General features: G+C 37.4%; 2 protein-coding genes across 8 annotated transcripts; both read left to right on the top strand.

The window, feature by feature from the left end:
- The first annotated feature begins 4,070 nt into the window (after positions 1-4,070).
- On the top strand, positions 4,071-23,647 carry DUSP19 (dual specificity phosphatase 19). Its single transcript, XM_022567205.2, has 4 exons — positions 4,071-5,116; positions 10,292-10,338; positions 17,531-17,683; positions 23,234-23,647. Exons 1-4 carry the CDS (start codon positions 4,891-4,893, stop codon positions 23,486-23,488), a joined length of 681 nt encoding a protein of 226 aa, XP_022422913.2. The 5' UTR covers positions 4,071-4,890; the 3' UTR covers positions 23,489-23,647.
- A 19,338-nt stretch (positions 23,648-42,985) lies between these two features.
- On the top strand, positions 42,986-79,425 carry NUP35 (nucleoporin 35). Of its 7 annotated transcripts, XM_089916588.1 has the most exons (11): positions 43,005-43,094; positions 44,956-45,061; positions 45,834-45,865; positions 46,285-46,455; positions 48,493-48,620; positions 51,402-51,462; positions 72,831-72,972; positions 75,627-75,696; positions 76,456-76,584; positions 77,648-77,812; positions 78,770-79,425. In XM_089916588.1, the coding sequence occupies exons 4-11, from the start codon at positions 46,296-46,298 to the stop codon at positions 78,845-78,847; spliced, it is 933 nt and encodes a 310-aa protein (XP_089772714.1). In that variant the 5' UTR covers positions 43,005-43,094; positions 44,956-45,061; positions 45,834-45,865; positions 46,285-46,295; the 3' UTR covers positions 78,848-79,425. The 7 variants fall into 7 exon arrangements, with proteins under 7 accessions (XP_022422914.2, XP_089772714.1, XP_089772713.1 ...); XM_089916587.1 differs by lacking the exon at positions 45,834-45,865; XM_022567206.2 differs by lacking the exons at positions 44,956-45,061; positions 45,834-45,865 and having other exon boundaries at positions 42,986-43,094.
- Positions 79,426-123,220: the final 43,795 nt, after the last annotated feature.

Raw genomic sequence — 123,220 nt, 5'->3', positions numbered from 1 at the left:
TGTTTTGTAATCAAAATGCTCCAGTAATAAATTCATATGAGGCACTGTATTCATAAAGAAAATTTGCATTCAAACTTGTTTTAACTGAACTAATTTTTTAAAGAAATGTCTTTAAAAAGATTGCAAAGGGAGCAGTGTTATAACCATGCATGGAATTTGGTATATTTCTGTATTCATTTCAGGTTGTGTCTGTGTTCTCAGTGAAATGCAGAATTGAGACTATTAACTCAGCCAAAAATTGTAATGAAAAATGGATTTTTGATTATTTATAACTATTTTTTTACCCATATAAATCATATCTGAGATGATAAAGATTAAATATTTCCATGGTGATTTTATTATGTGATATGTCAGAATGTGTAAATGTAGTGGGATGAACGTGGGCCTTGGGATCCAACAGATCTGAGGTTGAGTACAAGAGTCACTGCTTACTAGCTCTTTGCATTTCAATTACAGTTGACCCTTGAACAATGCAAGGTTAGGGGCACTGAGCCACCAAGTAGTCAATAATCTGAGTGTAACTTTACAGTTGGCCCTCCGTATCCATAGCTCCATATCCGGGGATTCAACCAACTTTGAATTGTGTAGTACTATAGTACAGTATTCATTGACAAAAATCTGTATAAGGGGGCCCTTGTAGTTCAAACCTGTATTGTTCAACTGTCAACTGTACTTTATCCAAAAGTGAGATTCTTGTGATGCTTAGAGATAATACTAGGAAAATGCATAGCATTTGGCATAGACACTTTAAATCTGTTAGGAGAGAGAAATTATATGGTGGGCATGGGAACAAATTCCAGGATATATTCAATTCACATGTTCCCCTTTTCCCCAGACCCCTTAGTCCTTGTAAGGATGTGCTCCCTCTTCCAGGACAATCCTTTACCAAACCTGTCCCAGGATAAGCAATGCCTCTCCCATGGGTGGGTTCCTACCTTCTTCCTCTGGCCTGGGTCTCCTAACAGTTTATTTCTTCTTTTTCTCCTGCCTGAACTCCAACTCTTCTGCACTCAGGCTAGCTTAATGAAAAGGAATTTTTCCCTTAAAGGACTTTTTAGATAACCATATAATGCAGTAGAACAAGCATTAGATACTAAGTTAAGAGACCAGGGACAATGAGTGATGTGACATTGGGCAAATCAGTTTACTTCTCTGGACCTTGGCTCCTCTTTTGTAAAATGAACAGCTAAGTGGGATAGAGTCTAAGAATCAGCATGTTAGTATACAATGCTATTGCAGGCATGTTAGTATTACAGTATTATAAGCAGGGACTGCAGCTATTAATCTGTAATCAACAATTCTACTCATCCATTACAGAATGATGTGGTGCAAAGAACATGGCTTTTTGAGTAAGATGGAACTGTGTTCAACCATCTTTGCTACTAGAACCTAACAAACAAATACAAACTCTGTGTCCAAAAACCAGACTAACTTGCACATTAAATGTCCTGCTCTGTAAAAATGTGGTAGATATTACTTCCCTCACTGGGTTGTCATGAAGATTGAATCAGATAATGTTTGTTTAGTGCTGGGACATAGCATCTGGCCTTGCTGAGGGGGCCTTTAATCTAGTGTAAGAGCTCAGTCTCCATCTCACCCATCAGTATCAGCAGCATATGACACAGCTGATCACACTGTCCTTCTTAAAACACTTTATTTATACCCTCAAACCTCTCTTTCTTTTCCTCCTACTTCCCAGATCTCTCCTTCTTTGTCTCCTTTTCTGGATCCTTCTCACCTTCCTGACCCCTAAATGAGGGCACATATCAGGCTTCTCTATCAACATTCACTACTAGATCATCTCATTCAGCGTCATGGCTTTAATTGGCATCTTTAAGCTGATTACTCCAGAACTTACATCTCCAGCAGAGATCTCTTCTATGAAGTCCAGATTCATAAGTATAGCTTCCCACTTGACATTTCCACTTGGTAGACTAATAGGCATATTAAACTTAACATGTCCCAAACTGAACTTTTCATCTCCACACCATCCCTTTCTTGGTAAATGGAAAATCTACTTTTCAGTTGCTCAGGCCAAAAAACTTTGGAATTATCCTAATTTTTCCGACATCTGTCTACGAATAAATCCTCTTGGCTTGGCTCTCATATATATCTAGCACCTGACTATGTCTTCCCTCCCCCTCTACAGCCATTCTAGCCCAAGTAACTGTTGTCTTCCATCTGGGCCAATGTAATAGCCTCCTAACAAATCTCCCTGCTTCCATTTTGCCCCCTCTCCTCACAGCAGCCAGGAAGATCCTTTTGCAGCATAAGCATAGTACCCTGTCACTTATCACAGACCGGGTATCTCTGGAAGTGACTGAGGTAGTGTTTAGCATGCAAGACTTTTTTAAGGAGTGCTTTTGGGATCAACATTTGTAGAAGGGAATGGAAGGGTCAGGAGTGGACAGAAGTCAAGAGGTTATGCAGGTCCAATGACAGTCTTGTCCAACCACATGTTGGCCTTTGAAGCTGGAAGGGCCCTTTAAAGTTGTCTCAAGTTGGGCTAAGATAGCCAGGCCTTTATATTCCCTCATCAATCAGTCTTGGTTATGGTCTGTTCCATGAAGGGTACTACCTCAGGCAAGGCAGCCCTCTGTAGCTGAGGCAGTCCCTGAAGGGATCATGACCAGTCAGCCAGCAGCACTCCCAGACAGCAGGTATTCATTGAACGGGGAAATGGGTAGCACAACACAGGATCCACCACTCCTCTGTTCTCTCTGGTGGCTTCCCATCTCACTCAGAATAAAATCCAAAGTCTTTACTATTTCTCTTTGACCTCCTCCTCTCCCACCACTCTTCCCTTCAATCACCCTCTGAAGCCACATTTGCCACCTGGCAGTTTCTTAAACCTCCCCAACTCTTACCTCTCACCAGTATACTGCTGTCTTAGCACTTGTGGTTCCTTCCACTTGCAAAGCTCTTGTCCCAGGTATCTACAGAGCTGGCTCCTGCACTTCATTCAAGTCTCTGTTCAAATTTCACTTTATCAGAGGAGCCTTCTCTCACCAACCTATAGTGAATAGCACACTGCCCTTTCACTCTGTTACCTTATTTCACTTAGTTTTTCTTTTTATCTCTTATTTCATGACCTAACATAGCTATATTTGATTTATTTATTGACTGTCCATGTCCTCCCTCCATTTGGATATAAGTTCCAGAAAAGAAGGGACTTTGTTTTTATTCATTGTTGTATCACCAGGGACTGTAACAGTGCCTGGCACATGGTAGATGCTCAATAAATATTTGTTAACTACAACTATTTTGGGGGCAGGGAGTATTCCGTAGTAAACAAGAGCTAAGGCATTGGATGGAAACAAACCTAAATTTTACCTGTGGGTCTAAACTTATGATCTGTGAAATGTAGGATATGTTATTTGCACTCTCTGCATTTGAGTTCCCTCAGCTGTAAAATGTAGATGATTTAATACTATATACATAATAAATTTGTGATGAGAGCAAATGGGATAATGTGTGTAAAACATCATTAAGCACCTGACATATAACACTAAGAATCTAAAAACTGCTTATAAGCACAGGACCTAGCATGTAGTATGTGCTCAATAGCTGGTAAATTTTTTGATCATTTTATGATCAGAATTTATCATTTTGTGATAAATACACGGAATGATATATGAGAGTTAGAGTTGTTTTTGATGAACACGTGATATTTAAATGATGCAAAAAAGTTCTTCAGTTCTTCATTTTAGAATGCCCTGTAGCTAGTCTGGGCTGATTTATCACTCTTTTCAATATGGAGAAATTTGGTTTAAGTCAGTTTCAACAACAACAAAAATTTTAATAAATTGTTGTGAATAAGTGTTCTCTAAGTGCAGCTTCACTTTATACATGTTTTTATACATTGTGTCTAAGCCCATATAAAATTGCATTTTAAGTGGGGTAAGAAAATTTTCTATTTAAAGGAATCTTGTGACTTCTTTGGTAAAACATATCATCCTTTTCTAATCAAAATCGTTCTATAATTGATCAATTTTGTAAACTTGGATGTTTGCATCCCCAGTTTCTGAAATAATGTATGAAAAGACTTGCGGCCAATGCCTCTCATAAACAGAGTGTATATTTATTGCATGAAGACTTCTTCTGCAGTTTTACTGATAATGAAAATGTAGGCGAGAAGTCAGGGGAAAAAATGTACTAAGCTCTTATTAACCTGCAATATAGGAACATAATTAGAAAATTACTTTTGCAGGTTTCATTTAAATTGTTACCTTACAAGTCTGCACAACAGTTTTTTGTTTATGTTTTTAATCTAGTAAATGTTCCTCTTGGCAGTAACGTCAGAAAGAAAGAGTGTGAAACACATAGGAAGCGAGGAATAACTTTCAACGTCTGCTGCAGCCCCCCGGATTAGCCTAAAAGCAGGCGGACAGGCACGGTTCTGCACAGTTAGGAAGGTTTGCACTGTGACTCCGCAGCTGTACTAGAGCAGGAGGGATACCCAGGTCACCACAAGAAACACCGATCGAGCATATCCAGAAAACCACTGCTTTTAAGGAGAGAGGAAATGTCAGCCTTCTCTCCCATTAAGTCTTATATTTTATCATTGGGTGTGAATAATAAAGCTAGCTTTAAATAGCAACAGTAAGAAAACTCTTCGAAGGGTAATTAATTTTCGACCAACCGGAAGGAGAAACAGCATCCAATCGGCGCCCGTTTCTCAGTGGCCAATCAGATTTCCCCTTACATTGCAGCGCTGGGAAAAACAGAGCTGGACCCTCGTGACTCCCAGCGTGTGGCTGATACAGTTACCTGCAGGACAGTGAGCTACTGAGGCTGCATTTGTTACTTGAACATTAAGAGACTAGCAGTTCGGTCGTTCACTGTGCTGGCTGGATTTGCTTGTGTTTGTTCTTAGTCACTGCTCATGTAATGCACTCCCTTAACCAGGAAATTAAGGCATTCTCCCGGAATAATCTCAGGAAGCAATGCACCAGGGTGACAACGCTAACTGGAAAGAAAATTATAGAAACATGGAAAGATGCCAGAATTCATGTTGTGGAAGAAGTAGAGCCGAGCAGTGGGGAAGGTTGTGGTTATGTGCAGGACCTTAGCCTGGACCTGCAAGTTGGTGTTATTAAGCCATGGTTGCTCCTGGGTGAGTATATTGATTTGCCACTAAGTTATTGAGTTCATTTAACTATATTAATTAACGTTTTCCTCCCTAATAATAATAGTCTGTACTATCAGCTAAACTGCTGGAAAATTGAAATGTTTCCTTTTTTGGATATGGAACTTACACTAGCTAGCTACACTAGCTAGTCAGGGATGTTTCTGCTCCACTATATACATAAGAGGCATAGATTCTAGTAACACATAGCACCTGGTATTTGAATTTCTAAAAGCTTTCTTCCTGTTTTTCTAACTTCTCTGGAGGATAACACATTGATGTTGTATTTTCTTGGATAATAAAAGGATATAGCCTTAAAGATTATCAAAGTAAAAAGAATGCTTTTATTAGGCAAAACTACAAGTGACAGGGGTTGAAGTTATAGAAAAGTTAATATTTCAAAAGGCAAATGCTTTTTTGCCTGCTCTGGGGTTGCAAACCATATGGAGTGCATGCCTCCTGTGGCCACATGTGTTCATGGTGTCTGTTTTTGTAGTGTTAAGGAGAAGGTGGACTGATATTTTATAGCTATGAATCTGATGGTTTATGATTTCTTGTATTATGGAAAATACAGATTCCCTATACAAAGCATAATCCACAAATAACAAATGAAGCACAGTTATAAAAGTACAAGCTTGTTAGCTTGGCAAGAATATGATACGGTATTCTTAAAAAATAGTCAACAGTGTTTTAAGTAGGTTTGAATTATTTTTGATTTGTGAATAGAGAAATTAAGACTTGGAAAAATCAGTGATTTGTTAGTATTTATACAGCCAAGCCTCTCCGGAGTAACAAGAGCACTGAATTGGGTGTCAGAAATGGCCAGGTATTATGTGGAGTGCACATAGCATCTCACTCCTTTTAAAAACTCTGTGAAGCAGGGATCATCAGCTCCATTTTACAGATGGGAACTGGATTTAAGATTGGTTAAGTAACTTGCACAAGCTCAAGTCTGATACACTCCGGCTCTCCATTGTTACATAGACTGACTCAGGGAGTCCAGGCTTTTAGCCATGCTTTACGTAAAGCTAGATGAGCTAGTGAAAGTCATTTATTCTCTTTGGTCCTCCAGAAAAGCCATCTGTAAAGCTGAAGTAACAGTATGTGCTTATCTTATAGGGTTGTCCTGAAGTTGGGAAAGGTTTTTGAAACATATCAATTGCAGTATACATATGAGTTGTTATTGTATTATGTATTATATGAATTGTTACATGACCTGTCTTTTCACCAAATAAATATATCCAATTAGTTTCTGCAGCCCTGTGAAAAAATGAAGTGGGTCATTTAGCTAGTCTGGAAGGTGCACCCAGGATTTGCACAACATTTCTAGGAGAGGAAATATAGCAAGGCACATGTTTTGGTTATTTGGCTTCCATTGTAGTAATAATGGTTTAAAATAATTATGGTAGAATTAAAAAATATCATTCACCCTTTCAGAGTTTTCATGAACTTCACTTATTTTTTTATCTAGACTTATGCAAAGTGAGCTGATCAAGGTAGTGTTCTCAGATTGGCATTGGAACCCTTCCAGGATCTTGAGCGAGTGCTGGGAGGGACTTCTGAGACTAGTCCTTATATGGTCGCCTCTTTGGACCAGGAAATGGGATAATTTCATCAGGTACAACCTCCTTTCTTCTGAGAGGTAGATAGACCTTCTTCTGCCCAGTTACAAGCGACTTATTCTGAGGGACCTATGGATGGTTACATCTAAAGTTCTTCCACGTGAATGATGCAGGGGTTGTTTCTAGGTTGCTTCAAAGAGCTTCTTTCATCTATTCAAAGCAACACAGCTCCCACCTAGCACTACATGAAATTAAATTTTGTTTTGGGTGGGAAATAAAGAAAATAGAAAGCTGTCAAAATATAATGTCTTTTTTAGTTAGCTCATAAATTCACCCAAGCTTCTGCATTTCAAAAATCTTACATAGGCCCTTGAACTACCTAACAAGTTGATAAAAGATCCTAGTCAGTGAATATTTTTGTCCTAGGTTTTGCAAATTATATTTTTACAACAAAAATCACTAGGACTTTTCTTATATCCAACTTGATTTGTAAAAGTGAAAAATTCCATTTCTCTTGGGTAGTTAAAAGGGTACAGTTATTTCTTGTTATGTCCATCCTGTTAAGAAATCCCAACTGGTAACATTTTGAGATCTTTGCTTCAATTCTAGGTGAAAATCTTGGGATCCTTTATAAGGTTGTAGAGGATTTCTGATATCCTGGAAGCCCAGTATTTTTAGGAGGCAAATAATACATTAAATTTGTATAGCTCTTAATTTTGTAAAATTCTTTCACAAATATTATTTTACCTTATCCTTATAGGAAATTATGCTCCTATTTCTATCCATTTATGAATGTTTACTCCTACAAATTTTCTCAAAACATTTCTCTTTGGAATACTATTTATTTCCCTTTTCAGTAATGTAATAATATCTTTTTGGTTTATTTCAGTAATAATTTTTTTGTTTAATTTTTTGATGATGAAAATAGAGATTTGTAAATCAAGACATGCTGCACCAGAATTTATGCAGTATTTAGTATTTTCATAAAAAAAGATCTCTTAAAAATAGAAACAGGATTCTGGAGATCTTACGTAGCCTATTTTTTATGATACATATATTATGATTGCAACACATTGAACTTGTTAGAAGACCCAACTCCAGTAGCACGTAATATACTTTCTAAATCAGTTACTTCATCTGTAATATTTCCTTAATAATTCTTGGCCAAGGTCTTGAATATTAGTGGTTTGTGTCATTGTAAAATATAACTGTAAATTATTATTATTATTTTAGACTTCTTTCTTTAGTTGTAGTCCTATTTATCAACTTCTTTTTCTGTTATTTAAAAAATTGCCATACTGTTAAAATTGACTTGCTGTTCAGTTCTATTAAGTTTAACACAATTATAGATTCATGTTGCCACTGTTAAAATCATAAAATTATTAAAATTGATATTTGTTTTAAAATTTCGATTAAGATAGTTTATAAAAGGATAACATTCTACTTTTTCAAAACAAAGGTTTAAATAACACATTGTTATAATGATTTATAGTGTTTCTTTCTTTTAATGATAAGTGTTTTTCCAACAAAATTTTAATGCAAGACTGCAACACAAAGCAATCATTTAAAATTGGAGAAAAGCTGATGTTTATGTCTAGAATTTAGAGAGAATTAATGTGAACTGAATACTACCAAGTATTAGATGAAACATACAAGCCAATTACCTGAAGTCCATTTGTGCTGACTAAAATTATTCCCCCACACTATTAAAACTCATGTAATTTTCCTATTGTTTGAAAAGGCAGTGATACAAGTTGATTTTTGGTCTCAAGAACACTAAATTTGTACCAATATATTCATATTCTGGAAGTCATTTTCAAAATATAGCAGCCAACTCCGGAATATAACTGACCTGTTCTGTTTGGTGTGTGTGTGTATTTAATGGAAATAATGAAAGTATACAGGTTTGATAAATATAATAATGATAGTTTTGGGTAAGAAAAGAAAGAATTTCATTCATGCATGCTTTTTTTTTTTTTTTTTGCTATTTTAAGAAATAGGCCGTGTAGAATTATTATTTAAAAGATAACATGCGGGCTTCCCTGGTGGCGCAGTGGTTGAGAGTCCGCTGCTGATGCAGGGGACGCGGGTTCGTGCCCCGGTCCGGGAGGATCCCACATGCTGCGGAGCGGCTGGGCCCGTGGGCCATGGCCACTGAGCCTGTGTGTCTGGAGCCTGTGCTCCGCAACGGGAGAGGCCACAGCAGTGAGAGGCCCGCGTACCACAAAAAAATAAACAAACAAAAAAAAACAAAAAACAAAAAAGATAACATGCATATTAAACCACCAAATTTCAGTTAACTTATTTGAACCCATTTCTCCCCCTGGAGATGAATAGGACTTCCTACAGAAAACTGAGAAATTATTTTTAAATTATGAAGTATTTCAAATGTGTAAAAAATTACAGACTACACTATAACAGACAGTTACATATCCACCATCCAGCTTTAACAAATGTTAATATTTTGATAGGCTAACTTTTAAGTAAAGTTGAATGTAGACTCAGTAAGGAGCCTGTGAGCTTCGTATTACCAAGAGAATATTGGCCAACCAGCATACTTGCTGGCCCCCCACCTACCTAAAGTCACATAATAGAAGCTGGCAGATTTCCCAGGTGGATAAGGTGAGAAAAGTGTTGTTTATAGAAATGGAACCTAATTCAGGAAAGTAAAATACTTGAAATTTTAATATAATAAATGCCCTATTTTTTCAGTTGTGTCACTCACTTTATTTTAACTAGTTGTTCTCATGTATAATAACCTTGCGTATTACCTAGAGTCATTTTCCAAGTGTGAGAGCTCTAGAAAGCCAACTTTGACAGGAAGAAACTGGAAAAGGATACAGCCCTAGTGGTACACAGAACATGGGTGGAATTCAATAGACCAGCAGTGTTTGCTCTAAGCTACTGGGTGTTCCCAGACCAGCTGGCACTAAATCATTTTGTGGGTGTCTTTTTTAAAATATCCTTTTTTAAGTTACAAAAGAAATAGATATTTATTGTAAAAAGTACACATGAGCATAAAGAAAAAATCACCTATAATCCTACTGTTAACATTTTATTCTGTATACTTCCTGTCCATTTTTAAGCATATTCATAGTTTTTGTTTTTACAAAAATGGTTGATGTTTTGTAACCTGCTTTTATCACATAATATATTGAGAATATATTTCCATGCCATAAATATTCTTCTACATTTCTCATTTCAAAGGGCTGTATATATTTTCACTACATAATTGTACTATCTTTAATATAACCCAACTCCCATCATTGGGTTTGGTTGGTTTTTTTGTTTGTTTTGTTTTTATAGAGTTTATTTTGTATTACAGACAACACTGTGAAGAACATCCTGATAGCTAATCTTTGCAATATCCAGGACTTTTAGGAAGAATTCCTACAAGTCAGATTTCAGAGTCTAAGAGTATATATAAGATGAATATTTTTTGATGAATATTCCTGAATTATCTTTCAGAAAGTTGGACTGAGGTCCTCCCAAGTTGCATTTCTTAAAATAAATGAATAGCTAACAGAGTTGTTGCAAAAATTAGATTAAAAGTCAGGATGATTATTTTTATATTCAAGGTGATGTTATTTATTTCTTATAGGGTCACAAGATGCTGCTCATGATCTGGATACACTGAAAAAGCACAAGGTAAAAAGAAATGCTTCTGGTCTGGCACTGTGTATAGGAAGTATTTTAATTGTTACATTTATTTAGGAAAAACTGCATAGGTCCATTTCAGAGTTGGATTGGTGAGATTTGGCTATCATTTTAATAAAGTTACAAAAATTATTGCACTTAATTCAGATATGTGAATTTGTAATCCATCTTTCCAGTTTTATTTTCTCTCAGTCTCCCTTTACATTTCCTCATGAACCTGACTTTGGAGGCACTTCTTCCTGCTTCTGCTTATGTAGTTCCTCTGTGTGGAATAGACCTTCCCCTCTTCTCTTCTTGTCCAAGATTTACCCATGCCTTGAGTCCCAACTCACATACCACTTCTTCCCCAATGCTATCTCTTCCCACCTTCCCCCACACAACTGATGTGATTTATTACTTATTTCAATATTTACTGAAAAAAAAATTATCCATCAACTATTTTGTTAAGCACGATTTCAGGGTCATGGAATTGCTGTGGTTTGAGGAATGCAAAAGGTTCTTGTTCACATGAAGTTTATGATTTGAGGGGCAGAGAGGGAAGAAAGACAAATAAGCAGCTACAGTACAGTGTATTGTATGTGTTGATGGGGATGTGCAGGTGCTATGGGAGAGCATAGGAGATGATGCCCTTAACCCATGTTTGTTTGGGTTGGGTTGGGGATAGTAAGGTCAGGGAAGTCTTCCTGGAGGAAATAATATTGAAGTTTTGCTCTGAAGGGGGTGAGGAGGGAGCAGACAGAAAAGTGTTCAGATAGAAGAAATGGCTCTGTGAAGGCCCAGAGACAAGAGAAAGGCTGATGCTTTCAGGAACAGAAAAGAAGTTTAGTAACCCTAGAATAGAGAGTGTGAGAAAGAAGGGTACTAAGAGACAAGGCCAGAGAAGTAAGCGTGAGTCAGATCGCAAAAGTCCATGTAAGCCAGAGTAAACTGTTTGGAATTGATACAAAAGACAGTGGAAAGCCTTTGAAAGGCTTTATGGAGGGAAGTAACAGGATCAAATTTGCATTTTAGAAAGATGGATGGTTAGAGGCCGTGTGGAAAATAGGTTGGAGGATTGCTCAAGCTAGAGATGGGAAGACTAGTTTTGAGGCTGTTGCAGCAATCTGAAAAAAGATGATGGTAGCTTAGATTAGGATTCAGTGGGGGTAGAGAGAAGTGGATGGATTTGAGGGGTTTTTAAGAGGGTAGAATTCTCAAAAGTTAATGATTGACTACTTGCAGGACAGAGTAGAAGCGGGGGGTGAAGTTGAGAAAGAAGGAGGAGTCAGAGGTGATATTCAGCTTTCTTGGATTACTAAGTAGGGTTGGTGTCATCCCATGAGATAGGGAACAAAGTAGGGAGGAGCAGGTTTTGCAGGAAAAATAACGAGCTCAATTTTGAATAATTTAAATTTCAGATGCTGTGGATAATCTCAGTAATGTTATTCAATAGACAGTGTGGGTATATGGGGTCTGAAGTTCAGGAGAGGTAAAAATAGAGATTCAGGAATCTTCAGCTTATAAGTAGTGATTTAAATTGTTGGAGTAGATGAAATCACCTGGGACAAGGTGAGCAGAGAAGAAGGCCTACACCAGAACCTGAGTAATACCAACCTATAGGGAATAGTCAAAGGAAGAAGAATCTGCAGTGGGAAAGGAGGTACTGTAAGAGTTTGTAGGAAAGTAAAAGAATTGTGGTGTCATGGAAGCCAAAGCAGAGTTCTGTGGAGGATAGAGTCAGCGGTGTCAGATGCTGCCCAAAGTTTAAGTATTGTTGGGAATGTATTACAACAGCTGGACTTTAGAACAAAAAGTTGTTAGTGACTTTAGTGGGAACAGTTTCATTTGAATTGGAGGCCCAAGCCAGATTTCAAAAGATTGAGAGGTGGAGGAAATGATCACACCAAAAAAGGGCAGAAGAGAGCAGGAAGACCCATAGGTGATGAGATCAAAAGAGGGAGATGGGAGAGTTTTGAGCGTGTATAAAGCTGATGGTAGAGAAAGGAATTGAAAATACAGGAAAGCAAGAATTGTGGCTAGAGGGCCAAGAAAGTAGGCGGCAGTGTGACCCCAAACACAGGTGCCAGAATGAGCCTCATAAAGGATGTGGGAGCACATCATGCTCTGTATTAAGAAGGTAGAAGGAAAGGGTGAATGCAGGTGTAGGCGAAGTTGTTAAATTTGATGGTAAGATTTGATGGAAAGGGTTCCTATGTGATGACTTGTCTTTTTACTGTAAAATGGTAAGTGAGGTGATCTACTGGGAGTCGGGAAGAGATGGTAGGGTTGAAAGTTATTAGGAGAGTAGGGAATGTTTGAAAGAGCTGATATGGGGAATGAGGGAGAGAGCCTACTAGGGAAATATAGTTGCTAAGCATCATTAAGGTTCAAGAGAGGTTGGCTCTCATGAACTAATGGTGGCATGAACTGCAATATTGTGTGAATTTTTTCCAGCAGTGCTTAGCAGTCTGGGTATAGAGGGGACTTTTACCAGTCAGGTGCAGGGGAGGTAGACCATGGACTATACGCTGAATAACAAAGGAAGTGAAGGCAAGAGGGGGCTGATAGATAAAATAGAAAGATCAAGGAGTTGATGGTTTTTGTGAGGTGTAGAGGGAATAACTGAGTGGAAGATGGAAAAAGAAGAGTGGGATACCTGAGTTAACAGGATCAGAGCTGGATCAGTCCTGGGCATTAATTGGTCTTGCAGAGGTGGTGAAGGAGAGTGGTGATGAAGGTCATTGGCGATGAGGTCGTCAGGGACCTGGTAAACCCAAGTGGAAATTGATGTCACCCAGGATAATGGTAGGACATGGGGTAGGACCCAGAAAACTGAGGGTCAGGTGCCCAAGGAACGCAGGGTATAAGATGGAATAATCAGCTTGTATGAATCTCAAAAGAGCAAGGATTTTTACTGGAGGGTGGAAAAGAAGTGACTTGAAAGAGGCAGGGAGTAGCCAAAAGAATGCAACCCTGCCTCTCACCCACGATGTAAGTGGGGTGCTAGGCCCTTTTCTAGTTGCAGGAGACATAGAAATGAACAAGCAGTAAGGTCCTTGATTTTAAAATATATTTTCAGATGAGAATACATTCTCTGAAAGAATTGAAACAAGGCAGTGAGAGGAGTGGCAGGGGAATAGGCCTCTGAGGGTATTATATTTCAACTGAGACCTTAGGACAGAGTCAGCTGTGCTTAAATCAGGGAAAGAGCCCTTAAGGCTGACAGAACAGCAAACGTGGAGGCTCTTGGAAGGAACAAGTTCAGTGTGTGTTCCTCCCTTCTGGTCTCATAACACTTTGTTCTTCTCCTGTAGCTCTTAGCACCTCTACTTTTTATTATTACTGTCGGTGAACATGTTTTCCCCTCTATTATTCAGCAGACTTCTAGAGGATTAGAGACCCTGTCCTACTCATCTTTCATCCCACAGCTCTGAGAAAAAAATTTGATTAAATTAAGGCTGAAAATTTTATGTGATAAACACTTGCAATTAATTTCTTCAAGGAAATACTAACGAATTCATTAACTAATTTGATATGTTTACTAGTCAATGTACTTATTTGTGTTTAAATTGGCCTCCCCTTGTTTTATTATAATAATAACTGCCTGACAATAAGAGACAATGGCCTGAAATTGCATAAGGATATGAGATTGACTGTATATCCTGATAGGAACCCTCTTAGATCAATATTTCAACATAAGTAGAACATGTTTTAGAGTCTTGCTTACATGAATAAATTAATATTTCTCAGGGTAAAAATGGAAATTAGAAAAACTGATAAATCTTTTCATTGGCAAGTGTTTTATTATCTAGTCCCTGTTATGATACACTAGTTCAAATTCACTTTCATCCTGGTGATGTGAACCCAGCTGCTGTTTAAAAGATCATTCTGTCTCTGTATAAAAGATCCTGTTAGATGCCTGGAAGAAGCAAAAGTAAGCTGAGCAGCTGAATAGAGGGTTTCTACAAAATCTTAAGGGTGCTGTAAAACAAAATTATTGATTTAAATGCATGACACATTTCAAAGGGATTTCTTGGGGTTTAAGTAGAGTGCAATAACTAATAGAAATTCTCTTGTGGCAGATCATTTCAGAAATTTCTATAGGAATTTCATTATAATGTTTAGATATGGTAATAAGAGTTGTTTTATTAGTAAGGTACTCATTGAATGCCTGGTGTATGCCCAATAAAGCATGGAGGATAGAAAACCAAGTGTAACATAAAATATTCCAAGTTGTTTACTGCAGCACTGTTTATAATAGCAAATTTATTGAAAACAACCCCTATTTCCATAAGTAGGGAATTGGTTAAATGACCAATAGTCCACCCACATGATGGAATACTATATAGCTTTTTTTTTAACATCTTTATTGAAGTATAATTGCTTTACAATGGTGTGTTAGTTTCTGCTTTATAACAAAGTGAATCAGTTATACATATACATATGTTCCCGTATCTCTTCCCTCTTGCGTCTCCCTATAGAGCTTTTTAAAAGAACACAAAAAAAATGGTCTCTAGATACTGATATGAAAAGGTCTCCAGGACATTTTAAAAAATTAATTAATTTACGTATGGCTGTGTTGGACCTTCATTGTTGCATGTGGGCTTTTCTCTAGTTGTGGCGAGTGGGGGCTACTCTTCGTTGCGGTGCGCGGGCTTCTCATTGCGGTGGCTTCTCTTGTTGTGGAGCACGGGCTCTAGGTGCGCAGGCTTCAGTAGTTGTGACGTGTGGGCTCAGTAGTTGTGGCTCTCAGGCTCTAGAGCGCAGGCTCAGTAGTTGTGGTGCACGGCCTTATTGCTCTGAGGCATGTGGGATCTTCCCGGACCAAGGCTTGAACCCATATCCCCTGCATTGGCAGGTCCAGGACATTTTTAAATAGGGGGAAAAACCCAAGGTGTTGCCTTTGTGTAAGAAAGGGAGTACATAAAATATTTGCATAAAGATACTCTAAAAGAATATACAAGAAACCAACAAAGATGGTTACCATATGGGTGGGAGATGATGGAGTGGAAAGAGGGTGAGAGCAAGACTTCTTAATGTTTCTTTTTTTTTGTAATGTTGTGATTTTTGAACTAGTTCAAAAGATAATTTTTTGATAATGCCTAAATGTGAGGATTAAGTGAGTTAACCTGTATGCCTAGCACATACTACGTACACAATAAAGGGGCTATTCTTATTATCCCTATTATAAAGGGCATCACAAGGTCAACCATTGTTAGGACCTCTGTAACTGCATTTTGGAAATATGCTTGATTACTTGAAGGGTTTTAGGCTAGGTCCCCATCACCATCACCACCATGACCTGAGACTCAGTAGAGTTCTTTTCAAGCATGATCATTCAATCAATATATATGTAAGTTGCATTTCCAAGCAGCTAAACTACCTAGACATTGGGTAGTTTAATGATCCACAATATTTGTAAAGCACTTTTACCTTTCAACAAGTTTCCCCAAGATTCTTATTGGGTCGTCTCTGTAATCCTGTGATGTATAGGGAAGCTATATAGATACAGATATATTCTGTAAGTGGTCAGACCTCATTTTTGGTCTTTTGGGAATGCAGAATATAGTTCTAAAGGTAAGGCAAACACATCAATATTATAAAACATTGGCACATCTATTAATTCAGGGCAGAATCATGTAGTCCTGGCCAGAAGTCCACTTGGAGTGAGAGAGTAGCTTGGCACAGTCAGGTGGGACTTCACTGGGGAAAGCAGAAGGACATTTCAGACTGTATCTTCTAAAACTGTTCTTCCCTTCTTTCTAGGTTCTTCCATCTCCTCTCTATGTAAGAGTGTCTCTTGAGAAGATTTGGGGTTTTTTTCTGTTTTCTTCTTTCCACAAGGCAGTTAAGTTAGTAAATAGCCTGTGGCCTTCTTTTCATGAGGCCTAGTTCCCTGAGTGTCTTAATACTCTTTCGATTGTGGACCACAGAAACCTGAATGAGGAAAGAGAATGTGTATGATGATTTAGGGGGCTCTCTGGAACCTGAGGGAAGAGAGTGGCCATGCCAGAGAATAGAAGGCCATCCAGGACAGCCTCTCTCTCCCACTGGCACATGGCTCCTATCTGCACATCTGTGTTGTTCTTCTCATTTGGGAGCAGAGATCTTTCAGCTTCCCTGAGCACTTAATAGAAAACGGCTGTTCTTAAATCTCCCGAGTTTGTGGATCATTCTAGCTGTCTCACACACCTATTTTTTAAAATTTCTTGAGATAATCTGCTCAGTCTAGCTTAAGTCAGGCGTCCACCCGAAACCAATTAGCTGTGCTTAGGGAAGGAGTGGGACACAGCCAGAGTCATAGCTGGGAGGGTAGTGGGGGCAAGAGAGGCAGGCTGGACAAGTACTCTAAAATATGATGAGATACAAGAAAATACCAAGGTCAGGCAAACCCTAAGATCCAAACTAAGAGAGACAATAAGTTCAGTGAGAAGCATGTCCTGATAAGAAACAGGGACTCATATTTCTGGTCTGTTTAGCCTTTGGATTCTCTTAATAGACTTTCCACATGGCTCCTTCCGTTTGCTTGGTGGACTCCAGGAAAGGAGCCTGAATGTATAGATGGATGAGGAGGTTGCTTATGTGTGCCATTTAAAAGAAAATCTTTCATGACCATCCCACCTTTCAACCAGACTAATTCATCAGAATTTCTGGGTTTGAGACCCTGTGGCATTGATATTTTTAAAACACTTACTGATGGTTCTGATGTGCAGCCACACTTGAGAACCACTGTACTTACAAAGAATACAAGAGGAAAATAGGGAAATAATTATTGAAAGGGAAGTTGTGTGCTACTGATGCACTTCCCTTACGTAAGTTTTTATATGGACATTAATTGATTTATTCAATAAATATTTTAAGTACTTTGTGTGCTAAGGTCACTGCTCACTCACAATGCTTACTTACAATAGTGAGTAAGCTAAACCCGGTCCCTGCTCTCATGGAGTTTCTAGTACAGTGAGGGAGATAAACAGACTCTCAGTGGTAAGGGCTATAATGAGGCAAGTAAAGGGTGCTTTGGGGGTATATAGAAATAGCACTTATGGTAAGGGATGAAGCAGTCAGAAAAGGCTTCCTGAAGGAAGTGTTATTGAGTCATGCTTAAATTGTTTATTCTTGTTACAGCTCTCAACATCTCAGTCTCTGTTTAATTAACCTAATTCACAAGAATTTTCTAAAAATCATCCTTTTTTTTCTCTTTAAGGTGACTCATATTCTCAATGTTGCATATGGAGTTGAAAATGCTTTCCTCAGTGACTTTGTATATAAGAGTATTTCTATTTTGGATCTACCTGAGACCAATATCCTGTCTTATTTTCCAGAATGTTTTGAATTTATTGAACAAGCAAAAATGAAGGTAAGCTTTTTTTTTTAATTAATTAATTTATTATTCATTTTTAGTTGCATTGGGTCTTTGTTGCTGTGCACAGTCTTTCTCTATTTGCGGCGAGTGAGGGCTACTCTTCATTGTGGTGTGCGGGCTTCTCATTGCAGTGGCTTCTCTTGCTGTGGAGCACGGGCTCTAGGTGCATGGGCTTCAGCATTTATGGCACACGGGCTTAGTAGTTGTGGCTCACAGGCTCAGTAGTTGTGGCTCGCGGGCTCCATAGTGCAGGCTCAGTAGTTGTGGTGCATGGGCTTAGTTGCTCCGCCACATGTGGGATCTTCCCGGACCAGGGCTCGAACTCGTGTTCCCTGCATTGGCAGGCGGGTTCTTAACCACTGCGCCACCAGGGAAGTCCGTAAGTTTTGTTTTGATCCACAGTTCTTCAGAAGCAGATATTTAAAAATATGGGTCCATTATCCAATATTTATTCTTTCTGTAATGAATATGTAGAGAACAATTATGAAATTTCCCCTTCAACAATATTTCATTAATTCCTACAACTATTTAGTTTTCCAGTTGCTCTTTTTTCAGTGAAATATTTACTTTTAACTTTAATTTCTCATATTCCTATGCCTTCCTGAGAAATATTCGGATTTAAAATTTTCTGCTTACTGAATTTTCCTGTGTACATAGGTATTGCGTTGGCCCAAAAGTTCTTTCTGGTTTTTTGTAAGATGTTATGGAAAAACCCGAACAAACTTTTTGGCCAACCCAATACGCAGGTTTCCTTTGATAGTTTCTAACCACCTGCCCTCTGACCACTTTGCAAGGTAATCAGGTGGACTGTGGGATAGAGGCTGCTCTAGTCCTGTTAGTGTATTTATGAAGATTAATATTCCTGAGATTGTATAAAAATGCTGATCAGAAGCTGTCCATTGGTTCCCTGACTTTAGAAGACCAACAAAAAATACAGTACTTCAATTTTGGTACTGATCCAAGGCAGGGCTTCTAGGCTGGCTGTTACCAATAATTATACCTTGAAATGACATCATTTTTAGTCAGTATATAATTCTTACAAAATTTATGTTAGATAAATACATGGGAATGTAGAAGCACTTACAGAGAAAAGTTAACTGTCCTGGAGCACCCGACAATTAATGACAGTTAATAGAATCCAACTTAATTAAATTCTGATGATCTTCCTTCTACCTTATCTCTTTCCCTCTCTCTCTTACTTCCTTTCATTTAGTAATATTTATTGAGTGCCTTAGGTGCCCAGCACTCTTCTCGATACCCTTCTCTAGATTACCGGAAAAATGTAACACTTTTCTACCTTATTTAATAGCAGATATTTGGATGAAAGAAAAGGAGGAGCTTTTCTAATTCAGAGCCTAGTATTGGCCAGTCTGTTCTCCTGTGAAAAATTTTACAGACTCTAGATTGTCACATTCCAGTGTGCCAGCTAACAGTGTTAGAAATAAAAGTGACAATGTTTCTGTATTAGCTGCTTTCCTAAGGAGATGTAGAATGTACGTTAGACGGTAAAGGAAAAATGTAGACATCATCCATATTCATATTAGAAGATATGCACATGTTGCAAGTAAAAAGTGAAATGGGTAATAGTTAATAAAAATGGTCCTTAGTTTGGGTTTCTCAAAAAACAGAACCTGAGCCAAGGATTAAGAGCTGATGCTTCATTTGAGAGGTGCAATCCCTAGGCAGTGAGAGTGAGAAGAAAAGGAAGTGACTCAGGTAAGGATGAGAAGCAGTGTAAGATGATGTGTTTACCTTGCTGAACACAACTTCACAATGAGCTGACAGCGAAATAGCTGGGTACTTGGTAGGGTGGTACCCAAGACATCCCCAGGCAGGGAGTCCAAAGAAACTGCACCTCAGTACAGATTTTGGGAGGGAGGGAAGAGAGAGAATTTATCTGCCTGGCCATCTGTCAGCTTCTATTTCCCATTGGTCAAAGTTTACCCATGGAGAGGTAACTAACCTCACAATTCCAGGTTGTAGCACCCCACCCCTTCAGTGGCCACCTTGAAGCCAAACCCAATGCCCTGTGGTGTGATTTGCCATCCAAGTTCAGAAGAAGCAAGCGAATCCAGAACTCAGAGTGTACCTATGCAGACTGCCATCGGGGAAGAGCCAGGTGTTCTTAGGCAAGCAAAACTTAATAGGCTTAAAGGCACAATAGGCAGTCAGCCACAGAGGTTGTAGTTGAGGTGGAGCAAGCTGAGGGTGAGATGATGGCATCAAAGGAATCCGAAGAGATGCATAAAATGTTTCTGCTACAAGATGTATTTGAATTCTGTAATATGTTCTAATTTCTCAAGCCTTATGTTTTTTACTGAAATCTTAGCCTCAGCCAATATTTCCTTACCCTGAAAACTCTTTATTGTTTAGATTAATACATATTTAGTTTTAGCAATAGAAGTCTTGAATTTTCTTCATTTTTTTCTAGAAGAGATCTCTTCATGATTTTGCCTGTTGTATATGCACGTATTATTAAATGTGATTACTCAGTGAATTGCATATTTCAAAACTACCTTTCTAGGTCCTAGTTTGTTGTTTTCATCTTTTTACATACAGCTGCCAGATGGAATGTCTTCCATTTTCCCATGTCTTTCCTCATTTCTCTCTGTACTTATAAAACCCTGTTTGTTTGGTTTCTCTGTCCTTCTTCTATCTCTGCCTAATGCGTTATTTGTCAGGTTTATGCCCAAAGGGACAGAAATACACATGAGAGGGAAGTAGTAAAGTAACCTCCATAGCCTCAAGAGTTCTTTTAGGAATATTTACTTGACCCCCTTTTTTTATGTGCAAAAGGTTTTGTTTGTTAGTATGAAAATGTGTATTTGATATTCCATGTTTACTTTATTATTTATAAGATGTGATTTTAAAAACATGTAATTTATAACATTGTAGAAAAATTGGAAAATATAGATAGGTAAAAATTAAGGTCACCCACTTCCACCATATAGACATAACCACTGTTAGTATTTTAATATATTTTTCTATATATCAAAAGACCTGAACTTGACTAAGTTCATCTGTCAAAAAATATGAATTACTTACTCTGAGAAGATACAAGGGATGTATATTGCTGCCCTTAAGGAGCTGGCAATCTAATTGAAAGGCTGTTCATAACAACACGAGAACAAAGCAAGCTGTGTAAAATGGAAATACTATAACATAATTCCTATCTATCTGCCCATAGCAAAATGGTGATTTGATTCTTTTAAGAGAATGTTTTCTCAGAAATGCAGAACAAAATTAATTTGTTTGCTTAGCAAACATTTATGGAGTACCTACTCTGTGCCCAAAATTGTACTAAGTATTAGGCATACAAAAATGGCTTGGATATTCCTCCTGCCCGCCTCTCACGCAGAGAGAGACAACCTTCTTAGAACAGAAGCCAAAGTTAGCTGGACCAAGAGAGGAGCAAAGGCCTTTCAAGCAGAGGACAACAGCAAGTGCAAAAGAAAAAATTTCTTTATAAATGATTTAATTGTCACTACTTTGAGTTCTGGAAAGGGGATATGAAGCTAGTAGTTTGTTTGGAAATACTTTCAAGGGCAATATGATACCCAAGGAATAATAAAAGGTAAATAGGTAAATTCAAAGGCTGTAGAAACTAACAGAAAAGTAGCTTTTTATATAAAGAATGTAAGAGGGAAGAAAATACTAACATTTTTAAACATTAGCTAAAACTAATTGCACCGTGTATAAGATTGAAAATAAAGCTAGTTTCATTTTCAAAAGCGTATGTATGGATCATAACATAGAGATAACTAGTATACAGCCAGGAAACATTAAAAATGACATGAGGGCACCTTTTATTAAGCTTATGATTCCAAGTTTCTTTGGAATATCTAATTTGTTTTGAGTTAAAAGAAGTTCATTAATAGTTTTCATTGGTTACTGTAATATGATTTTAAAATGTCTTAAGTCTCATAAAAAAGCCATTGTACAAAGTGAGAAAAATTCTGTATATGTAGAGTGAATATTTGCATTTTGCTTTTCTTGTACAGAAAGTTAATATCTGGAAATGACTCTGAAATATATAAATATAAATAGACAATCTTATTTACAAAGCAGAAATAGAGACAGATCTAGAGAACAAATGTATGGATACCAAGGAGGGGAGCAGGGGTGGGATGAATTGGGAGATTGGTATTGAAATATATACACTATTGATACTATGTGTAAAATAGATAACTAATGAGAACCTACTGTATAGCACAGGGAGCTCTACTCAGCGCTCTGTGGTAACCTAAATGGGAAGGAAATCCAAAAAAGAGGGGATATATGTATACATATAGCTGATTCACTTTGCTGTGCAGTAGAAACTAACACAACACTGTAAAGCAATTATACTCCAATAAGAAATTTTTTAAAAAAAGAAAAAAAAATAGAAACAATTGAAATTGTCTTTTTGATATGAGGATTTAAAATATTAACTAATTTTCTTGTGAATCATCTGTGTTTCTTGAAATGAGTTACACTTGCAAATGTGTTACAATAGACCTAGGAAAGGAATTTTGCAATAGATTTATGCATCTAAGAAAACTGCCTTGTAAAAGTAAAGTAATCCAATAAGCCATAAACATAGCATTGTTAATGTGTACTTTGGACAGAGAATTTTCAGTTGTAAGGTTTTTTTCCCCCTTTCCCTGTTCCCATCTTTCTTGTGTTGTAAGAAAAGAAGAATCAAGAAATGAAGTAATTAAAATGTCTGGTTCTGTTGGGTGTGCTCACTGTTCTCTACATTTCATTTAGATCATTAACTTTTTAAAGGCCTGAGATAAGCTAACCTGTATCAATGCTGATCCATCAGATCTATTACATTCATTATTAATGCAATATTACCCCCATCAGCATTGGCCTTGCACTGTGTCCCTTTTCACTTGTGAAGTATCATTTGCAAGTTACCTGAAACGTTTTTCATTTATTGACCTCATGCTGGTGTCTAATTACCTTTTCCATTTCACATTGTCGTGAGCTATTTGTGTCATCATTTTACTACCTCATAAGTTTAACTATTTTTTAAGTCACTTCCCTCCAGAATAAAATATATCCAAGGGAAGACAATTTTTTCTTTACTGATAATTTTACACATAGATTTCTAAGCCAGTGATACTAGTTTCTTCATGGGAGCACTATGTGTACCTAGAATGTCTCGAGCTTTCTGTTTAGTTTATGATTATGGTTTTATTTATATTTCCACATATATTTCCTGTGATTTTTCTCTTATTTATAGACTTGTGGCTACTAAGTTACTAGGCTTTTATGTGTACTTTACTAGATTACTTCAGTTTAATAAAAGATAGTTTCAGAATTCCAAATATATCATGAAAGCATTTCAATTCTGGGAGGTGGGAAGAGAAGGTGTTGGTTAATTGATTGATTTTTCCCATTCATTCCTTACAATGAATTGTATTTTGATGATTGAGTAGATTGAATCAAATAAATCGATAAAGTGAATATTTTTATTTTATAATTTTAAGTAGTATAAGATTATATTATAGTCTCTCTTAAATGAATAATGAAGATTTTTGTTTGGTTTTATTATAGGATGGAGTGGTTCTTGTTCACTGTAATGCAGGAGTTTCCAGGGCTGCTGCAATTATAATAGGCTTCCTAATGAATTCTGAAGAAATCTCATTTACCAGTGCTTTTTCTTTGGTGAAAAATGCAAGACCTTCCATATGTCCAAATGCTGGTTTTGTGGAGCAGCTTCGTACATATCAAGAGGGCAAAGAAAGCAATAAGTGTGACAAAATACAGGAATTAGAAGAAACAACAGTTCCTGAGTTACATTCTAGCTGATGATGGACAACTGTAATTTCTGAGTTGGTCTCTAGAGCCACCTTTCCCCTTTTTGAGAGTAAACTAGTAGAAACTTCCTTCTCTCATGCTTTTTTCAAGTGGAAATAGAGGTCAATTGATTGTCCTAAGTTAGGGTATAAATAAATTTTTTAAATTATATCATGTTTTCTTTAGTATTATAATATGTGATTAAATGCTTCTTTGATTTGCTAAGGGAAAATAACAATGTATTACCAATAATTTATTTCTGTAGAAAGAAAAGGTTTAAATTTAAAATCTATATTAAAGCATGAAAGATTAAATTAGTTGATTAAAACTTTTGGTAGTTTTCTATTCCAGCAACTGTTTCCATGAAGGAAAAACTTGAAGTGCTACTTGACTTACTATTTCAGAGGGAGGTAAATTTCTTTGTGAAGAATTTAAGATTAAAAAACAATACCTTAAACCTCCCAAAAGAGGTAACCAAAATCTGAAGGTTTACACAATATTTATGTAGCAGTTACAATATTCACAAGATTTTTATGTCCTTTTATGAAAATGTACCCACTTTTCATTTTGATTCTTTAATTTAACTGTATTCCCGGTGTTTATTTTTAAAGTTTTTTGTATAGCTATTCTCTCTTACTTTATTGTGAGCTTATGGTTCTTTTATTAGGTGATTAGTCTCTTACATTGTATGCTTTTTATTCTGGGTCCCTAGCATTCTGTTTTTGCGTCTGACGTCATAATTATCTGATCTCCTTGGATCTGTGGGAAAGTATTTTATACTAAAAAATCATTTTTAAAATGTGGTTTGATTAATGATCTGTTTTCTAGTTCAGTATTCTACTAGGGAACATATTTTTAAGGAAAGAACAGTTATGGTTTTGTAAGAAATTTTACATACATTTTTAAAAAGCCCAAAATCATTTACAATTTTATTTCTGGCCAGAGGCTTTGATTAGTTTTTTTTTTATTAAGTCTCCATATTAGCAAGGCTGAACTCTGTACGTTATGAATTTGCTTAAAGATATTCTTTTAATTATTCAAAATGTACTTAAAGTTAATTATAATAATTAAGATAGAATTTATTTAATAGCTTTCAAGTAGACTTTCAAGACTTAGAAAATATCATTGCCCTCTAGATTTTATTATCATTGCCCTCTAGATTTTATTAAGAAAGTCCTGAGCTCTTCTTAATTACACATTATAGAGAGCAAGCATTTTCCTATACATAATTTGGAAAGTGCACACTGAGCACATCTGTGCATTTGAGAAAGCAGGCTTTCTTATGCTGCCAGGAGCAAAAAGTAGAGGTGATAAATGCAAATTATGTTTCAAGATTGCTTATAGCCTGACAAGATGCCATCATATGCAAAGCTATGAACTTTGCTTCTATTAAGAGGCAGCATAAATGTAATCAACCTTCTGTGAGCTGTTTGAAGCCTAACAAGGCAGACAGAATCCTCTTAAATATGAGACTGGTGTATAATACTGTCTTTATGGTCAATATTGCTGAGGGTTTGCTGGGTGAACCTTTTCCATTCACATGAAAGCATTTATTTAAATACATTTTCCTTTGTTATTGCTGTTTAGTTTTCAGCCATTAAATGTTGTGAATATGAAGCCTTAAATTGAACTTATTCCTTATGGATAGTTTATTATTTTTGTCTGCAGTTTGCGTAGTTTTTTCCTGTAGCGATCTGGTTACAGTACAAACATGTATCTTCTGTATCATCTACAGGAGTGCTTTGAGCATCAATTTTGTTTTCTCTTAACTGATAATAGTTTGCTGTATGTAAAATAAATCAGTAAAGGTAATTGTCTTTTAAATTAGGGGTACTGTGTAAGGCAATGATGGGTCATACATGGAGCATGTTTATTGGGCTTCTCATGGATATGTCACTGTGTCATACCTAGTTATTTATAAAAAGGAACTTTATCATTATGATTCTCTGTCCCACATATTATAAACAGATCTCAAATATTCATCTGTTTCAAGGGAGTGGAAAAAGTATTTCAAGGATTTTTGGCCTCTATATTAAAATAGATTTTCCTATTTTAGAAAGTCCCCTTCAAAGGTAATTTCTCCAAAGATTCTGGAATGTAACAAGTATAAATCAGAGTATTGTCTTAAAACCTTACCCAGTGAATTAACTCAATGAATTAACACCTTTATAAACAAAACCACAATACATTAAAAAACAAACAAACAAACAGAAATGTAGCCCAGTGAATTAATTGATTTTGCCAGGTGACTTTAACTAGTTGCTTTTTCTGCCCAAATCATCCTGAACATATTTAGTCACCCTGTAATTATTTAGGAATTTAAAGCAGAAGATTTTAAAGTTTTATATTCTTGCGATACATACAGTGACATTTTATGATTAACACATTTATGGTTCGTTTCCTTTGATATACTTAAAAAAAAGCTTATAGTTAAGCTTTTCTACTTCAAGTGAAACTTTGACTTACCGTTTTGTATCCATATTTATAACGTGCCCCTTATTGTTTCTAGGTATTGATATACTTTAATTAAAATAATACATTTACTATTTCTCCCATTAATATCTTTAATTCTTTGAGGTTATTTGTTTTAAAAGACAACAATTATTTGCTGTCAAATCCTGGATTAAACAAATCTGTTGGCAAAACACAAAATTATACATTTTGGAATATAAATTAGTTTAAGGTCTGTGGAAATTTGATCCTCCAGCCACCTCAAGAAGTGAAAAGCTAAAGTCAGATCTTGTAATTGGAATTACTGTGGATAAATTGGCAGTGAAAATTCAATAGAATATTCTAGTAGTTTAAGTCAAGAGATACTGAATTACTCTCAGACTAAACTGAGATTTACTATCTTAGTAAAGCCTTCCCTGACCACCTTATTTCAAATTGCTCCCATCCCTAACACTTATATCTACCTTTCCTGTTTTATTTACTGTATATCCCTAATTATCCCCCAAATTATATATATATATATATTATTATTATTTATTTATTTATTTATTTATTTATTTTGCGGTACATGGGCCTCTCACTGTTGTGGCCTCTCCTGTTGCGGAGCACAGGCTCCGGACGCGCAGGCTCAGCGCGTCAGTTTTGTCAACAGTTTTGTTTTGCCTGGCATCCTAGAGGGTGGATTTCCAGCAAGTTTTTCCATATCTCTGCCATTCAGTGAGCCATAGCTTCACTCTGCAACAAGATCCAGATTTCAACCCTGGGAGTCTTCTTCCTTGAACACTCATCCCCAGGGGTGGTGGCTGCTCTTTATATCTGCTATTCCTATGTTGTTTACTTCCTCCTTTCTTACCAATCCCTCATTACTCCAATCCTATTATGGTTAATAAACTTTTATATCAAGCTTTTCTGGCCCAAGTTATTGTGTGGTTTTTCTCTCCTGATGGACCCAGACTGTCTAGCCTATAATTTACAGTCACATTTTTTAATATTTGTCCTTGTGGAGTGTTTCTGATAGCAGGTCAAGCTATGTTACAACCATACAGATTATGTAATAAAAGCTGAAATGGCAACTAATGTTGTCGGTAATTTTTTGAGAGTCTAATTCTATCAATATAAACAGTGTTCAGTGTAAAGTATAAACACAATGACCTGATTTTGTTAATGCTTCTTGTCTACAGAGTGATGAATTCTTCAAAGTTGAAAAAAAAGCACACAAATAGTGCAATTTGCTATTGTTCTTATGTTTTCACCCACTCTTCCCATTTGTATATCATACCAGCAGGAGAGGAAATTGCTTTCTTTGCTTGCGAGGAGTTCCCACTCCCCTCTTTCCACAGTTCAGTTATTCTACTAAATTTGTGAATCTACTTAATAATAGTTGTAATTAGTGCTAATGCAACTTCATGAACTCTGGGGGGTAAATGAAGACAGCTAATGTCTCACCACTAGAGATTTGTTTATATTTACCTCTTATAAAAGCAAATGCAAGCTTTTATAAGTGCTCACAAACAAAAAGTTCCCTATATTTTCCCCAGGATTGGCATACAGCTTGCTGTGTATAATTTATAGCATTCTCCCTTTCCCCTTTAAAAAATCTGGTATAATAATTGCCTATCTTCAGTTTTATGACACTCTAACAGCATGTCTTAAATATGACTGATCTTGCTTTGGGAATATCATTAGCAGTTTTTCTCAGTATTTCTCAGTATTTCTTCAACGCATAAAAAGAACTTTTTTTCACACTCAGGGGCTCCCCTGAAGGCTCTACTTTTTTATGCAACAACTATTTTTTTTTTAGCATCTTTATTGGAGTATAACTGCTTTACAATGGTGTGTTAGTTTCTGCTGTATAACAAAGTGAATCAGCTATACATATACATATGTATATGTATGTATAGCTCCCTCTTGCTTCTCCCTCCCACCCTCCCTATCCCACACCTCTAGGTGGTCACAAATATGCAACAACTATTTATTGATCATCTACTACATGTCAGACACTGTGCTAGGTGCTGGGGATATGAGGATAAGCAAAACAGTCAAAAATCCCTGCCCCCATGGATCTTGCATTCAAAGTAACACCACTGTGTAATAACCAAACATATCTGCATTGCTCTCTCAGTCTTCTGCTGGTTAGGTTTTCCCCCGTTTTAAAATGTCTGAACCACGGAGGTCTTTCTTAGGAGAGATGGGCAAATGACCAAGGGCAGAGTTTTCTAAGGATCTCCCAACACGACTGCTCCTGGTCCTACTGAAGTAAATAGCAGCCGTAAGAAGAAGTACAAAAACTCCTCCTCACTAGCATCTACCTACAATGATAACATTAACAATAAATCCCAAAGTTTAAAGAAAACAATTTCCTAGAAATCACTAGAAAAAATGTTGTCTACAGATACCAATTGCGTATTCCTTTTGTTATAAGACAGAGTCCTAAAATCATATTTTAAAAACTTCCTTCCCCAACGTGCGGCCTATTTTTTTTGGTTTTCATCAAGCTACACACACACACACACACACACACACACACACACACACACATATTCCTTTTATAAGTGATTTTCAAAAGACCTTTCTTCTTTTTTTTCTTTTTGGCCGCACCACGCGGCATGTGGGATCTTAGTTCCCCAATCAGGGATAGAACCTGTGCCCCCTGCATTGGAAGCACAGAGTCTTAACCACTGGACCACCAGGGAAGTCCCAAAAGACCTTTATACTTTAAAAATATTAATCAAGCTGATATTTAAGGAAATAATTGATACTCTTTTCTGTTCTGTCAAGGTATAGGGTCCTTGGATGACCGTATCTGTATGGGTAAATTGTTAACTGTCCTCACAAGAAAGTTGAAAGAATTAGCAATTGAATGTTTATAAACTTTTTTGTTTCTTTGAAAGTTGTTGCAATTATTATTACAATAGGATTAAGTTGCAAATGTTGAAGAAGTTACAGTGATAGCACCTAGCTTAGTAGTGGGCACTTGATTTAAATTAAAAATTGATGTACATTTCCAAATGATGAGTAGCTTAGAAATGAAATTATCTCACTATATAGTCCATATCCTTGGAATAGGTTAAGCACTTATTTGTATTTCAAGAAGACTCTTTTTTTTTTCAGTAAGTACTAATATATTCTACAATTCTCATTAATTCCAGACAAAAGAAGCATTCATTGAAACTTAAGAAGTAAATTTCCTTTTCAGTAGGGTTAAGAAATTGGGAAATCACTAGAATTCAATTCTGTGATCTCTTTCCATTCAGCTGTGGACCTTGTTCACAAATAATACAACAAGCTGGCCAAATGCCACAAGTGTATGGCTCCTTGACATTGTAAATTCATGGTCAAGTTGAGGCTCAACTCCACTCAGACAGGTCAACGATTGTTCTTCCCATTGCACTACTTTGGTCAGAGGAACCTGGAGCAATTAAAGTCATTGTCTTTTATTATCTGTTAACTTTTTTTTTTTTTTTTTTTGCGGTACGCAGGCCTCTCACTGTTGTGGCCTCTCCCGTTGCGGAGCACAGGCTCCGGACGCGCAGGCTCAGCGGCCATGGCTCACGGGCCCAGCCGCTCCATGGCATGTGGGATCTTCCCGGACCGGGGCACGAACCCGTATCCCCTGCATCGGCAGGCGGACTCTCAACCACTGTGCTACTAGGGAAGCCCATATTATCTGTTAACTTGATATCATCTCTCCTAATCAATGGCTCTACAACTGAGCTGTATGAAAATGTGTTTTCTAAAACTGTATAGTGCTATACTAATAATATTATTATTTTGTTATTCTAAATTGGTCAGGAAAAACCTTTTAGTCATTCTGTACATACTTCGGAAACTTCTCTGCTTTTGTAAAATATATGTTGATAGCACAGGATGTGTTAGTCTTCCCCTGTAACACAGAACGTACCAGCCTCTCCTGATTCTGTAGCACAGAGTGTACTAGGTCTCTCCTAGCCCATAGCACAGGGTGTATCACCCTTCCCTCAGTCTGTAGCATGGAGTATTCTAATCCTCCCCCAGTCTATAGGATAGTCCCTTGAATTATCTTTACTTTAAATGATAAAGTGTTAAGTTGTATTATATAATTCATAGTTAATGAACATGCAGATATTCCAAACAACAAAAAAGTTTTTTGTTATTAGTGTTAGAATTTTATTTTCTCTTGTAATTTATAGAACCTCATACAATGCAACCCAAAGTAGACTTAGAACTAATGCTCTTAACAAATGCTCTTAATAAATATTGGGCTTCTTAGGACTATTGGGTTATGCTTAGTACTACATACATACTATTTGAATGGATCTCAAGTAGGATAAACTGAAAGAAATACACACCAGGACACATCATAATTAATCTTTTGACAACTAAAGGCAAAGAAAAACCCTTGAAAGCAGACAGAGAAAACACCTTCGCTATAAAAGAAAAGCAATTTGAATGACAACAGATTTCTCTTCATAAGTCATGGAGGCCAGAAGGACATGGCATCATATTTTTCAAAAGCTGAAGGAGAAAAACTCTCAATCTCAAATCCCATACCCACCAAAAACATCCTCTAGGAATTAAGAGAAAATCAAGACATTCTCAGATGAATGAAAACTAAGAATTTTTGGCCAATTGAACTACCCTAAAAGATTGGCTTAAAATAATTTCTCTGAACAGAAACAAAATGATAAAAGAAGAAATCTCAGGAAAAAAGAATATGATAAAAACATGAGTGAATACAATAAACTTTCCTTCTCCTCTTGAGTTTCTACATTATATTTCATGGTCGAAGACAAAATTATATCAAAATCTGATATGCTTCTAAATATATGTAGAGAAACAATTATAAATGGGTGAGGGTAATAGCTACTTTTGCCTGATAAAATGGTGGACTTTACTGATTGATTTTCAAATGTTGAGCCAAGGCATAAAGGTTTCTATAGTTCATTTGAAATGGTAAATTATGTCAAAATTTAACACCCATTTAGCATACTCCCAGAAAAATAAGAAAAAGAGAAAACGTTCTCAACTTGATAAAGAGCAGCCATAAAAAAAAAAACCTATGGCTAACATTATACTTAATGGTGAAGGACTAAATGCCTTCCTGCTAAGATTGGTAGCAAGTCAAGGATATGCATTCTCACTATTTCTTCAACATATTGCTGCAATTTCTAGCCAGAGCAATAAATCAAAAAGAGAAAATTAAAGGTATACAGATCAGAGAGGAAGAAATAAAAGTGTTCCTTTTGCAGACAGCACTATTGTCTACATAGAAAGTTCCTAGGAATCTACAAAAATCTATAATTAATAAGTGAGTTCAGGAAGGTTGCAGGATACCAGATACATATAGTAAAGTCAATTATTTTTCTACATACTAGCAATGAACACTTGGTCACCAAAATTAAAAATACAATATTAGTTACAATCACTCCAGGGTGGGGAGAGAGAGAGAGAGGGAGGGTGATAGAGGAGAAATACTTAGTTGTAAATGTAACAAAACATGTATAGGACTTATATGCCCAAAACTATAGAATGCTGATGAAAGAAATCAAAGATCTAAATAGATGGAGAAATATACTCTCTTTGTGAATTGAAAACTCACCATAGTAAAGATGTCAATTGTCCCCAAGTTAATATACGTTTAATGCAATTCCTATCAAAATTCCAGCAAGAATTATTATAGATATAGATAAGATTATTCTAAAATGTATATGGAAAGGCAAAGAACAAGAATAGCTACAACAATTTTGAAAAAGAAGAATAAAGTATACTTTATATAAAGTACTAGCTATAGTAGTATTTATGGCATAGGTAAAAGACATTATACAGCTACAGTGATCAAGACTGTGTAATATTGGCAGAGAGACAGGCACATTGATCAATGGAACAGAATAGAGAACCCAGTACTATACTCATGCAAACACTCTAATTTTTAACACAAGTTCAAAAGCAATTCAAAGGAGGAAAGATAGCCTTTCAACAAATGCTGCTGGAGCAATTGGACATCTGTACTTCTGTAGGGAAAGAAAAAAAGACAAAGAACCTTGATGTAATCTCATACCTTCAACAAAAATTAACTCAAAATGGAGTATACACTTAAATGTAAAAGTATAAAACGTCTAGAAAAAAATAGGAGGACATATTTGCGCTCCAGGGCTAGGCAAAAAGTTCTTAGACTTGACACCAAACTCGTGATCCATAAAAGGAAAAATTTATAAATTGGACTTAATCAAAATTAAAAATTCTGCTCTATGAAAGCCCTTGTTAAGAGGATGAAAAGATGAGCTACAGAGTGGAAGAAAATATTTGCAAACCACATATCCAAAAGAAAAGACTAGTATATAGAACATATTAAAAACCTCTCAAAACTCAACAGTTAAAAATCCATTTAATTAGAAAATGGACAAAAGACATGAAGAGATATTTTACAGAAAAGGATACACATATGGCAAATAAGCACAGGATAAGATGTTCAACATCATTAGCCATCAGAGAAGTGCAAGTTAAAATCACAACCAGATATCACTACATACCTATCGGAATGGGGTTTTTTTGCTTATTTTGTTTTTAGAAAATTGTTTCCATACCTTATTTTATTTTATATTTTATTATTTTTTGGCTGTGTTGGGTGTTCATTGCTGCGTGTGACCTTTCTCTAGTTGTGGCAATTGGGGGCTTGTCTTGTGGAGCATGGGCTCTAAGTGCGGGGCTTCCATAGTCGCAGCACGTGGGCTCAGTATTCGCAGCGCACGGGCTCTAGGACGCGTGGCCTTCAGTAGTTGTGGTGCGCGGGCTCTAGAGCACAGGCTCAGTAGTTGTGGCGCACATACTCTGTGGCATGTGGGATCTTCCCAGACCAGGGATCAAACCCGTGTCCCATTGATAGGTGGATTCTTAACCACTGCACCACCAGGGAAGTCCTTGGAATGGTTAAAATGAAAAATTGTGACCACACCAAATGTTGGTAGGGATGTGGAGAAACTGAATCACTTATATGTTGCTGGTAGGATTTTAAAATGGTACAGCCACTCTGGAAAACAGCTTGGCAGTTTCTTTAAAAAGTAACCATTCAACAACCATATGACCAAGTAACTGCAATCCTGGGCATTTTCCCCAGGAAACAGATGATGTATACTAATACAAAAACCTGTGAATTTTATTTGTAGTATCCCAAACTGTAAACAACCCAGATGTTCTTCCATGGAGGTATGTTTAACCAAACTGTGGTGCATACATACCATGGAATATTTATTACTCAGCAATAAAAAGGAACGAACTATTGATACTGCAAAAGCCTGGATGAACTCCAGAAAATTATGCTGAATGAAAAAGCCAATCCCCAAATATTAACACTGTGTTATTCCATTAATACAGCATTCTGATATGTTGTATTACATATGTATCTACAAAATTATAGAAATGGAGAATAGATTAGTGGTTGTCAGGGGTTAAGAAGGTGGTTGCAACAGAGGGGAAATGGGCGTGGTTATAAAAAGGCAACAGGAGAGATCCTTGTGAAAATAGAAATATCCCTTATCTTGATGTATCAATATTCAGTATCCTGGTTGTGACATTGTACTATATAGTTTGGCAAGATGGTACCATTTGGGGAAAGCCAGGTAAGGGGTATATAGCATCTCTCTGCATTATTTTTTACTTCTTGTGAATCTACAAACATCTCAAGATAACAAAGTTTAATTTAATAAAAACCTTAACAAAAACCTCCAAGTACCTGACTTCATGAAGCTTACAAGCAGGGGGGGTTAGATAATAATTTTAAAATTACAGAAGTATATAATTCAAATCATAACCTTGTCTAGTTATAAGGGAAAACTTTCCTGACTTTTGAGTGATGTTTGAGATCAGTGCTGAAAGATAAGTAAGAGTTAACTGAGCATGGGGGAGTGGGTTGTTGAAGATCTTCCAGAACTGAGGGAAGAACACATGTAAAGACGCAGGGGTGGGAAAGAGCATGACACATTGGAGTAATGAGAAGAAGGCTGAGAGGCTGGAGCGGTGAACAAGAGGATGTGAGATGGTGTCAGATGAGACTGAGTGGTTAGTCCAGATCAAGCAAAGGCTTGTGGGCAGTTTCAGGATTTTGGTCTTTTAGAGCAGTGGAAGAAATGGAAAGACTTTAAGCAGGAGAGCAATTTGCTCAGAATGTTATTTTTAAAGGATAACTCTAGCTGTGCTTTGGGGCGTGGATTAGGGAGGGGGAGTAAGACTAACCAGGAAGCTAATTCCAGGTATCAGATGGTAAAGCTGGGATTTGGTTAAAGCAGTAAAAGTGGAAAGAAGTGGATGCACTTGAAAGGTATTTAGGAGGTAGAATTCACAGGATTGGATTGCTGTTGTAAGGGGGTTTTAAAGACCATTTCAAGATTTCATTCTTTAAAAGCTAGATAGCTGGTGGTGCCATTCTCTGAGATAAATATTCAGGTTTTACATTAAAGACCACAAGTTTGGCTTTTTATATTTGATTTTGAAGTGCCTTTGAGATATCCAAGTGGAGATGTCCCATAGACAATTGGATATATAAATTTGGACATCAGAGAATGATTTGGGTTGGTGGTATGAATTGAGAGTCAATAGGGCAATGGATGTGAATGCCATCATATAGAGAAAGAGTTTAGAGTAAGACCAGATCATAAGACTGAGCCTTGGGAACAACATTTCTAGGCTAGGTGGGGGAGGATAAGCCAAGAAAAGAGACTTAGCCACATGGTCAGAGAGGTAGGAGGGAAACCAAGAGAGTCAAAGAAATTAGGGAGAATTTCAAAGAGTGTTTACTGTTAACTAATGCTACTGTGAACTAATGCTGAAAATCTTGGATTTAGCTTTATGGAGGTCTGTGATGACCTTGGCAAGAGCTGTCTGGTGAATTAATTGGGGAAGAAGACAAGTTAGTTTGTTAAAAGCTATGTAGTAAACTGAATGACATATAGGAGCATTAGGATAAATTTCAGTTATTGAATATATATTATATATAATATATATCACTGTGTGAATAAGTCAATGCATTGTAGCTACTATTATTTCCACTATTCAGATTAAAAAACTGAGTCCTAGAGATGTTAATGTCATATAACTATTAAGTATTTAAAGTCAAGATTTGCACCTGTCCTCAGCAAAATGCTACTTCTCTAAATGAAGACATTATCAAGTAAGGAAAGATTAATTTTTTCATTGATTTTTCACTCTTATTTTTTCCAATAAGCTGGGACAGAATGTATGACCTTTGAATACCCTAGAATTTAGGCTTATTGATTGAAAAAAAGAATTTAATTATGGAAAATGTAAAAATACACAAAATTATAAAGAATACCATAATCAATTAGCCATCAACAATTATCAATTCATGGCTTTTCTTGTTTAAAGGATAACCTCAGCTATCATGCTCCTCCCCTGCTTCTGCTCTCCCTTATCTCAGTAGATTATTTCAAGGAAAATCCGAGTCAAAGATTTTTCTAAAGTCAATCCTATTTTTTTCAGTGTTGCCCATTTTTCCTGCTGAAACTTCCATGGGGCTTTCAAATAACCAGTTAAGCCTATCTGATAGTTCAAATATAAAAGCAGAAAATAAAATTTTATTTGTAACATATTTATACTTATAAAATATAATATATAACACCTGAAAGTTATGTTTTTTAGAGCAGTTTTACATTAATAGCAAAATTGAACAATAGGCACAGAGATTTCTCATAAACCTCTGCTCCCACACATGGTTAGCCTCCTCCTTTATCAACATCTCCCTCCTTTATCAACAATGGTGCACTTGTTACAAGTGGTGAAGCTACACTGAAATATCATTATCACCCCAGATCCGTAGTTTACATTAATTTGTATTCACTCTCGGTGTTCTACATTCCATGGGTTTGAACAAATTTATAATGACATGTATCCACCATTATAGTATCATACAGAATAGTCTCACTTCCCTAAAAATCCACCATGTTCTGCCTATTCATCCCTCCCTCCCAAAGTTATGCAAGTTTTGATGTTACCTTTTTACTTCCAACCGGTGATAAAAACCATTTAATTGATTAATAGACAACAAGTGAGTCAGCTAAACTGATGTATCTTTTGATGTTTCATACACCCTTTCTGCCAGCTGTTTATTGTAATGAAATGATCAGAAAAAACGCGTAAGTTTCCAAATGTATTATTTATTTTAACTTATAAAGGCACAGCTTTGGTCATCATTACTTAGAGCAGTGAGATAATGCTAATAATGAATAATGGATTTGTATTTTTCTGGGTACAATCCCTACATCTTAAACACCACGAAGCTCTTTTGGAGATCACTTGTCCGTGGGCCCTAGGAAATCATGATTCCTCTGTGTGCTTTATGTGACATCACAGTCTACATGATGGACAGCCCATGCTACACCAGCTGCCAAAGGCTGAAATGATCAGAAAAAGAGTGAGAAGATGTCGCCTCTCCTCGCTCTCTTTACAAAGGTGACAAACTCTATTCTTTCTCTAAATTCTTACCAAAGGTGGATACCGTTCTTCTTCACTTCAATTAAAAAAATTCTTTGTTTTTATTTTTAAAATAGTCTAGGAGTGGGATTTAAGAATTTAGTTTTATATACAAATACTGCATATTAATAGACATTTATAAATAGGTTGATGAGTATTCAGTATGTATGATAGATACACAGCGGTTTGACTGAAAACATATCAAATATATTGAAAATAAATAAATTTTGAGATTTCACATATTTCTCACTTTTTAAAAATTTGTTTTGTGCTTATAAGAAAGTTGAAATATATATAGCCCAGAGCTAATTTTCAGGTTGGACTCTCTATAGCCCTAGGTACTTTACCCAAGTGTTTCAGGGGTTACTTGGAGGCGACAGTTGACAGTTTGGGGGTAAGAATACTGAGTTAGTGGGGCTTGCATTTTTCCTGTTTTTTATTTTTCCCCAACCAGAGTGGCTCTGTTGTATGTATTATCTGCGCAATACCTTGTTAAGTGAAAGCGCTCTCCATCTAAGCTTGAAAATCAGTGGTCTACAAAAATAGCACTTTGATGGAATCATATGTCACTGGAAGGCAGCATTCAGGGAACCACAAATCCAGAATAGAAATAGGGAACAAGTGTTCCACTTTATGTGACATTTTATTTACTATGTTCAGAAAAGAAAGTAGGAAAACAAGTATTGCTGTTAAGATAATAATATTCATGTACAGAAGACTATGATGAACGTGCAATATTTCTATAGAGTGTAGTTTAACAAGAAACACAAAAAGGTAAAATGGTGCCATACAATGTTACTCAGTCAAGATAATCCAAGTTATAAAAATCTCATTTTACCAGAAAAAGGATAAACAGAGCTACAAATAAGTCTTCATTGTATAATATATATAAGCCCTTCTAATAGAATTAATGTGCAAAATTATTATTTTAAACATCTGAAAACATGCAACATTGCATCAAATATGTTATGTCATATAATTACATTTTATTCAATGTTTATTATTATTAATTTAGAGCTTATCATTAATTTGTTCATTTATTTACTTTTTCAACATAGGTTTATTGTAAAGTGATAGAAATACAGAATAGAAAAAGTTATGATCCTGTCTCCAAGAAAATTCATCTAACGGGGCTGAAAAGAAAACTTACAAAACAAATATCTTGGAACAAATGAGTTGCAGAAATGTGTTGTACATTTTGAAATGAAATGATGATTGAGGGCTGGCAGGGCTGGGGCAAGTTTCATGGTGGAAGAGAGCTGCTACTTGTGAGAAGGACAGGGATTTGCAAATTGTGGTGGAAAGCAAAGGGATGCTAGGCAGGGAGATTGCTGTGAGCAAGGAATACAGTGTGAAGATCTTTCACAAGAGGCTGAAGGCTTGCAGGGGGGAATGATGGGAGAATTGATTGGAGCAGAAGGTTAGGGTGAGAGGGTGAAGAGACTATTTTCAAAGCCATGGTTCTCAACCTCCCTTAGTGAAGGCAGGGTGACAATGTATATTCCTTTTAGGGTACCTATTGAAATCACTAAAAAAGATGCTCCTACCCTCCTCTTTCAGTTTGTTCGGGCTGTTATAACAGAATACCATAGACTGGGGGACTTATAAACAACAGAAATTTATTTCTTCACAGTTCTGGAAGCTGGAGAGTTCAAGATCAAGGCACCAGCAGATTTGGTGTCTGGTGAGAGCCTGCTTCCCGGCTTACAGACAGCATCTTGTTGCTATATCCTCACATGGCCAAAGGGGATGGGGAGCTTCTGGGAACTGTTTTATTTTTTTAAATAAATTTATTTATTTATGGCTGCGTTGGGTCTTCGTTGCTGCACGCAGGCTTTCTCTAGTTGTGGCGAGCGGGGGCTACTCTTCGTTGTGGTGCACGGGCTTCTCATTGCGGTGGCTTCTCTTGTTGTGGAGCATGGGCTCTAGCCGCGTGGGCTTCAGTAGTTGTGGCATGCGGGCTCAGTAGTGTGGCTCACGGGGCCTAGAGCGCAAGCTCAGTAGTTGTGGCGAACGGGGTTAGTTGTTCCGCGGCATGTGGGATCTTTCTGGATCCGGGCTTGAACCCGTGTTCCCTCCATTGGCAGGCGGATTCTTAACCACTGTGCCACCAGGGAAGCCCATAGGAACTTTTTTATAAGGGCACTAATATCATTCATGTGGACTCTACCGTCATGACCTAACCACTTCCCAAAGGTCCCCACCCCCAAATAACATCATACTGGGGGTTAGGATTTCCAACCTGTGAACTTTGGGGGACACAAATATTCAGTCTATAGCACTTTCCACCCCAAGAGATTCTTTATTTTTTAAAAAAATTTTTTTTTGGCTGCAGCCGGTCTTAGTTGTGGCACGTGGGATCTTCATTGAGGCATGGAAGATCTTTCATTGCAGCACGTGGGCTCTTGGTTGCACCGCCCGGGCTTCTATCTGGTTGTGGTGTGTGGGTTTTTCTTTCTCTATTTGTGGTGCGCGGGCTCCAGGGCGCCTGGGCTCTGTAGTTTGTGGCACTCGGGCTCTCTCGTTGAGGCACACGAGCTCAGTAGTTGTGGCACCAGCTCAGTTGCCCCATGCGCGGCATGTGGGATCTTAGTTCCCCGACCAGGGATCGAACCTGCATCCCCTGCGTTGGAAGGCGGATTCTTTATCACTGGACCACTGGGGAAGTCATCCCATCCCCACCCCCAAGAGATTCCGATTTTCCTTTTTCATTGCTGCCTGGGTGAGAATGTATATGGTGTAATGGAGGACACTATTGGTCGGCATGTGCTGCACACGTGAAGTTTGTGGCGTTGGGCTGCTGTAGGGAAGAGGAAGTCAGTGAGGGTTTTGGACAGCTGACTAATGTGTACAAGGAGGGGAGCATTGGCTAGTGGTGTGTTAGATTTGGTGGGAGAGACTGAAGGCAGGGAGATGTTAAGAGTTGACTGCAGTTGTCTAGGCATTGAGGAGAGAGAAAGAATAGGATTTGGTATTTGAATGTTTGATGGAAGAGAAGGTGGAAGCCAGGAAAAGCAAAGTGGACCAGGCACTGTACTAAGCATAACCACCTTTCAAAGTAGGTATTGTTTCTATTTTACACAAAATAAAATCCATAGAGATGTAATACAAATTGAAGTAATACAGGATTTAAGTGGGAAAGTTAGGCTTCGAATTTAGGTCCGCCTTACTTTAGATTCTGCTCTAACATACTGTGCTTTTAATTTTGGATTTCTGAGACTAATAGAAAAAGGGACAACTGGAATGGGGATGATTTTAGGGATAAGATGAGTTTGTTTTTGAGGTTTGATGTGCTGGTAGATTGTTCATCAAGCATCTGGAAAAGTATCATTTGGCTTAGAGAGAGCTGGGGCATATAATATTTGGGACTTTTTTCATAGATGTGACAATTGATGAGGACTCCAGGAGAGACTATAAAGAATTGAAGAAGAGAGAGAGGACAAAGGCTTGACTACTAATAATTAAGTGTCCAGGTTAGAATGAAGTAGGATCAGGTATAGAAAAGCCAGAAAAAGAATAGAAAGTTATGAGGTGAAACAGGAAGTGTAGTACCACCAAAAACAAGGAAAACACTGTATAGAGGAAAAGATTGTCAAAGCTGTTGAATACTGCAGATGTCAAGGAGACAGGCTTAATCTAGCCATTAGGACAAAAATAGTTGGGGTCAGTAGTTTCAGAAGAGGATTCACACAGGAGCCAGTGTGTAATGAATTAAACAATAAGATGGTGAAGTTAGGGAAATAGATCATCTACTACAGTCTGTAGTCTCTTATTTTGAGATACTGAGAAAAAGAGAAAATGTGAGAGGAATTAGTGTATGGTCACTAGAAAAAAGAGCAGTGTCTAGGGAAGGTTTTTTGATAGGGAAAACTGGGCATCTTTATAACTCGGTAAAGAAAGAGACAATTGAAAGAGTAGAAGTTTGAAAGGCAAGTGAAGAAAGGAAAATGACTTTCTTAAAGGAAAAAAAAGTTTTAATTTGAAGAATACTAAAAATAGTAAGTAACGCCTATAATCAACCACTAAAAATTATATAAGGTAAATTGAAGGCCCTTCTTAAGTCCTCTAATTTACAAACCCCTCTCCCATTTTACCTTCCCTGTTAATGGTTTGGCAGAAATATATTCTAGGTTTTTCCTTTATTTAAACAAGCATCTGCCTTTCTCTTTGCATCTGTTCTCAAAAGCACACTTTTTGTTAAATTAAAATAAAATGATGCTGTATAATGTTTTCAAATTGCTTCTTTCATATCAATCATGGAGACTTTTCTAGGTCAATACACACAGTCACATATCAAATCCATTTTATTCCTTTTAACAGGTGCATAATATTTTTTTGTTTGGCCAGACCATAATTTATATCAAAATCCCTTCATTGATGAACATTTTTTGGTACATTATTTCTAGAAAGCGGGTTGCTGGGTGTGGTGGGCTAAATGGAGCCTCCAAAGATATCCACACTCTAATCCCAGGAATCTATGAATGTTACTTTGCAGATATGATTATTGACTTAATCACTGCAACTGGATATTGCAATGGGGAGATTATCCTGGATTATTTGTGTAGGCCCTAAATGTAATTACAAATGTCCTTATAAGAGGGAGGCAGAGGGAGATTTTACTATAGAAGAAAAAGGCCATGTAATGACAGAAGCAGAGAGAAGCAGTGTCAGAGAGATAGAAGATACTATGCCACTGGCTTTGAAGCAGGAGGAAAGGGTCAAAAGCCAAGTAATATAGTTAGCCTTCGGAAGTTAGAAAAGGCAAGGAAACAGATTCTCCCCGGAGCCTCCCGAAGAAACCAGCCTTGCTGAAACCTTGATTTTAGTCCTATAATACTCATTTCAGGTTTCTGGCCACCAGAGCTATAAAAGATAAATTTGTGTTGGTTTAAGCCACCAATTTTGTAGTAATTCAATATGACTTCATCTGAACTTGATTACATCTGCAAAGACCCTATTTCCAAATAAGGTCATATTCATATGTATTGGAGGTTAGGACTTTAACATATATTTGGGGGGACACAGTTCAACCCATACACCTGTTAAAAAAAAGTCAATTCATCTGTAAGTGGTTTTACATTTTGATTTCTGGGAACTTGTCATTTAATGCTGGAATTATTATTGCCTCACAGAAATTACACAATTCTTGGCTGGATTTGGGATTTCAGGAAATCCCGGAGGGAATAGGGAGGATGGGTGGGTATTTTGAGGATAATGAGTCTGGTATGGATCAGAGAGTGTCTCAAAATATATACATGTAGCACATCACTTTTATAAAATTAGTGAGCAAAACAAAACAACATATTTTTTCCTTTCATTTATTCTTGTTCGTTTTTTAATTTTTATTCTATATTGGAGTATAGTTTATTAACAATGTTGTGTTAGTTTCAGGTGTACAGCAAAGTGATTCAGTTATACATATACATGTATAAATTCTTTTTCAAATTCTTTTCCCATTTAGGTTATTACAGAGTACTGAGCAGAGTTCCCTGTGCTATACAGTAGGTCCTTGTTGGTTATCTATTTTGTTTTATTTTATTTTATTTTTGGCCACCCCACACAGCTTGTGGGATCTTAATTGCCCGACCAGGGATTGAACCTGTGCCCTCTGTGGTGAAAATACAGAGTCCTAACCACTGGACTGCTCGGGAATTCCCTATCTATTTTAAATATAGCAGTGTGTACATGTCAATCCCAAATTCCCAGTCTATCCCTCCCCCCACCACCCTTTCCCCCCGGTTACCATAAATTTGTTCTCTAAGCCTGTTTGTCTTTTAAATAAGTTCATTTTAATCATTTTTTTGATTCCGCATATAAGCGATATCATATGATACTTGTCTTTGTCTGATTTACTTCGCTTAGTATGATAATCTTCAGGTCCATCCATGTTGCTGCAAATAGTGAAATAACATATTTTCACATGCACATATATAGAATATGTGTGTGATATTTGAAAACGCTCTAAAGAAAAGCAGCAAAGTAGGGGGAGGAGGACAGCAGGGATGGCATAGGGAGGAACACAGAGGATTCTGCAGTGTGGTGACTTCACGGGTGTTTATTATTAGCCTTCATTATTTAATACCTTTTGCATGTATTAATATATAATAAAACAGCAAGTATGAGTTAACGCTTTAATGTAAAATTGTGCCTATATAACACAAAATTTTAAAAAATGGCATAGAGATGGTAGAAAATATGTTTTGAGAATTGAGGTTCATGCAACTAAGGCCGGAAATCTACATTGGAAAGCGGCACCATCTGTTTCTTCAGGCCAACTTTTCCAGGTGGTACTTGGAAAAGCTGACGGATGACAGAGCACTGTGTAAACTCACGCTAATTATGAAATCGTGAGTAAAATAACTTGTGCTTCTATAAAACTCAAGCACCAAAAAATCAGGAGGCTCACAAGGTGAGCAGAAGAATTCCCAGAACCGCAGTTTCCACATTGTTTCATCACCCTACCAGTAAAAACCCTCTCGGAGACGTTGCGTCTCCGAAAAGACTTTTTTCCCATTCCAAAATGACGGCTCCGGCGTCACAACTTAGGTATAGCGCATGTCCGGAAGTTACGAAACCCCATAAGGCAGCGCGCCCCTATCCGTGGGGAGAATTTCCGCCATTTTTGAAAATCGGGGAGGTGCGGGGCCAAGTGTCGCCGCTGCTGCGATGGCAGCGTTTGCTGTGGAACCCCAGGTGCCCACGTTAGGTGAGTAAAAAACTGCTTTTCCTCCCTAGCGCTGCGATGCACACTGTAATCCTGGAAGTGGGCAAGCCTGAAAGGCAGTAGTCATAGGGCTCTGTCTCTAATTTCAGCCTCAGAGGGGCAGCCTCTGGCTCGCACCCAACTTCTTAGTCCGCCCCCTACTCGAGGAGTCTACACCCAGCCGCTACCAAGGCGGCTCCGGGAAAATGCGGGCCCCGAGGAGGGCGAAGAAACGGCGGTCTTGTGGTGACTCAGCTGTTTTGTGCCCCCTTACACCGGAGCCAGACCTATCCATACCTGGGATTCCGCCAGCGCGATAGACGCGATGCTAGGTTCCGGGATCCGGGGAAGAGTTGGTGGGAAGGAACTCACCTGTGAACACCTGGGTGGGCAGTGCCCTGGAGTGTGGTTACCTTTCACCGCTGTTTGATCACCTTGGCTTCTAGTTCCTGTTTGATTCCTTCCTTCTCCCGGGCTTTGCAGAAGAAATCTGTTTTTAATGGAAGCTTGAATCGTGCGACATTTAATTAACCAGGTGATGCAGCCATTGAGATATTAGCCTTAATAGGAGGCCAGGAGTTCGCTCGATTTCCCGCGGCTTTATCTTGGGAAAATGACTAAGTATTGTAGGTGGTCTTTTCCTCTAATCGGTCACGTCATGATTTTTTTAAAAAAATTCATTACCATTATTTAATGGGGGCGGGCATTGTTGAGATGTGTTGTCTTCAGAAAATCTTGCCAAGTTAGCAGGATGTCGATTTTGTGTGTGTGTGTCTGCTGAGTTTTGTGAGAACCGTTGAATATCTTAGAACAGAAAATAAATCGTCTACTGTCATTGAGATGTATTTGAAAGTTCGTTTACAACTTTATGAGTTTGAAAGGAGAGCAAGCAAGCAGGATATGTATCTGTAGAATGAGTTTTATTAGAGTTGAAGGATATATAATGCTTGCCATGTTTTGTGCAAAATAAGTTTCTTTTGAGAATAGAGTAACGTGTTTTAGCATTAGTTATAAAAAACTAAATGCATAATATCAACAGAGATACTCAGCTACATTTAAAGTTGGTCTAGGTATTATGTCTTGTATTATTTTAGAGGTCAAAAAACTTTTCATTTCCAGTTCCAAAGTTTTCTACTCAACAAAAACATTTTGGAGTGTGTGTTTTTTTGGGTTACAAATATGAATAAACCTCTGGTCAGAAATCTGACATTAGTTGTATTAATTGTTCAAGTCCACATATTGCAGATATTCCAGACGAGGAATAAACGTTTTCCCAGCACCTAATGGTACAGCAAAACTAATGGTTACTTGAACAAACAATGCTAGCTGAGTAAGACACTGTACTTAACATGTTAGGAGTACAAGACTGAAATGGAATTTAAGACTTTCCAGATCCATTGGTATAGCTCTATAAGTGAAAGGGTTGGGTGGTAAGTGACAGTTCAGTTAAGAGCCCTTTGTGCCCTCCTCACTCTGATGCTTTCTACTGTATCACAATATACATTCGGATGTGTCAGAAATTTTCTTGACTTCATTATTTCTATACTTGCCATATATGTATTTTTTTTCTTTTGGGGCTGGGAGAGTGAACGTAGTTGGTGGTACCTAAAGCTTTGTAATACATTTATTATTATGGGTTTATAAATATATGTTCATAATATGCTTTTGTTTAGACTTTTGGTTTGATTTTAGTGGTATGTTCTTTGGAAATACGTAATAGTACTGTGGTAACATTGTAACTAGCACTTTGAAGTAATTACAATGTAGTATAGCTCTTCACACCTTATTTCAGTATTTGCTTTATTCTTTTCCTGAATTTCTTTTCCTTTTTCCTTTTTTATGTGTTTGCATTGTTAATATCTAGGTCTACTATGATTAGAAATAAGAGGAAGAATAAATAATTGACAGCATTTGGATAGCAAGAAACACATTTTTGAGGCTGTTTAGAAGTTAAGGAATAGTTAATAAAGGTAATATAAATAACATACCAAATGTTTGACCTTGCTGAGTACCGTGAATCACATTCAGGCTTGTCAGATAGTTGAAAAATTAAATTTTCATAAGCAGAAATTGCAAATTCTACATGTACACATCAGTTCCTCAGTTTTGGCTATTGTAAGATACTATTAGAATAATAATAACTAATATTTGGTGAATACTTACTGTATGTTAGGCACTTGAGATAAGTGCTTTACTTGCTGTAAGTCTAACCAAAGCTCTGTGGGTGGATACTACAGTTATGTCCATTTTACTGAGACTGGAACCGAGGTCTCTTGACTCCAGAGCCCATGTTTTCCTTACTGGGCTATTTTGTTCTGAAATTAGAGGAAGTTATAGCTTCCTTATTTTTTCATAGTTGGAATAATAATAATACCTACCCTATAAATTGTGAAAAATAATTTTGAATTGATGATTGTGAAGTATCAGTTCTTAAGTTGGTTTTATGTTGGGGAGACTTTTATTGGTTATTCTTAACTTTAAAATGAATGGTTTTAAAAATGACCCAAAACATAACCTTTCCAAATCTTTTCAATATAATTCTTAATTGGTATGCTGATCATCACATTATTTCATATGTGCTTTAATGTGTGCATGATTACACTTTCATTACAAAAATGACTGACAGTTGTATATGGGGAAAGAAAAACGGGACATACAGCATGCTAAACCTATTGTGTTTGATTTGCTTAGACTTTGTGTAACTAGTGCACCTTGTTCTTGTTTTCTGTTGTTACATAGTAGAAGCTGATCCAGAAATGGAAAGAAGTTATTCTGTAGGTATTAGGGATTTATTTTTAGATAATAAGCTAAAATTTTAAAATTTAAGTGTTGATTCTTAAATCTATGAAGTAATGTAAACAAAAACAGCTGTCAAATATTATTTGGTTAATATAAAATGTTTCACATTTTTCTAGAAATAATTTTTATTGGTTTTTAAAATAATAAAATTAACTATGGTTCTGTAATACTTAACAGTTTTGATTAAATTCTCAAAATTGTTTATGCTGAACATATGTATATGTATAACTGATTCACTTTGTTATAAAGCAGAAACTAACACACCATTGTAAAGCAATTATACCCCAATAAAGATGTTAAAAAAATTGTTTATGCTGGATTCTTGCATCTTTTTGTTAGATATTGTTACATTAAAGTCCTTTCTTTGTATTATTTTATTTTCTGATTCATTTAGGATCTGAACCAATGATGCTGGGTTCACCCACGTCTCCAAAGCCAGGGGTTAATGCCCAGTTCCTACCTGGATTTTTAATGGGGGATTTGCCAGCTCCAGTGACTCCCCAACCTCGATCAATTAGTGGCCCTTCAGTAGGAGTAATGGAAATGAGATCACCTTTACTTGCAGGTAGGTAAATTGCTTAAAATAGTTTTATAGTACTATCAATACATGTACAAGAATTTTAAAAAGGGTAGTGATGCAGCGTTCACCCTCAAACCACATTTATTTAAAAAAATTAAGCAGTGTCTCTATTTTTTATTTTAAGATTATTGGAATAGAGGTGTAAGCAATATAAGTTACTATAATTCCAAGAACCACTCACTAAAAATATGCATACTACATTTTATTCAATCTAAGATGCCATTGATTGTAAAACTCACCATTTTTTTTTTTTTAATTTTTTTTGTGGTACGTGGCCCTCTCACTGTTGCGGCCTCTCCCGTTGTGGAGCGCAGGCTCAGCGGCCATGGCTCATGGGCCTAGCCGCTCCGCGGCATGTGGGATCTTCCTGGACCGGGGCACGAACCCGTGTCCCCTGCATCGGCAGGCGGACTGTCAACCACTGCGCCACCAGGGAAGCCCAAACTCACCATTATTTTAAGTACCACTAAGAAAGAAAAACACTAAATATGATAGAACAACATTTGCCAGTTTTTGTAAATTATCCCTGTTTCGGAGATGTTAGTGTGTGTGGGTGGGGGGAGGGGAATATGGTCGTTTAACTTCAGCTGAATTCGATTTAAATAATACATCTTAAATGTAATAATAGCAAATAGTCAAAAGAAGTGTAATTTGAAAATCTGTAGATATGAATTCTACTTCTCGTCATAGTGAATTAAGAGCCTCACTTATAGTGTGTTTAGTGAAAGAACTTACTACACAAACTATGATTTGCAGTTGCCAGCACAAAATGTTATGTAAATAAAACATATCTTTTACAGGACTCTTTTAGCAAACAAATATTGGAAAAGATAACTTGGAAGTTTTGACTGTGAGTAGTGAGAGCTACAAAAATGATTGAATTCCAAATGTGAGCTAATATCCTTTTAATAGATGTTTAAATGAAAATTCTTCTTACTTTAATTGTCCTTAAGGTATTATTTCAGTTAAAGTGGTTTATTATCATTTTTTTTTTTTTTAGGATTGATCAGGGAGAATTATAAGTTATATTTGAAGTGATTCACTTAAGAACGTTATTCTGGACAGATTTTTTTTACATATTTCAAGTGTATTATTTTATTATCGTAGCTACCATATATTGAGTGTTTATGAGCCAGGCAGTATGCTAAGCATTTTATATGTTATTTTCATTCTTTTATCAGTCTTAAAGGGTAGTTAGTAGTATCCTCCAAAAGAGGAAGCTGAGGCTAAATGCAGTATAGAACTTGCTGAAGCTCACTGGTTAGTGACAGCAGGAGGTTAAAGCCCAGGTCAGTCTTGTTCTATAGCCTGTGCTCTAATCTAAATACCTTATGCCGTACTGTCTAGGCTCAGACATTAGTCTTACAGAGGGCCTGGACTGCTTTGCTACTTGGCATTGTTGATTCTCTGACTTAACGAGGATCCCTTTGTATCCCCCAAAGTTGGTCCTTTTCTGTATGTTTATTATGTACTTAAATATATTTCTACTGTGAGAAACACGAATAGGAATTTGAGAGTCAAATTCCACATTATGAGATTATATTCAAGTGTATACAAACTGGAGCTGTTTAATACCTACTTTCAAGTGAGAAATAGGACCAAATTTTGTATTGAAATGTTAAGCATCTTAACATCTAGAGAAAACAAAAGAAAAGCATCTAGAGAAAACAAAAGAAAAGCATCTAGAGAAAACAAAAGTTGCATGTGTTTACTAAAAACTAAAATTTCTATTTACTTATTCTGGAACCTTTTATTCAAAGTGCAGTCTATGGATCACCAACATTGGCATCACTGGGAGCTTGTTAGAAATTCATAGTCTCAGGCTCCATCTCACATGATCTGAGACATAACCTGAATTTTAACAAGATGCCCAGGTGATTTTTCTGTGTATTAAGATCTGAGAATTGCTGGGAGACAGGAATTTAAGTCATTATTTTAAAAATATTAATTTAAAAGATCTTACCAGAAAGATGGAGGATTTCTTTATTTTCTCACCTGTCTATATTTTTTGTGCATTGTTAGGTGGGTCACCACCACAGCCAGTTGTACCAGCTCATAAAGATAAAAGTGGAGCTCCACCAGTTAGAAGTATATATGATGACATTTCCAGCCCAGGACTTGGATCAACACCTTTAACTTCAAGAAGACAGGTGATACACATATCCTCATTCAAGACCATACATGTCCTTATTTCATGTTTTTATGTGGTTTTACAGGGAGGGTCAGTAATTTGAAGTGTTTGCCTGAGGTCTGTTTTAGTGTAATTCTATTGCACAGAATAAGCATTAGGGATAGTTATCCTAGAGTCTAATTAAATTGTGTTTATCATGAAATGTACTTAAAAATGTGATAGAACTTAGATAATTTTCTCGTATAGATAATTCTGTGGTTTTTAAAGGTGTGCCTATTCACCTGTCCATGCCCCCAACCTCCTTAATAAACATGTAGAAATGATTATCATTTAAATTGTTCATTGTTTAAAAAGTTCAATATTTATACATAATTTTGTGAAAGAACAAGTGAAGATTCAGGGTTTATCCAGATCTAAGGCACCTTGTAATGATTTGAGGTCTTTATTTTAGGGATGGTTTTATTGATATAAGACCAATATCCTTTTAGAGCTGTGTTCACTGTTTACTTATTTTACTGAAAACGCTTCCTTCTGCCTGTTTATGAGCTGATGGTTTAGTGTGTTCCTGGTGTTGGTGTTCTGATGGTGATGTTAAATTTTGGTTGGTGTAGATGTAGGTGTTCTGATGGTGATGTTAAGTTTTGGTTGGTGTAGATGTAGGTGTTCTGATGGTGTTATTTTCAGTCAGATTATACAAGGTAGAGATTCTCTGTTTTAATGGTACTGATAGCACAAAAAAGTATGTAATACTTATGAAGTACCTACAGTGCACATGGCCTGATCTTATAACTTCTCATGTATTGTCTCATTTAATCCTCACAGTGAATCTGTGAGGTAGCTCTTACGAGCTTTATTTTATCATTGAGGAAACTAGGACACGGAAAGCCTAATTTGTCAAGGGTAAGGCAGCTAGTCTAGCAGAGCCAGATTTTAAACCTAGCAATCTTGAATCTAGAGCCAGTGTTTACAAGAGCAGTGTTCTGCTAATACACAGTACTGTGATTTCTCTTGATTGTCAGTTGAAAGGTAGTGTGGATTTTTCTTTTAAGTAGGAAGTTTAGTAGCTTTTATAGTCAAAAGTTTTCTCTCCTATTATGCCTAGAAGGATATGTAAACAAAGTGTATCAGCTAAACTGGTAAGTTCTTTGTATAACGACATTTCTGCTGTTTGATTTGGAGAAATATTTTATGGCCTTTCCCTAAATCAAATATAGCATATTTTTTGCCAAGTTTAAGAAAAGTAGAAAAATCTTTCAGTAAATTTTGATTATAGGCTTGATATGCATGGCATACTAGGCCTGTTTGTCAAGCAAGGCAAAATTAATTCATTGAGTTAAACAGATTACTTTCTTTTTCCATCACTTCTACACGTGCCCGCCTGTCGAGTGTAGTAGCTACTAGCCAAGTGTGGCTGTTGACACTGGAAATGTGGCTAGTCCTATACTGAATTGAGGTATACATGCATACTATAAAATTAACAGCTGCTTGTGTGGCTTGTGTTATATGTGGACAGTGGTGTTATAAACTTAACTATGTCCATGGGGCTTCCCTGGTGGTGCAGTGGTTGGGAGTCCGCCTGCTGATGCGGGGGACGTGGGTTTGTGCCCCGGTCCGGGAGGATCCCACGTGCCGCGGGGCGGCTGGGCCCGTGAGCCATGGCCGCTGGGCCTGTGCGTCTGGAGCCTGTGCCCCGCAACGGGAGAGGCCACAGCAGTGAGAGGCCCGCGTACCGCCAAAAAAAAAAAACAACAAAACTTAACTATGTCCAGAATATTCTGGTCTGGAGTATTTTTCTAAAGGTTGATAGATAAATCTGATGTTTAGTTTGATATGAGGATCTCTGGCTTATAAGTTTATGCCAGTTTTCATTACTTCTCTCATAATACATGAAAAGAAAGGTAGTTTATAGTTATTGCTATGTTCAAAATGTTTAAGAATCTTGTGGGTCATAATTTGTAGAGAAAGTTTTTGATTTGAAAGTTGGTAAGAATATTATTAAAGTCCAAATTAGTTTTGCCACCTGACACTTTGGTCAACCTCTCTCTAATCAGGAAAGAAGTTATCATTAAGAATTGAACAATGCATTTTGTATCCCTCCTAACAATCTCTCAGCATTTGGTCTGGTTGCTGGATAATAGCCAGATTTTAGATTTTCTTAGTTTAGTCAGAATCTGTTAAAAAATTTTCTCTATATATGTTTCCTTCTAGAGAAAGAGTCTGTTTCTCATTCTGGATTAGATATTTCTGTTTTTGTTTATAGAAGGACTTTTAACTACTTTAATCTCTAATTTTCTCACATTTAAAGGAATTAGTCTTTGTTACTTTCTACTAGTAAAGGCAGAGATATGCTGTCTTTTACTGTATAGACTGATTTGAATCTATAGTATTTCATGGTTTGTAAATGTCAATTTAGAAATATAGTTTTGCTATCTATTTTTCAATGTGAACTTGATGATTTGAGGAATCACCATTATCTCTGTTATTTCAAATATTGTATCTTAGGAACTAAAAACAAAGAGCAGTGTTACTGTCTACTAAAAATAATGTCTTTTTATCTAATGCAACTTTTCTTACATTAAACATATAATATGCTAACAAGTCTGGCATTTTAGATTAATACTGTTCAGCTTAAAAAAAAATAAAAAAACTTAGAGAGTACTCTTCAATTGTGAGCTAATAGGCATTTCCAATACCTGGTAGACATTCAGTTGTCTGTTGAATGTAGTTTTTCAACACTTATTGTGTTTGTGTTATGGTTAGAACTTTGCATTTTTACTTTAACACTTCTGTTTTCACGTAGGCAAACATTTCAGTAATGCAGAGTCCTCTTGTCGGAGTTATGACAACTACTCCTGGAATAGGTAAGCAATGCCTTTTAACACCAATGACTATTCTTTACTCTTTGAATGAAGATAATATAAGACCTTTGTTGGTCATTGCCAAAATTTTGTCTTTTATATTTCAAACTTGGAGACTTTCTCAAATGTCAATAACTTCCTTCAGCAAGGAAATATTTATTTGTATATTATTATTTTCTGAACTTATAGATAAGATGAGATATTTTACTGAAAAATATTAAAAAATTTAAAAATTATGTATTTAATAGTGTCTCCTGAATTGTTAAAAACTAATTTTAAAAAAAGTAGTTGCAATTGAGAAGAAGAAGAATACAGAGATTGAATAATAAAGATGTTTTGAGAGATATTAGTGCATAGCTATAAATCTAAATGTCATTGACTACAAACAGCCACTGATTATATCTCATTTTTCTTTAAGATTAATGGTTTTTTTATCACGGTTAGCATCATCATAAGCACAGCTCTTCTAACATATTTATATATTTATAATCTATCAAATGTTCAGTAAATATTTGAGCACATAACCAAGTATCAGGCCTTGGGAAACTGAACAAAATAGATAATCTTTGCCTTTATGGAGCTTACATTTATTTATAGAATTCACATTTATAAGTAAAATAGTTTGTTAGAAGGTAATATATTTTATGGAGGAAAATTAAGCAGCAAAGGGAAGTAAGGAATGAGGGCTTATATTAACTAAGGTAGTTATTAGTTTTCTTTTGCTGCCATAACATATTACCACAAACTTAAAAGTGGTTTAAACAGTTCAGTGTACTGTTTTACAGTTCTGGAGGTGAGAAATCTGAAATGGTCTCAGTGGGCTAAAATCAGGGCATTGGTAGGCTGTCTTAATTTATGGAGGCTCTAGGGAAGAATCTGTTTTCTGCCTTTTCCATCTTCTGGAGGCTGCCCACATTTGTTTGTGGTCCCCTTCCTCCATCTTTAAAGCCAGCAACATTGTATCTCTGACCATTCTTCTGCAGTCAAGTCTCCCTTTCTCTCTTTTAACGACTCTTGTGAATACTTGGAGCCCTTCTGGATAATCCAGGATAATCTCCCTATTTTAAGGTCAGCTGATTAGCAGTCTTAACATCTGCAACGTTAATTCTCCTTTGCCATGTAATGTAACACTCCCAGGTTCCAGGGATAAGGACATGGACATCTGGGGGTGAGGGGAAGCATTATTCTGCTTACTACAAATAGTTATAGGAAAAGTAACATTTGCTTAAAAACATTTAGGGCAAGTTTTCTAAACAGAGGAAATAGCAAGTACAAAGGCACTGAGGTGGGATTGTGTCTGGGGTGTTCAAACAAGTATAAAGTATATACTGTGAAATGGAGTGAGTGAGGGGGCGAGTAATGGGATATGAGGTCAGAGAGGTAATGTGGGCTGATGCAACAAGGCTTTGTAGGTCATCATAACAGTTGGTCTTTACCCAGAAAAGGTGGAAAAAAATAGGATGAGATTGGTCCTGTGATGTGAATAGACTTTGAAATAGGGAACAGGGTGGAAGCAAGGAGACCATACAGTTGGCTACTGCATTAATCCAGGTGAAAGATGGTGGTGGCTAAGACATAAAGGAAGGCAGGAAAGAAGGAAAGGAGGAACAACAGCAAAAACAGATGGAATAAAAGAAACAAGAGCAAGACAGTAGGTTTAAATGAACCAGATGGACAATTATATAAAACGAAATGTGCTAAACACTCCTGTTTAAAGGCAAGATGGTAGCAAAAGTAATATCCAATGACAAGTTAGATCTTTTTATCCTCCAAATCTTGATTTCTTCAAGCAGTCTGAGTCATCATGGCAGTGTTCTTAAAGTCTAGATTTCTACTACTGGTTTGTTCAAGGCTATTTCTATTATGTTCCTCAGGTTTCTTCCAGCCTCCACCCACTGCCCTATTCGAAAGTCATTTCCACACTTTTACGTATTTGTTACAGCAGCATCCCTTTTGGTACCAAAATCTGTATTAGTTTTAAATTGTTGCCATAACAAATTACCAAAAACTTAGTGGCTTAAAACAACACACATTTATTACATCATAGTTTCTAAAGGTCATATGTCTGGGCACAGCTTGGTTCTTTGCTTTAGAGGTCAGGTGTTAGCAGGGCTCTGTTCTTTTCTGGAAGCTCTGTGAATGAATCTGCATCCAGGTTGTTGGCCAAATTCAGTTCCATGTCGTTGTAGGAATGAGGTCTCTGTTTCTTTGCTGGCTGTCACCCGTAGGTTGTTTTCAGCTTCTAGAGGCTGCCCTCATTCCTTGGCTTATGAAGACAGCAATGGCAGATCAAGTCCTTTTCTATGATTTGAATCTCTCTGATCTCTCTCTTCTGTTGTATCTCTGATTTGACTTTTCTGCCATCTGCTGTTAAGAGCTCATCTGATTACTTTGGACTCACTGGAATAATCCAGGGTAATTCTTTAAGATCAGCTGATAAATAACCTAATTCTGTCTGTAAAGTCCCTTCACAGCAATACCTGGATTAGAGTTTGATTGAATTACCAATCAATCAAATCAGAGGACAGAAGATTTGGGGTGATGTCTTCAGATTTCTGTCTGCCATATATATATAATGGTGAAAAATCTAGGATGTCACCTCTGTCTCAGTTACATACTTGAGGCGAAATGTTCTAGGGGAATTAGTTCAGGTTTTAACAATCCTAATTTGATCAAATAGGCAGATGACAGTGCTTTGTTACGTGATAATGCTTTGCTACCTGACTATTTGTTATAATATTGACTATTCGGTTGAGTCAGTCAGTGATCCCAGAGACATTGAAGATGCAAAAGCACATAATGTTAAGTAATGTATTTTATGCTTTAAAGGATCTCTTAGTCGCCTGAAAAGCGTGCATTGTAATATTCTGATTGATGTCAAGTGGAAGAGTACAGGATTAAAGTTAATTAAACCTCCTTTTGTTAATTTATTTTTTCTAATTCTGTAACTTCTATGAGGTTTTTGTAATTTTAGAAATCATATGTGAAAATATAAGAACTATGATAGGAAAAGATAACTGTCATAAATTGGCCACTGGGAGCCACTGCTACTTCTTATTTGAGTTTAAGGAATTTATGTAAAGTCTTAATGGGGCATAAATGAAAAAGAATACTTTCTTTTTTTTAAGAATACTTTTGAAAAGATGTGATAGACATGAGTACTGTCATGCATGGTCAATACCTAAAGAAGACATGGAAAAAGGGAGTTGAGAAAATTGAGGTAGAAAATGAAGACTTTTCACTTAGAGCTATTTTTTTTAAAATTTTAATTTAATTTAATTATTTATTTATTTTTGGCTGTGCTGGGTCTTCGTTTCTGTGAGAGGGCTTTCTCTAGTTGTGGCGAGCGGGGCCACTCACTGTCGCAGCCTCTCTCATTGCGGAGCACAAGCTCCAGACGCGCAGGCTCAGTAGTTGTGGCTCATGGGCCTAGTTGCTCCGCGGCATGTGGGATCTTCCCAGACCAGGGCTCGAACCCGTGTCCCCTGCATTGGCAGGCAGATTCTCAACCACTGCACCATCAGGGAAGCCCTAGAGCTATTTTAAACTCTTGTATTTAGTGTTAAATAAATGAAAATTTCTTGTATGATTTGTAAATTTTAACTTTCTGAGATTGGCACCTTTTATAAAGAGACATCACAGGATTTAACGGCATGAATTGCTATTTTATGCTTAGGTCTTTGTATCCAAAGGCGACTTTGGTTAGTTTATAATTCTGAAAGTGAGGTTAAAAATCTCTTTTAGAATCTTATTTCTGGTGTAGAAAAACCTTGGTCGTATAACAAAGTGGGAAATCTAGATTAAAGAATTTCAAAAACTTTTTTCAACCATTATCGCCTCTGATAAACAATACTGAATGTTTGCCCTCTCTTTCCCCATCCTCACCCCTCAATTTTCTTCTGCTACTATTTAAATATTACGCTACTTTTCATCCTATTTTTATTTTAAAAAATTTATTTTTATTTTTTCTTTAGTTTTTTTTTTTTAACATCTTTACTGGAGTATAATTGCTTTACAATGGTGTGTTAGTTTCTGCTGTATAACAAAGTGAATCAACTATATGTATACATATATCCCTTCCTCTTGTGTCTCCCTCCCATCCTCCCTATCCTACCCCTCTAGGTGGTCACAAACCACTGAGCTGATCTCCCCGTGCGATGCAGCTGCTTCCCACTAGCTATCTATTTTACATTTGGTAGTGTATATATGTCCATGCCACTCTCTCACTTCATCCCAGCTTACCCTCCCCCGTGTCCTCAAATCCATTCTCTATGTCTGCATCTCTATTCCAGTCCTGCCCCTAGGTTCATCAAAACTTTTTTTTTTTTAGATTCCATATATATGTGTTAGCATACGGTATTTGTTTTTCTCTTTCTGACTTACTTCACTCTGTATGACAGACTCTAGGTCCATCCACCTCACTACAAATAACTCAATTTCGTTTCTTTTTATGGCTGAGCAATAGTCCATCGTATATATGTGCCATACCTTCTTTATCCATTCATCTGTTGATGGACACTTAGGTTGCTTCCATGTCCTGGCTATTGTAAATAGTGCTTCAATGAACATTGTGGTATATGTCTCTTTTTGAATTATGGTTTTCTCAAGGTATATGCCCAATAGTGGGATTGCTGGGGCATATGGTAGTTCTATTTTTAGTTTTTTAAGGAACCTCCATACTGTTCTCCATAGTGGCTGTATCAATTTACATTCCCACCAACAGTGCAAGAGGGTTCCCTTTTCTCCACACTCTCTCCGGCGTTTATTGTTTGCAGATTTTTTGATGATGGCCGTTCTGACCAGTGTGAGGTGATACCTCATTGTAGTTTTTTTTTTTTTTTTTTTGCGGTATGCGGGTCTCTCACTGTTGTGGCCTCTCCCGTTGCGGAGCACAGGCTCCAGACGCGCAGGCTCAGCGGCCATGGCTCACGGGCCTAGCTGCTCCGCGGCATGTGGGATCTTCCCGGACCAGGGCACGAACCCGTGTCCCCTGCATCGGCATGGAGGCTCTCAACCACTGCGCCACCAGGGAAGTCCGTATTTACAGGTTTTTTTTTTTTTTTCTCATTGTAGTTTTGATATGTCTTTCTCTAATGATTTGTGATGTTGAGCATCCTTTCATGTGTTTGTTGACAATCTGTATATTTACTTTGGAGAAAAGTCTATTTAGATTTTCTGCCCATCTTTGGACTGGGTTGTTTGTTTTTTTGATATTGAGCTTCATGAGCTGCTTGTATATTTTGGAGGTTAATCCTTTATCAGTTGCTTCATTTGCAAATATTTTCTCCCATTCTGAGCGTTGTCTTTTCATCTTGTTTTTGGTTTCCTTTGCTCTGCAAAAGCTTTTAAGCTTCATTAAGTCCCATTTGTTTATTTTTGTTTTTATTTTCATTTCTCTAGGAGCTGGGTCAAAAAGTATCTTGCTGTGACTTATGTCAAAGAGTGTTCTTCCTATGTTTTCCTCTAAGAGTTTTATGTGTCTGGCCTTACATTTAGGTCTTTAATCCATTTTGAGTTTATTTTTGTGTATGGTGTTAGAGAGTGTTCCAATTTCATTCTTTTACATGTAGCTGTTCAGTTTTCCCAGCACCACTTATTGAAGAGGCTGTCTTTTCTCCATTGTATATTCTTGCCTCCTTTATCAAAGATAAGGTGACCATGTGTGTGTGGGTTTATCTCTGGGCTTTCTATCCTGTTCCATTGATCTGTATTTCTGTTTTTGTGCCAGTACCATACTGCTTGATTACTGTAGCTTTGTAGTATAGTCTGAAGTCAGGGAACCTGATTCCTCCAGCTCCGTTTTTCTTTCGCAAGATTGCTTTGGCTATTCGGGGTCTTTTGTGTTTCCATACAAATTTTTTGTTCTAGTTCTGTAAAAAATGCCATTGGTAATTTGATAGGGATTGCCTTGAATCTGTAGATTGATTTGGGTAGTATAGTCATTTTCACAATGTTGATTCTTCTAATCCAAGAACATGGTATATATCTCCATCTGTTTGTATCATCTTTAATTTCTTTCATCAGTGTCTTATAGATTTCTGCATACAGGTCTTTTGTCTCCTTAGGTAGGGTTATTCCTAGGTATTTTATTCTTTTTCTTGCAATGGTAAATGGGAGTGTTTCCTTAATTTCTGTTTCAGATTTTTCATCATTAGTGTATAGGAATGTAAGAGATTTCTGTGCATTGATTTTGTATCCTGCAACTTTACCAAATTCATTGATTAGCTCTAGTAGTTTTCTGGTGGCATCTTTAGGATTCTTTATGTATAGTATCATGTCATGTGCAAACAGTGACAGCTTTACTTCTTTTCTGATTTGGATTCCTTTTATGTCTTTTTCTTCTCTGATTGCTGTGGCTAAAACTTCCAAAACTATGTTGAATAATAGGGGTGAGAGTGGACATCCTTGTCTTGTTCCTGATTTTAGAGGAAATGGTTTCAGTTTTTCACCATTGAGAACCATGCTGGCTGTGGGTCTGTCATATATGGCCTTTATTATGTTGAGGTAAGTACTCTATGTGCCTAGTTTCTGGAGAGTTTTTTTATCATAAATGGGTGTTGAATTTTGTCAAAAGCTTTTTCTGCATCTATTGAGATTATCATATGGTTTTTATCTTTCAGTTTGTTAATATGGTGTATCACATTGATTGATTTATATATATTGAAGAATGCTTGCATTCCTAGGATAAACTCTACTTGATCAAGGTGTATGATCTTTTTAATGTGCTGTTGGATTCTGTTTGCTAGTATTTTGTTGAGGATTTTTGCATCTGTGTTCATCAGTGATATTACCCTGTAGTGGTTTTGGTATCAGGGTGATGGTGGCCTCACAGAATGCGTTTGGGAGTGTTCCTCCTTCTGCTATATTTTTTAAGAGTTTCAGAAGGGTAAGTGTTAGCTCTTCTCTAAATGTGTGATAGAATTTGCCTGTGAAGCCATCTGGTCCTGGGCTTTTGTTTGTTGGAAGATTTTTAATCACTTTCTATTTCAGTGCTTGTGATTGGTCTGTTTATATTTTCTATTTCTTCCAGATTCAGTCTTGGAAGGTTGTGCTTTTCTAAGAATTTGTCCATTTCTTCCAGGTTGTCCATTTTATTGGCATATAGTTGCTTGTAATCTCTCAAGATCCTTTGTATTTCTGCAGTTTCAGTTGTTACTTCTACTTTTTCATTTCTAATTCTGTTGAATCTATTTGAGTCTTCTTTTTTTTTTTTTTCTTGATGAGTCTGGCTAATGGTTTAGCAATTTAGTGTATCTTCTCAAAGAACCAGCTTTCAGTTTTATTGATCTTTGCTGTTGTTTCCTTCATTTCTTTTTCATTTATTTCTGATCTGATCTTTATGATTTCTTTCCTCCTGCTGACTTTGGGGTTTTTTTGTTCTTCTTTCTCTAATTGCTGTAAGTGTAAGGTTAGGTTGTTTATTTGAGATGTTTGTTTCTTGAGGTAGGATTGTATTGCTGTAAACTTCCCTTGTAGAACTGCTTTTGCTGCATCCCATAGGTTTTGGGTCATCGTGTTTTCATTGTCATTTGTTTCTAGGTATTTTTTGATTTCCTCTTCGATTTCTTCAGTGATCTCTTGGTTATTTAGTAGTGTATTGTTTAGTCTTCATGAGTTTGTATCTTTTACAGTTTTTTTCCTGTAATTGATATCTAGTCTCATAGCATTGTGGTCGGAAAAGATACTTGATACGATTTCAGTTTTCTTGAATTTACCTAGGCTTGATTTGTGACCCAAGATATGATCTATCCTGGAGAATGTTCCATGAGCATTTGAGAAGAAAGTGTATTCTGTTGTTTTTGGATGGAATGTCCTATAAATATCAATTAAGTCCATCTTGTTTAATGTGTCATTTAAAGCTTGTGTTTCCTTATTTATTTTCATTTTGGATGATCTGTCCATGGGTGAAAGTGGGGTGTTTAAAGTCCCCTACTATGATTGTGTTACTGTCGATTTCCCCTTTTATGGCTGTTAGCATTTGCCTTATGTATTGTGGTGCTCCTATGTTGGGTGCATAAATATTTACAATTATAATATCGTCTTCTTGGATTGATCCTTTGGTCATTATGTAGTGCCCTTCTTTGTCTCTTGTAGTGGTCTTTATTTTAAAGTCTGTTTTGTCTGATATGAGAATTGCTACGCCAGCTTCGTTTTGATCTCCATTTGCATGGAATATCTTTTTCCATTCCTTCACTTTTAGTCTTTCTGTGCCCCTAGGTCTGAAGTGGGTCTCTTGTAGACAGCATATATACGAGTCTTGTTTTTGTATCCATTCAGCCAGTCTATGTCTTTTGGTTGGAGCATTTAATCCATTTACATTTAAGGTAATTATCAATATGTATGTTCCTATTCCCATTTTCTTAATTGCTTTGGGTTTGTTATTGTAGGTCTTTTCCTTCTCTTGTGTTTCCTGCCTAGAGAAGTTTCTTTAACATTTTTTGTACAGCTGGTGTGGTGGTGCTGAATTCTCTTAGCTTTTGCTTGTCTGTAAATGTTTTAATTTCTCCATCGAATCTGAATGAGATCCTTGCTGGGTAGAGTAATCTTGGTTGTAGTTTTTTCCCTTTCATCACTTTAAATGTGTCCTGCCACTCCCTTCTGGCTTGCAGAGTTTCTCCTGAAAGATCAGCTGTTAACCTTATGGGGATTCCCTTGTATGTTATTTGTTGCTTTTCCCTTGCTGCTTTTAGTATTTTTTCTTTGTATTTAATTTTTGATAGTTTGATTAATATGTGTCTTGGCATGTTTCTCCTTGGATTTATCCTGTATGGAACTCTGCACTTCCTGGAGTTGATTGACTATTTCCTTTCCCATGTTAGGGAAGTTTTCAAATATAATCTCTTCAAATATTTTCTCAGTCCCTTTTTTTTCTCTTCTTCTGGGACCCCTATAATTCAAATGTTGGTGCGTTTAATGTTGTCCCAGAGGTCTCTGAGACTGTCTCAATTCTTTTCATTCTTTTTTCTTTATTCTGCTCTGCTGTAGTTATTTCCACTATTTTATCTTCCAGGTCACTTATCTGTTCTTCTGCCTCAGTTATTCTGCTATTGATTCCTTCTAGAGAATTTTAAATTTCATTTATTGTGTTGTTCATCATTGTTTGTTTGCTCTTTATTTCTTCTAGGTCCTTGTTAAACGTTTCTTGTAATTTCTCCATTCTGTTTCCAAGATTTTGGATCATCTTTTCTATCATTACTCTGAATTCTTTTCTAGGTAGACTGCCAATTGCCTGTTTATTTGTTTGGTCTGGTGGGTTTTTACCTTGCTCCTTCATCTGCTGAACATTTCTCTGTCTTCCCATTTTGCTTAACTTACTGTGCTTGTGGTCTCCTTTTTGCAGGCTGTACGTTCATAGTTCCTGTCGTTTCAGGTGTCTGCCCCCAGTGGGTAAGGTTGGTTCAGTGGCTTGTGTAGGCTTTCTGGTGGAGGGGACTGGTGCCTGTGTTCTGGTGGGTGGGGCTGTATATTGTCTTTCTGGTGGGCAGGACTGCGTCCGGTGGTGTGTTTCGGGATGTCTGTGACCTTATTATGATTTTAGGCAGCCTCTCTGCTAATGGGTGGGGGGTTGTGTTCCTGTCTTGCTAGTTGTTTGGCATGCGGTGTCCAGCACTGGAGCTTGCTGGCCATTGGGTGGAGCTGGGTCTTAGTGTTGAGATGGAGATCTCTGGGAGAGCTCTTACTGATTGATATTACTGGGGCCCAGAGGTCTCTGGTGGTCCAGTATCCTGAACTTGGCTCTCCTACCTCAGAGGCTCAGGCCTGACACCAGGCTGGAGCACCAAGGCCCTGTCAGCCACATGGCTCAGAAGGAAAGGGAGAAAAAGAGAAAGAAAATAAATGCATAAATAAATAAAATAAAGTAATTAAAGTAAAAACATTTTTAAAAAGTATTAAAATAGAAAAGTAATTAAAAAAAAGAAGAGAGCAACCAAAGCAATAAACAAATCTACGAATGGTAACAAGAAGTAAAAACTATACTAAGATACACATAAAAATTAGGAACAAGTCAGTTGCAGGCAGCAAACCCCAAGGGTACAGCTGCTCCCGAAGTCCACCACCTCAATTTTGGGTTGATTCGTTGCCTCTTCAGGTATTTCCCAGACGCAGGGTACCTCAAGTTGATTGTGGGGATTTAATCTGCTGCTCCTGAGGCTGCTGGGAGAAATTTCCCTTTCTCCTTGTATGCACAGCTCCTGGGCTTCAGCTTTGATTTTCGCCCCAGTGCTGCGTGTAGGTTGCCCTCAGGCTTCTGTTCCTGCTCAGACAGGACAGGGTTAAAGCAGGGCTGATTAGGGGGCTCTTGCTCATTCAGGCCGGGGTGGGGGTGTGTTTGGGTAAGGTAGTTAGTGACAGAGGCCGTGACATTGCCACAGCCTGAGGCGCGCTGTGTGTTCTCCCAGGGAAGTTGTCCCTGGATCATGGGACCCTGGTAGTGGCGGGCTGCACAGGCTCTGGAGGGGGTGTGGGTAGTGACCTGTGCTTGCACACAGGTTTCTTGGTGGCTGCAGCAGCAGCGTTAGCATTTCATGCCCGCCTCTGGTGTCTGCCTGATAGCTGCGGCTCATGCAGTTTCTGGAGCTCGTTTAGGTGGTGCTCTGAATCCCGTCTCCTTGCATACTCCATAACAATGGTCTTTTGCCTCTTAGGCAATTCCAGACTTTTTCCCTGACTCCCTCCTGGCTAGCTGTGGCTCACTGGCCCCCTTCAGGCTGTGTTCATGCAGTCAACTGCAGTCCTCTCCCTGGGATCTGACCTCCCAAGCCCGAGGCTCAGCTCCTAGCCCCCACCCACCCTGGCTGGTGAGCAGACAAGCCTCTCGGGCTGGTCCGCACCGACCTTCTGTGTGAGAACCTCTCCACTTTGCCCTCTGCACCCCTGTTGCTGCGTTCTCCTCCGTGGCTCTGAAGCTCCCCTCCCCCGCAGTCTCCACCAGTGAAGGAGCTTCCTGGTGTGTGGAAACTTTTCCTCCTTTACAGCTCCCTCCCCAAGCTGCAGGTCCCATTGCTATTCTTTTGTCTCTGTTTTTTCTTTTTTCTTTTGCCCTACCCAGGTACGTGGGGAGTTTCTTGCCTTTTGGGAGGTCTAAGGTCTTCTGCCAGCATTCAGTAGGTGTTCTGTAGGAGTTGTTCCACATGTAGGTGTATTTCTGATGTATTTGTGGGGAGGAAGGTGATCTCCACGTCTTACTCCTCTGCCATCTTGAAGGTCCACCTTTCCTCTTATTTTTAATTAAAATTTTTTTGTTTTTGAGAAGTTCTTTCGTTTATCTATCAGCTCTCTTCTCAGGTGGTATACCACTTATATGTACTGAACTAGAATCCTTATCTGTGTTAGCATATTATTAATGGGGTAAGTGTGATATTTAGATTATAGCAGTTTTTGGCTGCTTTTGTTGATGCCAGGAACTCAGAATTCTGTTAGCGTTCCCAGAAGGCGGATAAAGGACTAATTTATCTGTGAGGAACCTTTCCCTGACACTTCTTTTTCTGATCTGGGTTAGCTATTCCTTGTATGTGCTCCTATAAAGCTCTCTCTGCTAGGTTCTTATCTTTCTCCATTACTGGGTTATGAGCTAAAGGGCAGAGATTCCTTCTGTATATCTTCATTGTTTACCTGTGACAGAGCTGGGTATAAAGGGACCTCAGTAAATGTTGGTTGACTGAACAGATTGATGGATATAAGTTGTGAGTTGAATGGTGGCCCCCAAAATGATATGTTCACATTCTAACTCCTGGAACCTTGAATATTGCTTATGTGGCCAAAACATAATTAAGTTAAGGATCTTGAGAGGGGTAGCTCTCAAGGACAGTTTAGTGAGTTAAGGAGAGAGGAAAAGAGGGGAAGATAATCCTGGTAATTACCTGGATGGGCCCTAAATCCAATCACAAGTGTTCTTAGAGGCACAGGGAAATTTGACACAAACAGGAAAGACACAGAGGAGAAGGTCACATGAAGTGAGGCAAACTTTGGTGTTGTAGCCATAAGCCAAGGAACACTAAAACTTACCAGTGTCACCAGAAGCTACAGGGGCCAGCAATGAATTATTTCTTAGTGCCTTCAACAGGCGTTTGACTCTGCTGAAAACTTATTCTTGTACTTCTGGCCTCCAGAACTGTGGGAGAATAAATTTCTATTGTTTTAAGCCACCCAGTTTGTGGTAGTTTGTCACAACAGACAGAGGAAACTCATGTATGTATATTGTGTTTTGAGGCAATGACATCCCCAAACCAAATGATGATTGGAATATTTGTGTCCATCTTGGCATGGTGTAGTTTTTCTTTGGTAATATTGAGTCACCACTAGCCTTAATCTAGATTATATTGGTTTCTTATTGCTGCTGAAACAAATTATCACAGATTATAGTGGCTTAAAACAACTCAAATTTATTATCTTAAAATTCTGGAAGCCAGAAGTTTAGAATGGGTTTCAGTGGGCTAAAATCAAGGTATTAGTAGGGCTTCATTCTTTTCTGGAGGCTCTAGGGGAGAATCTTGGGGTTTTTTCCTGTTTTCCAGCTTCTAGAAGCTGCCCATATTTCTTGGCTCCTGGCTCCCTACCATCTTCAATGCCTGCGATGGCTAGTTGAGTCTTTATTTCGCATCATTCTTTTCCCTCCCCATTTATGGATCCTTGTGATTGTGTTGGGTTCACTCTGTTAATCCAGCATAATCTTCTTGTTTAAGATGAGATGATTAGTAATCTTAATTCCATAGCATCCTTAATTCTTCTTTACCATGTAATATAACATATTCACAGCTTCTGGGTATTAGGACATGGACGTCTTTGGGGGACCATTTTCTGCCTACCAGATAAAGTTTTTAAAATTAGTCACCAAAATTTATTTAGTTTCATGCCAGACTAGCCATAGTGCCATTTATTGGTCTCTAATTTTGGTGGGATAGTATTTTATATTTTAGTCAAAAGAATAAATGCAGATTGTTTAAAAAAGTCAAATAGTACTTAAATACTTATAATGAAATGCAGCAGTCTTTAGCTTTATTCCTCACAACTAGCCAGTCCAGATCTTAGAGCTCTTCCTTTTGGAATTTACCTCCACTTAACTAAATGAGATGCTGTATTAGCTTCCTGTTAGCACTGTGACATATTACCATGAATTTAGTGGCTTAAAACAACTCAGATTTATTCTCTTATAGTTCTAGAAGTCAGAAGTCCAAAATCAATTTCACTGGGCTAAAGTCAGGTGTTGGTAAGACTGGTTTTCTGGAGGCCCTAGAGAGAATCCATTTCCCTGCTGTTTTTTGTTTTGTTTTTTTCCAGTTCCTAGTGGCTACCTATATTCTTTGGTTTGTGGCCCCTTCTTTCATCTTCAAAGTATATTGTATCACTCCAGTCTCTTTCCCATCATCATATCACCTCTCTTGTAAGGACAGTAGTGGATATCTTGGGGGTCCACCTGAATAATCCTGGTTAATCTTCCCATCTCAAGATCCTTAATCATAAATGCAAAATCTCTTTTGCTATATAAGGTAACATTCATAGGTTCCAGGGATTAGGATGTAGTCATCTTGGAGGGCCATTACTTAGCTGTATATGATTATATTGCTAATTCTTTTTTTTTTTGGTGTTTTTTTAAAAAAATTATTTATTTTTGGCTGCATTGGGTCTTTGTTGCTGCACGTGGGCTTTCCCTAGTTGTGGTGATTGGGGGCAACTCTTCATTGTGGTGCGAAGTCTTCTCATTGCTGTGGCTTCTCTTGTTGCAGAGCACGGGCTCTAGGCACGTGAACTACAGTAGTTGTGGCACGTGGGCTCAGTAGTTGTGGCTCACAGGCTCTAGAGTGCAGGCTCAGTAGTTGTGGCACATGGGCTTAGTGGCTCTACGGCATGTGGGATCTTCCCAGACCAGGGCTCAAACCTGTGTCCCTTGCATTGGCAGGTGGATTCTTAACCACTGAGCCACCAGGGAAGTCCTATTGCTAATTCTTTCTTTTCTTTTTTTTTTTTTTTCTTGCAGTACGTGGGCCTCTCATTGTTGTGGCCTCTTCCGTTGCGGAGCACAGGCTCCGGACGCACAGGCTCAGCAGCCGTGGCTCACGGGCCCAGCCGCTCCGCGGCATGCCTTCCCGGACCAGGGCACGAACCCGTGTCCCCTGTATTGGCAGGTGGACTCTCAACCACTGTGCCACCAGGGAAGCCCTTTATTTTCATTTTTAGTATTGCTATATTTATCTTAATGTAGGGGAGATAAGATATAATTATCTTTAATTACCTTATCTGAATATAATTAAAATATATCAAACTTTATTCCTTTGCAGTGTATTATTATGATTATGTAAGCACTGTTTAGTTTTGCACCAAGTAGTATTATTATAATTTATTCTTCCTGTAAAATGTTAAGTTTTTGTTAATAATTATTTCTTTTTTCCATTTGTCTAATTTTTCTGTGTGCCATTTGCTCATATTTTAAGCAAATATTCTGCTGCTATGATACATATATATCTTTTTAAAAATGCTCATAGTTTCAAACACATCTTTGTTTTGTTTTAAACTGAGAACTTCTCATTCTCAGCTTCTTTTTTGGCTGTTGCCTGTATCAGCATGATGTACAGCTATCATCTTAGGACTTGCCTTAGCAAGTTTCTAGAGTTGAGCTATTTTTCCTAGTTAACATGTTTTCTTCTTAGTTTATTTCCTAATTTTGGTGAAGAAATATATGAGTAGCTTTCTAAGAAAGCTTGCATGGGAAATTAAATTTAAGACCTTAAGTTTGAAATGCTTTTTATCTCCCTTAAAATGGATTGCTAGTTTAACCAAGTATAGAATTCTAGGTTGGAATTTTGGAGGCATTATTTCTTTGCCTTCTAGCTTCTAGTGTTCTGCAGAAGTCATTTGTAGTGATGATTCCTGAGTTGTTGTATGGGGATTGGTTTCAAAAAATTTAAGATCTCTGTAGGGTTAGTGTTTTCAGTTTCACAAATGTGCCTTGGTCTGGGACTTCCATTTATTTTTCTGGGGAATTGTGGATCCTTTAAATCAAGACACTTACCCTGAGTTCTGGGAAACTTCCCTGTATTTGATAATAGCTTTCCCTCTGTTTTGTCTGTTCCCTCTTTCTGGAATTTCTTCTGTTTGTGAGCACTGCAAAGATTTCTAAATTTCTACTTTTTCTCTGTGAGAGTGTGTTTTATATCTGTATTCTACTTTCTGAAAGATGTCCACAATCTCAATTTCCAACACATCTAATAATTTTTTATTTTATTTTAATTTCCAGTAACCTTTTTTTTGTTGTTGCTCTCTTAATGTACTTAAAATGTAGTATCCTTTTCTTGTTTCATGGGTAAAATAACTTATCAGTGAGGTTCATGTTGGTCTTTTATTTCTGCTCATATTGTCTGTTTCCTTCTAGTTCTTTTTTTTTTTTTCCTCTCTTTTTGTTTTTTTCACCTCTTCTGCCTTTCTTGGTGAAATGAGGCACTAAAAAGCTACTTGGAATCCATGTGTGTATGTGTATTAACAATGGTAGGAAGGGGGACATTGGTGGAGAGAGGCTGTTTTGTCTCTTTTTGGGCTTCACTGTAGGAGGATTGGACAGTTAGGTAGATTTTTGTTTGGAAAAATCTCTGATTTTAGCATATATAGTTCTTTCTCTTAAGTTTCCCAAAGAAGAATTCTGTAATATTCAGTCTTAATGTCTAAGCTGGTGTTCTGAATATAGAAAGGGAGAAGTCTTCTTTTCTTTTTTTTTTAATTTAAAAAATTTTTTAAATTAAAAATTTTTAATCTTTATTGAAGTATAGTTGCTTTACAATATTGTGTTAGTTTCTGCTGTGCAGCAAAGTGAATCACTTATACATATACATATATCCACTCTTCTTTAGATTTCATTCCCATTTAGGTCACCACAGAGCATTGAGTAGAGTTCCCTGTGCTATACAGTAGGTTCTCATTAGTTATCTATTTTATACATAGTAGTGTGTATATGTCAATCCCAATCTTCCAATTCATACCATTCTCCCCTTGGTAACCATAAGTTTGTTCTCTATATCTGTGACTCTATTTCTGCTTTGCAAATAAGTTCATCTGTACCACTTTTCCAGATTGTAAATGTAAGTGTAAGTGATATTATACAATATTTGTTTTTCTCTTCCTGACTTCACTCTGTATGACAATCTCTGGGTCCATCGACGTCTCTGTAAATGGCACTATTTCATTCCTTTTTATGGCTGCGTAATATTCTAATGTATATATGTACCACATCTTTTTTATCCATTCCTCTGTCAGTGGGCATTTAGGTTGCTTCCATGTCTTGGCTATTGTAAATAGTGGTGCAAGGAACATTGGGGTGCATGCATCCTTTTGAATTCTGTTTTTCTCTGGATATATGCCTAAGGGTGGAATTGCTGGGTCATATGGTAACTCTAATTTTAGTTTTTTAAGGAACCTTCATATTTTTCTCCATAGCGGCTGTACCAGTTTACATTCCCACCAACAGTGTAGGAGGGTTCCCTTTTTTCCATACCCTAGAAGTCTTCTTTTCAATATGCAGATTTTTACTTACTCTTTTACATAGTTTTTCTCCACTGTGACTGGACCCACTGAGTCCTGAGCCACTGAGATTCCTTTTCCTCAGGGAGTAAAACCTTGGTCTCTTGGTGGTGGAGTGGCTGGGTAAGATGAGGAAGGGCTTGCCATTTCATCCCGTATTATACACTCTTAAACTAGTTTTCCTTAATTTCAATGAGGAGCCTCTTTCACACCTTTCACAGTTTCTGTGTTCTCCAAAACCTGGGACTTTCTAGATTGACTGTCATTAGGTGTCTGACAGGGATTAGAGATGAATACAAGTGTTCAGTTCGCCATATTGTTTTGGTTATTGTATTCATTGTTCAATATTATTCTGGGTACAAAGACTTTGTCAAACTGAAGAGTCTAAGGAAACAGTACCTACAAGATTGCTCTCTCTTCAGGTGCCAGCTGCAAGTCTGGGGGTCCCCAGGACCACCCTCACTTCAGACCTGCTGGCTGCAAATTCAAGCTTTCCCAAGCCCACTCCAAGGTTGGATAATTCACTGGAAAGATTCAGGACCCACTGAAAGTGCTATACTTACGGTTACAGTTTTATTATACAGAAAGCAGACAAATTAGAACCACCTAAAGAAAGAGATGCATAGGCTGAAAACAAGAACTTCCGTGACATGTTACCCTCCTGGCATTGATATATGGCACTACACAGAGTATTGGCTAGTAGGGAGCTTACTGGAGCCTCCATATCCTGAGTTTTCATTGGTGTTTCATTACATACAGATGACTGATTGAATCACTGATCAAGTGGCTAAACTCAGTCTCCATCCCTTTTGCCCAGGGGTGACCTTTTTTATAACATGGATGGTCTTCATGGTTGGTCTTTATGGCGTGACCTACCCTCACCAGGAGTCACCTTGTTATCATAAACTATCAGGTGCTCTTGAGGTTGAGGGGCCTGCCACGAGTAACGAAAACACTCCTGTCACTGGGGAAATTCCTAGGGTTTAGAGGTTGTCTCCCAGGAACCTGACAAAGGCCAGACATCTCTCTGGGCTGAGGCCAAATTCTTTATTATACATTGTGCTACGTTGTTTCATGGTTAGAAGGTAACAACACTGCCAGGAACCTCTTTTTCTCCCAAGTTTCATATGCCATGTGTCTGTTTAAAATTCCTACTCTTTTAATCTCTTTTATTTTCATTTAGGTTAGTTGTCTATTTTGAAATAATTGAATGTGGTCTTCAATTGAAGACATTTTCATAAAGGGTAATAAGTTATTTTGCCCTCCACCTCAGTCTGATCTTAAGAAGACGGAGTAGTGATTTACAAAGGGAGACACATTACAGTTCAATTTGATGTGGTTTGCTAGGCACCCTTTATTTTCATCTTATAAAGCATTGCATGTGAGTACCAGAAGTCTGATTGAAAGGAAGTAAAATCAGTGGAGCAATGAAACGTTAACAAGGTGGGGGGCAATTATGCTAAAGTTATGTAAATAGTTTTAGATTATGTATAAGTAATTATGTTTTTCAGAGTAGTTGACAGGGCAAAAATTAGATTGCTTATTCGTTTGAGACTTAATTTTGATTTGTTTTATTTTTAAAAGTCATAATGGTAGTCTCATTTTGAGATTTCCATTTAATTTCTTGCTTGAAGGTTATTACATAATGTAGCAGAACTAAATTGTACCTTCTTAATGGTAATGCAGGACATAAAAATTTTGAATTGGCTTTAGGTTTTATACTAGAATGCCTTTTACCATCTTTTTTGTGTTAAAGGCATGTCTTTGTAGTAAGAACTAAACTTATTTAAGCTTATCTTTTGCGTGCTTCTCTTTATTTCCTAAAATGGGGTAGTTGATAAGTTGGTTGATTAGCAGACACTTGTCAAAGTGGGCTGGTTCATTTTAAATCAGCCTCATTTTAGAAATGTTTTGTACCTATTAAATGCATCCGTGGTGATGAGGAAAAGAAGAATTGCTAGGAAAAAGAAAAATTGCTAGATGTATTATATAGCATGTATGCAGTTTTATAGCATGTATGCAGTTTGACATTCTTTTCAGTTATTTACTTCGTATTGTCTCTTTTAAGCATGAACTCAATTTTAAAATTAGATAAATCTGTAAGACTGAGCCATGTAATGTACTAGGATTCCATGTCCTTCTTGTATATCTTTTTGTTTTCTCTAGAGTTAATAACTGTTACATACTTTCTTTTGCTTGATTACTATTGTAAAAATATTTGAATATTTCTTATTGCTAAATTCTTTTTTGCCTGGTTACTCAACAGCTGAATATAAGCAGTCAGTTTTGAGCATCTTTATTTTCTAGTAGGGTCTAGGATAGTGTTCTGAATTAAATAGATTCTTTAATAAGCCTAGTAGATCTGAGGTGATCTGAAATGTATTTTTATTTTCCCTTAAGGAAAGGCTACATTAATGGGTTAAATTAGATTAATTTTGGTCTCTAAATTTGACTCCAGATGAAGTAAAGGGATTCAAGTTGTATGGCATAAAGAATTAAGAATTTTGAAATCCTTAGATGACCATATTTTTCCTCTTTAGTTAGAATCACATTGTTGCATTGTAGTTTTTACTTGATTGATGCCTTTGGCTTTTAATTCTGTTGAGGGTATAGTTTCGGTTTACTACTGTTTGGAGGCAAGAGAATGGACATCATTCCTGGAAGTCTTTTATTTTAGGTTTGACTGAATATATTTGTGCTGTTGATGCAAAAGAATAATTGTACCAAGTGCATCATTTATAGTATTGAAGTTATATATTGTTAAAACAGTTAACTTTTGTGAGTTCTTGTCTACCTAAAGTTTCATTTGATTCTTGGAGTAACATGTAAGTCTTCTGTCACAGGTTAATTTATGGATATAGTAAAGGGAAACTAACATTTAGTAGAGTTAATGAGATATAATTGACATTGTGACATTGTGTAAGTTTAAAGTATACAGTGTGTTGATTTGATACACACTGTGGTCATTTTGATATTACAAAATGACCAGTGTCTTAGCTGACATTTTTCATCAGGTCACTTAATTACCATTTCTTTTTTGTGGTGAGAACCTTTAGATCTACTCTCTTAGCAGCTTTTAAGTATATAATACAGTATTATTAGAGGTAATCACCATGCTGTACTTTAGATCCCCAGAACTTATTCATCTTATGACTGGACGTTTGTACCCTTTGAACAACAACTCCCCATATCCCCCAGCCTCCGGCCCCTGGTAGCCACAAGTCTACTCCTTCTGTGAGTTCTGCCATTTTTACATTCCACATATAAGTGAGGTGATAGAGTATTTGTCTTTCTCTGTCTGACTTCTTTCACTTATCATCATGAACATCATGCCCTCAACATCCATCCATACTATAGGAAATGGCAGGACTTCCTTCTTTTTCATGGCTGAATAACATTCCATTGTATATACGTGCCACATCTTCTTATCCATTCATCTATTAATGGACCTTTAGATTGTATCCATATCTTGGCTCTTGTGAATAGTGCTATATTGAATATGGGAGTGCAGATGTCTGAGATCCTGTTTTCATTTTCTTTGGATATATGCTCAGAAGTGGGATTGCTGGATCATATGGTAGCTCTATTTTTAATGTTTTTGAGGAACCTCTATACTATTTTCCATAGTGTGTGCAACAACTTTATTGTCCCACCAACAGTGCACAAGGATTCCTTTTTCTCCAAATCCTCACCAACACTTACCTCTTTCTTTTTTTTTTATGATAGCTGTTGATGAGGTTATATCTCATTTTGGTTTTGATTTGCATTTTCCTGATGATTAGTGATATTGAGCACCTTTTTTTGGTACCTGTTGGCCATTTGTATGTCTTTGGAAAATGTGTATTTAGTTCCTCTGCCCAATTTTTAATTGGATTGATTTTTTTGTTTGTTTTTTGCTATTGAATTGTATGAGTTTCTTATATATTTTGGATATTAACCCTTATGTATATACATGTTCCTTTTCACCTTTCTCTTTGTTATTATTTTTTTCCTGTAAGATTTTCTGTTTTCTAACATACTAGGTATTTACTTGTCTTTCTTCCACTAGAATTTAAGCTCTATTAGAGATTTTTCCCCCCTTTGGTCTAACTTGTTCATTACTGTATTTTTAATACCTAGAATAATGCTTGGTGTACATTTAAGTGCTGAAAAAATATTTCTTGTATGTGAATCATTATTACTACTCCAAAGATGAAATAGTCCCTGCTTCTCAGAAATGTGTGGTCTCAGTAGGACAGAGCCTCTGAGATAGAATGAACACGTAAAGTGTTTAGCTTGACATGTTGGACGTGAAGTACTCATTAATTGGTAATTACTGTTGAAGAATAAGAAAAGAAAGAACAGAATCAGACATTTCAGATAGAAATGACCTCAATAAAAGAAAACTGCGTTCACATCTTAGGGACTAGGGTAGATACTGTTTAGGGGTATATTGAAAAAATAAGGTTGGAACTATATTGTGGAGAACAACCAAGACATTTGGATTTTGTTTTGTGTGTAATGAGGAGTTACTGAATCTTTTTAAGGCAGAGGTGTCATAATGAAAGTGGTAGGTTTGGAATATGAAGTCCTTGAGGTTGACTGGAGATCCTTCTGCTGTAAGCTTAACTGGAAATTAATAAAACATTTAGCAAATTTATAATAAATAATAAAACATTTGCAAAATGATAAATTATGCTCAAATTTTAATGACTTCCTCTCAAATTGTGTGGTAGTATATAATTATCATTTGATTATAGTGTGTATTTTGAATTATTTATGGAATTGCCAACTTTTAATATACTTTCCCATTTAAAACTAAAGCTTTGATATTTTAAATCAAGATGTTTATATTGGTAACTAACTTACTAAATATACTAATATAGGGCAAAGTATGTTTAGTCCAGCAAACATTGGTCAACCACGAAAGACAACATTATCTCCTGCCCAGTTGGATCCTTTTTATACTCAAGGAGATTCTTTGACATCTGAAGATCACTTTGATGACACTTGGGTGACTGTGTTCGGGTAAGGTTTCTAGATTATTTACTTAAAAAAAAAAAAGCCCTAACATTTTCTAATGAGTATTATCAAACATAAAAAAACTAAAACAGTGGCACAGCAAACACCCATATGTACCGACCACCTAGATTCTGCAGTTGTTAACAGCTACATTTGTTTTATCTACTATTAATTCATCTTTTTTGTTGTTGGTATATTTCAGAGTAAGTTGCAGACATCAGTACATACCACCTTGACATTTCAGCATGTATTTAAGTAATGTTTGATTTTTGTATTTTAAGTAATGTTTTAAGTAATGTTTAAGTAATGTTTGATTTTTAATAGTTTTTCCATCATTTATCTGTATGCCTCTTCTCAGATTATCTTCTCTTGAGCACATTTGCTGGATATTGGAAGAGGGTCGGTTGTCCCTTTAGACTTAGGAAGCTCCTTTCTCTCTTTGTTGTGACTGTGTCTATGCTTATATTGGACTTAACCAGTTTTGAACTAACAGATTGAATTTCATTTGTATATATATGCATACTATGTCACAGGGTTGATACTTTCTAGCTACAGAATATTGAATATTAATAGAAATTGTGCATGACAGTCCTAGTTGAATGGAGTTTTAGATCTAATAAAGTACTTTAAAGCGTCTTAGAGATCATATTGCATCATTTACATATGAAAAACCTGAGATATAGACAGATTAAGTGATTTACTCAGAGGCTTACATCTAGTTATTAGTAGCTTCATCTAAAACCCAGGTCTTTTATTTTCAGGCTGTGATTGTTTATACTGTACTACATAAGGTTGGTTTCTGAAAGTGTGATGTCATACTGTTACTGGACCTTACTATATTTAGTTTTGGGGTTTAAAAAAATATAAAAACATATGAGCTCCTTGAAGGAAGAACAATGCCCAGTAAATAAATATTAGTGGACTTTATATATTCAATTTATTTAAAATTCAGAAGAATGTGTAAGAATATGGTGAAAAGTTTTCCTTCCCACTTTTTCCCCCAGATAGTTTTTCTCCCTTGTAAGGCAGTAATTGCCACCTGTTTTTTGTGTAACCTTTCAGAGAGATTCTTTGTTACTGATTCTGTTTAGGTAATAAGCAGGGTCATTACTTTCCCTTGTTCTCCAGAAAGGGCATGCTCAGCCATATGTCCATAGCAGTTGGGCTGACTGCTGCTGCTGCTTTTTTTTTCTTCCCTTTTATGTGTTTAAATTTTTGTATTCTCTTGTGAAGTAAGTGGCTGTATGTTTTTGAATGTGTCTGTCCACTCTCAAGTGTTTTTCAGGTTAAGTAGTAATGGTGTCATTTTTAAGATTCCTCAGTAATTAGATAAATTACTTGAAGTACTTCTGTTAGCCCTTCATTTTTAAGATGTACACTTTCCCAGCTATTTATTTTCTGTTGGTTTTATGTTTCAGTAACCCTGCATATAAGTTTAATTGCAAGCACAGAAACATTTTCTTTTAAGGGATAAAATATTTTATTTTGATTATTTATAGGGAAGTACATCTAAAATACATTATATATCTTCTTCCTTTGATAATTTAACTTTTTCCTGCTGACTCAGGGTTATCATGAAATATCATTTATTGTTGTAGGGTGATTCTGTGACAGGATATTGGACTGCTTCTACTCAGAGTGGTCCTAGACTCTTGGAATTATGTTTTATTTCTCAAGTGCCTGCATCACTTGCAACCATTTTTTCTCCCTTTCGTTTTCATTTTTTTTTAGTTCTGCTTTGTAGGCACCCTGACTCATTTGTTGTTTTCTTTGGGATTAGAAATCTTATATCCAAATTTACGTAACATAAAATAAATTTCCAGTCCTGAATGCAGTGAGTATTTTAGTCACATAGATTTTAACGTGTGGAGTTTCTCATTTATTTTTGTGACTTACATTTTTTCCTTTAGGGTTCTAATCCAAGCTCCAGATAACTGAAGTTACTGGTTAAGGAAACTCGAGATTTTCAAGCTGAAAATAGCTTTATTATTTGGACTATAAAAGTTATATCTCATTGTAATATTCAAAGCATACAGAACTTTATAAAGAAGAAAGTAAAAATCACTTAAAATTTTCCCATACAGAGATATGGCTATTAAAATTTTGGTAACAGTCCTTTTAATTGATTGTTTACCATTGATATTGGTTCTGACTGTATTTTTGTTTCAGGAATACATTTCTGAATTTTCAGGTAGTGCTCAATATATATTGATATGATTCTATATAATTTAAAGTTCTTTCCCCTTTAATAACCATAGTAGTATATCGCAACATTTCCCTTTCTCTCTCTCTCTCTCTCTCTCATGGATGTGCGCGCGCGCACACACACACACACACACACACACACACCCATGTAAAATAAGTTATTTACAGAACTGTAACCTCATAGTACTTTTCTAAGGATTATGATAATGACAGTGAGAGTAGAAGGTGGAATTTGGGGCTGGAGAAAAGTGGCTGAGTCAAAATTTTAACATAATTTGCTTTTGGGTGATGGGCAAATGAATAAATTTAGCTAATATAGGGGAAAATAGGATGTTCAGGGTCTCTTATTAATGTACTAGACAGGGGGAGTTTATTGTGAAACACTTGTAAGGTAATTTGCATTTGTATTATCGAAGTTGACTGTTCAGACAACTTTTTGTCCCCCCCAACCCCAGGTTTCCTCAAGCATCTGCTTCCTATATATTATTACAATTTGCACAGTATGGAAATATCTTAAAACATGTGGTAAGTCTTAATTCTTTTCATTTCAAGATTTAAGCTGAGGAAAGATAACCTGTGAATTGAGGGAAAACTTTGCTGCTGAATGTTGTCTGTTTTTTTTCCAAACTTAAAAATTTTTCTTTTTTTTAAAGTTTTCGTAGGCTGTATCTATCTATTGGAGTTTGGAAGGCTGGTAGTTGCATAGTATTTGATAAAAAGGGATAAAGAGAGAAGATAAGCAAGAGAGTGAGAGTTTCAGGTTTCCCCCTTTTAAAAATAGTTCACAGTCTCTTAAAAAAGATCATGCCAAGTTTTCCAATTTGAGCTTGTTTTATTGGAGATAAAGGAAAAGGGAGATGTTTCTAACTTAGAGTTCTTAGAGCTTTTTTAGCGTGCCAGTTATAAATAACAAATCTTTTTTCTATTACTAGAAATTGACTTAACTCCTATGCAAAATCAGATTGATGAATACAGTTTTTAAAAAATTTCATAGCAAGTGTTGATAAGACCTTTTTATAAGAAACATTATCTTTTGAGAATTACTTTGCTTTCAGAGAATATTTGTCACATGTTCTTTATATAAGAGATTTGAGAACTATTGAAATGTATTGAAATAGTTTAATAGGATTTTTGTTGAATCCTAGTATACAGCTTTTTACAGGGCATCAAATAAAAAGTGGAAGCAGGTTTATTTCATATGTTTCTGTTTTCTAATAGAACTCATTAAGTTTAAATTTTGTATACTTCGTATTTTAATTTAAGAGAAAACTTCATTTTTTGCAGATGTCTAACACAGGAAATTGGATGCATATTCGTTATCAATCTAAACTGCAGGCCCGGAAAGCTTTAAGCAAAGATGGGAGAATTTTTGGAGAGTCCATCATGATTGGTGTAAAACCATGTATAGATAAAGTAAGTTATTGCTGGTGTAAGGAAAGCAGTTTATATGTAGTGCACAAGTCTAAGTACTAACATTGGTGGTTATGTCACTTTGCTTCACTGTGCCTCTTATTTTATAAAATGTGCTGGATGATGTTACAGCACTCTTTTATGGTAAGTCAAAGATATTTAGTCACAAGACTTTAGAGGTAATACATGCCAACCCCTTCACTCTACAAATAAAGAGGCCAAGGAGACTTAGGTAACTTACCCAGAGTTGTTAAGGTGAAGCCTGCATTCTAGGTCTTTTAACTTTTAACCCATTCCCTTTTTTGTGCAAAGCAACTTCAAATTCTTTACCTCAAAGGAGTGGTGCTATTTCAGAATGAAATATTTCATAAGAATGGTAACTGAGGGTTAACTTCTAAAAGCTGAAGCTTTTTATTAGTCATTTCTACTTTAAAATATTTAAATATTATTATATATTTGTATACTGATAAAATAATCCTGGGCACAATTTAAACTTTGTGGCTTGTAAAATCATGATCATTCTTTAAGTAAATATATGTGAACTTCTACTACCTACCAGGCACTGTGCTTGGGACTTATGTATACACACTAGTGCACGAAGCAAACATGGCTCCTGTTATCATAATCTAGGATCACTGAGTAGTTGTGTAATTATTACGTTGTGCTGTAGCAGGTGTTTGCAGAGGCTAGAGGAAAATTTGGGGTTACTGGATACTAAAAAGCACTGGACTTTGATGCCCCACACCCCTGAGTTTCCCTAAGAATTCTTTTTTTTTTTCTTACTGATTTTCCGTAGTGTTTGTTAGGAGATTCTTACTCTTGAGAGTCTATAGTTTTCTTGAGGATATTTGAGGTCATTCAAGTGAGATTTCTGGTTGAGCATTAGATCTCATATGCTAGCTGAGAAGCACATATTGTTTTCTCAACCCTAAAGTTATTTGAACGTTTAATTAGATTAAATAAAGTACGCTACTTTTAATGAAGTTTTCTTTGTAAGTAGGACATAATAGTGGATGATATGTATTATGTTAATAAACAGAGAAGTTCTTTGTCTTTATTTCCCTAGAGCGTTATGGAAAACAGTGACAGGTGTGCTTTATCATCTCCATCTGTTGCCTTTACACCACCAATCAAAACCTTAGGTACACCAACCCAACCTGGAAGTACTCCTAGAATTTCTACCATGAGACCTCTTGCTACAGCATACAAAGCTTCTACTAGTGACTATCAGGTATTTTAAAGATTGGATAAAAGAATATACTTTAAGGGCTGCAGTGCTTAGCATGTTTAACTTTTTCATTGGATTGATTTGTATGCCATTAAGTATTTCCTACTGAAGTTGATTGGCTTGATGAAACCTATAAACTTTGCATTTTTAAATTTCCTATTTTAAAAATTAGAATTTTAGCCAGTTGGAAATTTATCTTGAGTTTTTAAAAAAATTCTTTGCCATTTTAAAAAACATTTTGAGAGTTAATTAGTTTAGTTTTTTCTGAGGTATGTTGCATACGTAAAAAGTTTCTCTTGTGGACGTCTCTGGCATGAGGGAATGTTAAATCCCTGTTAAATTGATAACTAAATTTGGTGGTGTTGCAAATGAAGAACCTCAGATTGGAAGTAGCTTTGGTTATCAAAAGAAAACATTGACCAGTCCCCATTTCAAAACTTATTTCAAAAAAGTTTAAAGGAAAAGTTCATTATATTCATTGAAGAATGCTAGAAGTACTGTGACTGTCATTCAGTATGCTATTGTTGCCTGCTTAATTAGCCAGTAGTTCTGAACTTGCCTAGCTGCAGACACAGGTCCTGAGATAGCAAATAAAACACTTTAGTAGGGCAGTTTGACTTCCCTTGAAATTTGGGGATCATTCTAGAACTGGTTTAATTTTTCCCTTTAGTTTTTTTTAAACTAGTATTTTAAAGTCCTTATCTCTTTTAGCTTTTGTGTTGTTTGTTCAGTTTACTAATTTAAGGAGCAGATGTAATTTGCCTTGCCAAAGGAATACAATTTTGTTATTCTTAAAAGCATAAGGATGTTCCAAGCAAGCCTATATTTTAATTTTTAAATATACAATTTATTGTTGCAAATCCACTTTAGTGTTTGGCACTTTTAAATTAGCCATTAACTGAAGAATTGACTATGATACTAAAGAAACCATAACCTTACAATTGTGTGTTTTTTTAATAGGTTATTTCTGACAGACAAACGCCAAAAAAAGATGAAAGTCTTGTATCCAAAGCAATGGAATACATGTTTGGCTGGTAATACAGTAAGAGCTAAGAACTCAACTACAAAGGAGAAGGTTGCCACAATAAAACAGACTTAGCAGGGTACTGCTGGGTTTCCTTCGGTTAGTTATATAACCACTCTTGACAGTATCGAATAGCTGTCTCATACTTCCTTTAGAAGCCTTTTTCTTAAAGGATACAGCATATTTGTAGCTCGCACTTTAAACGATGCTTGAGATACATTTTAAAGAAACAAAAAATCCCTGTATATAAGATTTTGTGCTTTCTGTGATAGTGCATGCTTAAGTGCAAAACACTCATTGATTATTGTAAATTATGTAATTGAGTTTGTAGTGAGGCTTTGTAGTCTTCATGAGTTGGTGAGGTGAATTTCATGACGGGTAACTGTACAGCTGATTCTAACAAGACACAAAGATTATAATTAATTTGAATTATGGTCTTTTAATTTAGATGGTATTTAATATTTTAATTATCCTTGTTTATAGTTGTCCTGTCATGAATTGTCATCTTTCAGTCTTGTAAAACCAACACAGCCTTTTAAAAAACCTACCGAAGTTTCTTGGTAATAAACGTCGATTATATGTATTGAGCAGTTTTTGAAAGGGTGATTTATTAATTAGTACAAGGGGTTTGAAGTCTTCGCAGAAATAGAGAAAATATGTCATGAACCTCCATCCACCTGTAATCCAGCTTTAATAACCATATAACCATCACTATTTTCTTAATTTCTAATATCCAGTCCTTTTAAAAATTTCCCAATTGTTTCCAAAATTTGTTAAATTTTATGTTTGGTTTGTGTGAGTCTCTGTCGAGACTAGGTCTACACAGTGTATTTGGTTTTGTCTTTGGAGTGTCTTGAAGTTTAAATTAGAGTTCCCCTGCTCTTCCCCACCGTTCAGTACACCATGATTTGTTGAAGGAACCATGTGAGTTGCCTACAGAGTGCACCACAGACTGAATTTGATCTAAACAAGAATAGCGTTCTTGTTTAACTAGTTCTGTCATTTGTCCCATATCCTAGAAGTTATATCTAGAGAAGGTTAATTAGATTCTGCAATCTCATTTTTTTTGAGCAAGAATACTTGATAGTAGTATGGTGTACTTTATGTCAAACGATGAGGCATTTAGTTCTGGTTGTCCCACTTTTAATGGTCCTCAGGTTGTTCATTGGGCATGTGGGCAAAAGCCAAACACCATCATTGGGAAGTTCCCCATAAACTTTTTACATAATGTATTTAAAAGCATGCATTAATGATACTTGCCTGAATCAGTTATTTCATTAAGATTTGCAAAATGAGGACTTTCCAAACCTATCATTCCTGTTGCATTTATTAGTTGGAATTCTTTCATATAGAAGAAACTTGTCGCATCCATCCATTAGGGCTATTTGGTTATCATGGAATACATTCATACCAGGATAGCAGGATAAATATTTAATTCGTTTCCTTTATCAGTTTTCAGAGTTATTTTTGGTGCCCTGGCGACCTCCACTGCTGTCCTGAGTTAAAATTTTTTTTCCTTTGGTATCATTATGCACTTAATGGCTTTTTTTTTTTCTTTTTTAAATTCACTGTTGCAGTCACTTGCAGTCATCACTCTTTTATTCAAATTGTCCTCCTTGGCCAGTGAGAACCTCATCAAGCTGGCACTTGTATGAAAAGGAGGTTTTAATTGACATGATATTTCACCATAATACATGTATCTAGGTAATCTGCATCTTTCTTTATCTTTAATACATATCTATAAAGAATAAAGTAACACATTGTATAGAAGGTTTTGATATCCTTTTTAAATCACAGCAAACTACCATTGAAGACTTGTTTAGTTCTCTGAGATGAAGTGAAACTAAGGAATGTACTGGCATGGATGAAAATCCATTTATCATTACATTTATAGAGTATTTTTCATCTGAAACTTTTAAAGTCTTTTCCACCTTAAAATAGGAGTATATTTTTTATCCTGTTTCTTTACATACAGAACTCAGTTATTCAAGGTAGCTCTGGATAGTTTTCCTATTAAACTGTTGGATTTGTATTTGAGTTATACACATTTTTGTAAAAGGGCTGTGGGTTTTATTTTTGAGAGGGCATTTTATTTCCGTAAACCTCTGTGGAGCATGAAGTTTGCTTTCTGGCTAAAAATATTTGTTTGCTATGTTTGGGTTCGTTATTTTTACCCAGTATTGTATCTTACCTGTCTTTGTATCCATCACATCCTTTATTTAAAAAGAGCCAGGAAATACATAAATGTATCAAACTAACACTTTGTATACCTCAGACTTATACAATGTTATATGTCAGTTGTATCTCAACTTAAAAAATACAATAAAACCAACAAAAATACAAAACAAAAGTAAAAGCCAGGAAAATCTGAGGAAACAAACTGCCACATTTTCCAGTACTATACAAAAACAGTAGAATCTGTGAAGCTGGAAAAGTTACCTTGAAACAAGCCTCATTTTAAAGTTCAGAAAAGCTGATTTCACACAAAAATAAGTAAGTAACATAAAACTGTAGTCATGGGACTGCCCTGTGGTGGCACAGTGGTTAGGAATCTGCCTGCCAGTGCAGGGGACACGGGTTTGAGCCCTGGTCTGGGAGGATCCCACGTGCCGCAGAGCAGCTAAGCCCATGTGCCACAACTACTGAGCCTGTGCTCTAGAGCCTGTGAGCCACAACTACTGAGACCACATGCCACAACTACTGAAGCCCACGTGCCTAGAGCCTGTGCTCCGCAACAAGAGAAGCCACCGCAATGAGAAGCCCGTGCATCGCAACCAAGAGTAGCCCCCGCTCGCCACAACTAGAGAAAGCCCGCGTGCAGCAACAAAGACCAAATGCAGCCAAAACTAACTAAAACAAAAAAAAGTATAGTCATGCAAAGTTGTTAAAAAAAAAATATAGAGGATAACGAACAAAATTTCCCATAGACATTGAAAGCACACCAGAAAGGCATGCACATAAAATAGATCAAAATTATGACCTGTTATTTAAAAATAGGTTCTAAGATGTTTTGGAAATGCTGCAAAATATGAAAGGATACTAAAAATCAGAATTTGAAGAACTTGGGAAAATACTAGAAATAAAGGAAAAAAATTTAGAAATGAAGACTAAACGAGAATACACACAAAAGTAGATGAACAACAGATAATGCCTTTTGGAAATACAGTGCAAAAAAGGATGATGGCTTTAGAAATCAGAAAGGTATAGAAAGGATTTATAGAAAAGTGACATTTTAGAGATTAAAAAAATATAGTGAACAAAACTGTATGAAGAATACTTTGCTGAAAAAGAATATTTGGAGCTATATACTGGAAGAACATCTTGTCTACTAAGAATATTTTCCCAGATATAAACTGGGTTTGGCTATCTAGACAAAAACAGTGACTTAGAAAAGCAAGACTTAAATACAGTACTGTGCCAGGAGAAAATGATACATTTAAGATATTTGCGGGAAAAAAATGTGAGCAGATTTTATATCTAAGAAAACTGATCTTTTAAAAAATTGAGGTAGCAGTGGTTTATAATCTGTTTTATGTGTACAACATTGTAACTTGACTTCTGTATACACTACAGCATGTCTAGTTTCCATGCAGTTGACCCCATTTACACATTTCCCCTTCCCCCACCCCCCTTTCCCCTGTGGTAACCACCAGTCTGTTCTCTGCATCTACATGTATTTTTTTTTTTTTTCGCGGTACGTGGGCCTCTCACTGTTGTGGCCTCTCCCGTTGCGGAGCACAGGCTCCGGACACGCAGGCTCAGAGGCCATGGCTCACAGGCCCAGCCGCTCCGCGGCATGTGGGATCTTCCTGGACCGGGGCACGAACCCATGTCCCCTGCATCAGCATGTGGACTCTCAACCACTGCGCCACCGGGGAAGCCCTACATGTATGTTTTTGATGAAACTGATTTTTAAGTAAAAGTCATTGCTCAGACAGTATCAGTATGCAAGAATTCAGGAAGTTTCCTTTGAGCGCTTCCTGAGAAGTGGACTAGAGAATGTGCTCAGACAAGCTAAATAACTAGGAAGATGTTGACATAAAGTCTGCGGTGAGCATTAATTTTGACATCACATCACTAGACCAAAGTGCTGACCAGGTTTATTGCTTGAAGCTCAGCCCATTGGGTGGATTTTCCCCTCATCACTGTCATTCAAGTCCACTCTGAATCTAATATGGCAGCAGTCAGGTTTTGGCTTACAGCAACATATCAAGCTGATCTGTCTGAATCAAGCCTGGATTTTTTTCTCCTGTCAGCTGATGGTAGTGAACTCAAGTCATAGATTGTGAGTTGAGGGAGAGGTGTTCAGTGTCTTGGAGGTAAGTGACATGAGCTTCTGGGTCACCTTGTCATGAAACTTGGAGCCTGTGGACCTGATTGTGCCCCAATCTGAATGTGCCATAGGTTACTGTTACGCTGGCCCGGTCTCAGGGCTTTGTGGATCTGACAGTACCGAGCTTATGAGGGACAGCTCTGGTCATGTATTTCATACGCTCTGATGTAATTGATGATTAGGTGTTAAGTCACTTGTCCCAGTGCCCTCTCTCACTCTGGGCTCCACTAGAATCTTCTAAGTAATCTGAGAAATGGTTTGAAGCACTTTCTCATTGATATTGGGTTGTCTCCAAAATCCAGAAGCTTACCAAAAAGAGATTTACCAAGTGCTGTGTCTCTTTTTTAACGGTAGGAGGAGCAAGGTGCAACAATTTATCCTTTAGGAAGAGGGGTCTTAGCGTGCCCTAGACCACTGGACTCATAACTTCACCAATGTGGTAAACCTGAATTTTTGTGGTTTACCTTCTACCCTCTGGCATACATGCACCTTACCAGAATGTCCAGAGTATTTCCCACTTATTTCTTGCAGGTTCAATGAACATGATGCCATCAATGTAGTGGACCAGCACAATGTTCAAATGATCAGGAGTTCTCTGACTATATATTGTGACTGGCCTACTGTGAGACAGACATGGGCTAAGTTTCTGTCACCTGGCTTCCTTATGACCCCACTTTCAACAGGAACCATGAGAACATTTTGATTCATCATGTCAATTAAGACCCTGAATTTAACAGCCCTTGGAAATATCACTGTATTCCTCTTCTTCAGTGCACTCTGAAAAATGAGGAAGACTTGCTGTGGCATTGAAAATTACTTCCTCATTTGGAGGTGGGAGAAACTAAAATACTTTCTGTATCTTACTGAGTTTTCCTTTTCAGTGTCTTTCCTTTAAGTCTTTATTTCTTGTATTTATTCAGTCTTGTGTGCCTTCTGGTTTAGTCTTCATTTTGAAATGATTTTGCCTTTGGTTTTTGATTCTTTTCTGAATTCTGTACATCATTTTTAGGTTTCTAATTCTGATTTATGTTGTTATTTCATGCTTGTATCATTTTATTGATGTCCTTTAGCTCAGTTTGAAACAAGTTTATGGGTTTGATCTTTTTAGGCTTATGTCTTTCTGGCGTGCTTTCATTGTCTCTAGGGATGTCATTCTTCTCTTTTTTTCTCATAATAACTTTGTATGGGATTTGACCTCACTACTTTGGTCTTACTCATTTTTATATGAAATGAGTTTTCCTGAAATTTAAGAAAGGGTAAGCTTCTAGGAAGCCTTGCTAACTTCACAGTGGTTCCTTTTGTGTGTATGTGTGCAGAGTTGTTGGATGTTTTTGTAGATGAAGAACTATGGTTTTGTTACCAACTATATTTTTTGGCAATTAGAGTGAAGAAATGTAGAAATGTTTTTAGGAGATGAAGTTCTGCAAAGAAACTTGTTGGCTAAAAAGATAGTAATTTCTAGCTTGAAGGTTTGTGGTTAAATTCCCTCATTCCCTTCTGAAATGTTGTTTTGCCTTTTCTCCAAAATGTCTTAATCAGGTTTTATAAAGTGTTGTAAATCTAAAGAGTACTCTTCCTTTCCTTCCTTCCTCTTGCTACCTGATCCTAACTCTTTTAAAGTTATTATCATTCATTTGTCAAACGTTTATTTTGTCTTATTCATTATGCTAGTTGCTAGAGATTGAGCAGAAATAAGGCATGGGGCTTTGATCTTTTTTCTGGGACTCAAGATGATTAATTTACTTAGTGTTCCCTGCATTCCCCTGCCTTTTTTTTTTTTTTTTAATTTTTAAACATCTTTATTGGGGTATAATTGCTTTACAATGGTGTGTTAGTTTCTGCTTTATAACAAAGTGAATCAGTTATACATATACATATGTTCCCATATGTCTTCCCCCCTGCCATTTTTTACTCTTGTTTACCCAGTTACCTTAGTCTCACTGCCTTTCTTGATTCTCCAGCCCCTATCTTTTCCCACACTATGAAGAAAGAATAATAGAAAAATAGAAAGATACTAGAAAAAAAAAACTAAAAAGCTTCCATTGCATTTTGATTTTTAAAACAAAGTTTAATTTTGATACACAGCTTTATTCATCTTCTAACATGCAAGTAAAGGAAAGTTTATGGCCATAAACAAATCTTGAGCTAGATGACATTGTGTTCTGATTGTAAGCTTTGTGTTTTCCAGCTCATCTGTATCTCAGATTTCCAGTGTAACTTGAATGGCAAATGCTCTGTGTATTTCTTCCCTTCTGTTCATAACACTGGATACTCTCATGTTATGATAGTAGGGAGAAAGGTGAGTCTCTTTTTCTCCAACTTCCTGTGAATTGGTTGGCAATAGCTCTGTGATTTAGGGCATGAAGACACTCCTGTGAATTACAGACTTAGCCTTAAATATGAATACTCTTTTAAACCTCAAGTACTTCCCAATACATTTTTTTATCCCTATAATAAGTAGGAATAGACTAAAAGTAAAATACACTAGTATATGTTGTGCAGACATTGTAGGTTCAGACAGGCTTGAAAAGGGCTGAGAATTCTATTTGATGTAGAACGCTGATTGAAGTTAAAGTTCTTAATGAGCTTGTAAGACTTTTGGATGTTAATGAAGCAAAAGTGTAGGTATTGCGACTCAGATCCAGTTTTGGAAATTCACCTCACATTAGTAAATAAATTGAATCAAAATTATTTTAACTTAAAAAATTTTGACTAGGTCATTAAAAGGAAATGACTCAAGGTGAAAATAATCCCTCTGACATAATTTTAAATAGCTTTCCAAAGTGGATATCTATCTGATACTCATTTTCTTGACTCAGTGTCCGTACATTAATTTCAGTAAGCATTCTGATATCCTATGCAGTTCACATTACTGTACTACTAACTGGTCGATTAAAAGATAGTGGTTAGGGGCTTCCCTGATGGCTCAATGGTTAAGAATCCGCCTGCCAATGCAGGGGACGTGGGTTTGAGCCCTGGTCCGGGAAGATCCCACATGCCACGGTGCATCTAAGCCCGTGTGCCACAACTACTGAGCCTGCGCTCTAGAGCCCGTGAGCCACAACTACTGAGCCCACGAGCCACAACTACTGAAGCCTGCACAGCTAGAGCCTCTGCTCTGCAACAGGAGAAGCCGCCGCAATGAGAAGCCCGTGCACCGCAATGAAGAGTAGCCACCGCTCGCTGCAACTAGAGAAAGCCCACACACAGCAATGAAGACCCAATACAGCCAAAAATAAAATTAAAAAAAATTATATATTAAAAAAAAGGTAGTGGTTAAAGTTACTGGAATCTTAGAATTTTCTTTTTATAAAGATTAAAAGCCTAGATTTTGGACTGAGACTATTTTTAAGTCCTGTCTGATAACTGTATAACCTTGGACAAGTTACTTAACCTTTTTGTGCCTCAGCCTCCTCATCTATAAAATGGTGATAATGATAGTATATTCTTTATAGGATTGTTAGGATTAAAGGAATGAATACATATAAATCACTAAGAATAGTGTCTGGCATGCACTAAGCATCCATTAAACATTATGTAGTTAATGTTTGCTAATTACCCTTATTAAAAAAATGAGTATGCCATGGATTAAAGATGGGTGCAAACTTTTGACATTCCTCCCCATTGAGATGCAGGATCTATTTCTCCTTGTGTGTGTGTGTGTGTTTAACCAATATAGTACAGGGGAAGTGATGCTATGCCAGTTCCAGAACTAGCCTGTAAGAGGACCAGCAACTTCCACCTTGGTCTCTTGAAGTCCTGATCTGCCAGGTAAGCAGACCCATCACCCTGTGGGAGAAATATGGAAAGGGCCTGAGACTACATGGAATGGGAAAAGGAATTAGCTAAACTAAGCCTTCTAGTTGACCAAGGCACCAAGTATGTGAGTGAGGCTGTCACAGACCTTTCCACAGAGCCCAGCTGCCAGCTGAATATCACTGGGAGTCCATTCATAACACGTGGAACAGAATTACCCAGCCAAAACTTGTGTGAATTCCTGATTCACAGGACTGTGAGATATAAAAATAAATGATGGTTGTTTCAAGCTACTGAGTTTTAGGGAGGTAGGTTATGGAGCATTTGGAACAGAAGGTAAGAACACAGAACACATGTCTTGCCTAAAATCACATAGAAATATACTGATAGCAACTGGACAGAAACCCAGATTCTTTAGAGTGTAGTGTTGTGGAATTATAGTGTATTTTCTTTAAAACTTAGGTTATTTGATTTTTTTTTTTAACATCTTTATTGGGGTATAATTGCTTTACAATGGTGTGTTAGTTTCTGCTTTATAACAAAGTGAATCAGTTATACATATACATATGTTCCCATATGTCTTCCCTCTTGCATCTCCCTCCCTCCCACTCTCCCTATCCCACCCCTCCAGGCTGTCACAAAGCACCGAGCTAATATCCCTGTGCCATGCGGCTGCTTCCCGCTAGCTATCTACCTTACTACATTTGTTAGTGTGTATATGTCCATGACTCTCTCTCGCCCTGTCAAAGCTCACCCTTCCCCCTCCCCATATCCTCAAGTCCATTCTCCAGTAGTTCTGCGTCTTTATTCCTGTCTTACCCCTAGGTTCTTCATGACATTTTTTTTTCTTAAATTCCGTATATATGTGTTAGCATACGGTATTTGTCTTTTTCTTTCTGACTTCACTCTGTATGACAGACTCTAGGTCTATCCATCTCATTACAAATAGCTCAATTTCGTTTCTTTTTAAGGCTGAGTAATATTCCCTTGTATATATGTGCCACATCTTCTTTATCCATTCATCCGATGATGGGCACTTAGGTTGTTTCCATCTCCGGGCTATTGTAAATAGAGCTGCAATGAACATTTTGGTACATGACTCTTTTTGAATTTTGGTTTTCTCAGGGTATATGCCCAGTAGTGGGATTGCTGGGTCATATGGTAATTCTATTTGTAGTCTTTTAAGGAACCTCCATACTGTTCTCCATAGTGGCTGAACCAATTCACATTCCCACCAGCAGTGCAAGAGTGTTCCCTTTTCTCCACACCCTCTCCAGCATTTATTGTTTCTAGATTTTTTGATGATGGCCATTCTGACTGGTGTGAGATGATATCTCATTGTAGTTTTGATTTGCATTTCTCTAATGATTAATGATGTTGAGCATTCTTTCATGTGTTTGTTGGCATTCTGTATATCTTCTTTGGAGAAATGTCTATTTAGGTCTTCTGCCCATTTTTGGATTGGGTTGTTTGTTTTTTTGTTATTGAGCTGCATGAGCTGCTTGTAAATTTTGGAGATTAATCCTTTGTCAGTTGCTTCATTTGAAAATATTTTCTCCCATTCTGAGGGTTGTCTTTTGGTCTTGTTTATGGTTTCCTTTGCTGTGCAAAAGCTTTGAAGTTTCATTAGGTCCCATTTGTTTATTTTTGTTTTTATTTCTATTACTCTAGGAGGTGGGTCAGAAAGGATCTTGCTGTGATTTATGTCATAGAGTGTTCTGCCTATGTTTTCCTCTAAGAGTTTGATAGTTTCTGGCCTTACATTTAGGTCTTTAATCCATTTTGAGCTTATTTTTGTGTATGGTGTTAGGGAGTGATCTAATCTCATACTTTTACATGTACCTGTCCAGTTTTCCCAGCACCATTTATTGAATAGGCTGTCCTTTCACCACTGTACTTTCCTGCCACCTTTATCAAAGATAAGGTGTCCATATGTGCGTGGGTTTATCTCTGGGCTTTCTATCCTGTTCCATTGATCTATCTTTATGTTTTTGTGCCAGTACCATACTGTCTTGATTACTGTAGCTTTGTAGTATAGTCTGAAGTCAGGGAGCCTGATTCCTCCAGCTCCTTTTTTCGTTCTCAAGATTGCTTTGGCTATTCGGGGTCTTTTGTGTTTCCATACAAATTGCGAAATATTTTGTTCTAGTTCTGTGAAAAATGCCAGTGGTAGTTTGATAGGGATTGCATTGAATCTGTAGATTGCTTTGGGTAGTATAGTCATTTTCACAATGTTGATTCTTCCAGTCCAAGAACATGGTATATCTCTCCATCTATTTGTATCATCTTTAATTTCTTTCATCAGTGTCTTATAATTTTCTGCATACAGGTCTTTTGTCTCCTTAGGTAGGTTTATTCCTAGATATTTTATTCTTTTTGTTGCAATGGTAAATGGGAGTGTTTTCTTGATTTCACTTTCAGATTTTTCATCATTACTGTATAGGAATGCCAGAGATTTCTGTGCATTAATTTTGTATCCTGCTACTTTACCAAATTCATTGATTAGCTCTAGTAGTTTTCTGGTAGCATCTTTAGGATTCTCTATGTATAGTATCATGTCATCTGCAAACAGTGACAGCTTTACTTCTTTTCTGATTTGGATTCCTTTTATTTCCTTTTCTTCTCTGATTGCTGTGGCTAAAACTTCCAAAACTATGTTGAATAAGAGTGGTGAGAGTGGGCAACCTTGTCTTGTTCCTGATCTTAGTGGAAATGCTTTCAGTTTTTCACCATTGAGGATGATGTTTGCTGTGGGCTTGTCATATATGGCCTTTATTATGTTGAGGAAAGTTCCCTCTATGCCTACTTTCTGCAGGGTTTTTATCATAAATGGGTGTTGAATTTTGTCAAAAGCTTTCTCTGCATCTATTGAGATGATCATATGGTTTTTCTCCTTCAATTTGTTAATATGATTTATCACATTGATTTGCGTATATTGAAGAATCCTTGCATTCCTGGAATAAACCCCACTTGATCATGGTGTATGATCCTTTTAATGTGCTGTTGTATTCTGTTTGCTAGTATTTTGTTGAGGATTTTTTGTTGAGGATATGTTCATCAGTGATATTGGCCTGTAGTTTTCTTTCTTTGTGACATCCTTGTCTGGTTTTGGTATCAAGGTGATGGTGGCCTCGTAGAAGGAATTTGGGAGTGTTCCTCCCTCTGCTATATTTTGCAAGAGTTTGAGAAGGGTAGGTGTTAGCTCTTCTCTAAACGTTTGATAGAATTCACCTGTGAAGCCATCTGGTCCTGGGCTTTTGTTTGTTGGAAGATTTTTAATCACAGTTTCAATTTCAGTGCTTGTGATTGTTCTGTTCATATTTTCTATTTCTTCCTGATTCAGTCTTGGCAGGTTGTGCATTTCTAAGAATTTGTCCATTTCTTCCAGATTGTCCATTTTATTGGCATAGAGTTGCTTGTAGTAATCTCTCATGATCTTTTGTATTTCTGCAGTGTCAGTTGTTACTTCTCCTTTTTCATTTCTAATTCTATTGATTTGAGTCTTCTCCCTTTTTTTCTTGATGAGTCTGGCTAGTGGTTTATCTATTTTGTTTATCTTCTCAAAACCAGCTTTTAGTTTTATTGATCTTTGCTATCGTTTCCTTCATTTCTTTTTCATTTATTTCTGATCTGATTTTTATGATTTCTTTCCTTCTGCTAGCTTTGGGGTTTTTTTGTTCTTCTTTCTCTAATTGCTTGAGGTGCAAGGTTAGGTTGTTTATTCGAGATGTTTCCTGCTTCTTAAGGTGGGCTTGTATTGCTATAAACTTCCCCCTTAGAACTGCTTTTGCTGCATCCCATAGGTTTTGGGTCGTTGTGTCTCCTTTGTCATTTGTTTCTAGGTATTTTTTTATTTCCTCTTTGATTTCTTCAGTGATCACTTCATTATTAAGTAGTGTATTGTTTAGCCTCCATGTGTTTGTATTTTTTACAGATCTTTTCCTGTAATTGATATCTAGTCTCATGGCGTTGTGGTCAGAAAAGATACTTGATACAATTTCAATTTTCTTAAATTTACCAAAGCTTGATTTGTGACCCAAGATATGATCTATCCTGGAGAATGTTCCATGAGCACTTGAGAAAAATGTGTATTCTGTTGTTTTTGGATGGAGTGTCCTATAAATATCAATTAAGTCCATCTTATTTAATGTGTCATTTAAAGCTTGTGTTTCCTTATTTATTTTCATTTTGGATGATCTGTCCATGGGTGAAAGTGGGGTGTTAAAGTCCCCTACTATGAATGTGTTACTGTCGATCTCCCCTTTTATGGCTGTTAGTATTTGCCTTATGTATTGAGGTGCTCCTATGTTGGGTGCATAAATATTTACAATTGTTACATCTTCTTCTTGAATCGATCCCTTGATCATTATGTAGTGTCCTTCTTTGTCTCTTTTAATAGTCCTTATTTTAAAGTCTATTTTGTCTGATATGAGAATTGCTACTCCAGCTTTCTTTTGGTTTCCATTTGCATGGAATATCTTTTTCCATCCCCTTACTTTCAGTCTGTATGTGTCTCTAGGTCTGAAGTGGGTCTCTTGTAGACAGCATATATAAGGGTCTTGTTTATGTATCTATTCAGCCAATCTGTGTCTTTTGGTGGGAGCATTTAGTCCATTTACATTTAAGGTAATTATCGATATGTATGTTCCTATTCCCATTTTCTAAATTGTTTTGGGTTCGTTATAATAGGTCTTTTCCTTCTCTTGTGTTTCTTGTCTAGAGAAGTTCCTTTAGCATTTGTTGTAAAGCTGGTTTGGTGGTGCTGAACTCTCTCAGCTTTTGCTTGTCTGTGAAGGTTTTAATTTCTCCATCAAATCTGAATGAGATCCTTGCTGGGTAGAGTAGTCTTGGTTGCAGGTTTTTCTCCTTCATCACTTTCAGTATGTCCTGCCACTCCCTTCTGGCTTGTAGGGTTTCTGCTGAGAGATCAGCTGTTAACCTTATGGGGATTCCCTTGTGTGTTATTTGTTGTTTTTCCCTTGCTGCTTTTAATATGCTTTCTTTGTATTTAATTTTTGACAGTTTGATTAATATGTGTCTTGGCGTATTTCTCCTTGTATTTATCCTGTATGGGACTCTCTGTGCTTGCTGGACTTGATTAACTATTTCCTTTCCCATATTAGGGAAGTTTTCAGCTATAATCTCTTCAAATATTTTCTCAGTCCCTTTCTTTTTCTCTTCTTCTTCTGGAACCCCTATAATACGAATGTTGGTGCGTTTAATGTTGTCCCAGAGGTCTCTGAGACTGTCCTCAGTTCTTTTCATTCTTTTTTCTTTATTCTGCTCTGCAGTAGTTATTTCCACTATTTTATCTTCCAGGTCACTTATCCGTTCTTCTGCCTCAGTTATTCTGCTATTGATCCCATCTAGAGTACTTTTAATTTCATTTATTGCGTTGTTCATCGTTGCTTGTTTCATCTTTATTTCTTCTAGGTCCTTGTTAACTGATTCTTGCATTTTGTCCATTCTATTTCCAAGATTTCGGATCATCCTTACTATCATTATTCTGAACTCTTTTTCAGGTAGACTGCCTATTTCCTCTTCATTTGTTAGGTTTGGTGCATTTTTATCTTGCTCCTTCATCTGCTGTGTGTTTTTCTGTCTTCTCATTTTGCTTTTATCTTACTGTGTTTGGGGTCTCCTTTTTGCTGGCTGCAGGTTCGTAGTTCCCGTTGTTTTTGATGTCTGTCTCCAGTGGCTAAGGTTGTTTCAGTGGGTTGTGTAGGCTTCCTGGTGGAGGGGACTAGTGCCTATGTTGTGGTGGATGAGGCTGGATCTTGTCTCTCTAGTGGGCATGTTCACGTCTGGTGGTGTGTTTTGGGGTGTCTGTGGCCTTATTATAATTTTAGGCAGCCTCTCTGCTAATGGGTGGGGTTGTGTTCCTGTTTTGCTAGTTGTTTCGCATAGGTTGTCCAGCACTGTGGCTTGCTGGTCGTTGAGTGAAGCTGGGTGCTCGTGTTAAGATGGAGGTCTCTGGGAGATTTCCGCCATTTAATATTATGTGGAGCTGGGAGGTCTCTTGTTGACCAGTGTCCTGAAGTTGGCTCTTCTACCTCAGAGGCAGAGCCCTGACTCCTGGCTGGAGCACCAAGAGCCTTTCATCCACACGGCTCAGAATAAAAGGGAGAAAATGTAGAGAGAATTAGTAGAAGTATGAGGAAAGAAAGAAGGAAAGGAGGAAAGGAAGGAAGGAAGAAAGAAGCAAAGAAGGAAAGAAAGGAGGGAGGGAGGAAGGAAGGAAGGAGGGAGGGAAAGAAGGAAAAAAGACAGAAAGAAGATATAGTAAAAATAAAATAAAGGATAATATAGTTATTGTATTAAAAAATATTTAGAAAAAAAAAGTGACGGATAGAACCTTAGGACAAATGTTGGAAGCAAAGCTATACAGAGAAAATCTTACACAGAAGCATACACATACACCCTCACAAAAAGAGGTAAAGGGGGAAAAATCATAAATCTTGCTCTCAGAGACCACCTCCTCTATTTGGGGTGATTCGTTGTCTAAAGGAGGGAAGGAAGGAAGGAAAGAAAGAACGAAGGTAAAGTATAATAAAGTTATTACAATTAAAATTATTAAGAAAAAAAATTTTTTTAAAAACCATGGACGGATAGAGCCCTAGGACAAATGGTGGAAGCAAGACTATACAGACAAGATCTCACACAGAAGCATACACGTACACATTCACAAAAAGAGGAAAAGGGAAAAAAATCATAGATCTCGCTCCTAAAGTCCACCTCTTCAATTTGGGATCATTCCTTGTCTATTCAGGTATTCCACAGATGCAGGGTATATCAAGTTGATTGTGGAGCTTAAATCCGCTGCTTCTGAGGCTGCTGGGAGAGATTTCCCTTTCTCTTCTTTGTTCTCACAGCCCACAGTAGCTCAGCTTTGGATTTGGCCCTGCCTCTGCGTGTAGGTCGCTGGAGGGCGTCTGTTTTTTGCTCAGACAGGACGGGGTTAAAGGAGCCGCTGATTCGGGGGCTCCGGCTCACTCAGGCCGGGGGTGGAGGGGGGGAGGGAGGGGCACTGCGTGCGGGGCGGGCCTGCGGCGGCAGAGGCCGGCGTGATGTTGCTCCAGCCTGAGGCGCGCCGTGCGTTCTCCCGGGGAAGTTGTCCCTGGATCCCGGGAACCTGGCAGTGGCGGGCTGCACAGGCTCCGCGGAAGAGGGGTGTGGAGAGTGACCTGTGCTCGCACACAGGCCCCTTGGTGGCGGCAGCAGCAGCCTTAGCGTCTCCCGCCCGTCCCTGGGGTTCGCGCTTTTAGCCGCGGCTCGCTCCCGTCTCTGGGGTTCGCGCTTTTAGCCGCGGCTCGCGCCCGTCTCTGGGGTTCGCGCTTTTAGCCGCGGCTCACGCCTGTCTCTGGAGTTCCTTTAAGCAGCGCTCTTAAACCCCTCTCCTCGCGCACCAGGAAACAAAGAAGGAAGAAAAAGTCTCTTGCCTCTTCGGCAGGTGCACACTTTTCCCGGACTCCCTCCCGGCTAGCCGTGGTGCACTAACCCCTTCAGGCTATGTTCAAGCAGCCAACCCCAGTCCTCTCCCTGCGCTCCGTCCAAAACCCGAGCCTCAGCTCGCAGCCCCGCCCGCCCCGGCGGGTGAGCAGACAAGCCTCTCGGGCTGGTGAGTGCCGGTCGGCACTGATCCTCTGTGCGGGAATCTCCCCGCTTTGCCCTCCGCACCCGTCGCTGTGCACTCCTCCGCGGTCCCGCAGCTCCCCGCTCCGCCTCCCGCAGTCTCCGCCCGCGAAGGGGCTTCCTAGTGTGTGGAAACTTTTCCTCCTTCACAGCTCCCTCCCACTGGTGCAGGTGCCGTCCTTATTCTTTTGTCTCTGTGTTTTCTTTTTTTCTTTTGCCCTACCCAGGTATGTGGGGAGTTTCTTGCCTTTTGGGAGGTCTGAGGTCTTCTGCCAGCCTTCAGTAGGTGTTCTGTAGGAGTTGTTCCACGTGTAGATGTATTTCTGGTGTATCCGTGGGGACGAAGGCGATCTCCGCATCTTACTCTTCGGTTATTTGATTTTTAAATCATTTAATTAAGATGCACTGGAGTTAAGTGTCTTTTTTTTTTTTGCGGTATGTGGGCCTCTCACTGTTGTGGCCTGTCCCGTTGTGGAGCACAGGCTCCGGATGCGCAGGCTCAACGGCCATGGCTCACGGGCCGAGCCGCTCCGCGGCATGTGGGATCTTCCCAGACTGGGGCATGAACCTGTGTCCCCTGCATCAGCAGGTGGACTCTCAACCACTGCGCCACCAGGGAAGCCTGTGAGAAGTGCTTTAAATGAATCTCCTGGGTTCTAATTGCAGCTCTAGAAATATCTACTGTGTAATAGAATATTTGAAAAGAAAATATTAAAAACAACATAAAGCAAATGAGTTATTTTTGGTCATATAAAGTTTCTTAAAAATTTACAATATACAAAGGATCATCTCAACATAAATCACTGCACATGTTTGTTCATTGTGAATATTTAAACATCATTAAAGTTTGATGAATTCCTAATATAAATAGTTATTTTGTTTGTGCCAGCACTTAGTCTAGGTTTAGGCATAGGGAAATTCTTGGGACAAAAAGGCATCTCTGGCCCAGGACATATGTATGCTTTAGCTCCAAGTCTCTGCAATCTGTGAGAAACCTTAGGGCATTGTGTGCTGAAGTAGAGATATTAATACTGGGAAGGGACTTAGAACTTATTTCTGAGGTGGGTCAGTGAAACAGGTGTCTTTGGAGCCTGTGGGTTATATCTTAAATTATCAGGTTATTTCTTGATTAAGCAGTAGAGATATTTTATAAATTTAAGCCATCTGTCTCTTCCTGGCTGTTTCTTATAAGTTGCTATAAGTCTTGCAGAGGTAGTTTTTGAAGCGTAATTTCAAAGTGGAATTTAAGTAGTTAGATTTTTTATTGTTGAAAACATCGTTTGTGTTCCTAACACTTAAGAAACATATTTGACTTAAACTACCTCCATCTTGTGGTGACTGTCAGAAGTGTCCAAAATTAAAAGGTTTTAGAGTAAACTTTAAAAACAGAACCTGGAAAATCTGAGATAAAATGCCATTGCTGTATTTAAGCTTTTGGAAATAAAGACTTCTTTTTTACATCTTTGTTTCTTCTTGCCTTTTTTTGAGGTTTGGTGTTAGTCTTACTGTACATCTTTGCTTTTATCACAAAGGATCAAAAATATTTTTTAGAGGGAATGGACAGGTATAAATAAGTCATTTTTTTTCAAAGTTTTGATCCAGAATAAAAGGAATATTGATCTTGATGAATTAAAATATGGAAACACTGAGTAATGTCATTGATTTAGAAAGGAGAAATTAGTAAGGATCAAGGAGATAATTCAGTATTTCAGGTACTCTATGGCAGTTTACATGACCTACAAAAAACATAGAACGTATACGTGTAACCTCATCCATCAGTCAATATTTGGAAAACTTTGTTCAACAACCAATTCAAGTAATATTTATTGAGCTCCTAATGTGTACTACAGCCTTGGGATACATCAGAGGAATAAAGACACTCTTGTGGACCTAATATTCCAGCAGAAAGATACAGCAAGAAATAGTAAATAAGTTGTAGTGTAAGTTAAAGGGTAATAGGTGCTATGGGGAAAAAACAATCAAATACTGGAGTATCAAACAAGGCAGTGATGGTAGGCCTCATTAAGAAGATGAGATCTGAGCAAAGACTTGATGGGGATGAAATTTTAGAGTGGAATCTGGGGAAGAGCCTCTGGCAGAGGAAACAACAAGGACAAAGGCAGGAATTTGCCTGGTGTGTTCAGGGAACAGCATGGAGGAAGCCAGGGCTGCGTGAGCAAGGGAAGTGTAGGAGGAAGAGAGATCAGAAGTAGTAGAGGCTCAGATCACACAGGATCTTCTATACCTTTTAGGACTTTCCCTTTTCCTCTCTATAGTAGACACAGTAATGGTCCCCAAAGACGTCGGTGTCCTAATCCCTAGAGCCTGTGACTATGTTACATTACATGGCAAGGGGAACTATGCAGATGTGATAAGGGTATGGACCTTGACAACAGGTAAACATGAAAAGATGCTCAACATCACTAATCACCAGGGAAATGCAAATCAATACCACAGTGAGGGGCTTCCCTGGTGGCGCAGTGGTTGAGAGTCCACCTGCTGATGCAGGGGACATGGGTTCATGCCCCGGTCCGGGAAGATCCCACATGCCGCGGAGTGGCTGGGCCCGTGAGCCATGGCCGCTGAGCTCCGCAACGGGAGAGGCCACAACAGTGAGAGGCCCGCGTACCGCAAAAAAAAAAAACAAAACCACAGTGAGATATCACCTCACACCTGTTACAATAGCTATTATCAAAAAGACAGTAAATTACAAGTGTTGGCGAGGATGTGGAGGAAAAATCCGTGTGCATCATTGGTGGGAATGGGAATGGAAATGGGTGCAGCCACTATGGAAAACAGTATGAAGGTCCCCCCAAAATTAAAAATAGAACTACCATATGATCCAGCAATTCCACTTACAGGTATTTATCTGAAGAAAACAAAAACACTAAGTTGAGATATATGCACTCCTATATTTATTGCAGCATTAGTTATAATATCCATAATGTGGAAACAACCTTGCAGCATTATTTACAATATCCATGATGTGGAAACAACCTAAGTGTCCATTGACAGATGAGTGGGTAACGAAATTGTGGGGGATATATATATATATATATATATATATATATATATATAATGGAATATTATTCAGCCATAAAAAGGATGAAATCTTGCCATTTGTGGCAACATGGATGGAACTTGAGGGCATTATGCTAAGTGAAATAAGTCAGACGGGGAAGACAAATACTGTATGATCTCACTTATATATGGAATGTAAAAACAACCAAACAAAAGAAAACAACAAAAAACCAAAACCAAGCTCATAGAGAACAGATTGATGGTTGCCAGAGGTTGGATGTGGGAGGGCAAAATGAGTGAAGAGGGTCAAAAGGTACAAACTTCCAGTTATAAAATAAATAAGTCATGGGGATGTAATGTACGACATGGAGACTACAGTTAATAATACTGTATTGCATATTTGAAAGTTGCTGAAAGAATAGATCTTAAAAGTTATCACAAGAAAAATAATTTTGTTTAACTCTGTGTGGTGATGGATGTTACCTAGGCTGATTAGTGTGAATCTTTCACAATAAATACATTATGTCATACACCTGAAACTAATATAATGTTATATGTCAATCATACTTCAATTTAAAAGAAAAGAAACCAACCAACCAAACAAAAGGGTGTGGATCTTGAGATGGGAAGAGTATCACTGATGGTTCAGGTGGGCCCAATCTAATCAATTAACCTTTAAGCTCAGAGGATCCCCTCCTTCTCCTAAGTCCGAGATAGAGCCTCTGGAATCTGAGAGGAGCCCTCAGCTGACAGCCAGAAAGGAATGGAGACGTCAGTCCTACAACTACTGACTTCTGGCAACAACCTGAATGAGCAAGGAAACAGATTCTCTCCTAGAACCTTCCAAAAGGAGCACATCCCTTGATTTTTGGCCTTGTAAGACTCTGAGAATCATCTGAGCTCACTGGACTTCTGACCTATCGGAACTGTAAGGTAATAAATTTCCGCTGTTTTAAGCCACTAAATTTGTGATAATTTGATTTGGCAGTAATAGAAAACTAATACACTCTGAGTGAAACAGCAATTGGATACTTTTTAGTAGAGGAGTATTATGATAGAACTTATGTCCTGTTTACTAATTATGTAAATTTCTGTGTTCTCTTGACAGCACAAGTGGTTTTTACAATTAATCTCTCTCTAAGGGTAATCACCTTTCGACTTTGGTAGTTGAAACTTGAGTAATTTATACCCTTGATTTCAGACACTATTTTGATGGTTTGAAAAGCCTTTTACATTTTCTGAATTTCATCATTAATATATATTTCTTTTCCAGGAAATCCAGATTAACATGATCTGGAACAATTAAATGAATTTAAAGTTACTTCATTCATTTAGGGAAAAATGATACCTATTATCTATAGCAAAGCCAAGCTTGAATTGTCTCTGAAGCCAATCTTAATCCTCTCCTTCCCTTTTTTCCCTGTTTTTTACATTTTTTTCTTCCCATAAACTAAGTTTTTGATAAAACCAAAGTTACTAAAGATTAAGAGAAGAATAAAAAGCTATTAAGGTTGTCCTTAAGCTCCTGTCTCAATGTTTCTTAAAATTTGGGTACATTTTCCGCAGCATTCCATTTTGGCTGTCTCAGGCAGAAGCAGCATATGAGTTTTGTGAGTCAGTCCTAAGTAAATAACTGTTTTCTACATTTGTATAGAATAATAGCTCAGTAAAACCTAACTTCATTTGAGGCATCACATTTCAGGTTGGGACCACGGAGCTTCTCCATAAGCTATGGATAAGAAGTTGTAGTTTGTTTGTTTGTTTGTTTTTAAGAAGTTGTAGTACTAAGAGAATATGACAAAGGAAAACCTCTAGACCAACGTGCAGGAAGGCCCAAAATGGGACTTAGCAGAAACTAATAGAATGTTCTTCAAAAGAGGTTTCCTCAAAATCATCTGTATTCAATATAGTATACACATTGATGGAAGCTAATCCTCTATTGTGCTTTTGTGTTTCAAAATAAATTGACCAACTCTGTGCACGAGAAGAGCACTAGCTTTAAAAAAATATTTTAAAGTGATAGAACTATAATGCATAAGCATTCTTAGGGAGAAACTCCCATCTCTCTGGAGAGGAGCGAATTTAATCCTTTTTTTTTTTGTGGTAAAGTGCTGGGCAAAATAGATGTGCTGCTTCCACAGCTTTCTTTTTAAAAAAAAATTATTTTATTTTTGGCTGCTTTGGGTCTTCGTTGTTGCACGCGGGCTTTCTCTAGCTGCCGTGAGCGGGGGCCACTCTTCGTTGCGGTGTGCGGGCTTCTCATTGCGGTGGAGCATGGGCTCTAGGTGCACGGGCTTCAGTAGTTGTGGCATGTGGGCTCGGTAGTTGTGGCTCGTAGGCTGTAGAGCGCAGGCTCAGTAGTTGTGGCGCATGAGCTTAGTTGCTCCACGGCACGTGGGATCTTCCCAGACCAGTGCTCGAACCTGTGTCCCCTGCATTGGCAGGCAGATTCTTAACCACTATGCCACCAGGGAAGCCCTCCACAGCTTTCTAAACTAAAAAAGGTGAAGTTGCTTTACCTAGGATTTGCTTATGCATTGTAAATTGCACCAAACATTAAGGCACTTGGTTCTCTAAGGGTCCATAAAGCCTGGTCACACCGAATCTTTTGCATAATACAATTTCTTATAGCAGCAAGTTCCTATTCCTACTGAAACCCTAACTCCAATGTAACACTGTCAGATTTAAGTTAAATCTACAAATTAAGACTTTAGTAGGTTGCCCTTCTAACTCAGTCCTAGGGACACCATGATCAATTACCTATGCCAAAGATATATATTTATGCCAAATTATTCTGATTAATGCTTTGACTTTACAACCCTTTATGGCAACCACATCAACCTGTTTTTGGCAATTCAGTGTTGCAACTCGGTCCCTGTCACTCTGCCACTACCCCTATTGAGTTCAAGGAGCGTGGTTCAGTGGCAGCAGTTTCCTCTGTCTTTCCTGGCTTGCAAAGAACAGCCACCACAGAGCTTTGAGGATGGTGGGATTCCCCTCATGAATGTATATTGCACAGTCTTAATGAAAGGAGTGTCCTCTGGACCCTTCCAGGGGATATATATTTAGGGGGTAGATGAGCAAGTCTCATATGATAAATTCACTCTTAACATTCCAATCTACCTAAGCCTTTGGAGATTCTTCCTCTTCAGATTCTCCAAAGTGTTGTCTGGGGACCCCTGGGGGATGCTGAGAGCCTTGCTTAGTATCCGTGAACTCAAAAGTTTTTCGTAATAATAAGACATTATTTGCCTTTTCCATTCTTACATGAGTACACAGTGGAGTTTCTCAGAGGCTACATGATATGTGGCGGTAATATCTCTATGAAGGCTAATGGAATGTGTGATTGTGTATGCTTGTGTTTTAAATTTGGGGACAGGGGTATTCTCAATAATTTCTAAGAGTGTAAAGGGGTCCTGGGACTAAGTGTGAGAAGCAATGCACTATAATATTTCAAGGAAGTTCTCATTTCACCTTTATTTAGTGTGAGCTGCCTTTGATTTCATAGGTTTTTCTCAGTTGTATTTTTAATTGTACTGGCTTCTGCCATAATATTTAGTTTTTTATTCCATTTGCTTTAGGTTTTTTTTCCTGGCTTCTTAAAGTAGAGCTTAAGTTATTGTTTTTAGATCTTTCTTCTTTTCTAATATAGGCATTTAATGCCATACATTTTTCTTTAAGTATTGCTTTAGCTGTATTCTACACAGTTTAAAATGTTGGATTTTAATTATCATGTAGTTAAAAATTTCCCTTGAGACTTCCTCTTTGACGTATTTATTTATAAATGCATTGCTTATTTTCCACATATTTGAGGATTTTTCAGACTCCTTTCTGTTATTGATTTCTAGTTAGTTCCGTTATGGTTTGAAAATGTAATTTTATGATTTCTATCTTTTAAAATTTGATACTATTTGTTTTATGGCCTTGAAGATGATCTGTATTGTTGTATGTTCTGTATACACTTGGAAATAATTGGGAATAGACCATATATTAGAATGTTTCAGAATAATACAAAAGAAATGGCGTATGCAATGGTAGATAGATCACAAAAGAGCCCAGTTATTCACCTTATCCCCCCCACCTCCCCACAATGTGACTTTGCAGTTTCTTGCATTGCAGAGTGGGGTCCATTTCTCTGCTCCTTGAGTCTGGGATGGTGTAGTCAGTTGCTTTGGTTAATGGAGTCAATGGAAATGATGGTGTAAAAGTCCCAAGTCTAGGCATCAAGAACTCTTGCAGTCTTGTTTCTCTTGCAACAACCCTGCCATCACCGTAAAAGCAAGCCTAGGTTAGCCTAGTGGAGGATGAGAGAGTAGGTAGAACAAAGTTGGGTCATCCCAGGTATTTTGAATCAACCCAAGCCTGGCCCAGATCAGCAGAACTGCCTGCCTGACCCACAGCTGATGACAGAGGTATGAGTGAGGGTAGCTGAAACCAGGACTGCCCAGCTTACCGACAAAGAGGAGAAACAATAAATGGTTGTTATTTAACATTCTATGTTTGGGGATAGTTTATTAAAGTGCAGCATTATTGTGCTAACTGATAATTGACACATGGTCTAAGCCTAAACTTATTTGCTCAGCATGTTTACATGGAAACACATATATAGACGTTAAAAAAAAAAGAGTTATGGAATCAGGTAATGAAATTCAAAGTATCACAAATTTTGTGGTGACAGAAGTTCACGATTCCTCCCAAAGGCACATCTCTCCCTCATTCCACCTTTGATTACCTGCATCCATAAAAAAAATATCCTATTCAATTATGCTTTTAGAAATAATACCTATTTCCCAAACAGAGACAAATGAAAGACCGTTTAGTGTAATGATTCAGAGTGTGCACTCTGGAGACAGATCCTTCCACCCACTAGCTATATGATCTTGGGGGATGGTACTAGTGTCTACCACATGGGGCTGTTGAAAAAATGAATTAATGTATATAAACTGCTTAGAATAGTGCATGGCAAGTAGTAACTACAGTTGACCCTTGAACAAGAAGGGCTTGTACTTCGCGGGTCCACTTATACATGGACTTTCTTCCGTTAAATACAACACATACTACAGCAGGACACCATCTGAGGTTGGTCAAATTCGTGGATGTGGAACTGCGGATACCGAGGGCCCACTGAAAAGTTATACCCAGGTCTACTACGTGGCAGGTTGGTGCCCTTAACCCTAGAGTAGTTCAAGGGTCAACTATATTATATAAGTAAATGTTAAGCAAGCTATTCTTAGTTTTATAAAGTGCAGACTTCCTATTAGTGGGAAATTACAAAGTTTATGCACTTAAAACATTACTTCATAAAGAGGTTAGTCTTCAAGAAATAATTATTTTTTAGTAAGTTTGATAAATCTTAATGTGCTTGAAATACTTTATTCCATTTCCAGTCACAGCACTCAAAATGCTACTGAGACTTACTTGCTGGTAGAGAGTGGGGAACAGGCAGTAGAACAGTAATAGCACTTACAGATCAGTTCACAGAACAAGTATGCATTCTGTTAAATGTTCTAAAGCAGCCTTCCCTGAGTGATTTTAGAACCATAGAAGTTTGAGGTCAGCAATTTTGTGACTGTACAAAAAAACCCGAACCCTTGTAGCTTTAAAAACACCCTGAAAGTTTTCGCTTTGGTTTTTTGCTGGGCATAATGCTAATTATATTACCATTTAACTATAAGGCCCTTTGCATCCTGCTAAGAATAGTGATATTTGAGGCTCCTAAAATAGTTATTTACATTTATATTAAGCTTAATAGATGCGGCTTTAACTTTTTTTTTTTTTTTTTTTAAAACACACAGTCTGTGTAAAAGAGATTATTCCAGAGTGGGGAAAAATATTTTTATAGTGATTAGAATGTGAAGGGTCAGAAGAAAATATAACTGTGTTATGTAAGTATATATGTTTACATTTGTACTTTGGTCCTTTCCAAAACAGCATTTGAATATATTTGTGTGTGTATATATATACATATATATATATATGTATATATATACACACACACACACAAAATATTACAGGATAAAAATTATTTAAAAGGAACATCAACTGAAGAACATAAATAGGAAATTGTTTCTTCCTTTCATCTCTTCCCTCCCTTTTTCCTTGTTTTTCTGTTTCAGAATTTTTTGTGTAGATTACAAAATCAGATGTTATAGGAAAGCTGATATCAACAAATTAATAATGAGTAGACTATATTAGTTCTGAGAAATGGCTGACCCATCTGGAGGTTGAACTACCTAAGCAAAGCAGAATTTTCAGGACCAAAAAGTCCTCAATAGATATAATAAATTATATTATATTAATATCTATCTAATCTATCTAATATGCAGTTAACTCCAATCCACTGACTACTCTTTAGGATGAAATTTCATTGGAGCAAAAGGGTTGGGGAATCCTGGAGTCGCTTTAATGTAGATTGTATAGAACTCTTCTCTACAGGGCACATATTTCTAGTTACAACACTCAGTCATGTTTTCCAAATACGAAGTCTCCTTTGGGCAATGCTGGATAGAAACTATAATTAATCTCATATGCTGAGAAACAGAGGCAAAAAAGGGTATTTATTTAATTAGAGTTGAGTCACTAAAAGGTTTTAATTTTTATCTTTCAATAGACTGTATAAATGGTTTCATGGTAAATAATACTTTAGAGAATTTAAAAATGAATATTTAAATGGTCTCACAGTTAAGAAATCAAAAGCAAGTGACAAATTCATAGGAAAGGAGAATGTTGGAATGCTAGCTTCCTAATCTGTTTAATGTGGTTATTTCCTGAAGAAGTGAAAGTCCATCTTGGAAGGATTTTGGAGTTCATAGACAGAAAGCACTTGAAGACGGAGAAAACAAGCACAGGAAAACATATGAGGTAGACTCTAGTGACAGTTATAATGGCCCAGATACCATAGAGTATCTCAGATTTAGGAACTTCTGGTCTGGCTCCAGATTTGGGAGGATGCAAGAAATATTATAATCTGATGAGGTACAGAAGGGCCCAGAACATCTGAGATGGTCCCTAAGACAGAGCCTAAGAGGGAGAGCAGAAGCCTTATAAACCAATTGGGATGTATGAGTAATAAACATTAATTTGGAAATTTGAGAAGAATTTTGTTCGGCAGAATTCTTGGGGACTTGTCTTTTAAAAAAAGGAGTTATCCTGGGGAATGAACCCCTTATCCTGTGAGGCTGGTAAGAAGGGTCATAATTTGAAAACATACAGACACTGTGAAGAAAGTTTAATAATGGCCACGTATGTGGCACTTTAGGAGGAGAGAGAAATGTTAAGAAGAATTTTAGGCAACATTCTGTGTGATGTGCTAGGTAAAACTTACCCTGTACTGCCCCTTTCAGGAAAACTCTGGTAAATATATTATTTTTAAAGGCTCGTGCAATACTTATTTTTTGTATTTTGGTTGATAAGCATGGCTTCATGGAAGCTCCATTATACTTAGATTATGAGTATATCTCCTCTTACCTACGGTTATCTAGTATATTTCCTTTTAAAGAAATTGTTCTTCCCTCTAAAAACTTGACATGTACACCAAGAATTCTCTAGGAGATAAAAAATTATTTCTCAAAATTTAGGGGTAGGAATACAAAATATTAATTCATTTTTTTAAAAAAAGAGAATAAATCATTATCTCTTCTACAGACACCTACTGCCTAACACTCTACATCTAACTCCTTTTTATGGGCATGCTGTTTGTATCAATGAAATAAAAAACACTTTATACAAACCAAATTCTTCTTGTAGTTTTCTAGATAACTGGTATCATAACCCCTCTCTACTTAAAAAAATTGGGATCTATTTCATCACCCTATATTACTAGTGTAATGAAATACTTTCATTTAATGTTCTCATATCCCCCCAGTCCACAACTGTAGATTGAGTAGTGTTGGAGAAAAAGTCCCTGAGGTCTAGTAGAGGGACATGTTGTAGACTGTTAGCCACTGTATATAAGAAAGTTCTAAGCAGCCAACTAAATTAGTTGAAGTATGAAAGTGCAAGCAAAATCTTCATCATTATTCGGTGATTGCAGTAAGGAGCATCTGTAATTTTCAAAGGCTACCTAAAATCAATGCTAAAGTGAAGATCAATGCTAGTCGTAGCCCTGAAAATGCAGCACAGTCCTATGGCTCCCTTTCTATAACAAATGTTTTAATATGCCTCCCTTCCTTACTTAACATGGAATTCATAGATAATTAAAAAATTTACACACACAAATTTAGGAAAATAAATATAATGCCCTAATTGTAATAGCAAAAGGAATAGAAACAAAATAATATGTAATAAACATGTATTCCATTATGTAAATCCATAAGCACAATTACACTGGAAGACATGATGATGTCATGAAGGGCTTGCATGTATACCGAGGGGCACACTGAATGCAATAGCTAACAATGCAGGTTGTATTGTACTGATACATTGAGGAAGCATGATTGATGAAGGTATAATTTTCCAAAATGATGAGCAGTTCTTGGTTAAGTTCTGAATAAAAAATACACGTTTTGCTTGATTATGTAGTACCATGTATATGATCATTGCGTAAAAGAATGCAAAAAAATATTTTGTATTAAAAAAAGAGAAAAAATACTTTGTATTTACATGTAAAATGGAATTAGTTTCTAGGCCTAAGTAATTATAAACAGGTTTTTACCTACACAAATCATGTGGGTTGTCATTTCTTACTTAATTTGTGTCGTCCTTGTCCTCATATTGTGGTGTATCTGGCATGTCTGACCCCCACCCATTAAATGCCACTTGTGTCCCTTCCAATCATTTTGACAACCAAAAACATCCCCACTAACCACCCACTAACTACTAACTAACAAACTAACCACCCACTAACTACTAACTAACTAACAAACTAACATACTCACCAACTACCCAGTAATTACTAAAAAAGCAGTCCTGTCTTTGTTGAAAACATTGTTGGTAGGAAGAGTATGAATATATCAATTGCTTGTATGTGTATGACTCCCACAAACAATAGGCTCCTCTTGATGGTTTTAACAGGGCTAATTTTCTCTTTTTGACTTTTTCATATACTAGGAACTGACTATCTTTAGGTCTTTAGATATTGCATCCTCCAAATGCAGCCAGTTTCTGAAAACTTCTGATAAAACCCCATCTCCTGGAAGTGTTTGTGAAAAGGTTTCGTAGATAACTAATCATAAAATAAAACCTCAGTGTGGTAGGCAGAATAATGGCCCCCTAAAATGTCCACGTTCTAATCCCCAGAACCTATGAATATGCTACTTACTTGGCAAAAGGGACTTTGCAGATATGATAGAAGTAGGGATTTCGATTATTCTAGATTATCTGATTGGTCCCAATGTGATCACAAAGATGGTAATAAGTGAAAGGGGGAGGCCAGAATATAAAGGGTCAGAGTCAGAGGGAGATTTGAAGATGTTGCTCTGCTGGCTTTGAAGACTTGAAGGAGGGGCCATAAACCAAGTAATGCAAGGTACCCTCTAACAGCTGGAACAGGCAAGGAAGCTAATTCTCCCTTGGAAATTCCAGAATAAATGCAGTCCTGCTGACACCTTGATTTTAGCCCAGTAAGACCCATTTTGGACTTCTGACCTCTGGAATTGTAAGATAATAATTTTGTGTTGCTTTAAGTCATATACTCACTGATTCCACCTTAACCTCAAAGTCAAACAGCTGCATCCATACCCACAACTGTCTTTAGTCGCCAAGTATAGTTTACTTTAATTGGACTTTCCCTGTTTGTTGGGATTCGGCACCAATTCCAAACTGAACAGGCAAGCCAAATATAATGGTAGTTATGCTTTTCTTTTCCAAAGCAGGTATATCTCAGAATGAGAAATATGGGCTGCTCTTGTCTCTTATAATAGCCATTAGGAAACATTCAACCATAATTCAAATGAGGTAACATAGTTTTCTTTACAGACAGACTTTATTATGAAGTAACATAGTTTTCTTTATAGATAGACTTTATTAACAGCATTCAAATTAGTTTCATTTGGGTAAGGGACTGTTTTATTTAACTCTGTATCCTCATTCCCTCACAGAGTACATAGCATAGAGTGGGTTTTGAATGGATGTATGAATGAATGAATGGGTGTTATTTATAGCTCATCAGGGAAGTATCTGCCTTCTAGTATCTCAGCACATCACAAACTTATTTCTCTGAAATTATTTAATATTCTTCTCTAGGTTTTAGAGAGATTATATATAAAACCAATCAATTTGAACAATATGTTTTATTCACAATCTTTAATTTGCTGGTAGGTCTCCTTATCTGATTTTTCTTTTCCTTTGAGCCTCTGCTTTTCTCCATTTTCCCTTTTCTCCTTGAAGAAATGACCCATTCTTAGGGCTACAAATATTTCCTCTTTGTGGTTGATTTTTTTTTTTACATCTTTATTGGAGTATAATTGCTTTACAATGGTGTGTTAGTTTCTGCTTTATAACAAAGTGAATCAGTTATACATATACATATGTTCCCATATCTCTTCCCTCTTGCGTCTCCCTCCCTCCCACCCTCCCTATCCCACCCATCCAGGCAGTCACAAAGCACCGAGCTGATCTCCCTGTCCTAAGCGGCTGCTTCCCACTAGCTATCTACCTTATGTTTGGTAGTGTATATATATGTCCATGCCTCTCTCTCTCTTTGTCACAGCTTACCCTTCCCCCTCCGCATATTCTCAAGTCCATTCTCCGGTAGGTCTGTGTCTTTATTCCTGTCTTACCCCTAGGTTCTTCATGACATTTTTTTCCCCTTAAATTCCATATATATGTGTTAGCATACCATATTTGTCTTTCTCTTTCTGACTTACTTCACTCTGTATGACAGACTCTAGGTCTATCCACCTCATTACAAATAGCTCAATTCTGTTTCTTTTTATGGCTGAGTAATATTCCATTGTATATATGTGCCACATCTTCTTTATCCATTCATCCAATGATGGACACTTAGGTTGTTTCCATCTCCAGGCTATTGTAAATAGAGCTGCAATGAACATTTTGGTACATGACTCTTTTTGAATTATGGTTTTCTCAGGGTATATGCCCAGTAGTGGGATTGCTGGGTCATATGGTAGTTCTATTTGTAGTTTTTTAAGGAACCTCCATACTGTTCTCCATAGTGGCTGTATCAATTTACATTCCCACCAACAGTGCAAGAGGGTTCCCTTTTCTCCACACCCTCTCCAGCATTTATTGTTTCTAGATTTTTTGATGATGGCCATTCTGAATGGTGTGAGATGATATCTCATTGTAGTTTTGATTTGCATTTCTCTAATGATTAATGATGTTGAGCATTCTTTCATGTGTTTGTTGGCATTCTGTATATCTTCTTTGAAGAAATGTCTATTTAGGTCTTCTGCCCATTTTTAGATTGGGTTGTTTGTTTTTTTGTTATTGAGCTGCATGAGCTGCTTATAAATTTTGGAGATTAATCCTTTGTCAGTTGCTTCATTTGCAAATATTTTCTCCCATTCTGGGGGTCGTCTTTTGGTCTTATTTATGGTTTCCTTTGCTGTGCAAAAGCTTTGAAGTTTCATTAGGTCCCATTTGTTTATTTTTGTTTTTATTTCCATTTTTCTAGGAGATGGGTCAGAAAGGATCTTGCTGTGATTTATGTCATAGAGTGTTCTGCCTATGTTTTCCTCTAAGAGTTTGACAGTTTCTGGCCTTACATTTAGGTCTTTAATCCATTTTGAGCTTATTTTTGTGTATGGTGTTAGGGAGTGATCTAATCTCATACTTTTACATGTACCTGTCCAGTTTTCCCAGCACCACTTACTGAAGAGGCTTTCCTTTCTACACTGTACATTCCTGCCTCCTTTATCAAAGATAAGGTGACCATATGTGCGTGGGTTTATCTCTGGGCTTTCTATCCTGTTCCATTGATCTATCTTTCTGTTTTTGTGCCAGTACCATACTGTCTTGATTACTGTAGCTTTGTAGTATAGTCTGAAGTCAGGGAGCCTGATTCCTCCAGCTCCATTTTTCGTTCTCAAGATTGCTTTGGCTATCCGGGGTCTTTTGTGTTTCCATACAAATTGCGAAAATTTTTGTTCTAGTTCTGTGAAAAATGCCAGTGGTAGTTTGATAGGGATTGCATTGAATCTGTAGATTGCTTTGGGTAGTATAGTCATTTTCACAATGTTGATTCTTCCAGTCCAAGAACATGGTATATCTCTCCATCTATTTGTATCATCTTTAATTTCTTTTATCAGTGTCTTATAATTTTCTGCATACAGGTCTTTTGTCTCCTTAGGTAGGTTTATTCCTAGATATTTTATTCTTTTTGTTACATTGGTAAATGGGAGTGTTTCCTTAATTTCTCTTTCAGATTTTTCATCATTAGTGTATAGGAATGCCAGAGATTTCTATACATTAATTTTGTATTCTGCTACTTTACCAGATTCATTGATTAGCTCTAGTAGTTTTCTGGTAGCGTCTTTAGGATTCTGTATGTATAGTATCGTGTCATCTGCAAACAGTGACAGTTTTACTTCTTCTTTTCCGATTCGGATTCCTTTTATTTCCTTTTCTTCTCTGATTGCTGTGGCTAAAACTTCCAAAACTATGTTGAATAAGAGTGGTGAGAGTGGGCAACCTTGTCTTTTTCCTGATCTTAGTGGAAATGCTTTCAGTTATTCAACATTGAGGACGATGTTGGCTGTGGGTGTGTCATATATGTCCTTTATTATGTTGAGGTAAGTTCCCTCTATGCCTACTCTCTAGAGGGTTTTTATCATAAATGGGTGTTGAATTTTGTTGAAAGCTTTCTCTGCATCTATTGAGATGATCATATGGTTTTTCTCCTTCAGTTTGTTAATATGGTGTATCACGTTGATTGATTTGCGTATATTGAAGAATCCTTGCATTCCTGGAATAAACCCCACTTGATCATGGTGTATGATCCTTTTAATGTGCTGTTGGATTCTGTTTGCTAGTATTTTGTTGAGGATTTTTGCATCTATGTTCATCAGTGATATTGGCCTGTAGTTTTCTTTCCTTGTGACATCCTTGTCTGGTTTTGGTATCAGGGTGATGGTGGCCTCGTAGAATGAGTTTGTGAGTGTTCCTCCCTCTGCTATATTTTGGAAGAGTTTGAGAAGGATAGGTGTTAGATCTTCTCTAAATGTTTGATAGAATTTGCCTGTGAAGACATCTGGTCTTGGGCTTTTGTTTGTTGGAAGATTTTTAATCACAGTCTCAATTTCAGTGCTTGTGATTGATCTGTTCATATATTCTATTTCTTCCTGGTTCAGTCTTGGCAGGTTGTGTATTTCTAAGAACTTGTCCATTTCTTCCAGGTTGTCCATTTTATTGGCATAGAGTTGCTTGTAGTAATCTCTCATGATCTTTTGTATTTCTGCAGTGTCAGTTGTTACTTCTCCTTTTTCATTTCTAATTCTATTGATTTGAGTCTTCTCCCTTATTTTCTTGATGAGTCTGGCTAATGGTTTATCAATTTTGTTTATCTTCTCAAAGAAGATAAACAAAGAACCAGCTTTTAGTTTTATTGATCTTTGCTATTGTTTCCTTCATTTCTTTTTCATTTATTTTTGATCTGATTTTTATGATTTCTTTCCTTTTGCTAACTTCGGGGTTTTTTTGTTCTTCTTTCTCTGATTGCTTTAGGTGCAAGGTTAGGTTGTTTATTCGAGATGTTTCCTGTTTCTTAAGGTAGGATTGTATTGCTATAAACTTCTCGCTTAGAACTGCTTTTGCTGCATCCCATAGATTTTGGGGGATGTGTGTGTCTCCGTTGTCATTTGTTTCTAGGTATTTTTTGATTTCCTCTTTGATTTCTCCAGATATTTTTTGATTTCCTCTTTGATTTCTTCAGTGGTCACTTCGTTATTAAGTAGTGTATTGTTTAGCCTCCATGTGTTTGTATTTTTTACAGATCTTTTCCTGTAATTGATATCTAGTCTCATGGCGTTGTGGTCAGAAAAGATACTTGATACAATTTCAATTTTATTAAATTTACCAAGGCTTGATTTGCAACCCAGGATGTGATCTATCCTGGAGAATGTTCCATGAGCAGTTGAGAAAAATGTGTATTCTGTTGTTTTTGGCTGGAATGTCCTATAAATATCAATTAAGTCCATCTTGTATAATGTATTATTTAAAGCTTGTGTTTCCTTATTTATTTTCATTTTGGATGATCTGTCCATTGGTGAAAGTGGGGTGTTAAAGTCCCCTACTATGAATGTGTTACTTTAGATTTCCCCTTTTATGGCCGTTAGTATTTGCCTTATTTATTGAGGTGCTCCTATGTTGGGTGCATAAATATTTACAATTGTTATATCTTCTTCTTGGATTGATCCCTTGACCATTATGTAGTGTCCTTCTTTGTCTGTTCTAATAGTCCTTATTTTAAAGTCTCTTTTGTCTGATATGAGAATTGCTACTCCAGCTTTCTTTTGATTTCCATTTGCATGAAATATCTTTTTCCATCCCCTTACTTTCAGTCTGTATGTGTCTCTAGGTCTGAAGTGGGTCTCTTGTAGACAGCATATATAAGGGTCTTGTTTATGTATCCATTCAGCCAATCTGTGTCTTTTGGTGGGAGCATTTAGTCCATTTACATTTAAGGTAATTATCGATATGTATGTTCCTATTCCCATTTTTTAAATTGTTTTGGGTTTGTTATTGTAGGTCTTTTCCTTCTCTTGCCTAGAGAAGTTCCTTTAGCAGTTGTTGTAAAGCTGGTTTGGTGGTGCTGAACTCTCTCAGCTTTTGCTTGTCTATGAAGGTTTTAATTTCTCCATCAAATCTGAATGAGATCCTTGCTGCTTAGATTAATCTTGGTTGCAGGTTTTTCTCCTCCATCACTTTCAGTATGTCCTGCCACTCCCTTCTGGCTTGCAGAGTTTCTGCTGAAAGATCAGCTGTTAACCTTATGGGGATTCCCTTGTGTGTTATTTGTTGTTTTTCCCTTGCTGCTTTTAATATGTTTTCTTTTTATTTAATTTTTGACAATTTGATTAATATGTGTCTTGGTGTATTTCTCCTTGGATTTATCCTGTAAGGGACTCTGTGTGTTTCCTGGACTTGATTAACTATTTCCTTTCCCATATTAGGGAAGTTTTCAACTATAATCTCTTCAAATATTTTCTCAGTCCCTTTCTTTTTCTCTTCTTCTTCTGGAACCCCTATAATTCGAATGTTGGTGCGTTTAATGTTGTCCCAGAGGTCTCTGAGACTGTCCTCAGTTCTTTTCATTCTTTTTTCTTTATTCTGCTCTGCAGTAGTTATTTCCACTATTTTATCTTCCAGGTCACTTATCCGTTCTTCTGCCTCAGTTATTCTGCTATTGATCCCATCTAGAGTATTTTTAATTTCATTTATTGTGTTGTTCATCGCTGCTTGTTTCATCTTTAGTTTTTCTAGGTCCTTGTTAAATGTTTTTTTGCACTTTGTCTATTCTGTTTCCAAGATTTTGGATCATCTTTACTATCATTATTCTGAATTCTTTTTCAGGTAGACTGCCTATTTCCTCTTCATTTGTTAGGTCTGGTGGGTTTTTATCTTGCTCCTTCATCTGCTGTGTGTTTTTCTGTCTTCTCATTTTGCTTATCTTACTGTGTTTGGGGTCTCCTTTTTGCAGGCTGCAGGTTCATAGTTCCCGTTGTTTTTGGTGTCTGTCCCCAGTGGCTAAGGTTGGTTCATTGGGTTGTGTATGCTTCCTGTTGGAGGGGACTAGTGCCTGTATTCTGGTGGATGAGGCTGGATCTTTTCTTTCTGGTGGGCAGGTCCATGTCTGGTGGTGTGTTTTGGGGTGTCTGTGGACTTATTATGATTTTAGGCAGCCTCTCTGCTAATGGGTGGGGTTGTGTTCCTGTCTTGCTAGTTTTTTGGCATAGGATGTCCAGCACTGTAGCTTGCTGGTCGTTGAGTGAAGCTGGGTCTGGTGTTGAGATGGAGATCTCTGGGTGATTTTCGCTGTTTGATATTATGTGGAGCTGGGAGGTCTCTTGTGGACCAGTGTCCTGAAGTTGGCTGTCCCACCTCAGAGGCACAGCACTGACTCCTGGCTGCAGCACCAAGAGCCTTTCATCCACACAGCTCAGAATAAAAGGGAGAAAAAGTAGAAAGAAAGAATTAGTGGAAGGAAAGAAAGAAAGAAAGAAAGGAGGGAGGGAGGGAGGAAGGAAGGAAGGAGGGAAGGAAGGAAAAAAGAAAGAAGAAGATAAAGTAAAATAAAGTAAGATAAAATATAATAAAGTTATTAAAATAAAAAATAATTATTAAGAGAAAAGAAAACAGAAACAAACAAACAAACAAAACGGACGGATAGAACCCTAGGACAAGTGGTGGAAGCAAAGCTATACAGACAAAATCTCACAGAGAAGCAGAAACATACACGGTCACAAAAAGAGGAAAAGGGGAAAAAATCATAAATCTTGCTCTCAAAGTCCAACTCCTCAATTTGGGATGATTTGTTGTCTAAAGGAGGGAAGGAAGGAAAGAAGGAAAGAAAGAAAGAAGATAAAGTAAAATAAAATTATTAAAATAAAAAATAATTATTAAGAAAAATAAATTTAAAAAAACAAAAAAAACCCCGGACGGATAGAACCGTAGGACAACTGGTGGAAGCAAAGCTATACATACACATACTCTCAAAGTCCACCTCCTTAATTTGGGGATGATTCGTTGTCTATTCATGTATTCCACAGATGCAGGGTACATCAAGTTGATTGTGGAGCTTTAATCCGCTGCTTCTGAGGCTGCTGGGAGAGATTTCCCTTTCTCTTCTCTGTTCTCATAGCTCCCAGGGGCTCAGCTCTGGATTTGGCCCCGCCTCTGCGTGTAGGTCGCTGGAGGGCGTCTGTTCTTCACTCAGACAGGACGGGGTTAAAGGAGCCGCTGATTTGCGGGCTCTGGTTCACTCAGGCCGGCGGGAGGGAGGGGCACGGAGTGCGGGGCGGGCCTGCGGCGGCAGAGGCCGCCATTACGTTGCACCAGCCTGAGGCGCATTGTGTGTTCTCCCAGGGGAGTTGTCCCTGGATCCCGGGACTCTGGCAGGGGCGGGCTGCACAGGCTCCACGGAAGGGAGGTGTGGATAGTGACCTGTGCTCGCACACAGGCTTCTTGGTGGCGGCAGCAGCAGCCTTAGCGTCTCATGCCCGTCTCTGGGGTCCGCGCTGTTAGCCGCGGCTCGCGCCCGTCTCTGGAGCTGCTTTAATCAGCGCTCTTAATCCCCTCTCCTCGCGCACCAGGAAACAAAGAGGGAAGAAAAAGTCTCCTGCCTCTTCGGCTGGTCCAGACTTTTCCCCGGACTCCGTCCTGGCTAGCCGAGGCGCACTAACCCCCTGCAGGCTGTGTTCACGCCGCCAACCCCAGTCCTCTCCCGGCGCTCCGACCGAAGCCCAAGCCTGAAATCCCAGCCCCGCCCGCCCCGGCGGGTGAGCAGACAAGCCTCTCGGACTGGTGAGTGCCGGTCGGCCCTGATCCTCTGTGTGGGAATCTCTCCGCTTTGCCCTTCGCACCCCTGTTGCTGTGCTTTCTTTCGCGGCTCCGAAGCTTTCCCCTTCTGCCACCCGCAGTCTCCGCCCGCAAAGGGGCTTCCTAGTGTGTGGAAACTTTTTCTCCTTCACAGCTCCCTCCCACTGGTGCAAGTCCCGTCCCTATCCTTTTGTCTCTGTTTATTCTTTTTTCTTTTGCCCTACCCAGGTACGTGGGGGGTTTCTTGCCTTTTGGGAGGTCTGAGGTCTTCTGCCAGCATTCAGTAGGTGTTCTGTAGGAGTTGTTCCACGTGTAGATGTATTTCTGGTGTATCTGTGGGGAGGAAGGTGATTTCTGCGTCTTGCTCTTCCACCATCTTCCTGGAAGCCTCTTTGTGGTTGATTTTAAAGCACAAGTATTAATAGAAAAATTCCACTGATAAGATAAAACATTAAAAACTACAATAAAATATAAAGTTTTGGGTTGTTATAGACCCAATATTATAAAGTTTCTCCTGCTATACGATTTAAAACTTGTTTGTTCATTATAAAAAATTTATATTACTACCTTACCATTCTACCTAATCTCCAATATATTTGTAGTTTAGCTCAAAAGATCCATGTTCCCACATTGCAAAAACACATTTAGCACAAATGAATTGACTCCTTCCTTCATACAACCACTCTGTATGATTAATGAGTCTACTAAACCTTGAATTGAAGAGGAACAATCAATGGAGCAAATATTTTTGATCCATTTGGTACAATGTTAACTCTCAAGCAAGCCTCTTTGGTGAAGCTATATTTTCATATAATGTTTTCAGTGTGTTATTTGACAAGAAGAAAAATTCTCAGCAAGGTCATGGTACATGAGTATTAATAAGCATTGAAGGCCTAACAACATTGGCTGTCAAACCTGTGTATATTAATGTGAATTAATGAGGTTTTCTTCTCCCAAGAGGAAAATAGGTTGTCATAGGTTAAACAATGATGAGCAAAACACAGGCAATGTCAGCTTGATAGAAAGCCTTCAATTTAGAAGAGTGACCTTTAAAAGGGAATGCGTAAATAATCTCAACATAATCACTTGGTACAATATTTTGGGTTTACAGTTAGGTACCAAAAAGTATATTTATTGATTTGATTTTTAAAAATTTTGCCCTTTAGGAAATCACGTCAGTACAGAATTAAAACAAAAAGACAGTGATGACAAGAAAATATGAACAACTGAAACAATCATAGAATGAAATACTGGTTTGAAAAGGTCATCCTTTTAAAAGACATACTACTGTGGAAAGTCAAGTATTTTCAACTCAGCTCCAAATTACACAGAGCAAGTAGAAAGTGGTTGTCGGTGTGGAGCTATTAAACCAATATATTTTTATCTTTAGTAATCCCTAGTTCCAAGTTGATCCAAGGCTTCTGTTGCTTAGAATCGTGCAAAGAGGATTCAGATCCCATATTTTCTTCTATAATATAGCAAAGATAACCATTCTTCCATCCAGACTGAGCATTAGGCTTAGTACCCCAAAGGAAAGGAGAATGTCATGCTCTGGAAGACTCTGCCAGAGGAAAGTGGAAGACCTGTTTCTTTTGGTTCCAGAACATGTGGGAAAGACCTATGTCTGACTTCTCTTCTCCAGGCTGATAAATTTGTAAGAAAGCAAAAAAAAAAGAAGAAAAGAGTAGCTTTTGTACATTCTCCTTTTGGAATGTTGTCATGAGGCTGCCACTCAGGGCGACTCTGTGTCAGCATGGGAGACAGTAGTGTGGCCATGGTTGAGGAAGGGGGATGGAAAGATGAGTCTGGGGCAACATTCCTGGTTCCCATGATCCAACGATATCTGGAAGGGATCTTGCTGGGAACTTGCTCAAAGTGGTTTGCTGCACTGGTAGGTGATGCTGGACACTCAGTGAGAGTCACCTCCAGACTCCATGAAGACATCTGCACAGCAGGCAAGGTGTGATAAGGGGCTGAATCGCTGAGGGTGGGTGGAGGTGGGGGGAGTCTCACTAGAGAGTCTCACTAGACCATGTTTGAGTAAAGATAGGGGAACTTGTATTCTTCAGTCATACAATTTGGCACACCCAGATCACATCCGCCATCCCTCAGCACAAGAATGGCAGGCTCCATGGAAGGGATAATCCCTTGAATTCTGTAATCTTTCCCTTATACTCAGATGTCAGCTTGGGAAGAGAAGGGTGAGAAGATCAGCTCTGATAAGGAGCTAAACTGTGAGTTGATTGAGTATTTTTACATTATAGAGACTATTTAAACTGGAACTGTTAATTGGAAGTTTTTAGATAAATCTCTGTCATCTCACTTCTCCCCAAATGGGATAGAATATTGAGAAGAGTATTAAATGAGTTACAGAAAATAGAGAAATTAGACTTTTCTTTACTCATTTCAGGAGCCGTGTAAATTTGAGAATTTGCTAGTGAATTTGCTGTACTTCTCCCCACTCTCAATCCCCTTCACTTTCAGCTGATATCCTGGCTTCCTTTTTCACTAAGAAAATGGAAGAAGTCCAAAAGAACATCCACAAGTTTCCATTACTACAAATACTCACCTACAGACTTCTGTGACCATATAGTCTATTTTCACTTCATAACTATAGAGGAATTGTTTGCTGTCTCATCCATGGGCACCACCTCTGCTAAGACACTAGATCCTGTCCCTTCTTGCAACAATTCTCACTTCTTTTTTGAGTCATGAGTTCTTTCCTTGTTATGGATTATTCCATCATAAAACAAACATGGTGCTATATCTGTCCTGTCTCACTCAGTTTTAGGTGCTGTAACAAACTATCATAGATGGGGTGACTTAAAAAACAAAGTTTTATTTCTCACAGTTCTGGAGGCTGGGAAGTTCAAGATCAAGGTACTGGCAGGTCTAGTGTCTGGAGAGGGCCCACTTCCTGGTTTGTGGATGGCCATCTTCTTGCTGAGAACTCACATGGTGGAGAGCAGAGAGAAAGAGGGAGAGAAAGAGAATGCAAGATCTCAGTGTTTCTTATAAGGGCACTAATCCTATCATGAGGGTTCTATCCTCATGACCTAGTTACCTCCCAAAGGACCCACCTCCTAATAGCATTACACTGAGGGTTAGGATTTCAATATTTGCATTTGGTGGGTGGTGCAGAGAGGGGGACACAAATATTTAGCCATGCCCATTGGAAAAAAAACCCAACAAAATAACAAAAACAACAACACTATTACATCCTCTTAATGCAATTTCATCCCCTCCAGTCCCATATCTTTTCTTTCTTTCAGCAGCACTTCTCAAATACCTCTAATTTCTCTCTTACAGTTATTTTTAAATTTTATTTTATTTTTTTTGTGGTACGCGGGCCTCTCACTGTTGTGGCCTCTCCCGTTGCGGAGCACAGGCTCCGGATGCGCAGGCTCAGCGGCCATGGCTCACGGGCCCAACCTCTCCGTGGCATGTGGGATCTTCCCGGACCAGGACACGAACCCGTGTTCCCTGCATCGGCAGGTGGACTCTCAACCACTGCGCCACCAGGGAAGCCCTCTTACAGTTATTTTTAAACGTGCTGCAATATGTTTTCACCTCAAACATTCCACTGAAACTGCTTTTATGGAGGTAACCAATGACGCCCATGTTACTAAAATGCGATGGTTAACTCTCTGTCTTCATCTGATTTGACGCGTCAGCAGCATTTGGCACAGTTGATCTTTCTCTTTTCTTCTTTCTCTTATGTTAACGGCTGCCCCCCTCTCATTCTCTTTTGTTGGCACCTCCTCATCTTACAACTTCTCAGTGATATAGGTCCTAAGAATTCAGTGCTTGAATGTCTTTTCTTTTCTAGCTACACTTATTCCCTTTGTGATCACACCCAGTCTCATGATTTCTAATATCATTCTTCCGCTGGCATCCACATGTTTTGTCCAACATGAAACTGTTTTCTGAACTCCTAACGCCTATAGTAAATTCCCTATTCACCAACTCCACTGGGATATCTAATACACATCTCAAACTTACCATGCCCAAATGAAGCTCCTCCTTCTCAGGTGATGATAGCTCCATCCTATGGTTATTCAGACCAGAGAGCCTTGGAGTCATCCTTGACTCCTCCTTTTCTCTTAAGATTCATATCAAACCCATCAACAATTCCTAGAATCCAGATCTTCCTCACTATCTTCACCACCACCATTTCCCACTATTTCCACCTTTGTCTCCCTGGAGTCTATTCTTAATATAACCAGAATGATGCTTTTGAGTGTGAGGTCATGTTACTCCTCTGCTCAAAACCCTTCAGTGGCTCCCTGTGTCCCTCAGAGTAAAAGCTAACATTCTCACCCTGGTCCCTAGGCACATACATAGTCTTCCATCCCCCTCTCTCCCACCTCTTTACCTCATCTTCTATTACTTTCCCCCTTGTTTACTCTGTTCAACCTCACTGGTTTCCTGGTTTTCAAACATACCAGGCACATTCTGATAGGGCTTTTGCATTTGCTGTTCCCTCTGTCTAGAAAGCTCTAACCTTAATATCTGCATGACTCAAACTCTCAACCTATTTGTTTTTATTTCTCAAATGTTGCATTCTCAGTGGCACCTTCTCTGACTACCCTATTTAAAATTGCAATCTACAACCCCCATAATCTGACATTCCCTCTCCATTTTCTGGCTTTGTTTTTCACCATAGCTTTTATGACCTTCTCATATCCTCTGCAACTTATTTATTTTATTTTTAATAGTGTTCTACCTTATTTTTAATAGCTGTGTAACTATGTCAGGAAGTAGAGATTGACTGTAATTTGCTAAAGACAGAGCATTCAGTTCACAGCTAGACAAGGGCAAGGCTAAGTACACTTGGAAAGAACTCTGTTATCTGAGACAGTGTGAAGAAACATAGAATCTGTTTCATGGGCAGCTAGTAGAGGGAAATTTCCAGGGGATCTAAGGAATACCATTTGTTTATACAGATGTAAAACAAGAAGTGAGAGACCTCATGCAGAAACCTCTGCTGTCTTCATTCTACCTGAGTTAATTAAATTCTTATTTACTGCAAATTTAAGTTTATTGTCCTGTTCTAGGAGTGAGAGTCCTATAGAAGTCCTATGCTCCATTTTATTAGTGATATCATACTCCATCTAGACCAGGGCATAGGAGGTAGTGAGGACTACAGCTAAGACTCACCAAACCACAGCGGTTCTCCAAAATTAGTGTGGGTAAGAATCACTAGGAGTAGACTGGGGAGTGGAGAGGCTTGTTAAAAATGCACAACATTTCCTGGCTCTACCATAAGTCCCTCTGAACCAGGAGGTTTGGGGGCTGGCTTGGTAACCTGCAGTTTTAACATGCTGCTATGGTGATTCTGATGTAGGTGGCCCACCTACCTTCCTTTGTGAAACTGTCCCACTGATTATTATTGCAGAATTGAATAATGTAGTCAGAAGAAATCTGAAAGAAATTTCTAGAGAATTTTGTTTTGGTAGAACTTCGAAGGAGTCAGGAATCCAGATGGCATTACTTCTTTTTTCTGTTGATTATTATTTTTTTTTTATAAGAGCAGATGAGGAAATTGAATAGCTGGAGACACTGATGATGCCAGAAATCTGGATTTCACTTCCTGTATTACTGTTCATAAAGTTGGAACAACAGAGTCCTAGCAAGGGATTAAGTTTATTTTACAAACACCGAAAGAATCTGTTGGACTGAAAACTAGCACCTGATCAAAGTCAATATTTGAGATGGAGAGAGAAATTCCTGTGAAGACTAAAACTAGAAATTACGTAGTTTAAGAGAAAAGGAAGCTGCATAGTAGAGAGTATTTGTGAAATAACAAAACATTAGACCTTTGTTTTGTTTGAATTATTTACAAGAATATAATGCTTTTGTAGTAAAATATTTAAACGAATACACAGATAACTAAGAAAATAGGCACAGGCTGCATTTCTGGTCAAGTGGGACAGTTACAGAGACGTGAAAGTTACCTAAGTTTTGGTTTGCTGACATGGCAACCCAGGTAGGAGCTGCTCCATCTTGGGCCTAGATAATTATTTCAACATGCTGTTTCTCAAATTCCTTCAGCTTAAAATATCCAGTATGCCAAGGTGCCATATTTGGGGGTAGCATGTTCTGAGCCCTGTCAAAGACATTTCAACTCTGGAGGCTTTCTATCCCATTTAACTAGATAGGAGAGCATTCTTATCCCAACTAACTAGCTGATTGAATTAACAAGTTGCTCAATCTCTCTGGACTTTATTTGCTCATCCATGAAATCACAGAAGTGCATTGTATGATCTATACAAGACTCCTACCTTAAAAACAAATTTATGAAATTAAAATATGCATCTTTAAAATTAACTTGCAGCTCAGAGACAGACTGTATTTCTGTTTCCTTGCCAATCAACTTTAAAAAAATATAATGTTCATTAAAATGAGACTATTGGATATTAAAATTCCAATTGTATTTTTAAGGAGAATCTATGTATCTTACTGAGATTTAAAAAATTTTTTGCCTCAGGTTTTAGCTTGTTGATTTTGAATTTTCTATTTCACTTTTGAACACTCAATTCTACATATACCCTTTGTATTTTAATAAAATTAAACTAAATTATGTTACTTCACATGTAGGAATGAACAAGCAAATAAACAGTAGATAGCCACATATTTCAGTAGATTAAACTGAGCTGAAAATCCCTAATGCTGGCACTATAATAGGCTATTGATCTCAGATTGCATTTTTCTGTTTCTCTGTAATTGAATTTTGTTCCCAAATGAAAGAGCGTGTTCATTTTCAGGTTGCATTTCGTGAAACAAAAACTGCATCTGGGATCAGTTTGATCACGTGCTCAATGGAGGACTAAGGCTTTCATTGAGTTAAGCATGGAACACTGTGACTATTAAGAAAAAATGTACACCACCTTCCTGGAAGAAATTTTTTTCCAAAAGAGCTAAAATTTAGATCTTTACTGTTTAAAAAATTCTGCATAATTATACCCATAAATCAGAATGTATGCAAAACTAAAGAACTTTCTTCCATGAGTGAAAACTAATGGAAGATATGCTGTAATCACATAAATTAACCCATTTATAGGAACTAAAAGAAATTAAAACTAAAGGAAATAATTTAAAAATAAAAGGATTTTTAAGTAGAAAATAGTTGTCTGCCAAAACTAGATGTGATTTTCTGTCTTAAGCTAGACCTTCCTTTGATTTTTTTAATAGTAATGAGATGGAAATTTTAGGAAGCTAAGAGAGACAGATTATCTTTGTATGCCCTTTATTCTGTCACTTGCAATGCTCCCAATAATATTCAGATATTATTCACACCACTTTGTCCTCTGCCTGAAGGTGACAGTCTTCAACTGTCCAGCATGTACGTCCTGTGTCCCAAAGTTCTTAATTTGTTCTTTGGTGATTGTGTGCAGATAATGGAGGGTCTGATTTGCATCCAATGACCTGTATAGGGCACAGGGTTACTGTTGAAACAAAGTGGGGGTGTTTCTGACCGTTTTTATTACTTTCTTTTAGTGGGGGAGGGGAGAGACATGTCAATGGTGAAATTCAATTACAGAACATTCACTCTCAGGACTCATTGTTCAGGACTCATTGTTCAGGCCTCTGGGAAAACTTCCCTACTTCTCTTGCCCGAAGTCCTTGAAACAAAATGCTGTGAAGGTTGTGTGTTGTGGTGTTGTTCACATTGGAAAGGACACATCTTCAAGGCATGGGGAGAATGCTAACAGAGGAAACACTTAAGTGAGAAGAAAGACAAATGGACTTATCAAATCCTTCCTAGTGGACAGCATGAACGCAGAAGATCCAAGCAGTGCCTAGTGCCCTTTTCTTGTTTCACTTCGTGTTCCAATGTTTGGGTTTGGAAGTACTCATGAGTTAGTGAAGTATTCTCAGCGGTTGCACATGGTGACTGAGGAATATTTTGCAATGGTAAACAATTTGTTTTATTCTTAAATTCGTATGCTTTTATGTTTAGATATAATATACATTAAGTATGATACCACATTGACAACTAGATGGCTATTGAAGGCTAGCATTGGGAATAGTTTTATTTTTCTAAAGTATTTAATAATATTAATTAAATTTTTTAAAAGTTAAACAAATCTATTGACTTTAATTTCTATTTAAAAATTAATTCCATTAATAATTATGCCTTTTAATTTTAAGAAATAGTTTTGAATATTTCAAGATGAAAATAAACTATCTGAAGATATATGAGGAA

The sequence above is a fragment of the Delphinapterus leucas genome, chromosome 8, assembly GCF_059928025.1.
Source record: "Delphinapterus leucas isolate spDelLeu-1000000601 "Yukka" chromosome 8, BTC_Dleu_Yukka2, whole genome shotgun sequence".
Classification (NCBI taxonomy): domain Eukaryota; kingdom Metazoa; phylum Chordata; class Mammalia; order Artiodactyla; family Monodontidae; genus Delphinapterus; species Delphinapterus leucas.
Note: the sequence above shows the minus strand (reverse complement) of the source record. Positions and strands in the feature narration are given on the sequence as shown.

Bases quoted from the DNA above. Each gene is read 5' to 3' on its own strand.
- DUSP19 (XM_022567205.2), top strand. From the start codon at position 4,891: ATGCACTCCCTTAACCAGGAAATTAAGGCATTCTCCCGGAATAATCTC. The intron at 10,339-17,530 runs GTAAAAAGAAAT...TTTCTCTTTAAG, and splicing joins ATACACTGAAAAAGCACAAG to GTGACTCATATTCTCAATGT. The intron at 17,684-23,233 runs GTAAGCTTTTTT...GTTTTATTATAG, and splicing joins TTGAACAAGCAAAAATGAAG to GATGGAGTGGTTCTTGTTCA.
- NUP35 (XM_022567206.2), top strand. From the start codon at position 43,055: ATGGCAGCGTTTGCTGTGGAACCCCAGGTGCCCACGTTAG. The intron at 48,621-51,401 runs GTGATACACATA...GTTTTCACGTAG, and splicing joins CTTTAACTTCAAGAAGACAG to GCAAACATTTCAGTAATGCA. The intron at 51,463-72,830 runs GTAAGCAATGCC...ATACTAATATAG, and splicing joins GACAACTACTCCTGGAATAG to GGCAAAGTATGTTTAGTCCA.